General features: G+C 37.3%; 1 protein-coding gene across 3 annotated transcripts; it reads right to left on the reverse strand.

The window, feature by feature from the left end:
- Window positions 1-22,662: 22,662 nt before the first annotated feature.
- On the reverse strand, window positions 22,663-115,220 carry PXDN (peroxidasin). Of its 3 annotated transcripts, XM_032683229.1 has the most exons (23): window positions 114,985-115,220; window positions 89,121-89,192; window positions 86,267-86,338; window positions 79,718-79,789; window positions 72,226-72,297; window positions 71,619-71,690; window positions 69,438-69,607; window positions 66,276-66,393; window positions 64,043-64,212; window positions 62,839-63,111; window positions 61,282-61,398; window positions 59,945-60,103; window positions 56,834-56,946; window positions 55,699-55,855; window positions 52,154-52,262; window positions 51,577-51,734; window positions 45,604-47,107; window positions 44,724-44,858; window positions 43,378-43,586; window positions 29,627-29,747; window positions 27,190-27,322; window positions 26,208-26,321; window positions 22,663-25,583 (listed from the first exon to the last, which is right to left on the reverse strand). In XM_032683229.1, the coding sequence occupies exons 1-23, from the start codon at window positions 115,212-115,214 to the stop codon at window positions 25,461-25,463; spliced, it is 4,473 nt and encodes a 1,490-aa protein (XP_032539120.1). In that variant the 5' UTR covers window positions 115,215-115,220; the 3' UTR covers window positions 22,663-25,460. The 3 variants fall into 3 exon arrangements, with proteins under 3 accessions (XP_032539120.1, XP_032539121.1, XP_032539122.1); XM_032683230.1 differs by lacking the exon at window positions 79,718-79,789; XM_032683231.1 differs by lacking the exons at window positions 22,663-25,583; window positions 26,208-26,321; window positions 27,190-27,322; window positions 29,627-29,747 and having other exon boundaries at window positions 43,471-43,593.
- Window positions 115,221-126,937: the final 11,717 nt, after the last annotated feature.

The following is a 126,937-nucleotide window of genomic DNA, read 5'->3' on the forward strand; positions in this document are numbered from 1 at the left end:
ATGCACTGAAAAAATAAGCAGGACAATATTCCACCAGGGTACTTCTGAAAAAAACAATTTTTTGCAGGAAAATAGGGCAGAAATAAATATGAACCATGAGTCAAGTATTTTTTTTTTTCATGAAAGGTTTAATCACTTTCAGTATCTAATTTTATCACCAAAGCTTGGTCCTAAAGCCATTTCCTAAGTAAAATCCAGGTTTAAAACATAAATACAACATTCCTGCATAATGCAGCTTTGATCTAATGAATATTAACAAAGAGGTCATTCTTGTTCTATTACTCCCAGAACGATGAAGGACCACCGCCTCCCTAAGATCTTACGATGAAGGACCACCGCCTCCCTAAGATCTTGCTCTATGGTGAACTTGCCACTGGCTGCCGCAAGAGAGGAGCCCCGAAGAAAAGATACAAGGACTCCCTGAAACAACATCTCAGCCTTGGCCATATTGATCACCATAATTGGTCCACTCTGGCCTCAAATCGGGAGGCTTGGAGACACAGCATCTATAACGCTGCGGAAGCCTTTGAGAACACACGCAGGATCTCTCTCGAGGAGAAAAGGCAACGCAGGAAGAACCGTGTCTTGCTGAATACTTCATCTAAGGAGTCTTTCTGTTGTGCTTTTTGCAACCGGATATGTCTGTCACGTATTGGCCTCATAAGTCACCAACGTGCCTGTAACAAATGTGGATAAAGCCTTCCCAAATCTTCGTTCGCGAAGCCCAGCCATGATGATGACTCCCAGAACACAAATGAAATAGCTTTTAGGTTAACTTTCTCTAATCTTGATTACATCTGTATGTCTTGTAGGTCTAAGACAGTAAGACAAAAGTAACTATGATTCTCTTGGCTTAAGGGCAATCTCTGCTTTTGGATCCAGACATTTTTAAGACGACTGAACTGACTTTTTCCTCCTTTTTTTTTTTATTTTTCTTTAAAAAAAAAAAAAAAACAAACAAAAAAAACCAAAAAAAAACCAGAATGAAGAAATGGAAAAAGGAAAAAAGAGCTAATGAGATGGCTAGTGCTACTTGTTGTTTCTTATGAAGTTGCCCAGAATTCATAATACGTATTTCCTTCAAAGAGGAGATAAAGTCTTAAATAAATAAAGATAACATATTGTCATGCTACTGGAATTGTGCAGGCTCGTGCAGCCTGCAAAAACACTGTTTAAGAATATGCTGAATGTCTTTCTAGTCCCTATGGTAACCACAGGAACAATCAGTTGCTCTGAGGACAAGTGGGAAAAAATGCTATGAGAAAAACAGATCCTTTCTGACTAGAGCAAAGGCATGATCTCTGCAGCCTCCGAGCAGCAATGTACACGGTCGTTATAACTTTAAGCATGCAAACAAAGATCCAAGTATCACAAAGGGGATAAAAAATAAAGAGCTGGCACAAGACTGGAATGTTATGATCATGCTTGAGGTACAGAGGTAATTTTCAGCCTTTAATTAATATTTCCCTGCTGCTGCCAAGGTTTCCTTAGACTAATCTCTCCTCTTTCAGGGTTCCTAATTGGATATCCTCTGAACAAAGTTCCATGGCTCATTTTACTCAGCACCCAACATCAGTCATCTTTAGAGGTGCATCCAAGCCACTGCCAGGTATAAGTGGGATTTCCTTAATCCAGGGCAGAAATACCTATTACCACCAGCATAATATCTCTGTAGCATTCCTGTCAGAGATCATTAAGCTGAGTTTCTTGTCACAGCATTATCTTATGTGAATTTTCACAAGTGAAAAATATGAACTGCCCATACTTGAATGTATAAAAGATCAGCTTGGTATACTAAAGATAAGTAACCCTGTTGTTTTTTCTGTAGAGATCTCAGAGAGCCGGAAGGAAACATTCCTGAGGAACATGGGGGAAAGGAAGAGGATCTGGAGCATGAATTTTCAGCAGAGAATTGGAGGAACTAGCTGGGGAAGATGAACACCTGGCATAGTAATTGAAGTTCATAACATGATTTTACATTTGAACATTAAATCTGTACCAAACATTTAAAAAACATTTAAAACTGTGCATGTTAAATACAGTTTCTAAACCCATATATCTGTGCTCCAAAACATATAAAAATGTCACTAGTATAACAAATACATTAATAACTGTAATAACGAACAGTTTATAGCCAGATAAATATTACATCTGATTGTAATCATTGTCTAAATAACTAATTGAGCATCCCACAATTCTCAAACTAGCAAAGTAGTCTTTTCTACTAAATACATGATTGCTTAAAAGTATTTTTTGAATCTCACTCTAAAGGTTGAAGAGTTCTTTCCTCCTCAGAGCAATGACTGCCACTGAAAGGGACCATTTATGTTATGCCTCTGATCTAGAAAACATTGGCTTTAAAATACCAATTTAGAACTTCTTCACTTCATCATTCTCAGCAGCCATTGCCTCTTGAAAACTCTCTCCCCAATTATTTGAAAAGAAAGAAAAAGAAAGAAGAAAAAAATCAACATATTTATTGTGTTACATAGGGAAAATATGTTTTTCCTTCCTGCATATCACTTCCAGAATTTCAGGAACTAGTTACTGAACTACCAAAGCTTCTGAGACCAGAGGGGCTGCCCTACCCTAGGTAAGATAAACTGTTTTCAAGGCATTTTTTGAGTGGCACCTCCCAGGCAGAAATATGTGTACATGTGCTCCACCACACAAATGGAATGATCCGGACAGACACCCAGGACACATGGAGTTCACTGCATGTGATGAACAGATTGACCTCTCAGAGCAGAAGTGTACCTTTGCAATAGGTCTGGTCCATCCAAAATATGATCTATCAGTGAACTATATGCACAATTCAGTTAACACAGCAGTCTGAATATGCATCATGCATTACTAGCCTCCACTGTAGTAGCTGTTGTTAGTTGTTAACAAGACACAAATTGTCCTCACTGCTCCTTGTAACCCTCAAATTTCATACATGTCCATCTGGTAAAGAACTCTACTTTCAGGGAATATTAACAGCATGTACCAATTTACTTTCCAAATCCAGAAAATATATCTTTTATCTCTTATAACTCATGAGGCATGTGAGGATAGCATCCTAGGCTGAGTATCCAATTTGGGTATCCAAGTGAAGGGTTGTTTTTTACTCCTGCATGTGCTAAGGGAGAGCCTTAAGGAAGTTGCCAAAGGCAAACTGAAGATCATTGCTTTACCTTGCCACGCACTTCTTGGTCAAAAATCGGAGGGGAACTGATGGACACTATAAATAAGGGAAAACAAATACAAAAAAGACCAAAAGAGGTTACAATAAAACAGAAACTGGAAACACGCAAAAATAAGAAACAGTCTAAATAGAGACAGGCTGGCATCAGTTCAAGGTATGGGACTTAATTTAAGACAGTCACCTTTAAAAAGAAATCATAAAAATGCCTTGGTTGAATCAACAATTTAAGTCCTTCTACACAGTAAAACCTCTGTCTCTTTCATGCATCTTACCATTTCCCTCAGGTCCTACCCCTCACACACAAATTTTCCTCATGGTCAGAAAGGCATTATTCAGACTACCTAAACCCAGGGGTTTTTTTTAATTATACTGATAAGCTATGGTACTGTATTGGGTCTTTGACAAGGGGTGACATTTTTAGATAATACTAAATTAATACATCCTAATTTTTGGTACATTTATTTTTACTGTATTATGACTCAAAATAACGAGACAGTTAAAAGTATTGACAATTCTGAAGAGACAAAAATGCTTAACCTTTGCCATCTATAAAGATGAACAAATAAGAAAAACTAACATGAAAATTAGGTTACCATAATAAATAATAAAACATAATAAAACAAACTAGAATCTTTAAGGGAGAACATTTTTGGTTGTTTAAGTGGGGATAAAACGTTGCTGAAAATTCTTTTAAAACTTTTATAAAATGCCCTGTCACAGGAAACATAAATGATGTTGGCTATGCCCCAGGTAGAAACAACTTAAAATATCCACCATGAGGTCATAATGATTTCCCAGAAAGTCCTTGAATATGAAGTGTGTTGCACAGAGGATTTTCCTGATGAAGACATGTATAAATATCTTCAAAAAAGTAAGCAAGGGAGTTCATTCTGGCAGAAGGGATCTGCTTTGAGTTATTTAGAACTTGCTCTCTCCTCATGTATTGCTGACAATTTAAGTCAATGGATACTACAGCTCAAACCACCAGAGAAGAGTAAAACCTGGGGCTGGTAACCCAATTACCTCATTCCCAGTCATAGATCTTGGGCTGCTGGGAACCTTCTCTGTCCCTTTTTGGTGCAGTACAGGACACTGTTCAACCCATCTGTCTACCCTGCTGGCTTCTTACCACTTTGCACACACATACACAGTGAGGAAAATCCAGTTGCAGTTAGCTGGGTTAGAAAAGATAATTCTTTCCAAGCTGTTATGTTTCTCAAGTGAATGTCATATGAGTTAATAATTATGGGAACTCTTGAAACATTTCCAGCTTTACACAACATAGTTGTTTTAGGGCTCCAGTGACGTCTGTAATGTGTAGGTCTCCTGAGATTTGGAACAGATGCATTATTTTCCTCAGCCACCTGGAAGAAAGTAGAATATTGAAAAAAGCTGGTTTATAAGGACTCTCTGGTGTCCACAAACTGGTCTGGTTAATAAGAAAAAAAATATTCCTGATTTTTTCAACTGCAAAACAAATAGCTAAACATACAATTCCTGCTTTCTGTGAAGCAAATAAAAATGTCGTGAGACTTTCAAGGCTTAAAATCAACACACAGTAGCTTGCCCAGTGTCCTGTTTTGGGGGTGCATTAAGGATTTATGAATGTAATTTTCAGATATGTCCTGTAAACCAGAAACTGAAGAGAGAACTCAAACCTGTGTGCAATTCAGTGTAGTAAACTAGGCAGTTTTAGCAGGAGTTAGAGGAAATTCATGAGGTTGTTTCAAGTTCCTAAATTCTTTTACTGGGGAAAAGACATACTTGAAGTTTAAGAGCAAAACATCTCTGAGAAAAAAAAGTGTCCAAGTTCGAATGGCAGCCCACAAAACGGGCTTTTATTCAGACAGAGAGATGTTCAGCTTGCTGTAAATGCCCTTGAAATTAACAGGCAAACTACTTCACACCCACAAATATCACCAGTCATGCTTTTTACTTCCTCTCAATGTAATGAAATGTGGCAAAATCCTTTGTAATCCGCATTCCCTTCTTTGAAAGATAGGCACCTGTCTGGTTTTAGGCTGAAAAGAGGAAATCTATGTCTGCAGCCCTGAGCCTGCAAGCAGGCTGACTGGACTTCATCTACCAACAGTGACTTTATAGCTGCAGCAAAGCCTCAGGAAGGGATCAGGAACATGTGAGGAGACCCTGCTAAGCTGCAGGGCTCTGTCTGCTGCTCTGCTCATATATGCTCTCATGGCCTCAGACAGGGTGGCATCCATTATAAGAAATTCCCAAGTTGACTCAAGATGGAGCTTCTCTTACGTAGTTATTGTTTCTTATGTAGTTATTGTTTCTTAAAGACAAGATATAATGAATCTTCCTTTATGCAGAGGTCGTGGGCTGTTCCAGACCAAACTACAGAACCTGGATATTGGCAACCCCTATTGTGATGCTTTAATATCCAGGATTTCTCATGTGGTCTAGCAAAAACTTTTACTTTAAAAATGTGTTTTAAAATGTCTTCACAGGTTGACCAGAGCTTTCCCATATTAAGATATACAAGGTTTTGTCTGAATTATTTTCCCAAATTGACCTGAAATGTCATCACAGTTAGGTGAATGAGGTAAGGTGTTTCCTAACTACTGCTGGGAATAGAGAGGACATAGTATATACAGCAAAAAACATTTGTCAGAGACAAGAAATTTTGTCCAAGAGACACACATTTCAGCAGCAAATGTAAAGACCAGTTGCTTCACCAATCATCCTGAGCTGCTGCCCTAAAAATAATATGGTTGGGTAAATAATGTTCTAAAGGAGAGAACTCTATGGCCAGCTGTGTTTGCAGGCTTTACAACCCTGAATGTTCCTCTCCTTTACATGCTACAGCTCAGCTCCAAGACATATACACTGGAATTTCCAAACAACTAGGTTTCAGACCTATTTATTCCTTTGAAATTATTTTTTTGCATTTCTTTGAAACTATAAAATTTCAAAGAGAACAATCTGCATCTATTGTCAAGAGAATATCAAGTTGACCTGAAGTTATCTTTTGTTTCTGCATTTCAGAGGTCGAATGGCAATTGTTAAAATATGATTTTTACATCACTAACAAAATTCCTGCATTGTTGTTGTGTGCTGGCCAATCTGTAAGACCAACTCTTTACCACAGTCAGTTCATCTCATCTTTGAAATATTGTGACATTTACATGGCAAGAGCTGTGTAAAGGGATCAGTGTGAGAAGTAGTTGGCACTTCTCAAAAAAAAAAAACAAAACCCGAATATAAAGTTTCTTTTCCAAGCCTCTCCTTTGCTAAGTGGGATATAATATAAAGAAATTTAGTTATAATACTAAGAAAACAAAATATGGAATATATTCCTCTCCCTTCACCCCCCAAAATCTAAATCTTCATTATCTAGCAATGTATAATGAGCTACATCTGCAAAACAGCATTGCTGCATTTGAAAATCCCAAAGGTTTAGTGCAATTCCTAACAGATGTATCACTACTTTTACACAAAGAGGAATAACGGCTTGATTAGCTCTTCAGCCCATCAACTACAAGAAATACATCAAGTTATATCTCTGGTGATGGATATAACATCTGGTGGTGATATCATGTGCCAACTTGTTTTTTCAGCATCTCACATGGACCTAGAACTAGGTCTGGCTATGAAGCTCAGCAGAGAATTGCACTACAGTTCACTGCTTATTGCCTTTTCAGAAATGCTATGGAACATCTCACTGAAGTGATAATGCATTTATGAAGTCTATTATTTAATGAGCCATTTGTCATCTTTACATCATGGATATAACCCAGGTATCAGGTTTACAGGAAATGTCTGCTTATGTTAGACTCAAAATTGCTCTGCTGGGGCTTGATGACACGCTTGATTCTTCCAGCTAAACCCAATCTGGAGCCAAACTGGAAGTGAGATGAGCATACTTGGATAAAAAGCTAATGGGAGTAGAAGGATTAAGATGAGGAGTTAAGGATACAAGGACAGGGAAAAGAGCAAACAACCAGTACAGTAGAGAAGGCAAGCTGAAGAGTGAATCAGAGAAGTGACAGCATGGTTAGATCTGAACAGGGATTGTCAGCTAACATAGAAATTACATAGAGCTGTAGTCTTCAAGTAGCTCATGTAATTGCCAGTTATTCAAGGCATCATTTAGTCCATTGGGTTTTAGATATCTAAAAATTGCCACTCTTTAAGACTGGCCTATTTGTGCTGACTTTTTGGAAAGTGCTAGTTGGAATGTAGATGAAAATGTGCAGGTTCTTTCTAAAAAAAACAGTCAAGTTTACAGGTATGAAGCTGGCAGTGTTTCATTTACTGTCATACAGAGCTTCATCATTCTGATCCCTTGGAGTCAGCTGCATGTTCAGCATCACTGTCTGGGATTACAATCAGCTGTTCTCACATACAGAGCAGCCAAGCCTTTGGATAAAGTTGTTCTCAAGTGTGTGAATTTTCTCTGTCTTCATTTCATGAACATTTAATATTAGACACCACTTAGTTCTCAGCCTCTCAAGTACTCCTGTGACACTTTACAAACCATCAAATTACTGTCAAAGCACTAAAAAAAATAAAGTCTCAGTAGAGTTTTAAATTAAGTGTTGGCAAGTAGCTGAAAATTAGCAGTAGCATGCCTTTTCTCAGTTACATATGAAGGAAAACATGAATTCAGAATGATTGTTTTAAAAGGGTGGCTATAAAGTGCATGCTCAATGATGTTCCTTGGAAGAAGGAATGGTGCTTTGGGCTCCAGGGCAAATGGAATATAAAGTCCAGACAGGGTGACATTTAATACATAACCTTCGTCTCGGTGTGTCGCTTTGGCTTAGTGTAGGTTGCTCACTGTTCAGCACATTCTTTCATCATATATCCCATTTTTAGTTTCTTAACTTTCCTTGTGCATCATATTAAGTATAATATCCAACACCCATATTTCAGATGCTTTTGCTGGACCTGAGTATCTAAAAGAAAAATATTTATTTAAGGATGTTCTTCCATTTTAAGACAGGTACTTTTGAATATGAGGCAATGGGCACAAACTGAAACACAAGGGGTTCCCTCTGAACATCATGAAACACTTTTTTACTGTGAGGGTGACTAAGCACTGGAAGAGATTGCCCAGAGAAGTTGTATAGTTTCTCTTCTTAGAGATATTCAAAAATCATTTCAACATGATCTTGGACAATGGGCTTCTGTGATTCTGTGACCTGATGCAATAAATATGGTTTATATACTATCATCAGCAGTGTATTTTCAGCTTTTCTTTTACTTTGACAGAATGCAAAGTCAACCTAGGTTCAAGATTTCTACAGATGTGAGTAAATCAGTTTGACATTTCTTTAGTTATATTTGCCTGATCAACTCACAGGAAAGGAAATTTCATTGTTACCTTTAATGTGCTACTGTCTGTATTATAGCACCTATTACTTGCAAACACTTCTTGGTGTTCAACATCAAATGATGTTAGAGGATTCCTCAAAGACTGGATGCTGGATATTCACACTATCACATAAAATCAAATAATAGCATGATTTTTACATTTAGCAGCTAATCATAGAATCATAGAATGGTCTCAGTTGGAAGTGACCTTAAAGATCATCTAGTTTCAACATCCCTGCTATGAGTAGGGCTCACCTTCCACTAGACCAGGTTGCTCAGAACCCCATTCAACCTGGCCTTGAACACTTCCAGGGATGGAGCATTCACAACTGCTCTGGGCAAACTGTTCCAGTGCCTCACCATACTCACAGTCAAGAATTTCTTCCTAATATCTAACCTAAACCTACTCTCTCTGAATTTGAAGCCATTACCCCTTGTTCTGTCACTACATGCCCTTGTAAAATGTCTCTCCACAGGCTCCCTTCGGGTACTGGAAGGCTGCAGTGAGATCGCCCCAAAACCTTCCCTTCTCCAGGCTGAATACCAATTCTCTCAGGTAGGAGAGGTGCTTCATCCCTCTAATCATCCTGGTGGCCTCCACTGGAGTGATCGAAACTGAAAAAGTTACTATATTTGAAAAGGCAGGAAAATCTTTTGATAGTTCTGTATTTTTTATTCAAATATGCAAATTGAAAGGATACATCCTTTTCTTTGATAACGTTCTTCCTCATTCACTTCTTCATACCCCTCTTCTTCCTAAAGAGCAGATTTAGACCAGCTATCTACATGAAAAGGTCTGTGAGTTTTCAATGACATCTTGTTCCTCAGAAAGAGTAAAGGATACATGTCTTTTGCAAGGTCTCACTGATAGTTACTTATATACATTTTTATCCTGTGTTAATAAGAAAGCAAACCATTATTCTATGAGGAGTTTATATTTTTGCAAAACAACATCAATATTGTAAAAATATTTGCCAATGTTGCACTTTGGGAAGGCCATTGGAGATTACTACATAGCTAATACAAATTAGGACACTAATGCTGTTTTTCATTTGTGGATGTCTTATAAAACATTGTTTTGTAACATGGAAATGGGAACTGTGGAAACCCAGTCATATGATGTTTTTCACCACTGCAAAAGTAGACTAGCACAGTGAGAATTCAAGGAGTTTTCAAAAAGATTAAAAAGTTGGTCTGCTTCTATTATAACAACGGCATGCTTATTCTACCATAGGGTACTTAAATGTTCATCAAGCAAAACTGGAATATTACTCCTGGACTCTTGAATATTTTTAGACATCACCTAAGCAGAAAAAAACCACCATCACCACCACAAAAAAACACCTTATCCTGGTCTCCTGCAACTGTAGACTCCTCCTTCTTGGCCTCTAAACACAGCCGGACAAAGACAATCTGTGGTATCAACAGAAAGACACTTCAGTTCTGGCCTGAGGTTATTAGAAACATGATCTTGGTATTCAAAGTTAAGCCTGAAGTAAATTCTAAAAGTATAAGAGGGCAATGCTTAATTACTATAGAACAACAAATTCCTGAGATGCCCAAAGTGATGTCATTGCAAGATTGTAGATGTTACTACTTTTATATCACAGTAATACTAATATTAATGTTTTTCTAAACTGTAAGAAAACTTCTGTGCTGACAATTTTCAAAATGAATAGTAAACACACAGACTCAGGAGCTGTTAATCATGAACAGTTGTCCTTCCAGCAGAATTAAAATTGGTCTCATCCACCACAATGCAACTCTTTCTTGTGAACCCTGTAAACATCCTTGAAAAAGAGAAAACTTGGATTATTTTACGGAAATGTGGAAAAAGCAAACTGTGAAGGTCTAGAGTTGCAAAAAAAGGAAAACCTATGTGCTATTTAACATTTCATGCCAAGAGGGTTTTATCTCATGTCTTTCTCTGACCATAATTTTAGTGGTATTTCTGATAAAGTAACTATCTTCAGATAGATTTCTACTCATTGGAAAAATGTTATATTGATTCTGTGTCTGCTATTGTGCACAGTATTTTCTGTCAACAGTATGTAGATGACTACAAGGTTGTTCTTCACACTAGGAATAAATATAAATTTATTTTTGATGTTACAACACCCTGAGATTAGTTTAGTTGGTTAGAGCATGGTGCCAATAACACTCAGGTTGTGGGTTTGATCTCTGTATGGGCCATTCATGTAAGAGCTGGACTCGATGATCATTGTGGGTCCCTTCCAACTCGGAATATCCTGTGAAGTCTTCCAACATCAAGCAACTAATGATCACTTGAAAATTTGTAAGAAGAGCACTGGTGATTATCATATGAATCTCTTAGTAAAAACACCCAAGCAAACTAGATAAGGAATTTGAAGACTGACAAAGAGTATGATATCTAGGAAATTCTTTGCTTAATTTTACCTCTGTTCAATTTTTTACAGGGAAATCTCTAACTGAACTTCTTGAGTGGAATTAATACTGCTAATTCCTTTTGGAGGAAGGGAATGAAAATGTAATTCATGCCCATAAATATATATCTATCATCAATCAGAAGAATTTGAATGCAGAAATGAAATAGTCTGTCTCTCATCCTTCATAGGGTGCATTTGTGAAAGGGGGCATCTCTACAACTTTATCAAGAAGTCTGTGATACAGAACTTGGAAGAAATAAACTTGTTAACTGAGGATGATTGGACATTGCATGCAGAAACTCTAGTGTGCTGAGAAAATGGAAGTATGTCTCATCTGATTCCATGTCTGCTTGGGAAAATTTAAGGAAGGAAAAGATGCTAATAGGCTGCAACATCAGCATTTTCCAGATGAATTCAGATTGAAGATTGTCTAAAAACAAGCCAGAAATTCTGATGAAAGATTGGATTGAAGACTCATCCAATATCCTGGAAAATTAACTGATGAAAACATGCTTGCGTGTGCCTTGTCTGATGATGATTTCAAGTTCCCTTAGGTTCAGTGAAATCCTGGGATGTTTTATGATTGTTTACAAACTATATCGACTGACATTTCTCCTTCAGTTTAGTTTCAGATGGGTAATCTGAGGTTCAAGTGATTTGAGGATTTATTTTTAAGGGCATAGGTTATCTGATAGGAATTAGATATGTGTAAGTTTGGTGTCACTAATTGTTCACATGCCTAATTCCATCTACATGAAAGGAAGGAAGAAAAGACAGAGAATGTCACTTCTGAGTCTAAATCTCCACTATAGAGCAGCTGGTAGGAAATGACAGGCACTGAAAGGCCATTACCAGCTACTCTCAGATCTGAAAAACTTCTATGATAATCAGATCATCTAAGACTCAACTTCCTTTTATGGTTAAAGTTCATGGAGGTGTTGTACATGTCAGATTTGTCTTCCTTTGGTAAATCAAACTCCTATTCAAAATAAAGGCAAAGATCACGAAAATTAAAAAAAAAAATCAGGGAAAGGAAATAACACATAAGAAGGAAGAACAGTAAGCTTTCTCTGAGACACAACAGGCCACTAGTCATCTTCAGAAGACTTTAAAAGGCTTTAGAGAGGCCTATATTATCATGTCTTTTTTACAGATGGCAGACTTCAACATTGAGAGCTTAAATTAATTGCCTGATGAAAGTTAACCCAAGAGCAAAACCATGCTGTCTCTTCTCTTCAAAACCAGTCTGCATTCAATTAACTGTTCCAAATCTAGCCAGACAATGGTTAAGAGATGTTTTCCTCTCTTTCTGCCTTGGTCCAGAATATTTTTTATGATAAAGATGTCAAATAACATCAATGTAGAACCCAACAATTCTGGAGACAGGAGGGTGAGCAGCTCAGTTAGCCACATGTCCTTTTGAACCACCCAACAGTCCAGATGGTTTCTTTAGAGCTCTTCTGATAAACAATCTCTACAAACATGTTGCAGGGCTGATAATATAGTAATGATTTTGTTATTGTTGAGCAGGGTTTACCCAGAGCGAAGGTTTCTTTCTGCTTTTCATACTGCCATGTTGGCAAGGGAGGTTGGGGGTGCATGGGCGGTTGGAAGGAGACACAGCTGGGCCAGGTGACCCAAACTGACCAAAGGGATATTCCATACCATATGATACTATGCTCACTATATAAAGCTGGGGTAAGAAGGAGGAAGGGGGGGACATTTGCAGCAATGTTTTTGTCTTCCCAAGTAACTGTTGTGTGTGATGGGGCCCTGCTCTCCTGGACATGGCTGAACACCTGGCTGCACATGGGAAGCAGTGAACTATTGCCTGTTTTGCTTTGCTTGTGTGTGCAGCTTTTGCTTTCCCTCTTAAAGTGTCTTTATCTCAACCCATTAATTTTCCAGCTTTTACCCTTCCGATTCTCTCCTCAATCCTGCTGGTGAGGGAGTGAGTGAGCAGCTGTGTGGGGCTTGGTAGCCGGCTGGGGTTAAGCCATGACATACTGTCATGTCAATGTCATTAGCAAAGGAGTATACAATTTAGTAATAGAGTAATAGCAACTTACCACCTTTTCAAATACTGCAGATAGTTCTTATACTGTATTCCTTTCACAAAGAATGGAACTTTCTAGATGATGATGAATAAATCAGCATAAAAATTAAAGCAAGTATGATGTATTTATATATGCTGCGATTCTTGAAAATAAGCCATTTACTATATATTTATTTGTGTGCATCTGGCACTGTTGTGCAAATTTTACCATGTATTGAGCAGATGAACGTGCTCAGTTTTACTTCAGGGATTATTCAACGTTTTGAGGAGTTGAATAGAGTTGCTCAGTGCTCAATAACCGTTCTTCTCCTCCAAAATTGCATTCTATTTAAACCACTTCAAACAACTCCTTCCTTCCATTTTTCCAAACATTTCCTTTGAAATAACTGTGAATTGTTATTCAGACACTTCACGATGGTTGTTGGGTAAAAGCTCTTTTAACTCCTTTAAAAAAACCAATCCCTGTTTTTCTCTTAGATCCATCCCATTTGAGAGAATACTTTGGGCAGGACTTCAGATCTTTTTTCAGGGTCACCAGTAATAGAGAGGCAAGCAAACTATAGAGGTCACTAGAGAGGCATAAGAAATATCATATGCATCGTAGAAATAAGTACATATAATCACTACAGTCAAAGATGGCATTATCTCAAGTAATATATTTCAGGATTAAAAGAAAATACATGTAATAAAGGAATACCATTTACAGTGGAAGTTTCCTTCCTGCCTACAGCAGGAAATTCATGTATTCCATAGAGATATTCTAACTAATTGGCTCTCAAGTTTACAAGACAAAAGGGAAGTATGGTTTTTCTGCTTGATTGCCAGAGATTTTATTCAGGGCCCAAGAGAGAAATGTATTTATGTAAGTCATGATCCTGTGCATGCTTCCTTGGTGTGCTGTCCAAGATTGATGTAACAAGCTCTGGAAATCTTCACTGAAGAGTAAAATGTGCTAACTGAGATCTGAGATAGCAGGCATCATCCTGACAGTCTGGCAAGCTGCCTAGGAGAATTCCTGAATCTGCTGGGAGAGTTACACATCTCTAAAGAGTGAAGGATTTCCTGATATCTGGCCCAAACCACAGAAGTTAGTTTTTATACGGATTCCAATTTCATTTGTAGCTAGGAACTCACAGGGATAGACCTTGCGTAATAAAAGTTACATAGAAAAAAATGTAAAAAATATTTTCTAGAATAATATCACCAAGGTTTTTGTTGATGGTGTCCTGTAAAAGTAATACACTTAGTGAAATCCTGTCCTTAAATTATAGTCACATATTATTATTGCCTAGCAATCGTATTAGGCAAGACTTGTAAGTAAATTGGTTATGAGTGTTCCTTGGAATACTTCTGTTTTCAGGAGTTGCAACTTCAAGTTCTCTGTTTATTCAGTTTTGTTGTACTGGGCACACATGTAAACAAACAAAAGTCAGGACACCAGCTTGGGATGTTAGAGAGAATAGGATTTCTTCCTAATAAAAATATATTGTTCAGTGCTGTCATATTGAACTGTAGTAGTTACGACAGTTACTGATGTTACTGAAACTGATCTCCTGATCTTGTATCGTAAACACCAAATTCCTTCTCCCTCTTAATACACTAAATCCAGAACTACAGGAATATTATTCGATTATCTGGGGGGAAATCCTGGCTCAACAAGGGTCTTTCCCAGGACTGACCATGAACGTCGATGACGTTACCACATTGGCCCGGCAGAGACAAGATTCCAGCGCTGTCTTTTAGCTCCTGTTCAGATTTTTATGGGCTTTCAGACTGCAAAAAAGGCCACCTGCCTGGATGACAGGTGAAACAAAAAAATAATGGTCCATTTAGGGAAGCAGCTTCTACAGCACTTTTGCAAGGTCATACCTTGTTAGGATTTTAAATTGTAAGTGCTTAAATTTTCTATAATCCCATAGGAAAATGAACGAACATGATTTTAAAACAGCTAAAATGAGCTGGCACAGTCATTGCCATCAGTTTTCTTCAGACTGACGTAGTACTACCATCTTGTTTGCTTTGCAAGAACCTGTGAAAGTGAAACTATAATATTTTCTGTGACAGTCTGGGATTAACACTGTAGTTTGTATCTAGTAATAAGCAGTAAACTTTTGCAACTGGACTTGTCTATCTCATATTGGCCTTTTTAGCCACCAACGCACTTGTAACAAACATGGGTAGAGCCCTCCCCAAATCTTCGTTCGTGAAGCCCAGCCGTGATGATGATGATGATGACTCAAGATTTTGTTTACAAAATAAATGTGTGGTTGTTGTGGCATTTGTATTTTCTTTTTCTATTCTATCCCTTTTATTTTTACTATTTAAAGTAGTAATTAATAAAAAAAGTACCATGCAAGCAACTTTTCTATGCATAAATATTCTAATAGTCCAAATAATAAATATTATGGATTTTAAGGTAGTCATAGTTAAATACTACTGCTAATCTGCACGGTTCTAGAAAACAGGTAAGATGGTTTGCAGTGTTTCTAATGGAGAAGCAAAACCATTATCAGTAATTCTGTAGGGAGAAACTCCTTTCTACCAGCTTGTAAACAAGTAATATCACAAAACCCACCAAGACTGGTACTTACTTGCAGTGTTAGTCTCAACAGAGACATGGAGGCTTGATTGAACTCAGGTCTTCATCTGTGTCTGAATAATTTTCCAGAGCTGTGGTGGATTTCATGGGCACTAGGAAGTCTTCACATCTGCTAACCACGGCTGTTCCGCAGGCCAACAAGGCATTTTATTTTCCAGTGGTGCAAATCCAACACTAAAATATGTAAAATTCCTGACCACAGCTATAGCTTAATGTAGCCCAAACTCTTTAAACTTCTAATATAAACAGTTCTCCCAGCCATATTTTTCTGCTCTTTCATAAATGTGGGCTATTCTCGTTGTAATCTAATTTAAATTAACGACAGAACTACGGGCTGCAATACAGCCAGACTGAAAGGGAAAGGAAAGACAAGATTATCACTAGAAATACACAGACAACACAGTATGTTACTACAGTGTAAATGTGGACTTTCCTATCAAAGCCTTCTCTCAAAGCTCTCACACTTATATAGTGCGTTGAGAGTGAGGCAAACAGCAGCAGATGTGGAGGAAAAAAAGCCAGACAGTTGCCAGCTTTTTTTCATTTGTGAACATCTTCTCATCACAGAAGGGAAACAGCAGCTCAGTCTTCATTTATTTTTCCTTTACTTTCTTATTCTCTCAAATGTAGTCAGTTATACCTGGCTAATTTTTGCTACAAGGAATCTAAGAGAAGGATTTACCTGTAGCTGCATTAGAACATCTATACCAGATTAAAGAATTTGAAACCTTAAATAAATTATTTTTTCTAATGAAAATTAAAATAATTACTCATAAATCTGGCTTCCTTTTTAGACTGAGTTTATCTCATTAGTGTAACATAGTTAAATTAAAATTATTCACGGGGGAATAAAAGATACGACTCCTTCTAACAAAACTTGGGCCCATAAAATAGCTAAAAGCATCTCTAAGGTCTGGCTGAATGTGAATTCTTGGTGTGATTTAGTGAACAAAAGTCACCTTAAAACTCTGAATGTGCATCCATCTAAACCTTGTAGGTTTTAAATTAAAAAAAAAAGAAAAAGTCTGATCTAGTTTAAAAGAGTAACTAAGGGTTGGGATGAGCAGTTCAGTACCTGAATAGCTGCACATACACACAAACTATTGCAGGTTGAAACTTTTTGTGAGAGTAAGTAACTCCCTACTGCAATTTACATTATGGTGACACAGAAGAAACATTTTCAAGTTTTCTATCAAGACTGCATGTCTTTTTAAGACATTATTCAAACACAAGATGTGTTTTAATATAAGAAACAGTGGATGAATTGAGTTTACTAGACAAGGCTACAGCGACTTTTCTGGGGATTTAAAAAGTCTATTAATCTCAATCAATTTGCACATTCCCAATGTGCAAAATCATTGAATTAAAAAGTAAGGTGATGTTTTCTGAATATATCTGCAGATCAAACAGAAAATATTAGCTGCTTGTGAGGTAAGACTTGGGATAACAATAGCATTCCACCACAGAAAAAAAGAAAGAACATAAGCTGAAGGTTTTAAAATCCACACTAACCTTTGCCTTCAGCAGAAACAAGCTGTCCTTTTGTGACCGTAAGGCATCTATTGTTTGTTATTGTCTGAATTGGTTGTTGATATAAAAGAAAATCGAAATAATCCCACAACAATCTTTAAATACTCTCAACATAAGAGAACAGCCTGACAACATGTAAGGCTGTATGTAATCATGCCAAGACAGTTCAGCTGGAAGAAAGCATTTATTCCACTCCTACAGTGTCCCCAGCCTGCTGTACTGCATTCAAGAAGGCTGTCTCTAAAAAGCCTGATTTAAAAAAAAAAAAAATTCTTTTCCATGACAGCATTTGAGTTTTTAAATAAAAGTGTAGGTTGTAAAATAACTCACTTTCACCCAGACAGAGAGAAAATGTTTTATTAAAATAACTTGATCATTCCTTCGCAACTGGGATAGCTCCCCGTACATGAAAGCTGTCACACTTGCCTCTCAGGTGTAGCAAGAGGATGGCTTTCCACAGGAAGAGTGACTTAGGAAAGAGCAAGCCCTCAGCTTGGCGTCTCCTAGCAGAGTTCCTTGGAAGTGGGAAACCTGTGTTATTGAGATCCATAGCTGACAGTGACAAGTCTGTCACTCAAGCACAGGAAAAGAACAGGAACTCAATATGCCCCTTTGGACAATGTTTCTAACTGGTTGACTCTGAACCCTCCTCTTAAGGCTCCTCTGAACCCTCCTCATTCAGGCCTCTCTTGTCCTCATTCACCAGCCAGGACCTGCCATTCTCAGAGGTCAGGCTGGTGATTCGCCCCAATAAACATCTTGGCCTACAGTCTTGAGTTCATATTAGTTGTGAAACCATGAAGAACAAAAAAAGAAAAGGTGACCTGCATTGAAAGAGGGGCAATGCCTCAGAATGGAGGTAGAGAACTAAAAGCCTGCCTTACTACCACTCTAGTAGATGGTTCAATAACTGGTGAAATTGCTTCCCAATTTCCCTGAGGACTCTCTATTGCAGTATAGTATATATGTTGCTTTGGTATATTTAACTTTTTCCTATATTCCTAATGAATCGTTGCATCTGCCTGAAAAAATTTGGAGTCCTTGATGAAATCTTTCCCTTTTTCTCCCCACCAAAACAAAGCAATAGTTTATTCTCCCTTCTCAGGATAATTCCTGATTACTTTTTTTTCCCCTCTGGGTACTTTTTTCATGCTAATCTCTATGAAAAGACACATGAAGCACTTAACTGTTCCAATCCTTGGAATGGCTGCAAGCCAGGTTGACAACTGACAGCATCTCATAAAGATATAAGTAGGTAATGAGATTTGTTTTGGCAATTCAGCAACGTTTTGGAAGCATGTGACTTGTGGGAGTATAAAGTTGTGTCACTGAGGGAGGCATCAAATAGACACAACCATCTCTAGTGAATGCAACAATCAGGTTCGTTTACCACAGGAATTGCTGTCCTGTTCCATTTCCGAATCTAAACAGAGATATTAAATTTATAGCTTTTCAGATAAACACAGTTGGCCAGATCTTCTTGTAATTTAGACATATCTGATCTGTACTGTGCTCTGTCTGTTACCAGGCTGGAATGCTAAAGCACAGTGAAAGGACCATTCATAACACGGCCGGCTGGACAACAAATACATCAGGCACAAAAGAAAAGGGAAGTGTTTTGGAGGTGCAGAGGTTTCCCTGCCATGTCACATCAGGCTAAGTGTGAAAAAAGGAAAGAAAAGGAACTAAGCAGCCAGGACAGTTGCAAAACAACGGTGTGACATTGTTAGGATGTCTGCTTTAAAATACACTATTAGAAGACAGCACTGCCTTTTCATGATTCAATATAATCTTCCTATTTGGTACATCATAATGTAAAAACTGGTCAGGACAGTATTAGTATCTAGTAATTTATTTAATATTTAGCAATTATTTGGTTCACATTAGTTTTAATATGAATAATGTTTCATTCCACTGAGAATGAAGCTTTCAGCATGAGCAAGATATGTGCATACGCTCATATTGGTATTTTTGTTGACATATTCTACCTAACAAGCTTTTTTTCATATGTCAGATCTCATTTTTTCTTATCCATAACAAAAATTATCGAATTCTGAAATATACTTCACTGAACCCCCACTGTAGATGGGAGACCATAAGAGGACAGTAAGCAGTCTTTCTTTCCACTGGTAATTTTATAATTGTATTACCCTGTATATGCTTAATTTAATCTATTTTAACAATACAACAATAGGATAATGCAGGCGTTTTGAGAAAATTAGTCAAATATACCAGTTTTTGATACCTTATTCTATTTTTCAAACTAAAGCCATGGAACAGTTCCAACATATCTAAAAATCTCACTGCAAAAATTACTGATTTCGTCTATATTGTAGACAAAAAGTGTGAAACTAGTAAGGAACTGAAAAGAAAATATAAGGAGAAATCTTTTAGATCATATAATGGCACATGCTATGTCAGCACAATATTTTACAGAACAAAGTTGCTAACTGTGGGAGGTCATTCCCTATAAAGACAACTTTAATCATAGTGTGGCTAAATGATTCTTAACTGTAATCAATCAAAAGGAATAAAGTCAAATTACTTGATTTATTTCAAATATAACTGAGTCTTCATCCTTTCAGACCTTCGTGATACTGTCATCATCACTTTGTATAAGAAGAAAGGTATTAAATCAGATTGCTCAAACTACCGTAGTATTACTCTGCTCTCCATTGCTGGCAAAATCCTGGCAAGAATACTCTTGAACAGACTAATACCCACTATAGCAGAAGGAATTCTACCTGAAAGTCAGTGTGGTTTCAGAGCCAACAGGAGTACCACAGACATGGTATTTGTCCTCAGACAACTGCAAGAGAAGTGTAGGGAACAGAACAAAGGTCTCTATGTAACCTTTGTTGACCTCACCAAGGCTTTTGATACCGTGAGCAGAAAAGGTCTGTGGCAGATTTTGGAACGTTTAGGTTGTCCCCCCAAGTTCCTTAAAATGATCATCTCACTCCATGAGGATCAGCACGGCCAAGTCAGATATGGCAACACACTTTCTGAGCCCTTTTTAATTAAGAATGGTGTGAAACAAGGCTGCGTTCTCGCTCCTACCCTATTCACTGTCTTCTTTAGCATGATGCTCCAAAGGGCCACAGCAGACCTCGATGATCAGGACGGTATCTACATTCGATACCGTACTGATGGAAGTCTATTCAATCTAAGGCGACTGAAGGCCCACACCAAGACCCTAAACCATCTTGTCCGGGAGCTGCTTTATGCTGATGATGCCGCCCTTGTTGCCCACACAGAAGCAGCCCTGCAGCGTTTAACATCCTGCTTTGCAGATGCTGCTGAGCTCTTTGGGCTGGAAGTCAGCTTAAAGAAGACAGAGGTCCTCCATCAACCTGCACCTCAGGAAGTCCCCCATCATCCCCACATCACCATTGGCCAATCAGAGCTCAAATCAGTCCAACAGTTTAACTACCTTGGTAGCCTCATCTCCTCAGATGGTAAGATCGACGGAGAGATAGACAACAGGTTAGCTAAGGCATATAATGCTTTTGGAAAACTCCACAAAAGAGTATGGCGTAATAAACACTTAAAGAAAAGCACCAAGATCGGTGTTTACAAAGCCATAGTGTTGTCTGCTCTCCTATATGGATCCGAATCATGGGTCATCTACCGCCACCACCTGCGTCTCCTAGAACGCTTCCATTAACGCTGCCTCCGTACAATCCTTAACATCCGCTGGTCAGATTATGTGACCAATACATCTGTACTAGAGCAAGCAGCTGTCACTAGTATTGAGGCCATGTTACTGAGAACGCAGCTGCGATGGGCAGGGCACGTCTCCAGGATGAAGGACCACCGCCTCCCTAAGATCCTGCTCTATGGTGAACTTGCCACTGGCTGCCGCATGAGAGGAGCCCCGAAGAAAAGATACAAGGACTCCCTGAAACAACATCTCAGCCTTGGCCATATTGATCAACATAACTGGTCTACTCTGGCCTCCAATCGGGAGGCCTGGAGACACGCCATCTATAACGCTGCTGTCTCCTTCGAGAACACACGCAGGATCACTCTCGAGGAAAAAAGGCAACGCAGAAAGAACCGTGTCTTGCAGATTACACCATCTAAGGAGTCTTTCTGCTGTGCCTTTTGCAATCGGATATGTCTGTCACGTATTGGCCTCATAAGCCACCAGCGTGCCTGTAGCAAAAGTGGATAGTGCCTTCCCAAATCTTCATTCGCGAAGCCTAGCCATGAGTGAGTCTTCATCAAAATATATCAGTATTAGTTCAAGAGTTTTTTCTAAATGTCTATACTTCGTGGTTTGTTTTTTTTTATAACTGTTAGCGAACTTCTTAGCAATTGACCCTGGCTATTACCTTGTTTGGACTAACACAAAATTATTTACTGAAAGAAAACATTCTCTTCAAGTCTCTGCCTTAGTCTCGTGGAAAAAAAAATAAAATGTTGCTGAAATGTAAATATTTAAGTATTAATTATATTAAGCTTAGGAATTTAGGAACTGACTGTCTGTTAAAAGAAGCATGCATTACCCATCTAAGTTACTAGAAAAATGTATAGTAGTACTTTGCTAAACTAATTTTATCTGAATTTGGATTAAAAATTTTTTTTTTTTAATGGATAGTGACGGAGTATTATTCATCAAGATTTTTGATGAGCAACATTATATTCATCAGCCTGCTAGAAAATACCTATTGCAGTTCTGGCTTTCTAGATTTGCCTTATGTAATACCCAAACTATAGTGAAGCACAGTTAATTACAACCTGAAAATTATTCTAAACTTTGTCTCTTGAGATCCATCTTTAACTTCTCCCATTTCACTGTAAGGCAACTTAGATTTTGTATCACAAAATTCTTCACGGAATCAAATTATAAAGAAACAGATGAATTCCAGTTGGATCTGACAAAGGAATTGTCCCAGAGATCCTAACACCTTAGTAATAGATGAAACTAACTCATTATGTGCCCAGTAATAATTTTTATCCTGTGATGGAGAAACAAGATGAGGTAAATAAGATCTCTTTTGCACAATTCATTTTGAACTGAGATTGCATGAACATGAATATCCATCTGTGAAATGATGTGAATAAAGAATGAATGTCAAATCAAGTGCTCGGAAAGGCAAGTCATGATTGGAGCTATTTCAAGACATGAGGAAGTGAAGAAACTGTGTAAGAACAGGGTGAAGTATGTATGTATTTGTATGTAACTATTATGACATTCCCATAAAAAATAGGAAAAAATGTTCAGCACCAAGAGTTTTCAAATACACATTTTTGCTAAGAAATAAGAGTATTTTTAAATATCCTTTCTAAGCCTATGGTATCTTTTTCTCATCACCTAGAAGAAAATAGAGAACAGATACTTTAATTCTATGTGTCATAATATTACAAAACCTACTGAATCTACAATACTCATTAGCACACTGCTTAGTTCTCAGCAGATTCTTGATCATGACAATCCTGCTTAAGATAAGTAATATGAAATTTGATAGAAGTCTATACACTGGAACCTTCAGAAAATAATCTAAACAATACATGAATGAGAAGAAATCACTTGACATTTACTTGGAAATGTGGCCCATTTTATTTTAACTGAAAAGCATTCATTATACAGTGCAAACAGTTCTTTGGTAAATTTACTGATTAAAATAACAACAACACTGACTTTGTTTTAGATAACATTAAAAAAAAAGAAAATAAATATGTAAAATTTGCAACATAGTACAGCAATACTCTCACAGTGGATACTGAGGAAATGGTCAACTAACCATTGGCCACTGTTTCAGAAATGTTAAAATCAACGCTGATTCTACAGACACTGCAATAAAACTGAACTAGTACAATCCATGACTGATAACATTTTAAACTGTGGATAAAGACCTGTTTTTCCTGGTTTATAAACACATGGATGGCAGAAAATAAATCAATATTACACTTGTTACACTTGTTTAAGCATATCCAGGCTCCTAAGCCCATTTTATATACCATATGAATAAACAGTGAACAACAAAGAAAACCTCCCACTTTACTCTGGAGGTTGGAGAAAAGAAACAATCAGATATAAGGTACTATTTTAAAATGTATAAATGGAAACTCTCTTCTCCTATTAGCAGAAATCTTGAGGAAGTTTATTTAATATAAAATTGGAATAAAAGAATGCAAGTAGTAACCAGCTGGATGTACTACTCCCTTACTTAACTGTTTAGACAGCTAAATTATATTTGGGTTAGCTCTGCAATCCTTTCTCTTTGAGGAATTTCTGCTATAGGTCAATGGGAGTTCCATCTGAGTTGGAATTACAGGGCGAGACGTGTGGTTTGGACTCTCAACAAAAGTCAACAAAATACCAGAGTATCACAGAAATACAGGAATGACAACCTCTAGGAACCATATGATACTCAAACATGCTCGCCACGCACAATTTCTAGATGTATTAACATAGAAAATTACATAAATCAAAACATTGTATATAAAATCAATTAAAATATTCTTAAAAATATAAATTGTAGTTCCATGTGTACCACACACCTTTAACACAGCACTCACATGTACATATTGCTTCTACCATAGCATGAAACAAGTTTCTGTAGTAAGCTTTAAAGATACACCAAAGTTTGAATGTGTGTCATGGTAACAGTTTATCAAATTAGAAATTATTAATGTTAGTAATCAGAGAAATTATGTGCCAAAATATGATAGTGGATTTCATATTGCCATCCTAGGTTAGTTATTAGACATGTTCTACCATGTAACAATTAAGTATTCAGTCTGCTTGCATAATCTGAAATGTTTAACATATGAATGTTTAATTCTGTGCAGATTTCTTCGATACCCAAATCTCTGTCCCCTAAATTTTAACACTAAACTCAGAAGTCAGTGACTAAAGAGTAGGTCTGGTTCTAGCTAGTCCTGATTTAGGATTAAATGACAGAGCCATAATCTCTAACACATTAAGTATTCAGGGAAAGAATCAATTCTGAATAAACACAGAAAAGAGCTGTAAAATGAGGTATGATAGTTGTCCTTCACTCAATATAATTCCTGGTCAAAAATATGAAGTTTGCCTTCTAAAAAGTACACAACTTTGAAATGCTAGTGTAGACATATACTCTATAACATTAAACATTTATTAAATGGGAAAGAAAGTCCATTGGTAGACCATTTTTAACATGAAAGATAAAAATATTGAGGTAAAAATATATATGCATTAGATGAAACTCAAAAAAAAATAAAAATCAAAGACCTTGTCAGAAAAAGTAGTCAATCCACATTTAATCATGCTCCTTGACTTTGATTTTTCTTTTTTTTCAACAAACAGTGCCACAATATAATCAGGAACATATGTCTATTGACAATATGCACAATGAATCAGTAGGAATCTTTGTATAGAAAATGGCTTGTGACATCTTTTCACATTTTCAAAACAGGGCCATACAATTATGTGAGCTGATCTGAGATCAAAAGAAGTATGCTGGACTGGATGCTTATTTTAAAATGATTTAAAATAAATGAAACAAACAAAAAAATGTTGCCAAGCAATTACATATGTTTTGACAAAAAAGGATTATATTCATTTTTAAGATCAAATGCTACTCTGTCATGTATGTTTCCCCAGAATGAGGAAAACCGTCAATTACAAGTATAATACACATTCAGTTGCTTTTTGTATCTTCCAATTACATTTATTTATATTTCCTTACTATTTCTAGCACTTTTTTTCCCTAAAAATTTTTATTAATTTTGCTCCTTGAATTAAGGAAAGGATTTGAAAGATGTCATGTAGTTTAATTGTTTCCTTGCTGGTCCAGAGGCACAAACCATAGTGTGAATTTCCACGCACTGATGTTTGCAGGAACTGGCCCAACACAACATTGCTTTGGGCACAGTGATGTCATGTTTTCCTTTTCTCTGTGTCTTACTAAATAACAACAGAGAGCTAAATATCAAGTCAGACTGGTACTAAAAAGGGACAGTAAACTTTCAATGTTGCTAAATTAAAGATAGGAAACAAAGTGTTCATTTTAGAGTAAATCCTAAGCCCAATCATTTTGGGTACCTAAAACTACCTGACAGTGTTCTTTTAAAGTAGCACCAGTTTGAGTTTGTCTAACCTGAGAAGTATAACACACAATTAACTTTGACCTGTTTGCTAATTTCCCTTTTGTTAATTTTTGCATTGTGATTTACCTTCATGGGCAGAAAATAAAATGATACATTAAGTCGAACTGTTACAGCACCATTAGAATATTGTAAATCTTGATTTCTTGCTGTTGTTAAGACTGTAGTTACCTGGTTTTGCCATCAGCAGGCACTGATACGAATTGAGGAATATGCACCCTAAATTCTTAAAAAGCAGGCTTATGGCTTCTTTTTATTAATGTTCTGTTGTAAGCAGACTGGACAGCAATCTCCTTTAACCTTCACAGGCGCTTCGCAGTCAGCCGGTGGGCATGATTCTACAAAACAGGTAATCTGACCAACCTGTGTCAGGAAAAAAATAACAAAACCAGACCACTCTTAGCTACATGTTACAAACAAGAAATATATTTTTCATATTATTCATTCTCTTTTAAGATGCTGACTATTATGATTAACTCCATATAATTTGTTTCAGTATAAACTTCTATTGAAGGTGCTCGCTCTACCACCATGTCTCTTTAATGAAGCAGCATATACACTCTTATCTAACATTAAGGTGCTACTGTGGTTCCAAGCACTAACATATTTCTTTAATTACCTTTCTAAAAATTTTACTAGGATAAAAGAAAATTAAAATCTAGCACTAAGTCAGATGAGCTTTTACTGATTTTTATGCATTTTAGTAGACTTTTTCAGGAAATGTCTCACTTTGCAGTTAATTCTACCCATATAACTATATGTTAATGAAGATGGAAATATAATTAAGACAGATAAAGGCTGGATTGAAAAACAGTGTCAAGGGCAGGGATATCTGAAAATATAATTTTCTGCACAAAATAACTGAAGATCCATAAAAAACAATTAGCAAATATTACCTAGAAATTAGCAGGCACAAAACTGGGACTGCTGTTTTAGAAGTAGAAACTAACATAACTTCTACCTCAAAATGAATTTCCAAATACTTACTTTGCATTCACACACAGTACAAGGGTCCCTTTTCCAGGTTTCATTGCTGGAATATGATTTACCCTCTTCATCAGTGCAATCAGAATTACTGAGGCGTGATTCAAGTTTTTTTATCTGAAAACATTTAAAAAAATTAATTAAAAAGTTAAAGGTTTTTATTTGTGTAAGGTATTCTGTCTGTTCTCTTATACTACATAATACATGTTAAATACTTCTCTGGGTTTTTCTTCTCACTACTTAGTTTTCATAATGCTAAAAAACTAGAAACAAGTAATATCTATGGAGTCAGTCTTTCAAAAGAAAGCTGAGAGAAAACATATCTTTCCTACCATTGAAATATTCAGCTAGAGCATACAAAGAGAACAAAACTACATGTGTTATATATGGAAAATTTAAATAGTCAAAAATGTTTTGAAAAGGAGGTGATTTTTTTTAAAAAAACCCACCCTAATTAAAAATGTTTGCTTTCATTTTTTACTATCTCCTATATGTTGTACAATTTAAAAATGGAATTCCACTATGGCTTAATAAAGAGTATACTTGCAAATATTGTAAAAGTCTTCTTTAAGTGATCTAGATCTTAACAATATTTACAGCTGTAGCCTGGCATATTACTTCTTATGAAGGCTACATTTTAATCATAGCTTTACATAGATTCTATATACATTTCAAATAGGAAAAAAGATTTTATTAACACTACACAAAAATTTTTTGAGAAAGGCTAATTCCATGTTTAGTACACAATTGTTACACAAGGCTTCAGGTTCAAAAGTCAAGAGCATCTAATTGTAGAGTACTTCAGTATGATTTCAAAAGAACATAGAAATAAAGAATAATAACACACCATGTTCTGTGTTGTTTTCTGTTTGAGATACTATGTGGTGGATTTTGGTTGCAAGGGATGTCTAAATAATACGAGTGGTGTTAGGAAAACATTATGAATTAAATCTACAATTAGACACTGTTCATTATAGCATCTTACCTGATTTCTGAGGCTTGAAATAGTTTTTTGCATTTCCAAAACAAATTCTTTGAAGTCATTCACTGCAGGTACATTTCTATTTTCATTAGATGCTGATGTGGCATTACGAAAAAATTTACTCTGTTTCACAGAACTGCAACAAATGAATGCCAAGTCAGGATATTCATCTAACTCATTTTTATTTGGCTAGGTATTTTGGAACACCTAGCAAAAATGTAAAAGAAGAACAACTAACAAATGTAGGAACAGTAGGAACCACAACAGCATGTAAGACCCCCTGGTGCTGAAGACAGACTCAGGACAAGTGAGCTCTGGCTCTGGATTATTGTTAATATCATCAGCAACAAGTAATTTCTTCTACTTAGAAAAATTATGTATTTCATACAGGGGTACACACAAAGTTGTCATCAGTGACACTGTAGAGCATCACCTTAAATTCACTCTTGAGCCTCCAAAACAAAATGAAAAATCCTTCTAGATATGAAGGATTAAAATGTGTCCCATTTTAACTAACATTTGTACTGACTACAGTACACAAAATATAAAGTCTTTTGTTTGTAGCACTTTTCAGGTGATATCTCTTAACAGATGTACAACCCTAAATTGTGGTAATCAAATCAATCTGTTGATGAGAAGGAGCAATCAAAGGAATTGTCCATAAATAATAATTTATTATCTAGCACCACTTAACAAAACATGCATTCAAAACCAAGGATAACACTAATTTTTAAGTCACTTATTAGATTAAGATCCTTGAATCCATACAAGCATTTCTATTTTGTTAACATGTCATCTCTGGTTCAAAGGGATACCCCAAAGAATGAAGAGGCAAAGAAATTTCCATATAACAGGGCTCATGATTTATAATATATCTGCATAAATTAAAACAGCACTTACTGGCAGGGGTTCAAGCTACTTAGTTTCCCATAGTTTTTCATCTAAATTAAAGAAAAAGAACTCTAAACAACATAACATGCCAAAATTCAAGTAAACCAGCTGCTATTGTATAACAAAATGTTTAATCTTCCCCACCTGGTCAAGTTATTGAAAATGAGAAGGAAAAAGAGAAAGGAGAAAAAGAATCTTCTCATCACACATGCAATTTAAATACAATGAGCAAGAGAACTGATGGAAACATTAAAGACAGGTTGCTTTAGTTTTATTTATGCTACAAATAAAGTATTGTAAATTTCCTATTTTGTATTCCTAATTAGTAATCGGACTGTTGAAGATTTCTGAAACACAAACAGCAAGCTAACAGAACAAGCTCCTACTCAGATACAAGTGTTTATTTTTTCTTGCTTTCATTTTTATTTAATTTAACCCTATTACAGTTTTAGAACTATGGAACTAGCATTCTTAAAAAGTGAACTGCTGTTCTGCTACCAGTTCACTTGAAAAGACAGACAAAGCATACTTCTTTAATGATTACTTTAAAGGAACCTTCCTTTTCTTATTATCTATAAGCCAGCTTATACTTAGCTGTTGTCTTCTCTTGTCTAAAATCTTAAACACCTAAAGGCTCAGTTACTTCAAGACAGATTCCTATCAATTAAGTGAAATAATTGTGGTGTTTCTTCAAGTGCTAGAACACCCATATGAGTATCTGGAATTGCTGAAATACATTTACCTGTCTATGCATCAGTCTAGATGCTTTCCTTGCCAGAGTAGGTAGACTTTGCCTGGTTGTCATCATCATCAAAGTACATAATTTTATTTGCTAAAAGAATGTATGCTAAATGGAAAGAACTATAATTCAAAAGAGCTCATCATGAAGGACCTTCACAAGAAATACTTGGTCTGAGCAGAACTCATTTCATGTCACTAATTCATAGGTAAGTTTTGATAACCTGGAAAGGGCAGCAGGGACCCTGTGCAGCTGACAATTTGTGACCAACACTGTGATTTACTTCCCTGCTACAGTATTTTGAGGATTAGGGAGTTATAAACAATATTGTCTGTAGCACTGCTGTTCTCCTTTCCTGTTCTGAGTATTTTGCTACCAGAAGCCATCCTTACTATTATCACAAATTTTTAAGCCACTGTAATCAAGACTTGGTTGTCTCCATTTCTACAGGAGAAACTAGGAGCTCCAAAGAGGAAATGAAATAATTTAGTTTGGTTACCACCGGCACAGTAGGAACAAGGGATTTCAAATCCCCAAATTATGCTTCGTTACTGAGTTTTTTCATGAAAAGCGCAGGAAGAACAAAAGTACTATGCTATGTCACTCACAAAGAGTCTTACACAAATTTGAGCTTGAAAAAAAGTGGATTATTGTTAGCAGAGATGCAGAAGTGTCAGAATGAAATACTGAAATGCTTGAAAAAGCAGGCACTCCAAAAAAGCGGTACGCACTTAGAAAGAAATGATTCAGTTTCATTCCATTTTGAAAACAAATGGGATTTTATACTTCTTTAAAAAAAAAAAATCTCACCTTACTGTTTTGGACATTTTCATTTTCTTCAGGGGCTTGTCCTCCTGAAAGCTGTAGTCAAGAGAACGTCTTCCCCGAAAGTGATATGAAAATGCATTAAACTGTCCTCTAGTTCTACAGTCTGAAATTAGACAAGAATTTGCATATTATAAACTACAGTATATTTCAGCAGTTATAATATTAATATGGGTTTGCATTGTCTTCTGAATTGATAAAGGCAAGTCACACATTCAGTTGATCCCTCTGGAATCAGTTGATGGCAGATGAATATGTCTCAGTGTTACAACATTTAAGCTAGCTGGATGCAGAGAATTTGATCATTCACAGACCATCTTTTTAGTGTGAAACAAAGGAATAAACCTTATTTTTACAAACCTATCTAGTGCTACTTTAACTATTCTTTTCACTTCTGAAATTTCCACGCTCTTGGTTTTTAATTATTTTCTACTTTTCAAAAGGGGTAGCTATATATGAAGAAAAACAATGACAGAAAAACCACCCTTTGGCTTCCTCATCTATCCCAGGCATTATTATTGTTATTTTTGCCATGTGAAAGAGAATTTATAATTAAATCCTGGAGAACATTTGCAGACACGCTTTATAGGTTGACCAGCCCCATTTCCAAATTTCAGGAATTTGAAGGTATCACTAAACTCTAAATCTCTTTCCACCACAGAGTGAAAATCTCAAGCCTCAGAAGAATCTACAACAGAAATCTTCTCCTAAGATCCTAAGAGGACGTCTTGACAGGATGAAGTATGTCTTTCCTTCAGTTCACTTAGCCTTCCAAACACAGTAAGTATTTGGAAGGAGTCCCATTTAAAAAATAAAAAGAAAACAAAGCAAAACTGCAACAGCACTACTGAAAGGAGACAATGAGAAAAAAGAAGTTTTCATTTCTGTTCACAGAAGTTTTAAAGCTAAAAGTCATAATGGACCAAGCTGAAGCAGGAACCAACAGCATGATCAACACTTAAAAGAAGAGTCTGTTAAAACAGAAGGGAAAATTGAAATACAGGATGCCATGGATGTATCCCAGCTGAGTCTGGTATTAGCAGAATGAGGCATGAAAGGAATTGAACATGGAAGGAGCAATTTTCCATAAGTTTCTCTTAATTTGCACCAAAACAAATTAGTTCAGAAAGTCAATAACATTTATAAAGTATTTTTCTGAATTTTGGATTGAATACCTAAAGTATTAACAAAAATTATTGCAGAATGTAAAGTTGCTCAGATTATACAAAAATAAGCATCTTGGACTACTTTTAATTACACTGGATTTAAATAAGACTATTACAATTACCCTGTTAGGAAAAAATTAAGTTTGTCCATGGCTTAATATCACTTAGGACAGAAAGAAAAAAATTGAATGGCAAAAAAAATAGAAGTACTGATTGAATTTCAGTTCAAAAACAATACCTACAGATCATTCTTGAACACAAGTTATCCACAATTCTCCTTCCCTTTTCTTTCCTTACAGTTCTTACCTTCCTGCTGTAACAGCACCACCAAAGAACTAGATGGTATTTGCTGCCAACATATTGTTCATTCTTTATATGTGTTCTGCTGTTTCTCACATAATCTTCTTGCTGCCCACTCAGAAACTAAGCGTTTTCAGATGGGAACAGGCTGATGTGTCTGTTAGATGCTTTGCATGAAGGCATTTTAGAACACCCTTAGACACTCCTATATTTAGTACAGTGAGAAAAAGGGTCATACTCTTAAGGGAGAAAGAACTATCTTTGGTCAGAGGAATTCTTTTCTTAAAGCAATGTGTTGCTTAAAGTTTTCCTGAGTGTCACAAAAACTTAAGTTTCTTGCAATATGTGAAAGGTTTCTACTATCCTGCTTTGTTTAATAACTGCCAACGTCATCTTGCATAATATAGATAATTTTTTTGGTACAATAACACAATGGCCCATTGTTTTTTTTTATTCCTAAGTTGACTTTTAGAAACAAAGGTTTGAAATCCTGGGAAGGTTTAATCACCTTAGGCCACTAAATATGAGAACCATATGTTCAGCGACAGCTTTAAGTACACACACCTGATTTTCTGTGTTTTTTAAAGACTCATATATGTCTTGCCAAATTAACAACTCTTGTTCTTCGTTTCTGTTTCAGGTACAACAAATTGGATTGACACTGCTGAGAGGTGCAGGACAGAATGCTTTAGCTTTCAGAAAGCCTAAACCAAGAAATTTCATCTCTTACACTTTTTTTAAAATTATTTTATTTTTAATGAAGAATACTTTAGCAATAGCACTAAATAAGAAAAATAAATCTAAAATTTCCCCTTTTTTTAAGCCGACCTAAAATGTCCCCAAATTAGCAATACCCATTCCAATCTGTTTTCTGCAGAAAAAGCGAATGGTTAAAAGCAACATTGTTATATATTCTTATATTGTTATATTGTTATACTGGAAGTGTCAAGATGATCCATTTACAGAATCACAGAATAATTTAGGTTGGAAAAGACCTCGAAATCATCAAGTCCAACCTCTGACCTTCTCAACTAGACCACAGAACTACGTGCCAAGTCCAATTGTTTCTTGAACACCTCCAGGGAATGGTGACTTCACCACCCTCAGCAGTCCATTCTAATGTTTAACAACCCTTTCCATAAAGAAACTGGCATTCCCATCTGTATATGAATGCCCTGTTTCCCACAAGGTTTTGAAAATGCACCTATAATGTAAATTGGATAATAATATCCCTGACATTCAGAATTACTGAACACTCCTAAATTCCCCGTGAATCACTCCCCAAAATCTGAGCCATGGAGAATTAATGTAACAGTAGATTCTAATTAAAACAACTTGAGAGACTAAAGAAAAGTGAACAAAAGCACATATAAATATCTATTTGATAATAGCTTGATTCTCTGAGATTTATTGTAGTGAATTAAATTTCTGTAACTGCAAGCATTTGTATATATCTAAGTACCTGTAGTCATGCCAGTGGGAGCAGTAAAACGGAGGAGAAACACTGAAAATGGTTGATGTAAAAATATTTTTTCAGCAGATGTTTACATAAAGCAGTTACTGACAAACTGCATTCATGGCCAGGCTTCGTGAACGAAGCTTTAGGACAAACTGCACAATACAGGAAAATGACTTTTCACAAGAAATGAAGCCCTAACCCAAAATAGCTAGTTTTGTTATTGCTAAATAGGTCACATCCCTTGCCCTGCATTTCTAAATTTCCTCTGTTGAAAAAGAAATAATAAGTTAAACAGTAGCAAAAAAATGTAATATGGTGGTCTAAAATCCAACAGTAATCTGCTCAGATTCGAACAGGTGTATTTTGTATGAACATTTCTTAAACATCTCAGAAAAAAATGGTATAGAAGACACTGTCTTTAATGTAAATTTAAATGTAAAAAGATACATTTGAATGTAGAAAGCAAAAATAATTTTCTGTGTAAACAGAAAATGTTTTCAGGCATAAATTGCATCCTTTTGGTATTTTGAGAAGTCCTTGGTGTACAATTTCCATTGTCACAAAAGAACTTCCAGTCTCACACGAAGTGTACTGGTAACATTTTAAAATGTTATTTCCATTATATATTCCACAGAATTTAGTGCTTAGCACAGCGTTGCTTAGTATTTTCATTGAAGATGAAAGGGCATAATGAAAAGTGCTTAATAAGAGGTAATGTGGTCAGTAGAGAAGCAATAGACAGCATAACTGTTGGTCTGCTCTTAAAACACAGGACTTCATAAATATAGGCCTAATCTACTAGATCACATATAAATGCATTCAGATTAAGAATGTGTCTTAACTCTTCTAATGAAATTCAGTGAGATTTAAACACGTCTAATCAGAATTTATATAAGGTCATATTCCTGAATTAAACCAAAAAAAGAACAATATCTAATAGAAGAGTGTCTTAGTTTAACAAGATTACAACTTAGAAATTAAGAAACTTCAGGTGGAAGTGTGGAAAAGGAAAAGAACAGCTTTTTATTAAAAAAATCTGAATAAACAACAAATGGTGCAATCAAAAACTTTCAGAAGAAACAAAACAAAGTCCCAATTCCCCAGGTCGGGGGGTGGGGGGGAGTGTGTGAAGAAACCCGTGGCAATCTGGGGCGGGGAGGGGGAAAAGGAGGGGGAAAGGCAGGACTGTTCCAGAAGTTCAACAGCTGCTCGCAGCCACGTGTGCCTGCAGCAGCCAGCAGCTGGAGGCTTCACAGCCAGCAATGAGAGAGTCCTTTTTCCCACAGGCAGTCCCGAGGCAGAATACCTCACTGAGACGGGTCGGTGTCTCAGTCGCTCTCTTCGAGGTGTCCCGGGGAGAAAAAAACCCTTCCTCTCAGTAAAAGAAAGGAGTCAGCTGAAACCAGGCTCCCCGCTCTGTTCGGTCGGCCAACAAAAACCAAAAAACCTCCGAACAAAAGACTCCCCAGCCGTGCCGTCCGTCCGTCCGTCAACCCGCGTCTCCCGAGAGACCTCCCCCTTCCCCCAGTCCTGTGCTGCCCAGCGCCTGCGGCTTCGCTCCATCCCACTCTCCCCGGGGGACGTTAGAGAAAAAATTCCAACATCTCTTTTCAAACCTATGACAAAGAGATATATTGTTTGCTAACTGAGAAACTGTTAAGAAAAATCACTTCCTAAATCAGTTCACACTTATGAGGATGACTTGCATCTTATCTTAATCAACTCCTCTGGGGTTATTTTCCATTGTTCTCCTCGGTCTATGTGAAACTTCATGGGTTTTGACATAAAACAAAAGGTTAAAGAATTTTTTCATTTCAACTTAGAAAAAAAACCACCCTCAAAAAGTGTGAAATTTTTAAAGACTCACAATTGAGCAATCACGAAAGTGTACACTGAGTACTTTTAAAAAACAAAATCAAAATACACTTTTTGCACTAGAGAGCCTGAAAAAAAAGCACAAAAATTTTCTTATTTGGAAAATCTGAAGCTCAAAAGCTACTTTGCTCAAATAAAGTAACTCAGTAAACCCAGCAATTACTCATCATCTCTGACAAGACAAAGAAAGGTAGTAAGTGAAGGAAAACAAAAGAAAACGTGTACTTCAGATTGCTATCATAAACTAGTAATTCTGTTGTAGAATTTGTTAATTGAAATCTATAATTTTGTTATTATAAAGAGGAATAATGCTTTGCTTTATAAGAAATATATACTAGCTTTACTTAAGAAATCTACAAGGTAGCTTTTGGTAACTAAGAAGTTTTTCTATTTTTCATATGGAAAAGTATTTTTACTTTTAACAAAACAGGAAAGATAACAAAACCAGATGTGTTTCAAACCAGGCTGCAACAGCTGAACATGTGGGTCACTAATGAAACATACGTAAAGTGCAATGAACAGTATTCTACACTTGAAATTTTAACTTAGGGTAATTTTAACTACAAAACAATTAGAAGCATTTTAAATGTGGAGAATGGTTTAACTTTTTTCTTTTAAATAATAACCAATAATAAATTCAAAGAAACAACCCCCCCCAATGTATACAAGTGCCATTCCCAATTGTATGCCCCCCACCTCAGAGGAGTGGTGAGTCCTTAGCACCATGGAAGGAAAGAAATTTTTTAAATTAGTTGCTTAAACTGGATTCCCATAGAAAATGTCACAGTCATTCATCCAAGCAGGAAAATAGTTCAAGCCATGCATATTTTGCTTTTTCCTCATTAACCTCTGCAAGGCTTCAAGAGTTCAGAAGTAGGGGATAAATATAGGCAATTTTTTAAAGAACATTAATTATGTACTCTTTCTTTGGCTTTGCAGTTCTCTGACTGTACTACATCCAGCAGTACCTTCTGGTAGCAACATTCTTGAATGAAAATACAAGCTAGGCTGTTGAACAGATGAATACTCTAAAGACTTTCCAAAGATAACATCTGCTCTAAAAGGCTCAATGATAACATAACATTTAGAGAATCAACACATAATTTATCAGAACAGTTTTACTATTTTTCCAAATTGATAAAAAATTGTATTTTTGAAACTGTCTGTCAAGTTTCATGAGCCATGCCAAAGTGAACTTATCCTGAACTGGCAGAATATGCTTCATTTATGGTAAAGCACTTGAAGAGTGATAACTGATTTTCTCTCAATTCTGGCACATGTCAGGGATTCTTTTAAGAGATTCTGGAAGACTTTGTATTAAAATTGCAATGTGTCAATTATATCTAGATTTTTATAAGCTATTATTATTAATTTGGGAATGGCAAACCAGGTAAGTACTTTTTAAAAAAAATTTGAAAAGCCTTCGGAAAAAAAAAAGCTATAAAAATTAGAGTAAGGCCTGAAAGAAATTATATTTGTAGGATATTGTACAAGATTTCACTGAAACCTAAAGTATTTATTTCTGCTAGTATCACACAGATAACTTTTATTTTGAACTGAGTCTTCCAAGGAAGAATTTTCTTAGAGTGTTTTTACACATTTAAAGTCCCTGCTTGAATTTTGCCATTGCCACCAAGTGAGGGCAATTGCCGACAACAAAATAAAAGCACAGAGCGTCCAGCACAGTTTCCCCCATCCCCTCCGGGGAAGGGGGGTCAGCGCTTTAAGGTGTGTGCCATCATGGGACCAGGGGTGGCAGGGGAGATCAGATCCTGCATGTGAGATCCTGGATCCGAATCTCACAATTATTGATACGGTTCGCAACAAATTCACTGTGAGTGTGTGTGTGCGTGGGGAAGGGCTGGGCCTGGACCTGCAGGTACGTGGCAGAGCTGGAAGGCCTGCATGTAAGGCCTGTGCTGAGGGCACAGGGCAGAGCAGGCAGGCAAGGCCTGCAGCCCACGCAGAGCACATGGCAGAGCACATGGTAGAGCACATGGCAGAGCACATGGCACAGCACATGGCAGAACTGCAGGCCCTGCAGCCAGGCTGTCAGTCAAGGCAGACCTGCCTGGTAGCCCACCCACACTACAGCACAACTCACTCTGGCCTGGAAGGCACTGATGGGATATCCTACCTGGGAGGGAAAACTGAATTCCCTCCCATGCGGTCTCTCTCTCTCTCTCTCTCTCTATCCTCCCTCTCCAGCTGACACTGTGAACTACCGAATCTTGTCTGTAACTGTTTTCTCCTCTTGTTTCTCTCTCCTTCTATCTGTCTTCCTTCCTTTTAATCTGTTTTCTTCTGTTACTCTTTTCCTTCTCTTGTGGGTAACTTAAAACCAGTGAATTGTGTTTTACTAAAGCTGGTATATTGATTGTTTTTAGTGGGTGTTTTCTGTGGAATGGGTCTTTGGGCTGAATGTTTTAGTGAAATGCTTTTTTCTTGGTTGTATTTTACTCCTGTAAAAACCTCTTGTCAAAATATCTTATTTTTCTCACTAAATTAAAAAGAAATTCTCTTAGAGAAGAGTGTGTGACTCTTTCTCTGGACACTAATTAGAGGTTATAATGAACCAAAAGGTTTTTTTAAAAAGTCTTAAATAAAAATGTAACCACTCTGGGCAGTTTATAGCTTAACCAGAGCACAACATTTTTAAAATGGCGACGAAGGTAGGATTAATCTTGAAAAGCGAAGAAAAATTTATTTTTGTTAAATTATGTCAGCTTCTGGCCAATGTTTCAACATTTGCAAAAAATATTGGAAACTTGTTTTTTCTCTTTTCATTTTAAGTTTTTCTAGTCCTCAGAAATGGTGCTGAGGAACAATGGGCAAAATTTGGTATTTTTGGCAAAAAAAATACAGTTTTAGCAAAATAAAATAAACCCCTTGCAAAAAGCAGTTTTTGCCAGGAGAAAAGAAAAAAAAACCTTTTGCCAAAATATGTTATTATTGTCACTAAATTAAAAAGAAATTCTCAGAGAAGAGTGTGTGACTCTTTCTCCAGATGCTAATCAGAGGTCATAACGAACCAAAAGGCTTTTATAAAGTCTTAAATAAAAATGTAACTGCTCTGGGCAGTTGATAGCTTAATCCAGAGCATAACACCACACAAACTGATATGAGAACAAGACAGATTAAAAGCGAGAGCTGTGCCCGCCATAGCTCTCTTGCTGTCTGGCGCAGACCCATTGTAGATGCTCCACCAGCTCCCTGCTGCCTGGAATTGCCATGTGTCAACCGCCACAGCATCTTTTTCCTTCTATCCAGCATTCTGACAAGGAGGTGCCTGCAGGGATTCATGAAACCTCTGCCTGCCTTCTGTAGCCCCCACATTGGCTTGCTGCTGCAGATGCAGCTGTGCCTTGCCAGCACCCCGCACCTACCACTGCAGCAACAACTTCGGGAGCTCCAGTGTGGCTCTGCCACTTCCTACTTGCTATAGGTGTCTGCCTTGCATGGCACTGCCTCGCTGTCCTGACCTGCTGATTTCCCATGCCCATTGGACCCGCACTGACCCTCCCTGCAGACCCCACGTACACCTGCCTGCAGTCACGGCAGCTGCCAGAGCCGGAGCCACTTGGAGCGTCCGCTGCCACCGCGCACCAGCTCCCGCAGCCCCCAGAGCACCCACCACTGCCAGGAAAGCCTGCCAGTACCACCTTCTGGTTGTGGCTGTAACTCTACTAAAGAAAAGCCGCTTACCAGCTCAACAACACAGAGGTGGATGAAGAGTTTTTTTCTGGGTGATATTCTTTCTTTGTTATTGTTTCTTGTTTCATGTTTGGTTTTGACTTTTGTTTGGTCTTTTTTTAGTAAAAATTGTTACCTTTGTTTCTATTTCCTCCCTCATGAGTGTCAATTGATTTTCAAATTCACATTAGGTCTGGGGAAAAAAGGGGCTCTCTATTCTATCTAAGGTCCTGCTTCCCTGGTAATATTGTCTTTAACCCGAGACAATTTTTTAAAGGCTTGTTTACCTTACAAGACAATACAGTAGCCAGTTTAAAAGCTAAGATGTGCAATAACTTTGAATAGTAAATCTCTATCTACTTTTTTTATTTTTAATGACATCTGAGTTTGTTCTTATGGTACAGTCACATCACTTAGAATCCTTCCTCAGTGTTTACTGTATCTGTAACACATTGCAGGGACATTCTCCATCAGTTTAACTTTTACCTCTTGCCTTAAATTCTGAGCTGTATCACAAAATAACTCTTTGTCATTGGGGACAACTATATCTTACCAAAAGAGTTAAATAGAAAGTAGTGAAAGACTGTGACTTCTCTCAGAAATGCAATCCACTGATTCTTTATTCATGCATATATTTTGACAGAATACTGAATAGCAGACTCAGCAGTAGGAAACTCAAGAGAATCAGCAGTAGAAAAGACAAAAAACACAGATCTGGATACCCTTCATCAGCAAATCTACAAGATATTGGTATTGAAAACTAGAAGATTCGTATACATATATGCTAATTATGGAATTTACTAATTATCATAAACTAATAGTACCATTATCTTCTCAAGAGCAAGTTTTTTCCAATTAATAATTTGTTTGAGAGCAATTTCTAGATAGTCACAGTTCAACAGCTAAGTTCCCAAAATTCCTGAATATACTTTTACAGCCTGGGCATGCCATTCAAGTTTTGTTAAAAGAAAATGATAACAACATTGTCAAGGAGATCTCAATAAAGAGACGTCATTTTCCTCTGAAGTATTTTGGTTTTGATGATACTGAAAATCATTCTGCATGATCGAGAAAACTCTCTTAGGAAGGGATTTTAACTATGTCACAGATGCAGTGATGCCCGTTGGTCGCGGTTAACCAACCAGGTGAAGGGTAAAGATGAGCTTTGGTTAGGCCACCTTTTCTAGGCCCCACTCCGTGTTGAGCAAGCAGTGCTCTCCTTGAAAAAGGCTGCTTGGTCATTCAGGGTGCTGCCCAAAGAGACTGTCATCTCCGGGGTCAGTCTCAGACAACCAATGTCCTGTATGCAGGGTTGAGTCTGCGGCTTCCAGTGCACCTTATCACCTGCCATTTCAACCCTCGCCTGTTGCTACAGGGCTTTACAGATGTGGGTATAGCCTTCGAGCCAGCACAATGGATTTTTTAGTAATTTCTAATTAGTAATTTCTAATTTAGTATTTTCTAATTGTGGTCAAACAAAGATTAAGAGACAAAGGCATACACCTGCCTTCAAAAGCGCACCCAAATTGACACTAGCATGCTGGAACATCAGAACCATCCTTGATACTGCAGATAGTGGACATCCTGAGCATTGTTCTGCCCTAATTGCCCACAAACTGTCATGTCTCAACATCAACATTGCTGCTCTCAGTGAAGTTCGTCTCCATTAGGAAGGCAGCCTTAGAGAACATGGTGCTGGTTACACACTCTTTTGGTCAGGTAAACCCAGAACTGAAAGGTATGTCTCAGGAGTTGGCTTCATGATTATAAATTCTGTTGTCCCTAAACTCGAAAATCTGCCGACAGGTCATTCTGATCACATTATCTCCTTACGCCTTCCACTACACAACAAGCAACATGTTGTCCTCTTTAGTATATATGCCCCAACTTTCCAAGCTGACCCTGCCAAAAAAGATAAATTTTACACCGACCTGTGCCGCCTTACCCAAAAGGTTCCCGCACATGATAAGATCATTATCCTTGGTGATTTCAACGCTAGAGTAGGAAAGAACTTTGAAGCCTAGAAAGGAGTATTAGGCAAGTGTGGTGTTGGAAACTGCAACAATAATGGTCGCCTTCTGCTAGAATTCTGTGCGGAGCAGCAGCTCACCATCACCAACACTATCTTTCCGCAGAAGAATAGTCTGAAGACAACCTGGATGCATCCTAGATCCAAGCATTGGCACCTCATTGATTATGTCTTGGTGCGACAGAGAGATGTTCGCGATGTCCACCATACCCGCTTGATGCCTAGTGCAGAATGCCAAACAGACCATCGACTTGTGCGCTGTAAATTTAACTTCAACTTTAAGTTCAAATCTAAAAGGGGTGGTATTCCAAGGAGGAGACTCCAAGTTAACAATCTTCAGTCAGCCACAGTGAGAGACAGCTTTCAGGCAAACCTTCAAACTAGGCTCGAAGATCATTCCATAGATCCCTCTCCTGAAACACTTTAGCAACATATTAAAAATAGCATCCTTCAGTCCTCTGAAGAGTCCTTAGGGTTCTCCTTAAAGAAGAACAAGGACTGATTTGATGAAAACAATCAAGAGATCCAGGAATTGTTGAGGAACAAGAGAACTGCTCACCAAGCACACCTTGCTCAGCCATCTTGTCATGTCAGAAAAGCAGCCTTTCGTCTTGCATGCAGCAAGCTCCAACAGAAACTCTGTGACATCCAGAACAAGTAGTGGATCAATCTAGCAGGAAAAATTCAATTATGCGCAGATACAGGTGATTACAGAGGATTCTACAAGGCCTTGAAAACAGCATACAGGCCTACTTATCAGGTCCAAAGCCCTCTACTCAGCGCCGATGGTCAAATGCTTCTCACAGATAAAACCTTCATTCTGAACCGATGGTCTGAACCACTTTCAGACTCTTTTCAGTACCAACCATGTAGTGCAAGACTCAGCAATTCATCACACAGTACATCACGCAGCAACCAGTGAAGAATGAATTGGACATTGCCCCTACTATGGAAGAAACTCTTAAGGCCATAAAGCAGGTGAAAACTGGCAAGGCAGCTGGGGTTGATGGAATTCCACCTGAAGTCTGGAAGCACGGGGGCCAAGCACTCCATGCTAAATTTCACGAGTTTGTGGTGCGCTGTTGGGAACTAGGCGAGCTACCATCAGACCTATGTGATGCAGTCATCATCACTTTGTATAAGAAGAAAGGAGATAAATCTGATTGTTCAAATTATGGTGGTATTACTCTGCTCTCCACTGCTGGCAAAACCTTGGCAAGAATACTTTTGAACAAACTAATACCCGCCATAGCAGAAGGAATTCTACTTGAAAGCCAATGTGGTTTCAGAGCCAACAGGAGTACCACAGACATGGTATTTGTTCTCAGACAACTGCAAGAGAAGTGTAGGGAACAGAGTAAAGGTCTCTATGTAACCTTTGTTGATCTCACCAAGGCTTTCGATACTGTGAGCAGAAAAGGTCTTTGGCAGATTTTGGAACGTTTAGGATGTCCCCCCAAGTTCCTAAAAATTATCATCTCACTACATGAGGATCAGCACGGCCAAGTCAGATATGGCAATGCACTTTCTGAGCCCTTTCTAATTACCAATGGTGTAAAACAAGGTTGTGTTCTTGCACCAACCCTATTCACAATCTTTTTCAGCATGATGGCCATAGGGCCACAGCAGACCTTGATGATCAGGATGGTATCTACATTCGATATCGTACTGATGGAAGCCTATTTAACCTAAGGCTGAAAGCCCAGACTAAGACCTGAAATCATCTTGTCCGGGAGCTGCTTTATGCTGATGATGCCGCCCTTGTTGCCCACACAGAAGCAGCTCTGCAGCGCTTAACATCCTGCTTTGCAGACGCTGCTGAGTTTTTTGGTCTGGAAGTCAGCTTAAAGAAGACAGAAGTCTTCTATCAACCTGCACCTCAGGAAGTCTTCCATCATCCTCATATCACCATTGGCCAATCAGAGCTCAAATCAGTCCAGCAGTTTAATTACCTAGGCAGCCTCATCTCCTCGGTTGGTAAGATTGACGGAGAGATAGACAACAGGTTAGCAAAGGCATATAGAGTTTTCATAAAACTCCATAAAAGAGTTCAGTGAAATAAACACTTGAAGAAAAGCACGAAGATCACTGTTTACAGAGCCACTGTGCTGTCTACTCTTTTATATGGGTCCAAATCATGGGTCATTTACCACCACCACCTGTGGCTCCTAGAACACTTCTATCAGAGCTGTCTCCATACAATCCTAAACATCCACTGGTCAGATTATGTGACCAATATGTCTGTTCTAGAACAAGCAGAAGTTTTGAGTATTGAGGTTATGTTGCTGAGAACGGATCTGCGCTGGGCAGGGCACGTCTCAAGGATGAAGGACCATCGCCTTCCTAAGATCGTGCTCTATGGTGAACTTGCCACTGGCTGCCTCAAGAGAGGGGTCCCGAATAGAAGATACAAGGACTCCCTGAAACAACATCTCAGCCTTGGCCGTATTGATCTTTATCACTGGTCTACTCTGGCTTCCAGTCTGGAGGCCTGGAGACACACCATCTATAACGCTGCTGCTTCTTTTGAGAACACACACAGGATCACTGTAGAGGAGAAAAGACAATGTAGAAAGAATCGTGTCTTGCTGATACTGTCCAAGGAGTCTTTCTGCTGTGCCTTTTGCAACCGGATTTGTCTATCTCACATTGGCCTCTTTAGCCACCAACATGCTTGTAGCCAATGTGGGTAGAGCCCTTCCCAAATCTTCGTTTGCGAAGCCTAGCCATGATGATGATGATGGAGATGCAGTGAAGTCTGATGTGATGCTGGCTAAAGACAGGCTGTGTAGAAAATCTATATGTGAGGCAGAAGCCAACATACAAGCCACAAAACAGTGTCCTGTGCTTCACTCAGCTAAGTAAATGCTATTTCAGGAAAAGAATAAAAGGTTATTTTTGAAGAAAAACAAATCACCCCATTTTCCTAACTTTTGAAGAAGATGTCAATGAACAAGAATATTTATCCACAAAAGAAAGAAAACGAGAAAACAGTTATCTACACCACATAATGCTCAAATCTATGCTATTTTTATACTGTGTCTATTGAACATAAAATATGGAATGACTGCCTTTTAACAGGGGCTGCGCTCCAGATTTGAATTTGCAATGTCTTAACAAAACCCAAACAACAGTAAAATATATTCTTTAAATAAAATGGACACTCAATAAACTGCACATACATCAATGTTCCCAAATCCACCCGTATACAGACCTTCACAGCAATCTTGCCACATCCTAAGGTCCAGTTTAGGAATATCTTCACAGCTACTATATCCATGTGGGAATTCAGCCACCTTAAAGACATCATGTTGTACCCTGGTTATGTTGTCACCATTATCACACAAAACTCTGGCAAGAGATGTCTGCTTGATCTGAGTTAGCTGAGCAGGCGTGAACACACCCGGGTTCTCATACCATAACCTGTAATCTCAAAGAAAAGACAAGTTTGCTAGTGAAAAAAAAAACAAACAGGCAGTTTTCCAAAGATATTTCAATACTGTGTTCAGTACTTGTCACCAGTAACGTGGAGCTCATATGGCATATATTTCTCCTTTTACTCTCGCTGCCTTCAGGAATGAGAGTTCTATGGTTCATAGCTTAATTTTTAAACAGATTTTATGCAAGAAAGTTTGGTGTTTCTTTTAAAAAAAGCATACAAAAAGGTTTGAGTTATTGACTACAGAAATCAAAAAGCCTTTATAATATCCTAAGTAGCAATGTGATAACTTAAATAAATAAAATAACAATAAATAAAGTGAATCAAATCTAATTTCCTAATTCTTCCTCTGTTTCCCTTTCATTAGGATGAGGTTAATCAGTCTCAATCTTTCTACCTTCATGCCATGAGAAAACCAGGACTCTAGGTCACAAATTATGTTAAAATGAGGGAAATGTTGATTTTCAAATACTGAACGAGTGTGCTGGAAGTATGTAAAGATCTGGCTGCTGTGACAATAGCAATGAATATTCTCTTATTTCAGGTACACCACAAACTGAAAATGAGAAATTGCTTATAATGTGTTCTATAATTACATAAAGTAATTAAAAAACATTTACCAAATTGTGTTGATTGGGTTAACCTGTCTGCTTTTAACACTCTTTTGGTGCACAGACTGCTTGTAGGAAGTATGTATAGCGATTATATAAACAGAGTGATACTTTTCCAACTTATGCTTAAGTAACAGAGATGTAAAAGTGTCTCAACAACCACAATCTCTTTGCCAATAAAATGACTAAATAACAATGAAAGGACATAAGTATCATCCACTTTTCAAAAAGGTAAGTGACTTGAATATCTGGTAAAAAGAAATTCAGCATGTGTTGGCTGTTATGCTATTTGGGAGTCAGTATGACATACTCATCATAAAAATTAAGAGATTTTAAAAATAATCATGGCTTCTAACAATGTTTTAAACCTGTATTCTTCATATTTTCAATTATATTTCAAAATCATAAATGAAAATAAAATGGAGTTTAGTTTCGAAACATGACATTGAAACTGTTACTAAGCATCCTCAATTTAAAATTAATTTTGGTTTCCATGGTATTTCAATTTACCTGTCTCCATCCCGAATACGCCTAAACTGTGTGCTTAACAGGCACATCAAAGTTGGCCCCAGACGGCTCCCTGGAACTAAGTCTTCTACCATTAGAGCAGGAAATAAGTCTATGTTCAGTGGGGACCCATACAACCTATAAATTGAAAAACACAAATATTGAATAACAAATATTTTACAGTTACAAAATAATCAGTATGTCATGAAGCTAAGGGCAAGAGGTACAACTAAATCACAGTAAAAATGCCAGTGCTACATCCTTTGTGAACAACCTGTGGGTGTATGTGCAAGAAATCCTGCAACGTAGGTTGTATGTGTCTGTAACACCATGGGGGTCTAAGTCTACTCCACAATTTCCTTTCTCCTAGTATCTTTCTTCTGATTTCTTGGAATTGTTTCTTTTTCTATAGCTTCTATTTCCTATCCCTCTGTACACACTTCTTCTTTTACTCCAGATGAGACTAATTCTTTGATTTTGTGCAGATAAGCTAGGAATGGCAGGTAGCTGAAGACTTATTTTCAAACACTGAAGCTCTAAAGAAGAACAGATTACTGGTAGTAAAGGAGGTTCACATGGCACTACAGTGAATGATACTGCAGTTTGTTTTACTGTACAGAATGAATGGAACTGAACATGTAACTACTTGCATGAGTATGACCTTACACTGAAATAGCACTCATATTTAACAACATTTACAAAACCAAATTAATAATTTCTTGAACACATACTGTATATATTAACTTCTTATTGTTCATAGAGATGTTTCTTAAAATCCCTTTAAGTCTTTCTTAACAAATATCTCTTCCTAGATAAGGCATTTAGTAACTAATTTTGCATGCACATTTAGATAATTGACTGTTTTTCTTCACCTCAGGCTCACCTGCTAAGCTTCTCCCTGATTTCAGGATTCTTAATTTCATTTTTCAGATCTTCAAAAGTCTGAGCTGAAGAAAGATTACAGTAAACTCTAAAATCATGATAGGGAGGAATTCCATGATCTCTGCCTCTCTGAATATTCATAGCTGCCAGATCTAAAGCCACAGTACGTGCCATGGAGAAGAGTCTTTCTGTTAATTCTGTATTGAGTAATTGTGATGGGACACGCATCTTACCAGCAACACCAAAAAATCCCCTTAGAAGTGGATCAATGCCTCCTTCATTTACAATCCGAAACGGAGAGAAGAATGCCTTATGAAGAGGTAGATGGCCTTGTGGAATAGGTTCAAAGTTTTCATCCAGTCGATACAGAAAAGGATTAATGAGTGTGTGACCAAACCTAAAAGCGGCAGTTGCAAACTCATTAGTTATGCCAGAATTAACACTGGGATCATAACCCTTATATTCGCCAAGCATCTTCATGCCTACCTCTCCAAAGATCTTAGGGAGCCAGTGGCTAAATGTTATGTGTTGCATTTCTGCACCAACAATTTTGCGTGTTTCGTGATATATTGTGTCACCATCCCAGTGTGGATTGAGTTTCAGTAGCTCTGTGGCAATTCTGTTGTGTTCTCTAAACCACAGCGTGTGGATGCTGGTAAGACCCAGCTGTTCATTGGAGCGCTGATCACCAGCTAAAAAGCAGGGTATTGGGCTCTCATTTTCATCCCTCATACATTCTGTTGGTGGGCCAGTGGCAAATGGAAGAAGAGGCTTGCCAGATCTCTGTACGATGCCCTGTCTAAGAAGACCCCTTTGACTCGCCAAGTCTCTAATTTCCAGTGCTTCATGGTCCGAACTGCCGTACACATTTGACGCATCGATGTATGAAGTCAGCTGGTTGATCTGTTCTCGGGGGTACACAGAATTCATCAGGAGAGATGTCATACCACTTCCACAAACTGGACTGGAGCGTACGAAAAACATGCAGCGCGCACCGTTTCGAACTCTGGGATCATTTGGTGGTATCATAATCGAAAAGCACGGAGGATCATTTGTACAAACAGAACTGCAATGCTGACCATCTGAAAACCTGGCCTCACTTAGGGCAGCTACGGTGAGGTCAAGGTCATGGTCAAGAAACTGACCCCACTGCATGAGCATGTGAGTGTACTGGTCATCAGGAGTTACTGTTTCTGTCCCAATCAGAGTAGTTGAAACCAAGCGAGGCATTGGGAGTGCATAACCATTAGAGAGCCTCCTGGGTTCAATCCCTCGAGGCAAATTAAATCCATTTTCATAGACTGACTTTAACAGACGTTCAAAAGCTGTCAGAGAAGCACCCCACATGGGATGCTGAAGGTTGTTGCATGTTCCATCGTGTGTCCTGTACTTCTGGTGGAAACACATATCTGAGCAGTTGTTCACTCGTCGATGGGCTGTACAACCTGAGAGATTAGCTATCAGATTCAAGTACTGGGGAGATACAAGATCATTATAGTGATAACCTGAAACCAGAAAAGAGAGAAAGAGAAAAATCAAAGGCTTTATAGACTCATTGTCCCCACAAATTTATTACAAATTTTATTTTATTACATTTCCCATTAGATTAAACATCCTTATTTTTGAAAAGGAAAGGTAATAATCATATACGTGTATTTGAGCATTAGGTCATTTGAGCAACAATTTGACCACTACTAGGTCAGGAGGAAACTTTCTAAAATGCCAATTAATGTACAACTTTTACAAAATTATCAGAAAAGGAGCTTATTACTTATTTGCTTACTTAAGAGAGCAGAGATATTTTCAGAAATAAAAGCCTCACATTGAGAGAAATGGAACATTTTCCCAATATTAGTAAAAGCATTTTAACAACTGTCATTAACACTTATGTGGACTTCAAGACTTTATCTTTTTAGACTTGATAATTCACTGAACATTACTACTTTGTTTTGCTTTATTACAGTGAAAGTTGCAGAATTTTAAGAAAAAAAATTCAATAAAAACTCTAAAAGAAAATAACCACTAGTAAGATAGCCAAACATGGAGTGTGATCTCTAGGACTCTCTAGGATCTCTAGTAACTCCTATTCACACTACCCAGGACAAGTTTCTAAAGAAAACTGGTGTTTGTGTAGCACTTGGCACAGGTTTCCTCTGCAGTCCACACCATTTGCCTCTGGAACTAAAACATATTTATCATTTTCCTGCATTTTTTTCTCAGTTCATGGAAAAATAATATATACAAAATATATACCATAATTCATCAAAATTATGTATTTAGAACCTCAGATTAAGACTGTGTTTCATGATCTCTGTTGTGATACGACAGCATGTGGAAGAACTGAAGACCATAAGGTCTCCTAGTATAGTGCTGGATGACTGCGAATAGTAGAAGAGTCAGGCTGCTTGTCCCTGCTGCCTATTAGGAATCAATCTAAAAGTGATTTTTACCTAGTAACATTTGGATTTAATATCAGGAAAAGCAAAAGTCATTCATTCTGGCTATTCTGCTACATCTACATTATCTGCTTGTGTAGACCAACAGAAATGTGTCTGTAAAGTGAAATTTTTGCTGCTGAGAGACACATGCCCACTGTATCTATTGTAGAATTGGAGCAGGTTTCCTTCAGAAAATCTTTACTTTGTTCTCCTGGATTGAGTGTTGCCCTGAACCTGATTTTTCATTTAAGTAGAAAAGAATTCACACTGTTCAAGACCATATCACAAATCACACCAAAGCACAGTAAGTGGGGACACCTGGGAGATTCACTTCATATGGGAGCTGCTGATCCAGAGCAAAAGGCACATCTTGAGGGACTAATGTATATACAGTGTGGATGAACAAGATTCCAGCATCCAGGAAGGAGCCCAGGAGATGGAATATTTGGCAGTGTTGCTGTATGTTTAGTGAACTAGAAACCATCATACACCACCATGGACCTTAATCTGGAAAGCCTTCAGTCAGGAATAAAACCAAACTAGCACTATATCGGTAAAAGGAAAAAAGGAAATAAGTGAATGTACAGTGGTACCGTGTTCCCACAGGCTCAAGGGGTTCCCAGCATGATGGCAATCACTCAAGAATATGAACTGAATGCAGTTTTGCAAGAGGTTGGAGCTGGCTATTTGCACACAGTCAGGAAATGTTATTTTTAGTCCTGAGCTCAGTCCCAGTGTGCCTGCAAAGACACTGGTCTTCATCTAAATTCAACACATAAATGTGTGTTAGGCACGCTGGATCTCTGCCAACTTCCACAATGCAGGGCAATTGCAAACAAACCACCTAAATTCTCACTTTTTCTTTGTTGAAAGGGACTAGATTGCTCATAGCTGCCCAGCTGTGACAAGACCTGTGCTCAGTCAGGGCAGCTAAGTTTTCTCAGCCTCAGGCTACAAGTACTCTACATGGTTTACAAGTCAAAGCAATCAGAGACCTAGTGCTTGCATTAGGCAAAACTAACAGGCTCATGTAGACATACAGAAATTATTTTATAGAATATTCCAGACTAGGAAAAAGAAAAACAAACCACAGAGCAAAACCGGGAAGTGCCACTGGGTAATGCAGCAAAATACATTCTTTAAGGATATTATTGATAGCCTATTATAATATGCTGGCTACTAGGGCAGTTTAATTCTAAAACTATGCCCAGAAAACATATCTTCGTTATAATAGCACTCCTGCTAAAATGATTTTCATTCATCATGGAGTTCTTTCCTTATGATCATTATTCATTTGAATAAACGTTTGTCTGCTGTGGTTATCCTGGTTGCCATCCCCATTTCTGAAATCAAGCTGTGAGCAAAACTTAACTGTGAATCTTTTGGGTGGAATAACCTTCAATACTAATTTAAAATAAAAGGTTCAGCTTCTCTTTTTAGAAGTTCAAGTGGGATGCAATGTCTCATTACAGATTAGAGTTCATAGCTTTCTGATGCCAGTCTTTAATCCTTAATTACCCCTCATGCTGTAGGCACTAACTCTATCTCTGCTTTTGAAAAGACTAGGTGGTAAGCACTTCCAGTCCTTAGAACCTGGCTAGCTTAACTCACATAATATTACCCTTTTTTTTTTCTTCAAACTGCAAGGAAGAGGTCTCATATAGTCATAGAAATATTGATTAGAAGGGGGACCTCTTATCCAGACCAAGCTCCTCCTTAAAGCAAGGCTGTCTTCAGCACTAGATCAGCTCAACTGTATACCTGCCTAGAGGGCTTGAAAACCTTAAAAGGCTGAGACTCCTCAGCCTTTCTGGATAAATTGTTCCAGTGTTGCACTGGCCTTCTGGTGAGAAACTGTTTCCTACTATCCAATCTGAACCTCCAAAGCAGCAATTTGTGGCCACTCCCCTTGTTATACAGTCTGGCACTGCAGAGGAGAATTTCGCTCCGTATCTCCTTGAGATATTCCAAGGTTTTACGTTAAAAAAAAGTCTCTGAATGGGAAATTGTCAAGTTTCTCAATTGTTCCCAATGCAAAACTGCTAAATAACACCTGCCATTGGGCTCTCCATTTTGAAATAAAATGAAATAAGGACAAAAATTACCATTAAAAAATCTGAGTATTAGGCTATTCAAATGAAAACAGATTTATTTCGCTATTCAAGTTTCCTTTAAAGCCAGGCTTCTGTGGATTCTGTATGGCCAAAAAGCATGCTCTGATTGTGAACAGAATTTCCCGTATCACAGTTGGCTGATCTTGTGTTCATTTATCTGTATCCATAGGCTTTAATGCCAGTTTTTGGTAAACTTTAGGTGTTTGACTACTTTTCACTAGGATTTGTAATAGTGAACCAGTTCTCACACATCGCATTTCATATGTTGCTAGTATTATATTCAATATGCTTGAATATGCATCTAATCAGAGAACCAAATCAAATTAGCTTGCTCTTATAAAACATCAGCCTTCAAAGAATTTTGAATAAGTTTTTGTGGTAAACAATTCATCACAAATTATTTAGTCAGCCTCTAATAATGAGCTTCTTTTACTAGTAATGTTGCAGTACTCCACAAACCTTGCAGCCTTTGGCCCCATAAATACTTGCCTAGTTCATAGTCAAAGTTTTCGGAAGTTACAATAAATACTCAATTATAAACATCAAAAAGAATATAATAAGTAAAAGTATTTCCTCTAGATTTTCAGTGTAGTTTTTGGCTATGTCTCAAATCTCTAAAGCTCTCCTAAAACTATCATTATTTCCAAATGTTTCAGTACTATGTTTCAAGTCTATCCGCACACATCCACACATTAGCTGTATACGCTCCAGCTGGACTTCATGAATTTGAACTTGAACTCCAATACCTAAAAGGCAGAAACTAAACTTTACCTTTTTTTTGCTATTTATTAAAAGCAATAAGAACTGCATTTCTCAATACATGAGCTCAGTGTTAAAAGAAGCAATTAGCTCAGTTCAATGTGCACTTATAGAATAAGAAGCAAATAATTCTTTGAATACTATTGTGGTACATGCAGAAAGCTTGGTTTGTAAAGTATACAAATCCTTCTTGTTATATCATCTTTCCTCCCTGCCAAGGCATGCCGACACTAAACGGTTTCTCTTAAAGAAACAGGAACAAAATACTGCTTATTTTCAACACACAACAGAAAAGTCTGTTCTGCTGTGAGACAACGGTCCTAATAAATTAACACACATGGAGTTAAAAACCAGGATGCACTTCGATGATACTAATTTTGACCAGTAGAAGAATTTGAATCTGAACTTTTGCCTAATATGTCAACATGAGAAAAAAATAAAAACATTCTACTTGGAGAGCTCAAACAGAGTTACATCATAATGAACAATGTGCAAACCAAGGACTGAATTTTGTAAAGTTTTGCAAAGTCAAATACTTCACCAATTTCAATGTACTGGTTCTGTAATTGGGACCAAAACTCAGAAAATAAATGTCTCCTGAAATACAATGACTTAAGAAGGCAAATACACTTCAACATATTAAAATAAGGAAAGAGTACTGACTTGTTCCATTCAGGTCAACCATCAGACCATCCTGTACATGATCTTGAATAAGCTGTAATGTCCTTTCAAATATTTCCCCAGCTCTTGCTTGCTCAACAGTGTATGGGTCCCTTGGGTATCGAAATAAGGCTAGCAAGTCATTTGGAGAACGAGGACGACTGATAGATAATTTGGAAAAAACAGTAAATGTACACAGGAGTTACAAAACAACAATACTACATAAATCATGTAAATGTTCAGCAACGTGATTAGTACATACCTTGGTCATTCATCTCAAAATGGAAGGCAAACCAAAAAGGAAAAAAATTAATAAAATAATAACACATTAAATATTTAGTCGCATTTTAATACAAATTATCTCAGCAGAAAAACTGCTGCAGGAAACAGAGATCTCAACAGGACTGTATAAACAATAGGAATCCTTACATGTTAAACTGTTAGCTTCTCAGAACTAACCAGATGTTAACAATGTCTTTTAAATAATAAAATGGTTTCTTGTTTAATAAATCTTCCATTATTTCTAGTACATACAAAATTAATTCTGACTTCTCAGAACAAAAAACCCTGAAGGAGATACCTGTCAAACAGATGTGTACGTGTTGAATTTATCGCTCTGTCAACAGTCGCAATTGCTTCCACAATTGATGTTTGTACAAAAGGATCTCCATTTCGGCTGACATTGGGAACTATAGAAAGAGGAATTCACATTTTATTGCAAAAATGGCCACACACAAAAAGATACTTCTATAAAACAGAGTCTAGACACGACATCATTTTGGTTGTACAAAATAAACCCTTCTTCATTAAGCATTAGTTCATCCAAATATAAAATTCTTAACCATTTTGGAATTCTATCAAAGCATATTAGAGTGGAACAAAACTTATTTAAAACAGAAGTTAATGTAAGTTTAAAAGTCATCTTGCTTATAACTCTAAAACAAAATAAAGATAAATGTATATAGTGTTTGAGTGTCCATTAATCAGACCTACAATTTCAAGTACAGATGATCAAAGAAAAAATGAGTTGTTAATATTAACAGGTTTTTTTCTGGTGTGGTGTATTATCAAGTTTCAGGTGTTGGATCAAGAGCCTGGCCTATATCCTCTGAAATCAATGCAGATTTTCCCTTGGATTTCAACTAGTACTAAATTAGTATTGAATTCAAAGAAAGAATTTAAGGGGCTTACAGGAATATGTTACAAGTGGTACATAATGCACATATTTTACTGTACCTATTTGGTACAGCAAATTAACATTGCTCTTCTCTCGAGCATAGTATAATAAGCAACACACAATAATTTGGAAGAGCAGTAAATATTTTATCTGTTTTGATCACTACTTTGTTTTCTACTTTAAAATTATCTTTTTCATACTAGATTAAAAATCACATGCTTAAAAGTTACTTAACAACTCTACATAATACTGGAAACTCACTAATGGATAGGCATCTGCCTTTTAATGGAGTGGTCAGTTATAGCTGGACATTCGTACAACCTATCTAGGGCTAATAACCTTCCTTTCAATCTAAACAGATCCAGGGGCAACAGCTAACAATTTCCAGAGAGTGTTTAGATTGGAGAAGTCACACAGGAAGAAGAGTAGAGTAGGGAAAAAGTCCAAAGCAAATATACTGGAATAAAATCAGCAGATGCACAAAATCAGATGACATAAAAACTGTTGTTTGCAAGCTTTTCATTATTTTTTTTCCTTTTTTCTAGGCAGTTTTTCATTATTCCTGCATAAATGGCAGCTTAAACTGTGTCTATATGAGTTTCATACTCTAGACCCAAGCAATCAAATCTAACTATCTATACCATCAAATAAAACAGTCCCTGGCACTTCATAGCTGTAGATGAAGCCCCTTTCTGTGTCCTAAGGCAAGCCTCAGGCTCCTTACAATCTACTCCCAGCATCCAAAATGAGCTGACCCTTTCCATGGTGCCTGAGGGCAAATAGTCCCTGATCTGTCCTAATTACCAAGTGTCTTGCTTGACACTTTCGTAGCAACCACAGAGAAACATTATCAGATAATATAATTTACAGGTTTGCTACTCTCACTTTAGTTGTTTCAGAGAATGTTTGTGTGCCACAAATCATCTGGATAGAGCAACATTGCAGACTGTAAAAATAAAATGGCTGGTTAACTTCCCTAGTGCTGTCTACATTAGATGCAAGCTTGATGTTCACATGCAGAGCTATTTTTCCTGATTAGCGGTGCATGTGGGCTGAATTATAAACCTTGGTCAGAGTTTAACTATACCATACTTGATTTTTGTTTAGCCTATTTATTGCTAGCAGTTCTCTTTTTAGACTGAAGCTCCTTGCGACACTTTTCACACAATACATTTTTTTTTAATTTGGGGAGGAAGGGGAATGATTTTTACAAAACAACAGAAAAGGACAGAAGAAAATGGCAATAGAAAAGCCCAACATGGCCAGCAAAAACTGCTCCCCAGTTTGTCTTTATTCTGTCTCAATGTTAAGAAAATATTTTTATGCTTTAGGAATACTGATAAAACATTACTCTGTTTAAAAGAAATGTTGACATGCAAGTTTTTAGGCATTTCTGGCTATGCTATTATTGATACTCTCCATGTAGCAATTATCCAATTCTTATAATTTGTCCACTTGTCCTTCTTGCTTACCTGAGAGCTTCATTTTTTTAAAACAATCACAGAGAAACAGTATCTGATATCCCATTAGTTTTAAGGAAAAGTATCATTTACTGTTTCAGATTGAATGCAGATTAATCAAGGGTAGTTTCACTAATTTTAGGTATATTCATGCTACTGTTTACAAGAAATTAACCACATTACAATTAATTACTGCAGATCAGCTAGCACCAGGTTTTGTAGTTTGTTGATTTCAGTGGATGAAAATGATCAGTTGACACCTTCACTACATGAATGAAACTCATTACCACTAGGGTTTTAGTTCAATTTATGGTTTTGCCTTTCAGAGCTCTTATTGATTTGAGATCTGGCTAATATTTCCTAAATAAAATCATTTTTTTGCTATGCATCTCCAGAGTAACCAAGATTCACCGATTTCTATGGACTTCCTTTCCTTTGTAGACTTCATATATGTAGATGAAAACTTATAACTGAACGATTCTTAGCCCTACAGTTTTTCTCTCCTCAATCATCTTTACAGATTGAAGAAATATTACTTTTTATAGAGGAAAGTATAGATTAAGTCTATTAAAAGCAACTTAAGCCAGGGTACATCATAGTTTTATTGATAGTATGTGATTGATATCATGGTAATCAATAGATTAGAAAAATCACTGACACATATTTATTAATAGCAAACAAAACACAGAACATCAGAAACAACACTGGGAAACAATATGCAATATGTTGAAGAAATCACTGCTCTATACTAATTTTTCAAAGATACAAAAACATTGTCTCATATTTTCTACTGAAAGACAGAAATCACAGAGTTTTATTTTCCATCAAAATAATCTGAAAAATCAGCAGTTTTAGTCAATAAATTAGAAAAGCGGTATGGTCAATCTTTGTAAGAAAGTTATTTCCTTAGCCTCTTTGGATGTTTTATTACCAATTATTACATAGAAATAATTGATAACTATTATTTGCCATTATTTCTTTTGAATAATTAGAACAAGATCAAATACTCTCCTTTTCTTTCTGTTTTCTCTCTTAGCTTCTTAAGATCTGTATGGATTTCCTCAATTCTTTCACAATGGTTGCAGCCTCATTTTTAACCAAGTACTATAAGTGCCCCTTTGAAGATGCCAGAAGAATTTTGTCAAGTTATCCCTAAAGATTAGATTGTGTATTTGACCAGCAAATTCTAATAGGTTCAAATAATATCTTGAGAAGAAAGTTGAAAGACTGACTTGAGCCCAAAGCATAGTTTGTTTTGAAGCTTAACTCCTAGAGACGTTCCTATTCTAACATATTCCCATCTTATTCACATCTGTAAGATTAATGATGAAAAAAAACCCCAAAAACAGAAAGAGAGAATTATGGAAGAAAAAGAAAAATTTGAATAAAAGGGCAAATTTAATATTTTATTAATTTTTTCATCTTACACATTAAGCAATTAGAACAAAACTAATTATCTAACTCATACCTCTCAATCATATATCTTACCATTTACACTAAGCACCATACTAACAGAGGAGTATCCTATGGTGTTCCGGGCAACACATTCATATCGACCTTCATCAGCTGTTCCAACATCGCGAATGGTAAGAAATCCCTCCGGACTAACATGAAATTTTCCACTCTCAGTCACTTGTACTCCATCCTGCAGAAAAGCCCAGAATTTAGTTATTCTAAATACACTTGTTTTCATACATGAATTTTTGTCATCTTTTTCTCTTCTATTTTTATTTTTTATTTTATCTTTCTATTTTGTACGCCAAGATCGTAGTCAGATATATTTAGATAAACTTATATAGGAAAAGTACATGTAATTCAAAAGTGTACAATGTATTTCTTTACTTTTAAAAGTACTCATTATTATAAATCTAAGTATTTTAATAGCTATAGGCTCTCACCAAATAAAACCTATGACCCAAAATAAGATAGCACCTCTTTAGAATGTACATATTTAATTTTTCTCAAAATTAACCAGCAGAAATAGATCTCAAGAGCTTTATGTGTATCAGTTCTTCATGTGCTATGCATTTAGAAGCTATTTAAGGTTCATTAAAGTACATTTTCTAATGCTTGCTCATTGAAGAGATGAAGATAATTAGAAAAATTGAAAATCAATATTATCAACTCATTAATTCACTGGTAACTCTGCTAATAGCTCTACAGTTTGATATAGCAATTATTACACCAATGAAAATCAAAGCCACAGAGAGGTATTACTTACTGAAGCCTGTCCTGGTTGAAGTGTCAACCTAACAGTGTCAAAAGAGCTCAGCAATACAGTATTTTTTATTGTTTTATATCTATAACATCACTGAAAGCATGATTATTAATAAGACATTTGCACAGAACTGTTTCTAAAGACAGAGACACTTTAAGGAATATATGTTATGAATTTTAGCTGGTCTGTATAATGATTTGCATAACTATATATGTATATTTATCCATTTAAAATTCATGCTTAGTATCTATATACATGCTCTGTATTAAAGACTTACTGATTAAACTTCAGGTAATGTTTTCAGACACCAGAGCAAGCAATAATTTGATAATGTGCACTTTAGTTGGCTAATTATGAAGTGATAGAAAGGCTGCTGCCTTTCTGCAATAACTGAATATCTAGTACCTTATTCCATGTAATGACTGGCTCTGGTTCTCCTTGAGCACTGCATGGGATCTGCACGTTTGTGCCAACCTCCACTGTCATGTCACTGGGAACACTGGCAAATACAGGAGTCACTAAAAAAACCAAATGATCCATTGATAAGGTATGAAATACAACTTGTGCAGAACACAATCTAAAAAGAGGTCAGCACTTCTATTTTTATTAGTTACTGAACATTTCTTAATCTATAATACAAGTCTATCTGCAATTTTTTAGTTGCTTATAACTTTGTCTTAGAGATCAAATTCCTTTCTCCTGGAGAAACTGGCTTCCCATGGTGTGGATGGGTATGTTCTTTGCTGAGTTAAAAACTGACTGGATGGCCTAGAGAGTGGTGGCAAATGGAGTCACATCCATTTGGTGGCTCATCACAAGTGGCGTTCTTCAGTGTTCAATACTGGAGCCAGTCCTGTTTAATATCTTCAACAATAACCTGGATGAGGGGATTGAGAGCACCCTAAGCAAGTTGGGTGGGAGTGCTGATCTGCTGGAGGAGACGAAGGTTCTGCAGAGGAATCTGGACAGGCTGGATCAATGAGCTGAAGCCAATTGTATGAGTTTCAATAGTGCAAAGTGCCAGGTCCTGCACTTGGGTCACAACAACCCCATGCAGCACTACAGGCCTGGGGAAGAATGGTTGGAAAGCTGCCCAGTGGAAAAAGACCTGGGAGTGTTGGTTGACAGCAGCTGAACACGACCCAGCAAAGTGGCCAAGAAGGACAAGGGCATCCTGGGTTGTATCAGCAACAGTGTGGCCAGCAGGACCAGGGAAGTGATTGTCACCCCGTAATCGGCATTGGTAAGGCCACACCTCAAATCTGGTGTTTAATTTAGGGCCTCTCACTACAAGAAAGACATTGAGGTGCCAGAGAATGTCCAAAGGAGGGCTACCAGCCCCTACCAGACAGAACAAAAGGAAATGTCCTTAAGTTGCACCAGGGGAGGTTTAGATTAGATATTAGGAAAACTTTTTGCATAAGAAAGGGTTGTCAAGCACTAGAACAGACTGCCCAGAGAAGTGGTAGAATCACCATCCCTGGAAGTGTTCAAAAAACATGTGGATATGGCACTTGATGACATGGTTTAACAGCGAACACAGTGGTGGTGTTACATTGACAGTTGGACTTGATGATCTTAAAGATCTTTTCCAGCCTTAATGGTTCTGTGACTCTCTTCCTGATGTCTGCTTCAGGGTGATTTTAAAGTACTGTTAACTTCTAACATAACAGGCTAGTACTTGTCAAAATCATTTGAGTTCCATAAATTTAGAGCTCTGAAAAAAATTTCTGTCAATAGCTAAATCTGTACAAAGTCATCACAATGAACATTCCATTAACTTCTGTCCTCTATTTTTAAGTTTGAACTTTTTAAGTAGCAACAACAGCAATTTTTTAGATGATGGAAGCAAAACCTTCCACAACACATTCAACCATGAATCTCCCAGCCTGACTTGTTGAGGTGCTAACTCTTGACAGAGTTCCTACCTCCCTGACACCAGTGAGCCTTAGGTCTTAAACCATCCTCCAATTCTAAGGACAGAGTACACACTGTTACCTAAATCTAGTGTGAAGAAAATTAATGTATTTTTTAATTCTAATTTTTTTCAAATCCAGATTGGCACCTGGCACTCAGATATCATGAGAAGCACACACCAGATCATGAAGACGTTAAGAATTGTACTTCTTCTATAATGTATTAGTGTTTTGGGGGGAGTGTGACAGGGCAGAGGGCTGTGCTTTTACAGAAAATTATTTGGCCACGCAACATACATTTATACTACCAACCAAATCTGGCCCTGCTGTTAAACTGTTCAAAAGCAAATGGCTATCAAGGACCAGAAACCATTTCAAATAAGGCATCCAGAGGCTGGTATCCAGCACTGCGGGATAAGAGAGCTTGGCTCTATGGGTGTGAGCCACGCCATGCCAGCAAATAGGCCTGGACCACTAATCCGTATTCATTAACACTGATTTAGCCACAGTGACCACTGACTAGACATTCCTCAGATGAACAGTCCTTTTGTTAGGAGCCCAGTATTAAAAATGTTCTCTTCTTGCACGACTGAAAGCAGCATTGCAATTAATCTATGGAGAGCTCCAGTTTCAGGTTGTATATTCAGCATTCAATCTTGTATTTACTATCTTTTAGTGACTGGAGTTTACAACCTGAGTTGCGCAAAAGTCCTTATATTAAATGTTACTCAAATTCAGTGAAGTTTAACACAGCTGGAAAGTTACAAAACTTTTTAAAACGGAGATTTATTTAATATAATTTTAATCAACAATTTTATATAGGTAGAAAAAATTATCTCAATTTTGACAAATCTATCTCTTAGTACTACTCTTAACCAAGAAAAATCAATGGAATTTTTTTTAATAAACTTCTAAGCTTAGGAAGACATTTGAGCCCCTTTTGTTAAAATACAGTTTAAAATTTGGTCACTAAAAAGAAATGCTTTAAATCAAATGGTTAATCTCCTTGAATTTAGTTAAACATCAAAGTACTTAAATAAGTTATAAATGTTAATATGATTATAATTTATCCTAGAAGTAGTTTACTTAGAATTTACTTGAAGAAAAATATTAAAAAAATGGAGTTTGGGGTTGGTTTTTAGGGGGGTTTTTTGTGTCAGTTTATTTTAAGTATAAGCAATGACTTTTCTTTGTGAAGTTCATTCTGCTGTTGTAAAAAAAGTGCTCTGTTCATGGAGATAAAATATTATGATAAAACACTATTTAATTAACAGTATAGAGCCTTACCAGAAATTAGACTTTTCACAAAACATTTTCCCAAGCATAGGAATACTGTCATCCTCAAAGAAAACCTCTACTCTTTACCAAAAAAAAAAGTAAATCAGATAAATCTCTTTCCAGGAAGACAGATTGTTCTAAAGGAATGATACTCTGTACAAATATTGGTAAGTATCCATACATGTTATTTATTAAAAGCCACTTGGGATCTAAAAATAGATATACTCAGAAACAATCACACACAGTACTGTGTATTTTAATGTAAGCTTAAATATTTCTTTTTCTTTTTTTTTTCCCCAGCAGCAGTGCATGGAGAGCATACCTCTAGGCTGTACAGTCAGATACACAACAATTCGTTGAGATCCAATAATGTTGACAGCTTGGCATTCATACTGTCCCTGGTCATGCAGAGCAACCCTGGAAATCCTTAGGGTTCCGGACGATAGGACTAAGTGTCTTCTGTCAACAGACAACTGGCCTCCTGGAACACACAACAACGGCATTTGCTGTTTATAGCAACAAAGTCCCTTTGTGTCAGAAAAAGGGAAACCCAGAAGACTTTAAGTTTCATAAAACACTGGAAAAAATTAAAGTTTCTTAAAAAAACCCCACACCTAACAACAAAAAAAAAAAAAGTGAAAATGTTTGAAACCTTTACTTCTCAGAAGATAAACATGAAAAGCAAACAAATTATACGTGTGCACACAATCATAATCCTGATCTTTTCTCTGTTTGTGGTAGAAATAAATATTTTCATTTAAGGAACATGATAGAGCATCCGAATGAGAAAGCATAAAACACCAACATGTGTTACTGCTCATTTCATATGCCATGTGTGTAAGACACAATTCATTTCATGTGCCTAAGCCATGTAGGGAATTCATAGAAAAACACATAACACAAATGAACACACATTAGTGTCTGTACCCTATTCTTCCCTTATGGACATTTCATTTGACTGGAGCAGTCTCAGTAGAGGGAGAAAGAGGGACATTATCAGCATCAAAATGATCAATAGTTTGTTAAAAATCTGCTTTATCTACCATAATTAAGAATTTCCTAAGAGTTGTTTTACCTGCTAGAGCTGTTTCATTTAATTCAAGTGGAATATTTGCTAACTGATAAAACACCCACTACAATATTTCTTCCTGCTGGATTTGCCTTAATGCCTTTAGAGCCATAACTTGATAAAACAGACAGCAGAGCACACCCCAGTGCTCCTGTCAATGTGCATTAAGTGACAGAGATGTTCATATACCGATGCCAGTTACAGGCTGGACTGTTCTGGTTTCTGAAGACAGCACATCCCACCTAATTTCCAATCAGAGACAGCCATCTCTATTTCTTCTGCAGTACACCAGCAGTGACTGCCACATGTGATTTGCCCTGTATTTCTTAAACATTTATTACTATATATTACTATTATGGATACAAATATTTTAATGGCTCTTTTTTACTGAATAATGAAATCTGCTTGGGCAGCTAGCTTCTATGTGACACCTTGTCTTTTCTAGCTAAATGACAAAGAGATGAGCTCTGCTTCCTTCAGAGACTGAAGCATCTAAACAAATACATGCAACTCCTTTCAATACATGACTGATTCCAATATGACAGATAAACTATTCTAGTAGTTTAAAAGTAAGAACAGAACACACTTACCTCCTTTAGTCCAGGCAATAACAGGCTGGGGATAACCTTGTGCTTCACAAGGGAAGTCAACGGTTTGCCCCTCAATCACTGTTTTGTCTTGAGGAGTGACAGTAAACTGAGGTAGAGCTACAGAAGAGAAAACAAAGCTGGTTGAAAAAAAACAACTGAAAAATGCATGACTGTCTGAAATTATGTGCCATTTCCTGTGGGTTGAATAGCTCATGTTGGTGGGAAGAAAGATGTTATTGGGACTCTTTTATATTGTGACTGCTATAGAGCGGAGAGCTGGGTAGACACTTGTGCAAAAGAACACCTCCCTGGAGCCAGTGAAGTTGTGTGGAATCTACTGTCAGATTCCAAATAAGAGGTATGGTAAGATTTGTAAAATCAAAACACAGAGTGTTCCGTGGATTAAAAATACCTTCTTCTCTTTCTCTCAAAACTCCTCAGCTAAATTGCGAAGAAAATGCAATGTAATCAAAACCATCCTGAGCTGCTTGTTTTCTTCCATACACTGAAGGAAAGTAGTTAGAGTTGTGTGTGTGGGTCAGTTTCTGTAGTAACACTGTTCACTACCAGTGTGAGAGGTGATTTATTCAGCTCTCACAATACAATTGTCTACGGTGAATAATAAATGAACAAACCGCACAGATAAGTTGTTTTGTATAGCTTTTGAACTCATTAACGAGGCATTTGTAAGAACGCACCCAGGATCACTCTCGAGGAGAAAAGACAACGCAGAAAGAATCGTGTCTTGCAGAATATACCACCTAAGGAGTCTTTCTGCTGTGCCTTTTGCAATCGGACATGTCTATCTCGCATTGCCCTCATTAGCCACCAGCGTGCTTGTAACAAATTTGGATAGAGCCGTTCCCAAATCTTCGTTCGCAAAGCCTAGCCATGAATGAATTAACATGAGAACAGAAACAAACTTGAATTTAAAGGTTACTCAAAGTGTTTTGTAAATTAAAGTTCCACCATGAAAGTATATGCAAAAAATATTATCTGTATACACAGGAGACTTTTGATAATTGTTCTCAAATAAGCACAGTTTTGACAAACAATACCAAAATTATTGCGATCAAAATAACTTAGAGTACTTTGACTTTTGATTTGCAGAAAAGCTAGTGTTTCAGCTGGCAGAATGATAGTTTCTATTAAACTCATCAGAGTTCTCACACTCACTGAAGTGTCTACAAAAGAAAAGCAGCACAGATCTTTATTCAGAACTCCATTTCTAGTACTCTGGTTGCTGCCCATTACAGAAAAAATTAATCCTCCAAAAATTTGACTTTTTTGTTCCTCCAGGCAAACAAAACATAATAAACAATAAACATTTCAAAACATCAAAATAATGACAATAATCAATGAAACTTAACTTTCAGGAAGACAGTATGTAATATCTTACTCTATGTGAAATGTATAGCAACTTTCTTATTCGCTACAATAGTGGAATTAAAAGTAAAAACTCCATGTTTTTAGTTTGACTCTGTCAATACAAAAAAAAAAAAAGACAAATCCACACAATTTCAAGTAATACATCACTCCTAGCTTAACATTACCTACCTTGGACTATGATGTATGCAGTCGCATGGATGTTATCTATGGTGTTAGTTGCAAAACACATATACTCGCCACTGTCCTCCTGCTTTACATTTTGTATATAAAGTCCTCCTGACGGAGTTATTGTGATGCGAGGGTCATTTGGCAAAGGCGTTCTGTCGCCTTTGGTCCATGTAATTCGTGGCTGAGGGTGCCCGGTCGCGCTGCACTCCAAGGTAACACTCTCTCCAACCAACACTTCTGTATTTTGTGGGTGAATCACAAAACTTGGCCGGGCTGTGAGAAAACAGCGATGCCTAAATATGACTTTTAGATCACATAGCACTAATTTAGACAAATATTGCAATAGTTTGGGACGTCTAGTGGGGTTTTTAAAGCTCTTTTTCAATGTACTTCTATCTTGGTGCAAACGCTGCCTTGCTTTAAATCTAATCTAATCTGACATTTACAAACATCAATAAATAAAAACCAAAAGCTCATAATTGCACTGGTGTTTTTTTTTAACTCCCATTAAAACAATTTTCAAACATTTTGTTCACCTATGCTGATCTTTATAAAGATCTCTTCAGAGGCACAGACACTGAGACCCAGAAAACAAACTGGTTAAAAATTGCCATAAGTGCACAAAAGACAAAACAGATTAAGCAACATTTTAGTCACTTCTCCCAAGTATACGAGTACTTGTCATCGCAGGGACATTTTCAGTTTACCTGATGCTATGTGTCAAAACAAAATGTTCTCACAGCAAAGTTTGATTTTTAAAAACATTACAGTCCTGGACAGGAATTTCGTGCTTGCGAGCATGACGCCTTGGCTAGACAGGGGTAAAAAGCTCTTGAGCAACAATGGTTAGACAGGGTGTGCCAAAGCTTCCATGAGTAGCCTGTTCAGAAGACTGTGGTTTTCAGGTACCCAGAGAGAACATTATTGCACTGACCAATGTTACAATGCAACAGTCTCTTTTCCTAACCCTTCTACAGTCTACAAGATTATAATCAAAATTGCATACTACAGTAAACATATCAGCTAACTAGCTGATTTGCATTTTTGTTATAGGAATATTATAGCTCCAGGATCTAATATTAAGATGCCCAAGGACAACAAATCTGCATGTCAAGAACATGCAAGAGCCAAAGCATTTTGTAACTATCTTATTATCAAAACAATTCTCTACCTGAATGCAAAATTCAGACTTGACTTTCTTTACCTGGTGACTCAAAGTATCTAAGAGTAACTTCCTGAGTTTTCACTTCTCCAGCCACATTTTTTGCCATACACTGGTAAATGCCTTGGTCTGTTTCTTGAGTATTCTGAATCATCAATGTGCCATCATCTAGCAAGTTTAGACGGGAATCTTCTTTCATACTGAGCTCATTACTGTGAAGAAAAGAATCTGCTGGAGTTAAACCTTTAAATCACAAGCACAGAAAACTGCCAAATAATAAAACCCAACAGATAAATCAGCCAAAATAACTTGGGGGAATTTAATTTGTTAAGTAAAATAATAGAATTTTGCATTTTCTCCTAATGAGAAGAAGAGGAAAAACAAAAAATGAAACAATTTTGCTTATGCAAGTATTACATCTTCAAAATAAAAAGCTAAAATACTTTTATGAGTAAAAGCTTACAGGGGAAAAAAGTGAACAAAACAGATATATCTGATCTCATTTTTCTTTAAGACTGTTCTAGCTGGCAAAACAATTTAAACTGTTTCCACTGGAAGTATATCATGTAAGTTCAACACTCAAGATACTTTCTACTAGGAGAGAGGTTAGTTGCTATAAAACCATCTTTGTACCAACCTCTCCCTGGATTGTTTAAGGAGCACCAATGAACCTGATTATAATTTGTATTGGTTTAAAATATAAATTAAGATGAGGTCTTCAGATTATGTCATGGATGCATTTCTGTGACATTACCTAAGAAGTCTTAGGACATTTTATGAAAGGAACTGTTTCTCAGTTCACTCCTCACTACATGATGAATAAAGAACAGGGGAGGAATGAGTTCTCACCTCCTATGTACAAAACCCAGTCTACTGATCTATTCAGCATACTGCTCAACAGGTCAATAGCTTTTGACTGAAATCTTGATATACTCAGCTACCTTGCAAAGAGCTTTGCTCTCATTCATGCAGCCAGGAAACAAGCCAGAGTCAATAATCCCACACCCCAAGCTAGAATTTCTTCTTAAAACTCTTTCATATGTGTATTCTGAATACATGTTTTCTTTGTTTATTATAAAAAGTACATGAGCCAAAGAAAATTTTAATGAAATAATTACACCATCTAAGTTCAAGTCTCTGTTCTTTACATACTCCATAAATCCTGAACCTTTGCTGCACAGAGGGTTCTCACTGACATTAGCAAAAAACTGCAAGACCAGGACTTTATATCATTCCATTTTATCAGAATCTAACAAACTAAAATGCTTTACATAAAAAAATGAGGAAATTTATATTACCGATCAGGTTCTCCATTTGTGTAAGAGCATTATTAAGCCAAAGTCTGATTAGCTAGGGGTAAACTTACAATCCACGTGTCCATTGTAAATTCACACCACTTTAAGGAGGGTGATGTGCTGCCACATGGCTGTTTCAGCTGTGCTGTGCCCAGTGCTGCTGGAGGGAGCTAGGCTCTGGGCACAGCTTGAGCAGTCACCCTGCAGCAGGCTGGCCCTTGTACTGCTGAAAGACAGTCATCCTTTATGGAACCTTCTTTCCATTCCCTAAGCAGCGAGGAGAAGCAATGGAGCAGGTTGCCCAAACAGCTTGTGCCGCCTCCAGTCATAGAGGCTTTTAAGACCCATCTGGATAAAACAGAGTGGTATAATCCTGCTTTGAGCAGATGGCTGCACTGGAGACCTTCTCTGACCTGAATTACCCTATTCCTACAAATACTTAACTGCCCTTCATGTACCTGGAATTTGACCTCTCTTTCTCCTCTTCTGGAATGGAGCTTGGAAAAAAGTTACCTCAGAAGAGCTGGGGCTCAAGGAAGACCTAACTCTTATCCAGCTCAACTCCTTTAAAAAAGTAGCTTTTGCTTTGCCTCAAAACATATGCAAACACTAAGTAATCTACAGACTGTACATGCAACATGTACACATTGGATTGCCTGGTACTTATACGTAAAATGACTCGGTATTACAGGGGTGAGCAGCTTTGCAGGTATAGCTACTACCGAACACCTTACAAATAGTACTAGAGTAACAAAATAATATTTCTAAAGTTATCAGCTCTTAAGTGTTTAGATCTACTAATAAAAAAGATACAGGCCATTATTACTTCATATGCTTATTAATTATAAGATGTTTCTGCTGTAACAATTCCTTGAGCATGTGGACAAGCACCCAGAAATGTACATGAAACACACACATACATACACACACACAGGCAAACATCCTTACATCAAGTTTCTCTCTTCCTTTTTTAAACTTACTTGTTTCGAAGCCAGATAATTTCTGGTTTAGGATTGCCTTCAGCCCTGCAAGTGAAGTACACTGTATTCCCTGAGGTAACGTCCACATCCTGAGGCTCTGATGTAATTCTTGGCCTCTCTGTATCAACAATAAAACATACAAGGAACTCTTACTTGTTTTAGAACTATTAAAAACCAGTAAATAAAAAGATTTCCACACACCTTGTAAAAAAATAGTTTTCACAAATGTTTTAACTTAAAATATGTATACGCTTAATCAGGATTAAATGCACTTTTCCTGATCCAAAAGTGACTGTGAGATTACTGATCTCCTCCATTGTTCCTTAGGACCTTGTAGCAGACTGGAAATAGACTGTGCAAATTTGTATCAGGTTCTAAAGTGGTTGTTTTATTTATTTTAACAGAGACTCAATTTGCCTATGAACGAAAAACTTTAGAGCAGCAAGCACAAGTGCCATTTAAAATAACTTCCTCTAGATAAGTATCAATGCCTAACCTGCCTCCGACAGAATAATTTGTACAGCTTACTTCCTGCAGTTTCCATATTCGGGCTCCTTAGATGTGCAGAGAGCTGGTAGGATGCCATGTGAATTCTTCTTGCACCAAATTCCCTTTGTACTACCTATTTCAAGAACCTTGTAGATGCTTATGATCATAATTTTCATGATCAGAATTATATCCAACACATAACCAAAAGGACAATTCACTTATTTTATACCTCGGCTTCAACAGGTGGTTGGGCAGGCAAATGATCATAGCTTGAACAAAAATCACAGAATCACAGAATATGAGGAATTGAAAGGGACTCACGAGAATCATTGAGTTCAACTCCTGGCCCCGCACAGGACCATCCCCAAGAGTCACACCATGTGCCTGAGACTATTGCCAAATGCTTCTTAAACTCTGTCAGGCTTGGGGCTGTGACCACTTTCCTGAAGAGCCTGTTCCAGTGCCCAACCACTCTCTGGAGGTGAAGAACCTTTTCTCTAACATCCAACCCTAAACCTCCCCTGACACAATTTCAGGTCATTCCCTCGGATTCTGTCACTGGTCACCACAGAGAAGAGATCAGTGCCTGCCCCTTATTTTCCCCTCATGAGGAAGTTGCAGACTGCAATGAGGTCTTCCCTCAGTCTCCTCTTCTCCAGGTTGAACAGACCAAGTGACTGTAGCCACTCCTCACATGGCTTCCCCTCAAGGCCCTTCACCATCTTCGTTGCCCTCCTTTGGACACTCTCTAAGAAGTTATCTTTCTTATATTGTGGTGCCCAAAACTGCACAAAATGTTCAAGGCCGGGTGAGGCCGTCCCAGTGCAGAGCAGAGCAGGACAATCTCCTCCTTCGACCGGTTGGTGATGCTTTGCCTGATGCCCCCCAGGACACGGTTGGCCCTCCTGGCTGCCAGGGCACTTCTCACTCATATTCAACTTGCCATCAACCAGGACCCCCAGGTCCCTTTCCATGGCACTGCTTTCCAGCATCTCATTCCCCAGCCTGTATGTACATCCCGGGTTGCCCCATCCCAGGTACAGAATGCGGTACTTCCCCTTGTTGTACTTCATGTGGTTGGTGATTGCCCAGTCCTCTAATTTGTTGAGGTCTCTCTGCAGGGCCTCTCTGCCTTCAAGGGAGTCAACAGCTCCTCCTAGTTTTGTGTCATCTGCAAACCTGCTTAGTATCCCTTAGTATCCCTGTGTCCAAGTCATTTATGAAGGTGTTGAAGAGCACAGGGCCTAAGATGGAGCCCTGTGGAACCCTACTAGTGACAGGTCTCCAGTCTGATGTTCCCCCATTCACTATTACCCCCTGTGCTCGACCCATGAGCCAATTGTTCACCAACTGCATGATGTGTTTATCCAGTTGTGTGCTGGACATTTTGCCCAGAAGGATCCTGTGAGAGAGAGTATTGAAAGCTTTACTGAAATCCAAATCTGCATTTTGATTTCAGGACACAAGAGGTGCTGCGCTGAACCCCAGGGTGCCCATGGGGCCAAGTTTTTGCACCCCTAAGATAAAGGAATACAGACAAACAAAAGGATTACAAAGGTGTTTATTCATTAATCCTCAGTGACAGAGGATTTCAGTGCCTGTGTGGGCACTCCTTATAACTCACTGTGGTTTGAAGCTGGCTCCCTGCCAAATCTCCAAACCTCACCACAAGAACTCCCTCCCCACCTCCTGAACCAAGGGAAAAGAAATAAAAACCAAGAGAACTGAAATGACAGAGAGACAGCTAAAGCAATATATATAAATATATTTACACTTATATTACAGTTATATACAACTGAAATATATATACAATTTCAGAAGGAAAAGGGAAAGGGAAGGGGGAGGGGAAAGGAAGAAAAAAGAGCAAAATCAAAATAAAATATACATGATCAATAGCCCAAGAACTAGCAACTAAAAGAATTAGCAAAAGAATATCTTACTACTCTCCTTGGGAAAACAGAAAGTCGCGCTGGAACAACCAAGGTTGGCCCAGGCCTCACTCCCCAACACGACAGACTCCACAGCAGGGAACCTGCACCTCCAAGCCACCGGAAGGAAAGAGGGCGAAGGCCTCTCCTCCTTTCTTCTTATAGCCTGGCTTACGTAAAAATTGTAGGGAATACCAGGAAAATCTGGGCACTTCCTTGGTTACAAACTGGTCACCAAGGAAGGCCTAGACTAAACTACCACCTTACTATATATGAGTAAAAAATAAATTCAGTAGCTCAACCCTGATTCCAACAATATCAACAAAATTTTAACAGCAAGAACTGTGTCATAAGGTGCAGTTCAGTAAAGCTTCTTTGTTTCTTTTCCCTTCCATAAAAGGAATAAAGGATAACAAACAGTATTCATGCAACACCAAAGACCCTAGCTGAAAATCTGGTTATGATCAAAACTGAAATACAAAAAGGAAAATTAAACTCCTTCAGGATAATCACATTTAGCTCCTCAAGGAGAAATTTCAAATATGGATGTATTTGTTTCATTAAAGACAGGTTGAGGGGTAAAAGCAATCAATTCTGTCAGAAACACACAGAAATAAAGAAGAAACAGAGGGATATTTCTTATTAACCAGAGGTGGCCAGTGTTATCAAATAGAATAGAATAAAAAAAATACAGATTAGATACACGTAACACATTAAAGAAGCCATCAGGAAGTGGCAAACTCACCACAGTTCAGTTCTTCTGGTGTTATTGTGGCCACTGATCTTCCCTGGATCCTTCGTGGGTACTCACAGGTAGCTGCTGCTTGAGCATTACCCGATTCTGCGTATGTCTTCAACAGCTCTGCCAGCCACAGGATTTCACAGTCACAGTGAAGAGCGTTTGAATCCAAACGCCTGCACAAAACATGAAGCAGCCACAAGTCTGTTAGCAAGCTTCGACTATTTTGCTAGAATCAACATGGTTTGTAAATGGAGCAAGGCCTTTATCTGTGAATACAGACAATGGGCAAAACCCAGTGCAGGTTATGGTTACTTGCTTATAGGCACTCTGGTAGCCTTTATTAGAAAAATGTGTATTATTTTTACTGCACAGGTAGTAAAAATCACAGAATGCATCTAAACATCACAGTAAGCATCTAAAATGTTACTTTTTAAACCTCGCATTTAGTGAATAAATCAGATTTTATTTAGATGTTATACAAACTTTGCTTAAATAAGGAACTTATACCGTTCTCCCTACATTTTGTCTGTTTAATACTTATTAGTGCAGCAACTTCATAGTTACCCTGACATTTTTACAACTTCTCATTTTGCTGATCAGGCAAATGAGACAAAGACCCACAGTTTTATTTCAGCATTAAGCTCTCATTGAGTTCAGAGGGTCAATGTTTGTAAAACATTTGCCTATTGCAGATAACGAGAACCTATAAATTCTGTTGACTTTCTTTCCAGTAGTGAAGTGCCCTGTTACTACATTGAGAGCTGCACCTTCTGGTAGAGGGCCCTGTAAGAAAGAAAACATTAAGTACAGAAATCTGTACTAGTCTAAATATATCTGTATCTAGACTAGAAACAAAACTGCATGGCAAAACAATCTCAGTTTGGTTTATCTTTGGGGGAAGTAAACTTTAAGATCATTTTGTCTTTTACTATTTCTCTTAACCTCTTGCACAAATGCCCACATATAGTTTCTTCTCTGTTCTCCTATGAAAATCAGACACAAACAAGCAAAACTATTCTAAAAGTCACTGTACAAATGTCTCCCAGTATGTCAGATGTTAATGGTAAAATTTAATCTGGAACTCAAAAGTCAGGGTGTGACTTTCAGGGATAAGTTGCCCCAGGCCAGAGGACACCAGGTCAGCGTAGCCCAGTGTCCTCTTCCACTAGCAGCCACTATTTAATTTCCCCTCTACATAGGAATTATGTAAAGAGCCCTCCTTTTCTGTTTCATTTGAACTACGGAAGAATCTAAGGAAGGTATGAGTGGAGCAGCTACTACTGGAAGGTGCATAGATCATCAAAATTTACAGTGCTCTGACTTTCACAGTTGGAAGTGTGATTTCACAATTCTATTAAACCAACAGAACCACCTTCCTGTTGCGTCCCTTGCAATCTATTTTCTTGGTGGAGACTGTGTTGCAACTCACTGCACTGCACAGCCTCAGCAGTCCTCCTGGAAAGGTGGGTATGAATGCATGACTACCTTTCTCAAAACAGCAGTCTGGGATAATTTAACAAATGTTTATACTAGATCAGTGGAGATCCAAAGTGAAGGGCAGAAAACCCTCTGAAAGTCATCTTACAATGGTACTCATTCAGTTGAAGTTTTCAAATGTTACTGAGAGAATAAAAACCCTCTAGTTTTCCAAGATAATGTCATTTCAAGAAGAACTGGCTTCTGGAGTTGCTTGAAGTATATAAGCTATTAGAATGGAAAGTAATAGTTATATTCTTAAATCATTGAGCACCTTTTTATAACCATGCTTTTAGGATCAAATAAGGACAAGTAAACCAGAAGAAAACACTAAATTATCAAATATTGAAAGACATCACAGAAGGATCACCCAGTAAGACATAGACAAGAGGAGGGAAAAAAAACCAAAACAAAACCCAAAGAACAATCCATATATTATTTAGTCTATAAAACAAGACCACATGATTACATATAATCCCAATATAGGAAATAAACTTTAGTCAGACACTAAAGACAGTAAGATATGAAGCAATGGTCTCAAACTATGCACATAAACAACTGGAGTACAGCTTAGGAAAAAATATTTAATATTTAAAACAATTAAACCATGAACGGCATTTACAAGGAAGATAAATATTGCAAGAGGAGAGACAGTCTAATTGGGTTATTTAAACTTTCTTTAGTTGAGTAAGAATTCAATTTACTTACAGTCTCTTCATAGATTCTAAGTGACTAAATGTTCCAGGATTCAAATGAGCTATTCTGTTGTTATGCAAAAATCTGTTAAAAACATAAAAATATGCATGTAATAATTCAGATTTTGAGATGTACTCATTTCATTTACATTCTTCTAGAAGTCTTAAAAAATTTAAGAAAAACCAAAAAAACAAAAACCTTTTTCAGCAACTAATTGGGTATTGCTTTTTAAAGTGGCCTCCAAGGTGTAATTATGTCCGTATGGGGAAAAAGAACCCATAAGTAACCAAAAGGAAGGAAGTTCATAAGCATTCAAATGAGAAATTAAAAAAAAAAAACTTATCTTCTAATTCTTCATTCATAACATTTGTTTTAGGCCAAACATTGATCACAGCTCTTTAGGAAATAGTTTTGCAATAGAAAAGAATACCACATGCAATGCTCACTTATGCATGCTTCTAAGGTCAGGCTCACTATGTAGTAGTTACAGTATAAAGTTTAGATTAAAAGTAACCCATGGCAATGATAAAATGCTATTTTCCAGTTTCAAACACTTGATTTAATTCAAACAAAGAAGCAAGCTGACTTCTGAATCTTACCCCAAGAAAAACAAACTTACAGCCTTTCAAGTTTTGGAAGATGAGTAAAGGATTCAGGTTCCAGCGTTTCTATTTGATTAAAGTGCAGATATCTGAAAATATGTTAAACAAAAAGAAGAATACTGTAACAGTTTTCTTAATGAAGATGACATATCTTAAAGAATTTGTTACTGTTTACACACTGTTTACAGTTCTAAATGGCAGTAGTGATGTAGCGCTTAACTTTTTTCTGTTACCATCTGAATCTCGTACTTGAATCTGAGAAATACAGGAGTTTGCAGATCACTATGTAGAGCGGGGTGCGTGTGTGTGTATACACATACATGAGCAAAAAAAAATTGTTTGACAACCATTGCTTTGGCAATTTTGGAGATAATACTTTGAAAACTCTTTTGCCAAGTGTGATTTTCATTAGTATGCATACTTGAAAAAATGTATCGAGAAAAGAAAATTGTTATTTTTTTTACAGAAAAAATATTGGAGGCTGTTTAGAAAACATTCACAGTTTCCAACAGAATAACATTTTTAGGGGAAAACTGTTTTCATTTCAGTGAGTGAAAGTTCAGATGATGATGAGAAATAAGCTTCTCTAGGCCAGGAACACAAGCATTTAAAGTATTAATGCTCTCGAAAGGCAAATTTGTAACATAAACCCAAGTTTGACTAATTTGACTTTATACAAAGGGCTACCCAGCAATTGGTATACAATTAACCACCACAGCTGTGCTCTATTTGATGCTCTGTTGATGCTTATGTAAGCTATTAATATTACACAGTAACAAATATTACACAGTTGTTACTCCTGTAAAACTGAAAGTTAACACAGCAAGATAATTAACCAGACTATTAATCTGTAACTTGTGAAAAAGGACTGCAAATGCAGGATCATTCCAGCATTAACTATATTGTGGAGGTACTCCATAACCTTGCAGATGAGAAAACAAGATGAAATAGATAAGACTGGCAAAAGCAACTGTGAAAATTATTTATAGACTTTGGATTCTGATTATATCCAAATGTATTCAAAACTCCTAAAATTTCCTATTTGACTTCTGACAAACTCAGGAACATCTGGAGAATGTGCATATATAGAAATCACTGCAATCTGAAGAAAGAACAAGCCCATGATTTATAAACAAAAAGGACAACTCAGAGCCCAGTATTTCCTGAAAAATTAATCCTTCAGCATGAAAACGTCAAGAACGTGGGAATTCACTTGTGCTGAAACACTGCATGTGCCCTACTCCCTGATCTGAGCCAAAAGGTCACTGCAGAGCGAGGAAAACGGAAAGAAGCGGTGATTATGGCAGAGTCCTTGCAGTGAGCTCTGGAAGGCGTGTGCAGCAGGGAAGCCAGGCACGTGCCTGGCAGCCTCCCAGACTCCTGCCAGCAGCAGCACGGCCAAGCGCGAGCCAGCAAGCAATGCCAGGGAGCAGTGAATGGGGACCACAGAAAAAGCCAATAAATCAGCACGGGCGTGATCAGGCACGTCACAGTGTCAAGTCTGCCTACTGCCAGTGCAACACGTGGCCATGTAGTGTATCGAGCATAGAGTATGATCTTGTTTGCATAAGGAAACAAGAAGTCCATCACTATGCTATGACTGCCAGTTTTCATCTCTCTTTTGAAAATACAGGCCAATTTCTTCTAAATTAAAAAGACAGATATCTCAGAGACAGATATTTCCTGCAAGGTTCATTTGAATTGCCAGCAGAGAGAAGGTCCAGCCCTGAGGAAGGACCAGCTGGTATCTGCCCCATGGGCAAGGCCCGGCTGTGAGGCGGGCAGGCACATCTTGCCAAGAGCCAGGGCTCTGCTCATTCACCTCCCCAACATCAGTAGCATTTGGGAGGGGGCAAGGCAAGGTAGGGATCACTGCAACGAAAGAGGATGAAGGGAAATACCAGGCACAACTATAGGGTTCATTACTTCTTCTGATGTAGCTTTGATTTTGGAAAAAATTACATCCGCTACTCCTTGTGCAGGCAGCAGTGATTCTTTCCTTTTTAACTTTGTTAATTCTACTTGCATTTTTATGCTTCATGAGCACCTTGCAAACATCTCTATATTCCCAATAAATTAATCTCTTACACTTCTTTGGCATTCAGAAGATTTATAGGTACAAGTAACACCTCTTATGAGAACAACAAAAAACATTAGCAAAAGCAGATACATGGAGGCACAAATCCCCTTCAAGGCCATGAATCGGAAGTGAAATAAGCAAAGAGTAAAAAAGGAAGAACACCTCTCTCAGATGGTTTAAGTGATGCATACATCACGAAACTCAAAGCAACAGCTCACAGCAGCTGTTTAGTACTCAAGACTACTATACTTACAAATGAAATGAATACTTTATGTGCCTGAAAACTCACCTGGTTTTTCCAACCAAATTAAAAAATATTTTTATTATAAACCTTGTCTTGTTTACAACCTCAAATCATCACAGATACAAATAATTCAGGTGCTGAAGCACATCACAACAGTTAATTTTCCTCATCAGATATCATGCTGCCTAAAGCAGCTCAAAAAAACAAACCATGAGTTCCAGCCGGAAAATACTCTTAAGTGCTTCATATTAGTTGGGCTAAACAAGTTAGTTGGGTTTTGAAGGACTTAAATTATGACTTAAAGAAGTCCTGAGCAACTTGTCATACAACTTATGAACAGAACAAGGTGTTAAATATCTGGTCGAAATAATTAGCAACAAGCGTAATTCAAAGTAAAGAGATGCAGAAACTAGATTGCATTGTAAGTCTAAAATACAAAGAATAAAAAAATGCTTGGCATTATGACCTATATTTTAATAATATTTTATCACTTAGGTTTATCACTTTCATTATGTTCTTCTATGTACCACATTAATTTATTTTAAAAAATATTTTAGTATTTTAATTCATATAATAACTCCTTGGATTTGAAATTCACTTCAAAGGCAATTATATCTGGGAAATAATCTCACTCTAATGTACCTTTATAGGCATTTTTTATGTTCAGATTACAAAATACTCTAAAAATAGTAGTATCATGTAATAAATTTAACATTAAAAAGACTTTCAGAATGAAAATTTATAGAAATAGCATGGAAGAGTGATTTTTAAATATACATATCTTTCTTTTTTCATTCTAAATTCACTATTAAGAATGAAACAGAAGGAAAAAAAGTCCAAACCAAACACTCACAGATGAAGATAAAGATTTTATCAAATAAACATGGTATAGATTTTCTCTTTCTTATTATTAATCTTGGAGGATGAAAATTTACAATAAAATTCAGTCCCAGTGGTATTTTTCACAGCACTAAATTTAGAATTATATCTTCTGTAGATTTGTATTTTTTGTGGGGGAGTACTTTTATCATATATGCCAATTGTTCATTTCTAATAGTATCACCACATTTTAGGGGAAGTACTTACCAATCCATCAGCCAAGTAGGTTCTGAATTTAAATAGCATGTTTGCTATTTCGATTATTTGAAAGAGAATTAACAAACATGTATTTCCCACATTTATCAAAGAGCTTTCCCTGCCCAGGGAAAAGAAGTAGCAGCCTTAAACCACAAGGAAAGAGATTTAAATGTGTGGTATGGTAATGATACAAAATACTAGAACAGGATACTTAAGGAGATTATGAAATCCTCTCCTTGAAGACTTTTAAAATAAGGCTAGACAAATATCTGTTTCCAGTTTGTTGTCCCCAGCTGATCTTCTTTTAGAATAATAAGGATGTACTTCTCAAGGCCCCTCTCATAACTTTTGGGTTTGTTTGTTCATCAATTAATTCTCTCTCATTACTCCTTACCATAGGTGTTTTTAGCAGCAACTTTACAGAGGCTCCACTGTGTTAAATGTGCATAACTGCTGATATAGTTAAGCAAAAATCAGAAACTCTTTGTAGTATAAAACTTAAAAAAATAATTAGCAACTTTTCAAAGCTGAAAATTGAATTGAGGGAGAAAAAAATGATATAACAAGCTGCATCACTTACATATAAGTTAATGTTTTTGTCTGTTAATTTCCTCCCCAAACATGTTCACATGTACACAAACTAGAGCATAACTCTAGTAAGAGCTTATAAAGAGCAAAATTAGTATGTTAATATGAAAGTTAAAAGAAAATGAGTAACTAGTATTCCACTAAGATTAGGTAAACAGCTTTAAATAGTTCCATTAACTGTCCAGTTAAGGACTGCAGAGTACATTTTTTGTCCCTGATACATACGGTTCTTAAGCTGACCACAAAAAATACAACAGATATTTGGAAGAAAAGCACTGTACACATATATGGAAAGGGACTGCATTTAGAGCTAGATCTTGGGATCCAAATTTGTGACCTTGAAAGCCAGGTCTTTGTGACATTTCAGGTGGGATTCAGTAGTCAAACACAGGCATACAGAAGCACATAGCAGTTGTCTAAGCACCAGCACAAAGAGGGAGCTTTTGTTGTCTTTTGAGTGCTCTGTGCCTTCCGGTTGCTGCTCCAAAAAAATGTAAGTTTCCCACAGCTCTGTGATGCATTTGCCAGACCTAAACATATGTCTTGCAGATTTAACAGTGTCTAAACTGGTACTAAGTGGCTACTTTTCATCAGATGACTTTCTCCCTTATGCCCAGCTGTGACTGACAAGTTAGATGAGGAAATACGTACGGCTCAGTGTGTTTGAGTGCCTAATATTGCCAATTTTTTCAGAATTTACTCTAGCACAAATGAGTTTTAAGATCTGAATCAAGGAGCTTATTCCCTTGGCAGAAATTTCTGAAGGAAAACCTATTTTCACTACATCAGCAGCTAAGAATTCTGCCACAGAGGTTTAAGGAGGAATTTGCCAGCTGCAGTAAATACTGAGGATTTTTTGTCCCTTATACATGCAACAGGCCTCCTAAATCTAACTATATTTTGTTTCTGTCAAATAACAACAACAACAATCACCAGAAATGTGTTTGCTTTGCTGTTCATTCTACTTCACTGGAATAGAAGAAATTATTATGAAACAAGTCTTTCCCTGAAATCTGGACCACAGTATCTACTTCTGAGAACTCTGCTGAGCGCTGAGAAGAGCATTTGGCAGAGTCAACACAACCAGTAGCAAAAAACATACTTGATAACTTGAGGTCACAGAGGCCTCAAATGCAGAAGCATCAACTGAATAGTTGATACAGTCTGAAACTAAAGTTAGGACCCTTGGGAACTTGCTTGTCAAGAGTAACTCTAGTCTTGTCAACAGTTTTTCTCCAAAGGTAATGTGATAAAACAGACCCTATAGAGCCAGAACATATTTTTATGCTAAAGATGCATAAATGACAAATCTCTCATAAACTAAAAATCTCAATGAGTACTCTCCATTAAATTTATTTCCATGCCTGCCACTGGCTTTATGTGTTCCCATTTCTCTACCTGGCAAGCCTTCTGTTTAGGATCTGCCCAGGAGAAGGGCTCTAAAAAGCAGTGAGCTCTCTGACATACACCCAGTGGGGAAGTAACTGCCCCCCCTGCCCCAGCAGCTCACCAGACCAACTTAGGTGCTGCCATGACACAAGGGTAGGCACTGGGCAGTAGTTGTGCCAGGCTCCATTTCCACACTTCCCAGCTAGAGATGAGACTCAAACCCTTTTTAAAACTTAATTTCATACAGAATAATGTTGATGTCTCAAAAGTTTGAGCTTAAGCTGATACAGTGTGACATCACTGTAGGCAGAGAGGCTTAACTGCAATCTAGTGGAAAAGTACACTCAGAAGGTGTTAATATTTCAAAGTGATTTATGTTATTCAGTCATAACATAGATCAACAGGAAATAGAGCAAAAGAAAAAAAGGCAAATGCTGCCACTTGCAGCATATAAGGTTTGTGGCATGAGGAAAAATATTCTGGAAACATTAGTACTTCAATAAATGGGCCTCAGTATTTCAAATTCTATACAGAAATTAAGAATTGCTATTAGCATGCATGTAAGCCCTACCAGTTGCTGTCAATATGCTGCAGTAATCATTTCTGGAGTAAAACAAGGAGGAAAAGCAAGGCATTAAGGAAACAAATTATATATTTATATATGCTTTATAATTAAAACTTTTGTTTTATATAGAAGCTCTTCCTTCAAAAGGCATCTATTGACCTCTAAAATGAGCATGTATCATTTTGTACAGATTTATAGTAACAAGGAAACTGGTACATATAGAAAACTTGTAATATGCTGATACCTTTCAGGAGTTTAAAAATTTATATTCAGCCTCCCAAATTTATACATGACAAAACTCATTGGTCTACTCCTGTTATTTGGTACTCAAACTGTGAAACCACTACGTATTTATTTATAGTTCTTTGAATGTACAGCAATGCTTTCTGAGTACAGAGTCATAAAGGTCGGAAAAGACCTGTAAGATCATTAAGTCCACCCATCAACTTAGCATCACCACCATGTTCACCATTAAACCATGACCTCAAAGTCATTTCTTGAACACTTCCATGGATGGTGACTCTGCTACTTCCCCGGGCAGCCTGTTCCAATGCCTTACAACCCAATCCATTAAAAATTTCTTCCTAATCTCCAATCTAAACATCCCCTGGTGCAACTTGAGGCCACTTCCTCTTGTCCTGTCACTTGTTACCTGAGAGAAGAGACCAATTCCCAACTCGCTACAATCTCCTTTCAGGTAGTTAGTTATACAGAGCAATAAGGTCTCCACTGAGCCTCATTTTCTCCAAATTAAACAACCCCACTTCCCTCAGTTGTTCCTCATAGGATTTGTGCTCCAGAACCTTCACCAGCTTCATTGCCCTTCTCTGGAGTTGCTCCAGTGCCTCAACCTCCTTCTTGTAGTAGTTGTAAAATAAAATATAGTTGAACTTTGGGGAATCAATACAATCGGGTTCTGACATACTAAGGACTGCGTTTTTCATTATTTTTCAATAGAAATTATTCTTCAGTCATTATACTGGAAAAGAAGTATGATTTTAATCAGTCTTTCTAGAGGACATTAATGAAACATCTACATTACAAATTATGAACTTTCTTACTTTTTAAACATCTATATATTGCAAAGATTAACATATAAATAATAGTAAAGTTTTAATTTAAAAATCTATTCTCATTTTCAAATATAACGAAACTGGGTTAAACTTCAAGAGTCTAATTCAGCTTTAGTTATGTTCCATAAAACAAAGTAACTGCTGCAGTCAAAGAAATTGCAATATTACAAAACCTAGAGGAATGAAATAAGGTTCTCTAAGCAATACACATTAGTTTTCAACATTTTCCACAATAATGCTTCTCCTTTTTCAAAGCTATGTGTACGGACACCAGGAATGCAAATCACAAATAAAAGACAAACACAGAAATGAGGAATTTGACACAGAGATCACTTGTGTTTTTTACATGCAAATGATTATGGGGCTCTCTGCCCAACAACCCAGGGAGTGCAGACATGCAGAGCATGCGGGTAGGATGTACGGATCAAGGCGTGCACTTTTCCTCTGCAGGGGAACCATGGAGATGACAGCACAGAAGAGAAAAGGCACTTACAGTTGTTCTAGAGAGGCAAGTCCTTTAAATGCTTGCCTGTCAATTGACTGGATTTCATTCTTGTACAAATAGCTGAAACAAGAAACAATCAGTAATATTAGTACACAAACAAGAGCTACATGAAGGTGGAAAAGAAGAATTGACACGTGAAGACAGTTTTTCAACTGCATATTAGGAAAAAAAATACAAAACAAAAATTAAAATAATCCGTCCTTGAGATTTCATCCCAAATGTCTGCTAAGGAAAAAAAGTCTGGGGCCTTGAAGGCCCTGAGGCTTTAACCCAGATGGTCTTGGGCTCCCCAGTGCTTACGGTATTACTTACTGGTTTTTTGTCCCTTGTTTGCTTGATTCATTTGCCAAAAGTCAAAATAAATTCAACTCAGTGGGACAGAATAGCATTAGAAGTGCCTTTACCAGAACACACTGGGGAATGGCACTAGCCTCTTGTTTTCTTTAAAAATCTCAACTGAACACTGATACAAATATTCAAATTATGATGGAATATGTATTTTTACTGGACTTGGAGAACAAACAGTGAGAATTTCTCTAACTCTGCCTGTGTCACCTTTTGAATATTTACAAAAAAATACAAGTTATAATATTGGTATTGCATCCATAAAGCAGCCTTGTATATTTGTTTTATCACTGTGTAGAACATGGACACTAGGTCCCCATTGATACTCTATATATAAACAGAATAAATATATGCAGAGTACCAGAATGATCACATTGTCTTTTTTACAGAATTAAAATACATCAGGATGGATCAGTGTATATGCTTACATTCATCATGCTCTTAAGAGCAAAGATGGTTTAGTGAGGGGGTATTGGAGAAAAATCACACAATTTAGCTGATGACTGCAGTTTCTGCATGGAGGCAGCAAACGGAAATACTCGGGAAATACTCAGGGGGTTCAGTGTCAGTCACTCTTTTTGTGTTAGGATAGGAACAAGTTCGTGGTTAAAAACTTTTTCACAATTATTTGACAAATGATTTGAAATTCAGTTAATCGGGAATGGGTTTCTATGAAAAGGGGATGAAGAGACTTTGTACTACAAATAACTTTATTAGCAGGCATCTTTATTAGTAGTGGTTTGGGCTTTTCTATTATTACAGTTTTCTGTAACTTACTGGAAATATTGCAAACTTCTTGGATGCAACAGAAAAAATACCGGCTCTGCTGGAGTTGGTGGCAGTTTTTACATTGACGTGACAATGGGCAACATTTCACAATAGCCCCTAACTAGGAAAGAAGTTGTCTGTATTTGATACTCAACTAATAACAACTTTGGGTGACAATATGGAGTAACATCCTTTCCTTGAATCTAAATTAACATTTCCAGTGCACTGCTTGCTGAGAATCCAAAACGTTAATATACAGAGACTCATGTGTGCTTCATTAACACAGATACGCATCTGAATAAAAAGCAGAGTTCTTCCAAGAACAGACAACAAGCAAGTAAAAAATTCTGAGGTTTTCAAAATGATCAAAATTATGAACAAAATTAAACCAGACAAAAATTACTGTCATGTGAAATTACTGTAAAAACTTTAAAAATATTTTGAAAAGAGCAAGAATAGATGTATTACACATTTTGTATGTGGAACTGGTTTTTATTCTGTTTGAAAAAAAATATTTCATAACTATTCAAAGATTTGTTTTGACCCAGATTTACCAATTATTTGATGATCATGGTATTACAGTTTTGTCTCTCCTTTTCCTCTTTGGATGATATTAAATTCCTATCTTACTTTCCCACGAGAATTCTAAATGCACAATTTCTTCTCACTCCTTAGAAAATTTTGACTGAACATCTAAAGTGTTATTTATCTTTCTGAATACAATTCATTTAGCAGTGTGGAAATTCCTCTTATTCCTGAGTACTTAATTTCTGATCAGACCAAAGAACTAAAGTGGGCTTTAGACAGTTTTGAAAACCCACCTCAGTTAAATATCTCTTGTGGGCATTTCAGTAATTTTATTAAAGAAATCTGAATTAATGCAATTTTTAAAAAAGTTTTAGCAGAATCAATCATGTAACCATGATTTTATTTACTCTCTGCAGACAAAAGAAGTCAGAGATGGGTTAGAGGAATACTGGGATAATGACTTTGTAGTATTGCAGGCTTTTACCACCATACTGCAGGGAAGGGAGCAGTGTTTCATGTCCCCTTTTGGAGCTCTTACCAAGCCACTGAGGTGGGACTTTATTTGGGATTCAGCTTTAAACTACAGCTTTTACCTTTCTGGTCAGAAAACCCTCAGCTGCAGGACACTCAGCTGACCTCAGTACATCATGTCCTCCCTTCACAGAGAAAACCCAGCAACCCCAGGGCTACAACAACATAAGTCCTATGACAGACGTGTTAACCAGACTTCCATTTAATTGTGTAGCTATTTCTCTGAGGATAGTAACAGAAAGAAAAATATATAAATATTTGCCAAATGGAGAGAGAGATGACAGAATACAAAGCACAGATAAGTATCACTGACAAAAAAATATTTATGTCTCTCTACAAGGCTACTGTGCACATATTGTGTTAAACAAGTAACTTTGTAAACACTGTGCTAATCTTTAATATAAACATTCTCAAAATTTATCCCAGTTACATTATCAGAAAACAAATTTAGAGTATAATAGAGAAAAACCAATTTATCATTTCATTTACCTAAAAGCTCTCTTACAGAGCTGAATCATTAGAATTTTACAAAGGATGAATAAACAGTGGATTAAGATAACGAAGGGATATATTCTATTAGGACATTAAATTATTTTCTGGCAATTACTAACAATTATTTTCAGAAGTGTTAAAAAAAAAAAAGGAAGAGCTTTTTTTCCAGCAATGCAAGCAAGGCTGACAGAGATCAGAGGTACTGGTCACATACTTAGGAAATTAACAGATAGGTAACCAGTTATCAGAAAATTAGGGAAAAAAGTAGCTGTAATTAAAATGTTTGCTAGATCCCTTATGAAGGTTCGGTTGGGTTTTTTTAACGGACCACATTAAAAATCATGTGATTCAAGGAAAGTAAGATCCAGATACATTTGTTGGGAACTGAAGGGGAAAAAAAGAGGAAAAGTAACAGCAGTATCAGGTATTATAGAGTTAAATCTGACAAGTAAATAAACACAGCAAGGGGATATTTATATAGAAACATGAAGGAGGCAGTGAAATTAGCAACACGAATTGCAAAAAAAAGAGATCTGGAACCACTGCAGGTGTTCAAAGGAAAAAGTGACATGACCATGACAGCCACACTGGCAGAAGGCGCAGAAGGAAATGTGACCTAATCTCACTTTGGAAGGGTGAGCTCAGCAACTCAGCACTTTGGCAAACCTGTAACATATCTTCTACCACTATTACTTCATTCACCAGACACAAAACAGAACTTGTATGCTCCCTTTTAGTATTTCCAGAACTGATACATTTCATACAGTCTTTATTACCATTTACCATATGCATGTGGCAATACTTTCATGTCTGATTCCTCATCTCTCTATTTCATACTAAGTGAACAGGTGTCAATGTTGTTGATAAAGTTAATGTCAGCCTCCATTTCTAGCACTTTCTTCACACTATCTTCTAGTTCACTCCTCTGTAAATACCAAGTACTTTCTCTATCTGTAAAGTTTTCTTTAATAGCTAACCTATATTATATATTTTTCCTATCTTCTCCCAAAATTCTTTCTTTTTTAACTTAACTTCATTTTTTCCACTTCTAATTCCAAATCTTCTAGTATTCTACACACTAAAATGGTAGTATGTGTCTACCTTCAATTCCCAATCATCATCTCTCTTGAAGAATAAATTGTTGACTAGGATAAACTATGGTCAGGAAGGACTATCCTACCAAGTTTCCACAAAACTACCTGCATCTCTATTTTTAAGGTTGAGAAGGCTTATTAAAGAACCATATCACCAAGACTAAGGTATATGTAATAAAGACAGATGGACAGAAAGGCAGAAAAAAAATACCCTCTTGGTTTCACAGGAAAACAATAATTACATTTCTTTTTTCCAGCTTTTAATATATGAATCCAATATTACCGCAAACAGCACGGAAAAATCACACAAAACTGCTTTTATAACTATCAAAATTTCAATTCCATAAAGAACAAGATAACAAAAAGTCCTAAAAAGTAAGGGTCAAAAATTGTATGTGCACAATTTTCTTTTTATAAAGACCAACTTCTACAGTGATAAATTTTTTTAATGCATAGAAAATGAAGAAAATATCATTACTCTTTGTCAAAATGTGCCCTTCAGACAGGTAATTCTGAAAACATATATTGCTCATAAAACTCTAAGCTCAATTTCAGAAAGAAACAGTACAAAGAAGCATTCAAAAATTCTAGGGCCTTCAAAATAATTTTGTCTGAAAGCAAATACACTGATGTTCATCAGACATAAAGGAATGGGTCTTTACATCTATCTCTCAGAAACTGGCTATTTAAAAAAAATAAATATGCTGCATTCTATTTTATACTTACATAATTTATGTATAACTCTCCAGTTGCCAATATTTTACACATCATTATATATTCATGTGTACTAATTGTTATAGATTTTATATTTATATATACTCACATTTTGCTAAGTCAGAGACACTGAGAAATTATAGGTTTTATAAAATTAGTCAGTGAATTATAAATTTTCAGAACCATATGCAATCCAGTACTTGAATTCTCATAAGAACACAAGTAACATCAGGGACCAATGATCTCATTTTATGAAACATGACAATACAAGTTAGGTTTGCAAATATCCATAGGATCAGATCATACTAAACCTCAATTATTCCAGATGATTTGACTTTATAATAATATATTCTGAGCAGTATTTCTAACTTTTGAACAATCCTATCAGGAAAAAATGTTCTGCTTTGTTCCCTTCATTTCACAGAATATAGTTAGCATGTACTTACTCAGCTAAAACTTTCACTGTTGAACAGTATCAATTTGCTACATTTAAGCCTTCTGTATTGTTGACCTGACCAGTACCAGCAACTTGATAACTTTAAGGTTGTACAATTTAAACATTCATATCACAGCCACTGAAATAGGCAAAAACATCTTAAAGTTTATATTTGCAAAACGAGGGATGGCTTGAAAGAGCTTTCTGTAGTTGAATAAACTATCACATTGAACTTTATGTTCAAATTTTCCAGGGAACGACAGGAAAACAAAAAGATCTTCCTCTTAACAATATAGATACCGATAACCATTGCTAATGTATATGAACACAGATCAGAGCTCAGTTATCTCTTTTCACTCTTTCATTGAACTGCACACACTGCATAATTGAGTTTTATTTCAGGTTCACTACAGCTAGGCAAAGGCAAGCATGTAAAAACAAAGAACTAACAAGAACCAAGAAGAATCTTTGTACAGTTGCTGACTATGAAAAGAAGCTTAGCCATCCTCAATTAGTAAACCTTAGGTACTACACTATCAGATCCACCATTCAAACATATCGTGTAACAAATACAACCATCACAGACTTTAATCATTCATTGACGACAGTCTGTTCAATATTCTTTTCCTTCCTACTCTATATAGATTAAACAATGTTATTACTGAAAGACAATAGACATAAAAATGAGTCCAGGAAATGTAATCAAACATAGCTTGGAAAAACAGGTAATGCGTCTACACAAATTTATGCAATTTTCTCCCTTCTCCTGCCTCCTTAGAGCTATTCAGGCTGCATTCTTGAAAACTATATGGAAAATTAAGCTTCTGAATTGCTTCCAAACAATATAATCCCCATGTGACCATTTTTTTCTGTACATCATTGAAGTAATGATCAATCAATACTCCAAGACAATAGAGTGAAACTTTTCTTAATTACAGTACATAAGGTGGACTCCAGAGCTGAGGATCCATGACAACTCACTATGCAGCCTTAGTCTATTATACAAATAAAAATAACAATTTTGATGCCTTTTGTTTATTCAGATAATTCATACACTTGGTTATGCTTGTTAAAAATGGGAGAAGTTATTCTTAAAATATACAGGTTGATGGAAGACATAGAACTTACAGTAAATCATATAGGTACTCTTGTATTTTGGGTTTGACTGAATTTTTCACTTATGAATTTTTACTGCATTCAGTGACCAATTTAAGACTAGTCAGATTACATAAGCTTCTGCAGATACAAGTCTTGGACTAGCTGCTTTTAAGCCACTTTTCTAAACACAAACTTAAAAAGTACCTGAGTAAAGACTTCAGTGAACCTTTAACAAAGTGGTTTCCTAAACATTTCAACATACTCCTTTTTCAATTATCTTTTAAGTTGCATATAGTAAACAGCAATTATTAAGTCCTTTAAAATGTGTTGCCTACAGATATCAGTCTTTTACCAGCAACTACTTAGAGAAACACATTTGCTCCCACCCCATAAATTAATTTCACAGATTTTCAGTGTTGTTTATCTCCGGATTTAGTGAGTCAGCAAAAAATTACAAATCAGATTAAAAAACTTTCCCATGAAGAAGCTCAGTTACACACTGATGCAGAAAGTGACATTCATTTAACTTACAGATATTTCAGATTTTCAAGGTCTTCAAATGCCCCACTAGGTATTCTTTTGATTTGATTGTTGTTTAGAAGCCTACAAAAAGAAATAAAGAGCCATTTATTTTAACATACAGAAACACTAGGGGGAAAAAATGTGTAAAAGCAGGTGCAACGTAGTATTAAATGGAAAATGCTTTTCCTCCTAACAGCAACTATTAGAGGAAAAAGAGTTATGTGCTTAGACCTGCTCAGCCACTATCTTGCAGGTGAAAACTGAAAAAATTAAACTTTAAAAAATGTAAAAAAAACCAAAAAACCAAATCAAAACAAACACACCAAAAAACCAAAACAACAAAACAACACACCAACATAAAAATATCAAAACCAAAAAAACCACAACAAACAAGAAAAAAATACAACAAACAAAACTAACAAAACAAACCAAACACAACTGAAATAATGTGGCTTTCTGCAGGTATCTGAGATGTAGATGAAGAGTGAAAAAATCCTGGTCTGAAGTCTCTACATCAGTTTGAAATCGATAAAAATGATATTGACAAAGATTTGCCATTAGCAGGTGCATTAAAGTGACTTTTTCTAGATGCTTCTTAGCAATATCTTGTTTACTAGGCACTTTACGTCTTATAGGAACACAACTGTCTGTATGCACAGATTTGCACTCATCCCCCATGCAGTGATTTTATGAAGAGAATTCAAACTTAACATATTCTCTCTTCATTTGGGACGTGTGGATCTCAGATCAGTGATTTGGATAGTTAAAACTTGAGGCTGAATATCTGGAAGAAATTGTAATTAAAAACTGGGGATCAACTGCAAAGAGAGATATGATCAAAGGAGACTGGAAGCAGAGATAGCTAGCAAAAACATCCTGGCAGCATAGATTTGGGAGAGTCCTATAATTTCTTCTGGTATGAATATATAGTACAAGATGTCTAAATACATTTGTTGTTATGTGCCTGCAGATAAAATAGTGATCCAAAGCTCACTGATATCACTACTGCATTTCACTTCACACGCTACTTGTGTTCTGGGAAACAGTTACATTTGCAATGTTATGTATATTTAAAAGTAAAAATAACTGTCAATCTTAACTCCTCCTGTCTGCTAATATATTAAAGAGGAGAAACATGCATTTGTTTCAAAAGTGACATTTCAAGGAATGATAAAGGAGATACAAAGTTAAAACTATAATACACATACTATTTGTATTATTGATTGTAAAAGGTCTTTTAGAAAACATAGATTTTTCTTCACAATCATATGTGACAACAAAGATCTCCATAAAAGGCAACTCAGCAGGGACAAAATCTTCCAAGTCCTGCCAGTCCTGGTAAGCACATTAGAAAAGGAAGGTTCAAAACAAAGGTTTGTTGAATAATTTGTAACTGCAATACATTTGCATATCCGAGCCTTTGAACAGGTTTCTTGTAACTCCATGACTATGTCATATACCACCAAAGCAAATTAGCACTATGTGGAAAAAAATTATAAATTAAAGGTCTGCATTTTCCTTAAATTAAATTCAATTAAAGTATGTTAATGAAATATACTTAATATGTTTTATATGCAAATAATTTCCTTTTTAATTTTGATAGACATACATCTGGTTTTGCTTTTGAACATTTTGGTCTGTATTGGGTTTGTGTGGCCAGGTTTTGTAGCAGGGGGGCTACAAAGGTGCCTTCTGTGAGAAGCTGCCAGAAACTTCCCCCATGTCCAGCAGAGCCAATGCCAGCCAGCTTCAGGATAGATCTGCCACTGGCCAAGGCCAAGCCAATCAGGAATGACAGTAATACCTCTGTGATAACATATTTAAGGAGAAAAAAGTTGTTGGGCAGATGAAAATTGCAGCCAGGGAAGAGAGGAGTGAGAACATGTGAACAACTTTGCAGACTCCAAGGTCAGTGGAGAAGGAAGGGGGGGGTGTGGGAAGATGCTCCAGGCGCTGGAGCTGAGACCCCTACAGCCCGTGGTGCAGACCATGGTGGAGCAGCTGTGCCCTTGCAGCCCATGGAGGACCATCGGGGTGCAGGGATCCACCTACAGTCCATGGAGGAGACCTATGCCAGAGCAGGTGGATGCCTGAAGGAGGCTGTGACCCCATGGGAGTCCCATGCTGGAGCAGGGTCCTGGCAGGGACCTGCTGACCTGTGAAGAGCAGAGCCCATACTGGAGCAGGTTTTCCTGGGTAGGACTTGTGGCCTTGCGGGGGACCCACACAGAAGCAGCCTGTGCCCATGTGGCAGCAGTTTTGTGAAGAACTATTGCCCATGGGATGGACCCAAACTGGAGAAGTCCGTAAAGGACTGTCACTGGTGGGAGATGCAGGGAGCAGGCGAAGGACTACTCTCCCTGAGCAGTGGCAGAAACAACCTGTGATGAACTGACCATAACCCCCATTACCTGTCTCCCTGTGCCACTGGGGGCGAGAAGGCAGAACTTGGGAAGGAGGGGGGCATGGAGGGATGGTGCTTTTTAAGATTTATTTTCATTCTCATTCTCCTGCTCTGATTCTGTCAGTAATAAATTTAATTAATATCATCATTTTGACTCTGTTTTTGTCTGTCAGTAATGAGTGAGTGACCTCTCCTAGTCCTTAGCTTATGAACTCTTCATTATATTCTCTCTCCTCTGTCCAGTTGCAAAGGGGAGGGATAGAGCCGTTTTGGTGGGTACCTTGCGTGCAGCCAGGGTCAACCCACCACATGGTCCTAAGCCCCACTTCTCTCACCTGTGTAAATACTAGAGTTCAAATTTATGAGGCTACTTACCTGGGATAAGTGAGCAAATATGACACATTAACAAATTAATCATATTAAAACAGGAAACGGTCTTAAGGTTGAAAAAGAACTTACAGTGTGTTCAGGTTTTTAAGTCGTCTAAACTCTCCAGGCTGGATTTCTTTAATCCTATTAAATCTTAGGTCTCTGCAGAATAAAAAAAGAAGAATCGTGTTATTAAAAAACTATGTATTCTTTCATAGGAAAAACTGAACTAAGCACCAGTCTTTTGTGATGACTATGACCAGCCTCTGTCCATAAACCATAGCTTTTGATCAAAGCAACACAAATCCAAATGCTGTTTGACAGTTTAAGCAGAGGACTGACCAAGTCCAGCCTCAGCAGTCAATGCTGAAAGCTGTATCTAAGTTAAACCTGTGGTCATGAGTATGTTCAGTTCCACAGTGAAGCAACTTGTAATGGACTGTTGAGTTCTAGTTCACTAAATTGAATTGTCTCCCTATTTTAACAGCTACTTGTAAATAACACAGTAAATAAAAATGCCTATAAATAAATAGATATAGAGAAATTTGGATCAGAATAAAACTTGGCAAAAAAAAAAAAGACAGCTTTCAAGACTTTTAAGCTACTCAATTCTTTCAAGACTTTTAAGCTACTCAATTCTTCAGTTTTGAGTAAGGAGGCTTAAGAGCCTTGTCATGCTTTTAAAACCTATAAATCCAGCTGCAAGAAGTTAGTTATTTCCTTATTTATTTTTATTTTCTATTAGTTTTTTAAATGTTTTTCCATCTTCAGTTTCCCATTAGATCTATAGCTTAATGACAACTTCTCCAAGAAGAAGGAAACCAATTTCTCAAGTGAAGTGCTGCAGAGCAAGCAGGGACAGGGAGTGAGGTGGCAGCAGTGCAGAGATGTGGGAAAACACCACAGCTGTGCCAGTCTCACACCTCTCTTCTGCTGAGAGTAGGCAGCAGTGCTTTCCACCTCTGCCCACCTCCTGTTCTTCCATGACTCCAAGCCTGGCTGTTGTATTCCCAGCAGCTCAGAAATTGATTTAACCAACTTGTCGGGACCAGCAACAAACCTATGCAAAAAAAAGTCCAGAAAGCAATTTTCTGCCTGATAAGCAAAATGAACAAGCTTCTTGGGAGAGCACCCAGGTGAGAGAGGGACTACAGGACCAGGGAAAAGGAAACAGGTCAACAGGTCTGTCCTCTTCCCCAGCAGCAGACCAAGGACACCAGGACCCTTGCCCTTCTCATACAAAGTTGTTAAAACTAAGTAACACATCCTGTTTGAAACTCTACTCATTTATTTTCATTCTACGCAAAGGTATTAAAAAAAGGAGCTGTAATAAAACACAGCACACAAATTTTCCCTAGATCACAATACATTTTGTATCTGTAAGTAAAATTAATTATAAAGATTAATTATTTGTTTTATTTAAAGCTAGTACTACAATAACATTAAAATTCAATTAAAAAACTCCAACGTTAACCCTACTATAACATATAAATACAATTTTGGTACATTCTTTCAAAGAGGAGTTTCTTCTTCAAAGGAATTAAGATTTCTAAGTGTTCACTCAAAGTATTTTCATTAATATTCAGCATAAACCCCCCTCAAGAGTGAGGCAGCTCAAAAATAAAGAATGTGCAATATCTTTTGTTCTCTAAATTAATATAATTATACTTCATGATGTATTTCTTGTACACAGAAGATAAAAGTTAAGTCATAACCACTATAGATTTCTTAAGAAGAAGTTCTGTCAAACTCTCATAATTTCCTTATATAACAAGATAATAAGACAAGTGGAAAAAGAAAATAGAGTTTACATTGCATATATTAGTTTAAAGGATTTAATACTGGCCATTCACATAAACTAACCAAAGAAATACAGTTTAAAGGAAATCTCTGTAAACCAAGTGTTCAACTTATAGGGAAATAGATAGGCAAAGACTATTTATTGAAGTGAAAGGTTGCATCAAGTAGAATTGGGTAGAAATCTGCCATGAAGTAATAAATATTTTAAGACAAGGTTTGTAGAAGAAAAAGTAAGCTTATGAATTTGGAATGGCTGCAAATATTCCCATTGTTTGAGATTAGAAACAAACCTGAATTTATAAATCCTTGAGAAGTGGGAATAACTAACTGTACAGCAATAAGACAGGGAAGAATACAAAGCCACCTGTTCTTGCAAAGCCAATTAAGGGTTCAGTAGAAGACAGAAAAAAAATAATAATTAAAAAAAATAATCTCAGTCGCCTCTTCAAAACCATTACAGGAAAAAAAACCCTCCAAATATTCCATACTAAACAGGAGCACCATTTCTCACGCTTGCAATGGCATCCTTCCATGGTACAGACACTATATCCAGCTCATAATAACAGAATGCACTTCAGGGAACAGAAGAGTTCAGAGCAAAAGCCCAACAGCAACGGGAAATATCCCCTTGGAGAATGAATGGCAGGGATAAGGACTGCATTACACCGAAAAATGAGTACAGGCAGCTCAAGCAGGCCATTATGTGCAGATCTTCAAAGGCATTTTGTGTTGCTGAAATAATGTGTGGTCAATCAGCATAATGAGGTTTCTTGACCCTTTTTTTCTGACTACTTCCTGCCCAACCGTACTGCCACATGACTTGCACTCACAAAAACATGTTCCCTGCCCACTCATTTCTCTTTCACCTTTTTCACTTTGTTCCCCATCTTGCTCTCACAAAGCGTATCCTCGCTGTATGCTGTGCTTTGGGGCTCAGTGAGCCTGACTCCTGCTGACCAGTCAGAGAGCATCAAGAGGTTAAAACAGCAGACTGAGGAAGTCTTCCCCTGTTGCTAACTGTCATTTTTTCCCCTTCTTAACCTCTAAATAGTAAATGAAACAACCAATTAATGAAATGCAAACACCTATGATGATGGCATGGGGTTTTAGGGTATGTAACAACTTTTTCAGAACAATCCAAAGCTTAATGCCATGCATTTGGTTTCTCAAAAATCTAGTACACCTAACTCTTAATTCAGATTGTCTCCTTTATTATATGTATCAAAGTGAAAATATTTACTCCTTAGAATTATAGCTGGACAACATAATTCAAGTTGAAAAATACACTTCAGCCATACAGACTTCCATAGAAGCTAAGCCCATCTCTTTGAAGTATTACATCTTTCCTGAATAATATGAACATAACATGTCCATGATAACTGGTAAACTGAACACCCTCAGGATTATTTTCCTGGTTCCACGTCATCTGCTCTGTGCTAATCCGTGGAGCACGACCAGGAAATGTTCGGCAGAGCGGGAGGCTGTGTGGGCCAAGAACGTGCCAGGGAGCATGCAGTCAATTTAGCAACTGGATGCCCCTGAGATTCACATTCCAGCACCTAGGAATGGCTGGAGTCCCACAGCACTGCAAACAGCCGTGGGTCAGGACACGTGCCAAGCAGCACCCGGTGTGCGCACACGGCTGCTTTGCAGGCTTCCTATGCACCATTATGGGAACAAGGTTGTATGAAAATCTGTAAGATTCAGATGTACGGCATATAAATAAATACAGTATTTGTATATTTGCTTTTCTGTCACAAAGCAAATGACAACTGTGCTGCGGACACTTTTTGTCTGGATGAAAATTAATTCCTAATAAATTCTTTATTTGGGCTAGTTGCATCCATTTGTTTCCCCTCCTTAGAATACCCATTCTTAACTATTTCCAATTTAGCATTGCAAATTGACTTCTAACAATAATTTTATCTAATTAAACACAGTGAAAACGTCTAAATATATAAATATTAAAAAACTTCATGCAGCTATGACTGTCCCATAAGATCCAATGCTCCCATGGCAGCTCCTGGCACTCCAGGATACTCTGTTTAAAGCTTGCACTGACAGTGTGCAGTAATGAAAGATGTAGGCTCTCTGTTAACACATCCTGATGGCGCAAGGCAATATTAGAGCATATGAATTCATCTCAAGTTTACAAAATAATACTTTATAAAAACTAAAGGCCATCATAAATATTTGGAATATGACAATCACACAGGGTAAACACAAAACAATATAACTTTCAAATACATTTACTTAAACATCAAGTAACTTACAAGAAAAGTCAATTAAAGAAGTTTCATATCTCTCTGAAATACAGGAATCCCTTTGAGAGAAGAGATTGTTTTTCCTCAGATCAAACCATGCACTGAAACTAACTTTTTTATATAGAATGCCTTAAGCAAAGTTTTCCTTTATTCTTTTGTTTTCTAATTATTGCAAAACAACATACAAGGTGGAAAGATAAGGTTTTTAATTTCATTACTTTTATAAAAGATTAGACTTCATGTACTTTAATAATCTTAATTCAGATTCCTTTATGAATATGTTTGACTTTTTAAAGATTCTGTTGTTTCATCAAACTCAGAAAAATCATAAACTGATCTAAATCAAATGGATTTAAAGTGGGGCTACCAAGACAATGTCATACACCCTTGTCATGCACTCAAAATATGGATGCCTTTGTATCATATTGTGGATACTCAACACCAAAACTGGTCACACCCAATCATCACTCCAGTGATGATGACCTATTTGATGCCAAGCACTCCTTAGTCAGCTGCTACTAGAAAAGGTGTTGTCCTAAGCCAGGCAAATGGGGAAATTCCTTATGAAGAACTGCTGGAGCAGCAGCAGGAAAGACACCAGGCCTTCTCTGCTTGCTCCACCCCAGGCATGTCCTTCTCATCTCTGCCTGCAGCCTGGGCACCCTGTCACTTGGAGGATGTCCCTGAGATCCCTCCATTGCTAGAGAGAGTAAATAAAAAAAGGCTTTCATTTTTTCAATTTTAGTCTGTGTCAGAGAAAAAAATCATCATGGCATAAACCCATTATATTAAGATCTTTAACAGAAAAAAGTAAAACCAAAATACAACATGTTAAGCTATTGCTTGTTCCACAGTCATGTCTCTCTCTATATAGACATATAATTAGCCAATTGTAACACAGATAAAGAAACACTTTCAAAACATTTATTTTGGGAGATAGTGTACATATGCAAAGCATATTGCCAGGGCATTCACAAAAAACTCTCTCTGCATGTCACACTCACATCCGACAGAAACACTGTAATTATGGAGATTTCAAATTTAGTACCACAATTAAATTATTCTCACCATTTTTAAAGGCTATTTAAGTTTTTTATTATACACAGTCTTCTACAAATTATTCTAGTGCACTTAAATCCAATTGCAAAAGCTTTCAGAACATAAAATAAAATATTTCATAAGAGCAAAGACAGCCAAAAACATTCAGAATTTGGGTTGTCCTTTTCCATCTTCCTGCCTACAGGATGGAAATGAAATCAAAAATATAACTCATTTTATGTAAGGCTCATTTGTTAGGGTGTAACAAGATCTACAAAATGTAATATGAGGAAAGAGTTTCCAACTTTAGCAGCTAGAATCATCAACATACCTCCAAATCTCAGACTAAAGTAAGGGAGATAACTTTATTTGCTTTGCACACTTTTTTTCTATTATTGAGAGGAGAACTCTATTTGCAAAAGGAAAATTTTAGGCACAATGTGTAATTTCATCTTCTGTTTATGGCCCTCCTGATATTGATAAAGATCAATGCAAAACCAGACTATTGATCCTATTTCCTTCTCACATTAAAGAATAATTTTTTCATAATACATTTATTTGTTACTCTTTTCACTCTTGAGGCTAAGGAGGACACACAGCTAATCTAACCAAGCATTCATACTTGTACTAGCCCCAAACAATTCTGTGACATAAAATTATCTTACTTAATACTCTTTGGGTAGATCTACTATTTCACATCACTTGTACTTCCCAACTTCAGAAGATCCCTTTAATCATTATTTAATCTCCCAGTCTCTGTTTTTTTTACTTTGCTTAATAATGTTAGATGCAAACAAGAAAACAGCCTAAACCCTAAGTTACACTTACGCTTGCTATATTTGCTCTGGGGACTATTTACCAGCATATTGCTCTCAGGTATCCTAAATTAAAAATCATATTCATGTGCTTATGCTAAGAAACACTACATGGAGAGTAAGTGAAACAAAAATAATTTTAAAAAAGCCCTAGGTGTTCCAAGGGTCTCCAGAAACAGTACCTTTCAATACAGAATAAAGCCAAGGCATCAGACTTACCATTGGCAAACTAGCACAATGCATTTTAACTCAAGTTTTGAAGATCTACTTTTGTATTAGCCCATCATATGGAAAGCATTCGATTTCATAGTTTAAATTGAAAATATTTGTGTATGTTAGCTTTGGACAAGAAAAAGGCAACACGGATGAAATCAGCTTAGTCTGATGTTTCAAACATGACGTTTTACGCATTAATGACTTCTATTATTGATCTTCATTTAAAAGCAAAATACTAAAGCATTTACTAATGAAATCAAACCCCAATTTTTACTAGCAGTGAAGGTAAGTATCTCATTACTTTGTTTCAAGGGCTAACCAGTATTGATTTAGGACATGAATGAACTTAAATTCAGAGATATTGCAAAACCAACACAGTAGCAAAATGGAAATATCTGAAAGGACACTGCTGCCTTAAATATCTTAAACACTGAAAGGTTCTCAAATGCCCAATCCCTGCCTCAAAAGTAGGCACTTTTAAAAGGTCCAGTGAAAACTATTAAAAGCTAAACCTCTTTCTCTATATGTGATCGTAAAGCATATGGTAATAGAATCTTCATTACTTTAATTTGACAAATTAAAAGTAAGAGGTGGCAAAAATAACACAAAATACTTTGAAATTATGGATTTCTCATTGTCATAACTTTCTGATATTGAGAGATATATTGAGTCTGAAAAAAATGTTTATGTGAAAGGCGATGCACACATTTATCATATCCATCTGTAAGGCTTATCATGAAATGCTGATTCAACCAGAAGCAACAAAATGGAAAAATATCAATTCCTTCAGCTGTGTGATACATACTGGATCTGGAAAAAAAAGTGCAAACTAGCTAATCTCATTTTCCTTGAAGAAAACAAAAGGGAGAAATTTTAAATATTAGATTTGTAGATCTGTTAGGTCTAATAGGTTAAATTAATAATTTAAGTTAAAGAATGGCCATCATTTGTCTAGCTCTCTTCGGATGTTTTAATAAGGTAGGAATTGTCATAACTGGATCACTTTACCATTGCTAAATTCAAAAGAACAAAATAAGACCCGTGTTTTTTTCTAACCATTGAAGATTATTTACTACCCAGCAGAAAAAATCTATACCATAAACACCAAACTGCTATGTTTCTCAACACAGAACAAAAGATGTGCAAATGCCAGCAAGACTACATTGCTTATGTCTACTTTATTCTTATTCTTTTTTTATTCAAGGTCATCCCAGCAGGAAATGAAAAACAGTCATCAGCATAGTAAAAACATTCAAACAGAGCAGAGCATGAAAATTGTACAAAAGAGGTTATATAATCAAGTCAGTGGAGTAACTGGATGATGTCAATGGCACTTTAATGCTGCTTTAACTACTGCCCTGCAAAAAATGTGTCACTTTGTTGAACAAACAAAGACAGAGCCACCACTTAAAAAAATAAAACCAAACCCCACTTGCAGCTATAGCAGTACTTACACTAATCCTCACTGCTAGCAGTGTAACATGTTAGAATACCAGAGGAACCAAGTTTTGGGGTTTTTTTTTGCCTGGTTTTAAGATTTAGCCCTAGTGCTTCCTTTACAAGCAAAATTATATTGTTCTCCATTTTCTTGGCAATTCATTTTCTGGATTAATTCTTCCCCAGTCTAATTACAAGATACAATATGTGATTTTCTCTAATTTATATTGAGATTATTTTTATTATCTGTACATCAGCATGCATAACATAAAAAGCCACTGTATTTTTAGATGGGAAACTAAAACATTACTCTTACAATGGTAAGGGCATCACAGTCAATAATATTTAGTATATTGCAATTTCAGTAACAAAAGTAAATGGTAGGATCACAAAAATATTGAAATCTGTAGAACAGGGTGCAGAACATTTGGTAGTACTCATCTTGATCATAAAATCATGAAAATGGTTATGATAAGAAAATTAAGACATTATAAAGTCTGGACAATCTATCAATTTTCTAATTAAAATAATACCTGATTTGCACAGATATGTAAGATTTGTTGAAAGGGACTTCGAGTTCACAAGACTTAACAACTGTATTTTATCAGGTACGGCTTTGGTGTATTGAGAGCTTATGATATATTCTTCTCCAAGAACTAAGGATTTGCTTTAATGAACAATTAGTTTGCCACTAGATTTGAAAGGAAAACATTTAAATGTGAACTCTATGACACGCAATACAGTATTGTCTTACTAAGTCTGCAGATCCCTCTGATGCCCTTGTTGCCAGTTTTTCCAACCAGCTATGCAGTGCCATTAATAGGACTCAAGTGAGATTTGCTGGTTCAAAGTTTTAGGCCTGCAGGCTCACCTGTCAGGAATTACACATGGAAATTTTACCCTGGCATGATCATGGCTCTTTTTCTCACCCACCTTCAGAGTCCTCTAAAATCCATGAAAATCCATAATACTCCAAAATCCATATATAAATACTATATTTTGAAATTAGAAATTGTATTTTATAATCATTCCTAATTCTCATGCTATCTTAAAAAAGCCACCACCAAAAAACAAAACAAAATCAAAACCACACAACTAATCCCCCTCCTTTTAACAGCGTGAATAGAATTCAAAAAATATAATGCTGTTTCTGCAGCCTGAGAAATAACAAGAAAAGGCAAAATCTGTCTTTATTCCTCTCAGAGGGCTCTATTGCTAAAACCAAACAATTAAATGGTTGTTGAGAGGATGGCCATATGTTTCATTACTAATTATTTTTCACAGAAATATCCATGGGAAAGGGCTGTTTTCTTGTCTTGTGTTTGTGCCATCCCCAACAAAATAGAGCACAACAGCTGAGCCCGAGTGCTGTCCTAACACAAATACATGATGGTTAAAGTCTTGGATCAAGCAAAGCATGAACTCATGGTTGGCATAGTCTGTATTGTGAAGAGCAACCAACCTTTTCTTGGTTTCCCTCTTAATATTTATTTTTTTCAGCTGCACTTTTAAATAAAAAAAATTACTTTCTCCTCCATAGTAGGCTAAAGAAGACAGCAAAAAGGGAAGCTGACCAGTTTATCACATACTGTGAACCATCAAAACAACAGCACTAACAGTTTTGTTTGGGTTTTAAGTTAACAGCCCTGAGAATTACTACTGTGAAAATCCCACAGAAATTCTGCTTTTATGCTATAGTCAAAAATTAGTCCTTTTCTCCTCCCATCTGTCACTCTGTTCCTGCACTTCTCTGTCTCACAGGGATGCTTAAGTCTAAATTCTATATCCATGAAATACTAATATTCTCAGAGGATGGAACTGAAAGCCGAAAAGAAATTTTATCATCCCTGACCTCTCACACAAGACAAGTCACACAACAACAGAGAAATTCCCGTCTTAAGGCAATTATTGCTATCAGAGCTGGACCATTCCTTTGAGAAAAATATAAAACTGTGATTCAAAAAACCATTAATCAAGCAAAACTTAATGACTTGCTAGTCATTCTAGTAGTTAACTATATTCACTGTTAAAAATGGGATAGTGTCATCCTGCTCCTAGCTTCCAGCTTGAGCATGTTTGTCTCACTAGACTAGCATGTCTGCTCACTAGAAATAAGCAGCTTTAAGTGAGGAATAGCACTGACCATTTTTCTTAAAACAAGTCAAAACACTGAAGTTGATACTTTTTTTTTTGCAGCAGCAATAGTTCTTAAAAGATGTAAAAATAAATAAATCAATCTTAAAACTTCAAACACGGGTGGGCAGAAAAATAGACTCACAACTCTGTTATTATTCTGATTTTGTTCTATAGCAATTAGTCCTTTCTCTCTTTACTACCAGGAAAATAGATGCAGGCAATGCAAGCAAATGAGTGTACATATTCACAATGAAAAATACACACTGATAGAGAAGAATCACCTGTGCTTTACCAGAGTGCCTTAAGCTTCCTTTTAGCTCTGACACACCAGCATCTTTCACACAGGTGTACCCAGCTGGGTACCTACTACGCTGGGTGAGTGTTAGTGGAGAGCTGAGGGCAATGAGCTCTCAGCAACAGAAGATCCTACAGCTGAAAACAGAGACGAGAGTGAGGGATAGGAAAGAAGTAACAAACTGGGCAGTAAACTAATATCCTAGTATACAAATGTGGTTTCCCCATAATTGCAATTTTAGGGACTTTTCTTTCCTTGGGGTAGGTAGCCTCTTTGATGCAGTGCATGTGAGCTTGCATTATATTTATCACACCAATAAATAAATAACACCTGGTATCTACCATGCCTATGACCTTAATAAAGAATGCCCATTTTGTCTCCTTCAATTCAAAAAGAAGTTTTGCAATACAGTATCAACATCAAGCTAAAGAGTGTGGAAAATTGAAAGAATTACTGCATCTAAAAATAACATCTAAATTTGACTCAAAAGCCTTTATTCATTGTAAATCTATGTGTCACTCTTCCCCCTACACTAGGCAGATTCTGTCAGAATGTATTTCCAACCATTGTGTAATTCTCAGTTATTTCCAATACAGTGATAGTCATACTAGATTCAAACAGACTTAGAGATGGTGTTAGAATTTATGTGGGTAGTTGTTCTTGTAGAATGCTGAGAACATTCTACTGTTAATATGGAAAGCACTATTGGCTTGCATAAAAAGTAAGAACAAAAATTCAGGTACTCTATCACTTGGCAGCAGACTGGCTTCCTGGTTTCAGACAAAGAGACAATTCTTCCTTCCACTTCACAGGAAAATCCCAGGTCACCTCACTGAAAAAGCTGCAGCTCTTGGAATCCTATTTTCTTCTTCCTGAGGTTAAGGACAGGCTGCAAGAGCAGATAAGTTAACTAGATTCTTACTCTGCCTCCAACTCCTCCTGCTCCTGGCAAAGCAAACTCAGAACAGGGAGTGACAGGGCTACTTTAGGACTCCTCTGATATTTATCTCCTCATTTCTCATGAGTGCAGACAGCCTCAGGGCAGGCCACTGGGCGTTCCTGTCTCTTGGGAGAAGTTGTTTTCTCCCTGTAAAGAGCAATGGAGATGGCTACTTCCATTCAACCTTGAAGCACCCAACTGAATGACGTTCTGGGAAGGGAATCGCTGGGAACAGTGATTATTCCTTCCCGTTTCTTGTGTCAAGTCCATCCTCATATAAATATCAAAGTTATAAACAAAAAGCAATTTTGGAGCTACTACTCTATAGGGAACAAGTTACCATACAGAATTGATCAAGAGAATAATAAAAGACTAATAATAAACATTCTTTATATATTTTTATTATGTTCCATAATTTGAATCAATCAACACTCATCTCCTTTTATCTCACATTGCAAAAGTAGAACTGAACTAAAGAATATCCCTACAACTTGTTCCCCTGCACGTTTCTTTTCTTCTTTCTCTACCTAGATTAAATTGATTGACCAGCTTAAAAAAAAAGCTTGGAAAACTGGATTGCTACAAATTATGGATGTCTCTGAAATTTCCAAGTAAGCATTACTAGTCTTATTTTTCTTAGCTATTTTAAATTCCAGTGGCCCCAGAAGATCACATATATTTTGCTTTAAGTCATGCACCCTCTTGCTAGCAGTTCTAATATTGGCAGAATTACATCAACAATGAATTACTAAACTCACTTTTTAATATCTCTCTAATTATTTCATCATATTGACAGAATACTAAAGATACCAGAAGAAAAAGTATGTAACAGTTGTAGACAGAAAAATGGTTTTACACGCTTACATATTATTAAGGCAAGAGTTTATTTCTGAATAAAAGCAAAGACAATTCTGTACAGTCTTCACAGTTTAATGCCATTTTTAAAGTTCTATTTCAATCTGATTTTTCCATTTTGATCACATTTCAACTTACATCCTTGGTTTCATCACCCTGTACAAACTAGCTATGACCCAGGCCATATACACACCATTTGGGCCATGTGGAGCAGCTTCTTGTGCTGCCCAGTAACATATCATAGCTGATGTGGACTCTCAAGGGGTCTTTCCTGCTGTTCAAACATGAAGAACAATGCTTTCAACCAGGTGGATACGTAAAAAAGAAAGCGGAAAAGTTCAAACATTTGATTACTCTTGCCAAAGTAGAATGAAAATATTAGAATTAACTCTGAAATATTAAATTAAGTACAAACCTGCTTTTGAGGAATATCAGATGGTCTAAAGTATCCACATATTAAACACCTAGCATGACAAGTCAACAGAGCGGACATTAATTAAAAATTAATTTGTGAAAAGTAAGATTGTCAACAACATTAATTAAAAATTAATTTGTGAAAAGTAAGATTGCCAACAGTTTTGAAGTAGGACACTTGCTCTGGTGGGTGGGTGGAGCAGCAGGCCCAGGGAAGCATGAGCAGGGGCTGGTGGCACTCTCATCCCTGGTAAGGAAGGAAAGAAGGGGGCTTCCTCTGCGAGGAGGTCTCAGCAGGGGCATTTACAGTTTTCTGTGTGCCCAAACCTGCCCCTTCAAGCTGTATCACAACTCAGCTTATTTTTATGGTTTTCTCTGAGGGCAGGTCCCAGGGGCAGGTTAGCAGTTTCCCTCAGGAGGCAATTCCTCTCGTTCTGCTGCCTGCCAGGCCACCCTCTTTCACCAGGGCTAACACAAGTGGCCACAGACATCACAGGCCATGAAATGTGGGAAAGGATTCAGAGTGAAAACAAATGTTTCTGCCTTGTTTATTTTTCAGCTAACTGAGAACTTACTGAGAAGACCAAGGGCAGGAACGAGCAACTACTGTTGGCACCCAGCAGCCAAAAGAAAGCCAAGTACCACTCAAAGGGTATTTCTGAGTTGTTTTGGTTTTAACTGCAAAGGGGTACAATCTCTGTTTTGTAAATTAAAAAAGAAAATTGAAACAAAACAAGCATTCATATACTAAATAGACCAGCTACTTAAATACATCATGCTTACTATTTTCCTTTGAGATGCAGTCTAAATAGTCGAATAATAAAAAAAAACAACTTTGAGTACTATCTGCAGTCAAAAATTAAAAATAATCTTAGTTTCAATAAGCAGATATATCTACTAATTTCTTTTCAGCTTTGAATAAAAGATTCTTAGAATGTTTCTGCTACTCAAAAACACATACCTACATGTCTTGGAAATGTATAAATTAGTAGTACTCCACTTGACTAAGACAACTGCCATATATGCCATATATATGCCTTAAAATCCAGTGAAAAAATTCTTTCCCACAAATATTAATCATCAAATTTTAACTTCAATTGAAAAAGAATCCTCTGGACCCACAGCTAAACTATCAGTGCTATAAGACTGGTCAGAAGCACAAATACACCCTCTGATGCAAAGGCATAAAAATGCCAATTTATGGCTGGGATTTCCACAAATACTTTAAGAGGAATTTAGGAGGCTGAAGAGTGTAAGCCACAACCCCAACACTTAGCCACTTAAGTGAAAAAATTTCTACTGGTAAAGTTTTCTCAGGCATCATATGTTTTGCTACTACAGTAGTGCCATGGCTAAGATCTCTCCTGAGAGATTACACACTTGTTCTGGATTCTGGAGGGACAATTCCTTCCCATGTCCAAACCATATGGCTAAAAATGAGGCCGAGCTGAATGGACATTTTATTTCCCACCTACTGAAGCTTTATCACTATGCAGTTAAAAACAACAGATTTTCTGAATGAAAGAGGGACCAACCAAGAAAAAAACAAACAAACCAAAACCACACAAAAACCAAACCCACCAATTTTCAACAAGTTTTTCAAATCCTGATGCTATCAGAAATTACTTACATGTGGGTCCAGATCTTAAAAACAATTAATTTTATGGGCATCTACCATCATGTCCAATTATATACAAAGTTCAAAGTTCAAAAATAAAACTAATTACTTGCACTCTAATCATCAGCTTCTTTTAAAAGCAATTTTTGTTTACACTGTCCAAAGGATTGACTCCTGAAAAACATAATATCTCTTCAGAAAAATAAGAATATTTTCAAAGTGAAGTCACCCTGTAAAAGCCAGTAAGTAAATAAAATATATTTCAAACAAACAAACAAACAAACGGGATACAAACTCTGTCATAGACAATGTCTGATAGGCAAGACAGGTACTTGCTGTATGCTAGCACTATTACAAAACAATTCCTCATGGGCATCCACAGGAAAAAAAATTAATGAAAGGTAATGAAAAACTCTTACCTAAAGAATCTGGGTTGCACAGATATCACTGTGTCCTATGTACTGTGGGAATTCAAAATTTTACCAATATTGAAAAGACAAAACTAGTTTGAATTCAAGTTGATATTGTTGAATAGTGATTATTAAACCACAACTAGTTCTTATTTCTTTCTTTGATAAATAAGGGATTATAAAGACATGCCATGGAATTCTAAAACTGGCCTAGATAATATATCTGAGTCTGATTATTTGCCTACCTCATATCTGTTTTCTAAGTGTTGTTCTCATTGCAAGTTCATCAAAGACGGAAAATTTCGCCTGTACTATCTGAGGTGTTTGGTAGTCACACAACTTTTTCAAAAGATAGTTCTATCCTACACCTATTGATGGATATATAATTTCTATATAGATATAACCAGTATAACAATTCACACTGAATGCTGGGGTATAAACCTTGCTTTCTGCCATGTAATTACTTGGCCAAACTGTTCAGAAATCTCTAATGAATACTGTGTCTTAGACTGTTTTTACATATTTCTTCTCTTTCCAAATCTTTTATTTAATTATTCACATGTGAGACATATCCGAAAGGTTTAAAGTAAAATAGAAGATGTCAAAAAGAAAACATCGACTGCAGAAAGAACACAAAGCTGACACAGTATGAAACATCTCAGAAAGTTCACATATCATTGTGGGAGGATTACAGGATTTTCTGGCTAAGTTTTCAAAACTTTTGTTTACTGAATCAGGAAAGACGTTTCAACATGTATCAAAATTTAGAAATTTCAAGTGATTTAGCTTATTGATAGAGCACTCAGACAAAAAAAAATATCCTCTGTTTTAAAAATTGGTTTAAATAAAGTATAGATGTTTCTACACCAAGGTATATACAGACCTTTAATAATTGTCTGGTGGCAATTATTTACATTCCTGACAACTGTGTCTTCAATCTACAAATAAAACATGCTTTAGCTATACATAAAAGTCTAACTAGCAAACATTTTGATGGATTCTACTCCCTACATGGATACTATTGCATTACCTTAAAACTTTTCCCAGGGCAATAAAATTAAATCAGAAAGTTAATTATTTGAATCTGGCCAGAGCAAACCACCTACTCACATAATCAACTTGCTCTCACTACTCTTGCAGCCCTGTTGCAGCTCTCCCTTTCTTTTTGCCTGAAGGAAGTCTCTTTTTACTGGCACTTTAAATCAAATGCCTAGGCCCTTTTTATTGGAGACGGAGAATATCACCTAAGTAAAAGATCTGAATTTTTAATTCAGTTTATGTCTACAAAAAATAATTTGAATACTCTCACCTTTAAAATTTCTTGGAGAGTTTATCAAAATACCATGAAACCAAAAGCTTTTTCTTGAATCCAAATTAGCTATTACCCCAAAGAGTGACATAATATCTCTTAAAAGACATCCTCCTTTGATAGGCAGTTTCCCAGCAGCAAATTAATAGCTGGGTACTTTTTTATATACGTATGCCACACCATCTTAGCATACAATGTAATGTGACATTTATTTGTCTTTATTTTGAGTTTTAAATGGCTCACTAAAGTGATCTGTACACCAGAATACACAATGCTGCCCATATTTTTCAAAATATTTTTGAAAAATTGGGAAAAAAAGCTTTCTCACCATTAAAAGATTACAAGATGTTCATTTACACACTTTAAATATTTTAATATTGGTGACTGATTTAATCTTATTATCATAATAGTCAATCATTAAATAGAAGCCACCATGAGATATCAAATAGTAAAATTTTATATCAAAATGGTCAGCCAAAGTCTTGCAAAAGTGAAATATTTACCTTTTATACAGCATGGTGGACCTTGGAGAGAGGCTGTAAACCCTGAAATTAACTGTTTTGAGAAGTCTGCACTGAATTTCATGCTGCTGTGAGCAGTCACAATGCTCACAATGCCTAGAGATAAATCAAACATGCATGGACTCATTTATTTTAAAATTTTTCTCCAACAAAGGAAACCAGAAACAATATGTCTAAAAAAATGCTATTAAATCCATCAGTCTGGCTAACACATTGCAAAGACCTTGACACTTAGCAGTCATCATCCTGCTTACCAAAAGCAGTCATTAGTTAAGGTAACGCTGTGTACCAAGTAATATTTTTCTTTTTAGACCAGCCAGGCAATGAACAGTCTGTTGTAATAGGTGATTTAAGGGGAAAGAATGCTGGAAGAAAATGTTTCCGAAAGATCCGGGGAGTGGCAATTGGAAAGAGAATAAAAAATCTGAAAGTCAGAACAAAAAAGGGAGCAATGTCACAGGCATTAAAACTAATTGGGAGTTAAATACAGTTACTCATTGTTTTGTTTAGTAAAACTTAAAAAAACAATTCAGAAAAAAAAGGCAAGAGAGAACACTACATTGCACAAAACTTCACACTTTTCATTTTACAAACTTTCACATGGTTCAAGAAGCCATGCCAGGCACTGCACAAACTCATTAATAACCTATCTTTGCTTATTTTTGTAAATACAGATTAAACAAAAATACATGAAGGTAAGAGTCCACATCAGTCTCTCCCTCGTGTCTTTCTCAAGAGTCTGAGACTCTTTGTTATTTGCAATATACATTTTCTGTTTAAAAGAATCACTTGACTCTCATTAGCAACAGTAATAATGCCATACCAAAAAGAAATCAAATTTGGCAGCCTGATAAGCAAGGGAAGGAAAAGGAAACATTTGAGTCATTCTGTTCCAGCTCAGTTAGCTCCCATTGCACCATCTCTATGGATTGTCTTGAAACTCTGCCCACGCATGCAATAATAAAGCCTTTAAAGCTATTTTTGTTTTGGTTTGGGGTTTTTTTCATCAAATCTAAATGGAACAAATGATAAAGAGAATTTGGCTCAGTTGTTTCCCTTCTACTGTATATATATATATGTATACAATATGTATGGCATGTGTATATATAAGTACGTAGACACAAACATATACATGCGTATTTAAAATACAAACTTCTTTTTATACATAAACTTCTCCAAAAAGACAAACAACTATAAATATTTAGATTGTGTGATGTAGATTTTAAATGTCACCCTTGTAAATGAAACTCTTTTATAAGTGAAGTTTTATCCCATAAAGCTGGGATTGGCTTGCTAGAAAGAGACTCAGTAAGTGTCCAGGCCCAGGAAGAATCAGAAGGTTGGGGATTAGTCACGTATACAAAGCTATGCATAAGTTCACATTTGCAAAATGAGATCTAAGTGTACAAAATATTTGATCACAAAATAAGATATGAAATGCAGAAAAATTCTGTAAACAAAGTACAACAAAAATCTGAATCCAAAAAGAAATAATTGAAAAAAACACCATTTTGAGAGCTGTATCAAGATGGAGGAAAATTTAGTTTGTTTTTCAATTGGTCAGAATAGAATTGGAGTCTCAAAACATTAACCTAGCATTTTTGTTTTACCCACTATGCACAGTAAAATATTCCTGTAAAAGGCCATTTTATAATTTAAAAACATAAAATATTATATAATTTTACACATAATGCACAATTTCTTTTCTGAAGAGTTGTCTGCTATTTTTTCATATCATAATAGCAATATCAATTTCTTCTATTATATTATGTTGGTCTCTTTCCACAATTTTCTTCTATCTTCATGCCAAGCTCTGTTCTCTTCCTTACTGGCTGTACTTCCTATTTTTCTTTTCTGCTAGACTTTCAACCTTTTAATTTAAACCTAGTTTATTTACAAGCCAATCCACAAGCACATGTGAGCAGCTTAACATTCATTTGATATCTAAACAACCAAGTTTTCTGCTGGCTGATGACATGCCCTTGTCATGTCTTAATGAGCACTGACCTCACCTGGGAGAGAAGTCAGTAAGAATAACTCAGAAAATAGAGGAGGTTGGAATATTTATTAGTCATATTTTTCTCTTTGGCATGTGTTTACCACAATTTTAAGAGGTGAGACACACCTCTTCTTGTGTCTCAGATCCAGACCCTCCTAATGATGCAAGGGATAGGCATCTCCCTGTTATTTTTCCACCAGCTGCCTTTGGGAATTAGGAGAGAAGGAGTATATTTACTCATGTCCAAGCATCCGTTTCTTACTCTTTCCAGTGAGTAATCCCATGTTTGTCTCCGCTAAACAAAAATTTCTTATTCAGTGTCCCTCATGCCCCTAAACTCCCCAAAGTAATGATGAAAACTCATTTAACTCATCATTTTTTTTATTATGTTGTTGTCTGGGAAAACTGAGTAACAGCAGAGGCACTGAACCTATGTGTTAACAGAATCAGGAAGACAGAAGAATGTTTAAAACTGTGATTTTGAACTGGGGATGTAGACAACAATACCAAGGAATCCACTGATCTGTATAATCTTTATAGCTTCCTAAAACATTTCAGTAGAACAAATGAAAAAAATTGTGTGCTGACGACAGCCCAAAGCTTTGGGAATTAGAAGACAATCTTTTGAAACAGCTATAAAGCAAATACCCTGCACAGATGAGCATATGAAGAGACGTTTGTAGTAAATGGTGAATTTTCCTAGTTGGGGAAGGTCACAGTAGAGTTTCAGAGAGAACTGTGCTGAGTTCTGCATTGTTCAATTTATTCCTAAGTGGAAGGATGATGAACAACAGAAAAAACAAAGTTTTGCTTACGATACTCATCTATTTTAATGAAGTCTGACTAGGAAGTACAGCAGAAGGACTTGTCAACAGTCCGTGAATGGCTATCAAATGCAGAGCTAATGCATGTATTAATACAATATGTATGTGGAGAGAACCAAACTTTACAAATAAAATGGTGGGCCTGGAACTGATCATTACTACTTACACACAAGATCTTAAGCTACCCCTTGATTAGTCCCTGAAAAAAACCCAACAAACAGTTCAAGAGAAGGAAATACTACATTGGGAATTATTAGAAAAGGAACAGAAAATAAAAACAGAGACCACCCTAACACTGCTCTATAAATCCTCAGTTAGTCCACGTATCTGGTCTGTCCATGCAGATACTGGGGAAAGTTATAATTCCCTCACCTCAAAACACAACAGAGTGGGGAAGCAGCAGTCAAGATGATGAGAGGTTAAGAACACGGACCTTACACTGAGAAGACTCCAACTTTAAAAAAAAATTAATGGAGAAGATTAGGATCAAAGATCATAAAATCATGGCCAGCACTGAGATGATAAAGAGGGATCAAGCATCAGTGTCTCTTCCAATAGAAGAAATGGTGGATGCTAAGTGAAACTAGCAACTTGGTGGCTTCAAACAGAAGAGAGCAATTTACACCATGTGGTTTGTGTAGTACTCCTTGTCAATGAAAGGTATGAGTGTAAGTTAACAGCTAAATTAGTTGAAAAAGAGGTTGAACAATTTGTGGATAATGTCCTAGTTAGAACAGCTGGGACCAGTTCATCATTGTATGGGTGTAACCCAAAACTGTGTATTCTACAGCCTTCCCAGAAACTGTTATCAATGAACCATTTACACCATCTGCCCATAGAGCCTGACTCCTCAGGCTATAAACTGGGTGTTAAGAGGCCTGTGAGACAGGAGGATGCTCTTGTCCTCACACCCTTTGTGGAGCTCCCCATCCTGAGGGAAGTGCTGGGCATTCCTGCCTGAACTGGAGAATATATAATCTTGGAGTCTTGGAATTTTTTTAACCACTCGTGGGATCCAGAGGAAGACTGCAGACCACCACCCTCAACTGGACTGCAACCACCACTTTTCAACCAGACTGCAACCATCACTCTTGACCGGACTGCAATCACCACTCTGGACTAGACTGCACCAGCACTCTCACCAACAGGTTTTCCCCTCTCCTTTTACTTTGGACTCACGGGGCCCAAAGAACACCACTCTGTTCATGCCCCAGGGTGCTGGGTTATACATTTGGGTTTTGTGGGTTAAAACCAATTGTTTGTCTGTATAATCGTACTTATTGTATTACTTTATTAAATTGTTATTCTGATTTACAATCTCTCTTTTGAGTTGAGTTCATTTCCCCTGCTGGTTTATCTTTAAACCAACACAAACAATTTGTGGAGGAGTGATCCATCAAGATTTACATATAATATGGAAATACCTTTAGCTCAGAAAATCCCTATCTACAAGTTACTATAGGGATAAACCACTATATGCTACTCTGTACTGTCTACTTGTTTATAAGATGCACTTTCAGTCACCCTCAAAGAACAGATGTCAGGTAAAATGGATTTTTGGTTTTATTCATTATGGATATCTTTCTGTCAATAAACACATATTTACCATTTTAACACTCAAATGTTAAGTATTTACTGGTCAAAAATACAACTTAGTGGAAAAAGATGAAAATTAGAAATTATATTTATTAACTGTAACGTATGACAATGTATTCCTCTGATGACAATGGGTTGAATATACAGTAAGTCACTTGTAAGAAATGTTTGGTATGATTTTGTTCCATATGTTTTCCCATTCTCCAACAAAAAATTTGATGAGGGCTAACATACTATCGAAATGACAAAAATATTTTCACCCTAGTGGATCCAGTGACTGGAAGTGAAGACTCATTTGGGCCTTCTGCTGCAGGCCTCAGCAGCTTTGCCAAATGTCTCCCAGTAAATGTCAAACACTATCAATGCTGTGCCCTTCTGTCCCCTGCTAATGACCAAGCACATTCTGCAAGCTCGGCAAATGTCTCCTTAACACACTCATGCCTTGGTCCTGGCTCATTCTATCAGCAGTACAATCAGAGTGCCTGGGAATGGCTTTAGCAGGGTACACATCCTACACACCCTACACAGCTGCTTTGCTGGGGAGGATTGGTATCTTTCGCAGTATCCACTTGATTTGCTGGGACTCAGAAGATGGGGCTTACTAGAGGGAAAACACTCTCCTTTGAGCAACTTACATACTTTAAAAGTTAATTTTTTGCAAGTAGTTTCTTTCTCTTGAAAATTCTAGAAAAACATTCTCTTCTGAAAAATACTTGAAGCTTTTGTTTAGACAAATAAATATTAACATCTACATATGGATGTTTAAACTCTTTTTATTGTCAACAGAACACTAGTTAACATGCTCATGCTGGAGAAGGCAGAAGTAAATTGATAAGCAGCACAAACCAGTAGCAGCTTAATTCAGTTGTCCAATCAATGTCTCAGGCTATCTGAGACATCTGTTGAGAGCAAGTAGGTATAGCACAGGTCCAATGGGGACCTGAGTCCTTTTTGGGAAGGTAATTTGAGGCTAGAAATTACTATCTCAAATGAAGGTGTCCCCTTTATGAGTGAGCTGAGTCCACTCCATGCATTATGAACTGTACTGGCCAAGTTGCTACTCATTAGAAGAGAAGTTCACAAAACAAATATGGCTGGCTGTAGACTCTTATGGATAGAGACCTAAATGTAGGTGTTTTAATTTCAAATGGAATTCTGCACTTGTTCATAAAATTTCTATGAAGGAAGACCTAAAATAATTTTTACTGAAATAATCTTGTGCTTTCCCCCCTGTTCTGTGTCATTCAAACAAATCATCACTGGCATCTATTGCATTTTGCTACCCAGCCAAGAGTCTGTCAATATCTGTGTTAGTATTCAGTTCAAATCTTTCAAATAAATCTTCAGTATCTGTTCTTTTTTTAACACTAAGTTTGTACAAATCTCTGTGTCTTGAATAAAATCTTAGACCAGTGTCAAATCTCTTGACTAACTCCTATATGCAAATTGATGTTCAGCAGTGAGGTGATCAAGCTTACAATCCAGATTTGAGAATGCAGTCCTTTGTCCTTCACAGTGCTGAGGTGTGTTTATTTACTGTCTTAATTTTAATCTACCGGAATTTTTCTAAAAGGATTTCAAAGATCTGATCAGAAGCAAGGATCCTGTATTTTTTAGATGAAAATGGGCTGACCAATAATGCATAATTTCAAATAGCAGATCTTCAAACAGCATGCAGTAAGATTTCTGATATGATAGCCCAGAGACTCCTGCACTGACAGATTCCATACATATCACCCATTTCATTTCCCTAAATGCCTCTGTTAAGAGGCATAACATTATCAAAAATCAACAGTGAAATGTGAAATGTCATTACACTTCCATTACTCCTACCTCTTTAGTAATTCATGTATCCTCCCATAGATAATACTGAGTGACTTATTTCAAAATAAAATTTTCTCCTCGATAATTTGCATGCCATTCTTAGTGTAAATCAAGTCCACTTTCTTTTGTGACAACTATTTTTGTCAATTTTTACCTTTTCTGACAATAACGGAACATTAGTTTCTTTTCTTGTTCAGTCTGTGAGACCCAAATGCAGTGAATACAATTCTGCTTGTACAGCTCCAAACGCAGCGAATACAATTCTGCTTGTACAGCTAGTAAAAAATAAGAGAGCAATGAGGTGCTGCCAAGAAAAACTGCGAACAAATTTCAGTATGTGTAACTAGTCCTGTAGGCGGGTTCTGATTTGGATCGTGTTTAGACAAGACACAAATAGTAACATATTGCATCAATATTCAAAGGACTCCTATAAGAATTACCAATACCATATACTAGAAATTGCTGTAGAACACAACTGAAAAACTATGTAAGATAGGATACAATCATGGGAAGAAGTGATAGCAATAGTACCATACCCCGAATTTTACATTCCTCAACTGTTTAAGTGGTTGAATATAAGTATGATTCAGCAATTTCTACAAATCCATAAGCACTCTATATTTAGTTTGAGATGAAAGGAAATTTCCACAATCATACTTGTGGCACGAAGTGGTGTTTCAAACCACTTTGGAGGTGGGTCTCTATTCTTAAGGGAAGTCAGCACGGGACCTCCTGACTGGGATGCTGGACCTAATCCTACAATGCATCCAGGTAACAATCTCATCTTGGGTGAAACCACATGCTCATGCAAGGCCCCACGCGCTCTTTCAAAGCTGGCAGAATCCACCTTGAGGAAGCAATATAAACCATGGATCTCAGCCTCCAGCAGGGAAAGGGGAAGTGCCAAAAAGTGGGGGAAGTGCCAGAATGTGGGGGAAGCAGGAGAGAGTGAGAAAATGTACAGCCAGAAGTAGCACTGGCAAGGTCAGCAACTAGTAATGTTGTGAACAGTTTTCAAAAGAGAGCCCAAGATTAGGAGTAGACATTTTTTATATGTGGGGAAAAACATTTGGCTGTACCATTGGTCTGGGCCCCACTGTTTTAATCCATGTAACAAATTACATGTGAAGTAGAGCAAAGTCAAGTCGGCTTCCAGAACGGGATATTTTTCAGAACCACTGTTCAGCAAAATACTTATAAATGGGGAAAAACTTAGGGTGATTTTTTTTACAAAATTACTTTGCACAGTCAATCTGTGTTGCAGGGAAGAAATAAAACAGATGAGAGTGTGGAATTTATCAGTGCCAGTAAAAATGGACTTAACACATCAGCAACACACTTTGCAGGATTTCCTAAGTTTATGCTTTAAAGGGGAAGGCATTTAATTGAAATTAGTTCATTATTTTTAATTACTTAACTATCAACACCATTACTAAAGAAAATATATTTAATATATATACTCCACATAAAAGGCAAACTGAGAGTCAAATCAGAGATGAAAAATGAAACAGCTTCTTACTTTCATGCTTAAAAAAGAAACTATGTTTAAAGCATATGTAGAAAGCCCTCTGTGGGTGATGGGCTACCTCTGTGAAGCATAACACCACTGTGCAGAACTGCAGTTCAACATAGCATGTAAGTAAAAAAAAAGTGTGGTAAACTCTCTTGTAATTCAGTGAGTACCTCAGACAAGTAATAATTATTCTGAAGGTACATCCTACAGCTAAAAGTAGGCAATTCATATACAACAGCTAAGCTATTTATGCATAATTGTTACCAAACTACTGATTATTAAATAAATTGTACCATTGTTCTTTGTCCCAGGGACTCATATTGCCTAACTATCTTCTGATCCATCTCCTCCCCATTCACAGCAGCAGAAGCAGTAATCGAGTATTTGTAGATGTAATACTGCCTATTTTATTTATAATGGTTCCTTAATCAGTTGTTGAGAAAGGGACATTACTATTGACAAATAAGGCCACCATTAGGTTTTGAAGAATCCTGTTCATCCACAGGCGTATTTGAGAATTACCATTCTTTGTCAAGTTGAAAACATATTTTTAACTTCTTTTGCATTACTTCTGCAGCATTGCAGCTTGCATTATAACAAAATGATAATTCAATTTGGGATACTAGACAATTTGATATATTAGTGGGGTTAGATGAGTATAATGCTTGCATTGTTCACACATTCTCCTCTGACTCGCTGCAAGATTATAAATACCCACCGTAAGGGGAGCTCCACCCTGGCGACATTTAATCTAATAGTTTCTGCTGTTGCAGACCATTCTACCTTTAACATGAAACCAAGCCATTAAGACTTGACTCCACACTGATTTTTTTTTCATTTTACATTTAAGATGATTCACAAAACTAGCTTTACACAGTTTCCTGTAATCTCAAGGCAAAAGGTGTTCTGTAAATGTACTTTGTTTCAAATGTAAGAAACATTAACCACCCACTTCCTGTACTGTTCCCTAAAAGGTTTACAAGTACTGCAGGACTAATCCCATTCTGCCAAAAGCCTGCGCTTCTTGCCAAAGAGGGACTCGGCTAATGTTAAATGACTGTACTCTTCACATTAAATAATACTTGGAAGCTGAAACATAGCAAGGCTTTACAGATCTCTTTTGAAAATATCTGACAAAGTCACAAGTTAATTTATTACAGGAGGCCCCGCAGAAAATTCCCAGGGCCAACCTCTGCTCAGCTTCCACGGCTGCATGTGTGTGTAAAGAAAGGGCAGGGCTGGTGCCAAGAGCTTTCTGAGCCCAAGTAACATATAAGCAGATCAGTGGAACAAATTTGTTCCTCTTAGTAAGCCACGAAACAAAATAGAATGTCATGTTCATTTGTAACTTTATTATAGGGAAATATGGCTGGAAAGGTAACCATTTCAGTAATATCAATGTGAACTAAATGTCAATCGTTGTCAATACTGAATTTTATTACCAATACAATCCCATCCAAAACAGTGACCAGACACTATAGAGGAGTGGCCGGGCACTTCAATTGACACATTTGTGCCTGAATTAAAAAACTAAACGTTAAATAATGTTCAAAAGTCTCTGAAGGAATTTGAACCGAGTTAGTTTTCAGCAAGCCCACGGTTTGGGTCCCTGTTTGCTCGAACATCCCCACCGTGTCTCAGAACTGAGCAGAAAGTGCCACCTATACCCATGTCGATCCCCCTGCCGACTGAATATGGTCTTAAGCAGGATACTAAGGAAGCAGAGAAATCCTTCTAGGGACGAATAAGCTGGGACACAACGCCCGCAGGCTAAACCAGAACATCCACCTCTAGCAGTCCCCGCAAAAACGGGGACACCGGTCAGAACCGACCGACCCCCGGGCAGAAGCGGGACCCGGGGCGGCGAGCCCAGCCCAGCCCAGCCCAGCCCAGCCCAGCCCCGCCAAGCCGCCCCGGTACCGCGGAGCCCTGGAGCAGCGCGGGGGCGCCCGGGCCCCTCGGGCAGAGCCACCGCCGCGGGTCCAGCCCCCTCCCCCGACCGCAGACAAAGAGCTGAGGCTCCGCCGCCACCCACCCCAGTGCCTCTCATCCCAGGTATCCATCCCCTCCTCCTCCTCCGCCCCCATCCCTGCCCGCGGGCCGCCGCGGCAGCCCCCGCCGGGTACTCACAGGATGGTGGTCTGTGGGGACACGGCGGGGACGCTCTCCAGCATCAGATGCATGCAGCGCACCGTGGTGCGGAAGCAGAGGCAGCGGCTGGGGCACCACACGCTCCCGCGCTGCGGCGGCGGCGGGGGCTGCGCGGCGGCGGGGGGGAAGAGCCGCCCGCTGCTCAGCAGCAGCAGCAGCAGGAGCAGGAGGCAGAAGCCGGGGGCGGCCGCTGCTTCGCGCCGGGCCATGCTGCGGGCAGGAGGGCGAGGAGGAGGAAAGGGGCTCCGGCAGGTCCCCGTCGCGCCCGCTCCGCTCCCCTGCCGAGGATACCGCTCTGGTCGGCGGCGGGGCGATCCCGGCCCCCGGCGGGAGGGAGGAGGGGACAGCGCTGAGCCCGCCCCGGGCTGGGGCCGCCCCGCCGAGGGGGCTCCGCAGCGCCCTGCGCACGCACCGCGGCCGGAGCTCCGGGATACGGGCTCTACCGCCGGGATGCAACTCCCCCGTCCTCGCCTCCGCCCCAGGGAAGGCACCTCCTGAGAGGGACGGCAGCTTGCACTTCGGGAGAGGAGAGAAGGAAGGCAAAACGAGGGGAAGTGAGAGGAATGGAGAAGGGGAAAGAAAGAGGAAGGAGGGGAAAGGAGAACAGAAAGCAAAAAGATGAGGGAAAAAAGGATGAGGGAAAGAGAAACCCTTATGGGAAGAAGTGAAGTTCCATTTCTGCCCTGATCTGAAAGAACTACATACACAACCCTTGGACTGTCCCCTGTGAGTGCTGCAACTTTGACTGCTGAACCAGGACAATCATTTGCCCTGAATTACATTGTTTTGGTGGTTTTAGGTGGATGGCTACATAGACAAGGAGGTGTAAGAGGACCACTAGAATGCCACATGAAAGAATAATGGTTGCAGCCACAGCTCACGTGATCTAAACACTTTCTCAAACCGAATTTTACATAAGAACAAAAAACTAGATTGCCATTGAGATTTCTAACATTGTCAGTCTCATGTGATGTCAAGCCCAAAGTATATTGATACCTTTTCTCCAACCCTCTCCACACTTTGACTATCTCAAGTGAGCATTGGAATGTCATTTCTTATAAATGATGGGTATCAGCAACTCCAGTTCCACCCCAGAAATAAGCTGCAGCACTTCTGCAGAATTGCCTGAATCCCTTTTTCTTCAAGACAATGCACAGGCCATTCTTGTCTAAAATTTAACTACAGTCATTCATGGAATAGATTGCCCACAGAGGTTGTGGACTGTCCCTCACACGAGATATTCAAGAACCGTCTGGATGCAATCCTGTGCCATATGCTCTAGGATGACCCTGATTGAGCAGGGAGGGCAGACCAGATGAACCACTCTGGTTCCTTCCAACCTGTCTCTGTGATTCTGAATCTCACTGTGCAGATTTGGGTTTAGCCATGAATCAGTGAATGAGTTTTGGACACTTTTTTTTTCTTTTTTAACATCAAGTCAAACACTTCTTGTGGAAAATCAGAGCCTGAAAGTGTGCTACAAGTGCTGGAAGTCAAGAATCAAAATATGCTGAGAGGAGTCATTATCTTTGACTATGTTTTTCATAAGTCACTATGTCTCTTTCTCCAAAGCAAGACATGGCTCTTTATAACTTTTAGAAGAAGTTAGCTAATGGAAATATAGAAGTGCTTTTTGTGTTCTTTAAAACATCCTTCAGCATCCCAGCGAGCTGGAGGCTGGCCACTGGGAGCCTGTGGGCTCAGTCTGTGTCTGGAGATAGGGGAGACTTACTGACATGTCACCAGTATGATTACTGAGTTTCTAGGGTAGCCAGAGACTCCCAGAAGATTCTTACCATTTAAATATACTTCTAAATTGGGTACATTTCTAAATACTGGTGCAGGACTTGGCTTAGTCTGCTATTTCAACACACTAAGTTGCTCAGAATCTCATATACATACATATCAGCTGTTTTACAGTAGAGGATACTAGTCTGAAGTAGAAGAGAGTTTACAGAGTAAGCAGGTAAAAAGTTCATCACCTCAATGTCAATTTAGCAAGCAGCTGCTACATGTATCACCTCCTCTGCATTTGTAATCAGTATTGGGATATATGCATGTCTTAATCTGAAAATTAAATTTGTTTCCTGGTCCAGGAAAACCTCAGGCACTTTTGACCTACAAAGTGCAAGTATTGGCACAAGTGAGTTTTTGTTGCGGAAATGCCACTCACATTAGAGCATCTTGGCAGCTGTAAATCTGTCATCCTGCAGTGCCTATACTGAAAACAGCAGAACATCTGAGGTTAGATAATTAAACACAGTAATACGGACAGATCACTAAATTGGGATATTTGTAGCATTCAGGAAAATATGATGACAGTTTACTTTGTGTCATTTTGGTGCATTATGATGATTTTTTTTAAGAAATAAAGTACATAGTTAAAATTGATTATGTTTTCTATAGGAAATGAAAATTGTTCTTAAAGTTCTTAGCATTTGGGATCTTGTTAGACTATTGTGCTATGCATTAGAAGTATTAGAAGTAATTCTGAGAATGAGAATAAAAGTGCATAGACAGTTTCACTGGCAATTTAGCCTTAACATGCTCTTGCCATTTACTTTGTTACATGCAACTTCACAGGCTCTTGGTTAATATGTTATTGATGCCTCATAAGTTGTTTACGTTAGGCTTTTTTTCATGCCCTGTGGAATCCAGAAGTATGAGGTGTTAGGTTTATGGTTGGACTCAGTGATCTTAAAAGACCTTTTCCAACCTAAACAATTCTACGATTGTATGATTTTAATATTCATTGCATAGTATTCTAAATTGGTGGCAGGAAAGGTTTCTGATAAATAAGACTTCCAAATGGTTTTGATATATCTTTCTATTCTTAGCCAGTTTTCATAGAAGAATTTTTATAAAATGTGCAGGGTTATTTTTGTTGACCTTGCATATAAATATCCATGGGAAATTTGTCTTCTGTTTCCAGTTTCTCTAGTTGAAGAGTTGACCTAACAAAAACAAACAAACAAAAATACTCTGGAAATGAGACATCTTTCTTTCTGAATGCTAGTAGAACTGCTTACCTGATAGTTAGATATAGTGTAAATCTCCATTTGCTTTTAAAAGTTTCCTACCTACCTCTCAAATTTTTGTCAAATACTGCCACTTGCTGGTTTTATTCCATACCAGTAATTTAGTTTTATAGCTTTTGCTTTGCTGAAGTACTAAAAGAAACTTTTTAAAAGATCAAATAGTTAATACTTTTATCTTTTGTTTTGCTAAAAAATCAGATATAACCAATATATGCTTAAATCCTCTTCAATTTAGGTTATATGTCTACATTAAAATTCTATCTTTGGATATAAAATCCAGCATTCAAAACATTTCAGTATATCTTCAGATACCTGACAATGGAAATGCTTTGCCGAATCATAACCTAGTTTATTATTTACAACCATTTTGGTCAACAGTAACAGTAACATTTAAGAGGAACAGATTGTTGAAATAGCTAATGAAAAAGCACCATAGAAACTTACAATTAAAGTGTTTTCATTATAATAGATCAGCACAGACATGTAAAGATTAAACACATCTGATCTTTTTTTTTTTTTTATAAAGGCAGAAACAAAACTCAGATTGGTTTTGAAAGCACAAAAGATTGAGGATGTTGTCGCTACAGAAACCAGACTCACAAATTCTTCTTCCTCTCAGCTGAGAAAGTGATGTTGATATCCTTAAAAGTTGCCATTCTTCTTTCTTGAATATAATATGAATTTCTGGGGGAAATTATTCCTTCACTGGTTACATTATAAAAAAGGCTCCTTCCAAGTTTGACTAAAAGTGTACCTAGCACTGGAATGTGCTAAGTGTCTTTATTTGCCTGGTGATTTGCAGACATCTGAACATGCTTTGTTAATTTTTCCTGGGACTAGTAAAAAAAGAAAAGGTTATCTTCCAAATTATCTTTGAATCTTTACTTCAACCAGGCTACCTGGTGCTAGTGTATATGTCCAAGGAAAGATGCTTACTATATTTTAAATCAACCAGTGTAACTTCCATCTGCCAGATATTTCTGTTCTTTCAGAAAATGCATTTTAATGTGTCTTCCCTTTCAAAGGGAGAGTTTGTTAGGCTTAGCTATAGGAAATGGACCTTGCTGACCCCTTGCCTGATATTTAGGAAAATAAGCTATAAGCTTGTTTTTTACTAACTGTGAATATGGATCTATTAGACCTAATTGCCTTTTTTTTTTTTGATTCCACAAAACTCTCACAGGTAACACAGTGGGGGTAAAACACTTATCAAGCTGCACTGGCTACTGAAGTTAGGTTTGAAAAGTCGATAGCACAAGAGGATAACTTGTTTTTATCATTTTGGCTTTTTAAATTATACTATAAGAAAAATACTGAATAAAATTAAAAAATAAGATTAAGCCCTGCTTTGGCAAGCTTCTTAAAATGTAGGAAAGCATAGGCAGCTAATGTAGAATAGAAGAGTTTGCCTGTAATGATAAAGGAATATAAGAAAACTCCCCTGAAGAGACTTTCCCAAAGGAAAAGTCTCAAGAACCAAATCAAAGAACCAATGAACTCCTGGTTTCCCACAGAGTAATTTTCTTTAATATCAGCATAACGGGAAATTGGGTGTTTTTAGTTTAATCCCTTGACTACACTGAGGAAATACCTCACCCAGAAGAGATTCCAGGCTGTGATTTGTACTACAGCTGTGCCTAGAGGCCTCAGACAGGATCAGAGCCACCAGCCACATGTTTTACAGACATAAATAAAAAACAATGCCCTCTCTGAAGACAGGTGAATGAAGTGGGACTGTGCCCAACTGGGTACTGTCGGGATCCCGGGCACCTTGAGCCCAGAGCCCAGGCTGTTGGGGTGCCGAGCCAGTCTGGGAAGAGCAAAGCTGGCCCGTGAGGAGAGGGAACTGCTGTGGGGAAGGCCAGGGCCCCTCTGAGGGCAAGCAGACCTACTGTTAAGCACACTGCCATTTCCAGCCTAGCCTCAGCTCATCTGCATCCCTGCAGTCCTGCCTAGCCATCCCAGGGCTGTGTCGGACACTGGCTTCCCCCATGGGCCTGATCCCAAGCCCAGTCTGCAGGTCAAAATCCTGAGCCAGCCTTGTCTCATGCCATCCTCAGCCTGATGCCCAGGGCTAAGGTGGCTGTGGTACCCCCTGGCTGCCCTGCTCCTGGCTGGGAGGTGGGACAGGCCCTGGCTGCCTGGCCTTGCCCCGCTGCCCTAGCCATGGGCATACCCAATCCTAGGAAGGATCCTAGAGGCACTGTTGAACAAATGCCATTGAACTCTCCAGGACAGTGTAGACGTTTTCTGTTCTTAATTTTAAAAGAATGAACATCACTGGGAGAAATATAGCCAGCAGATCAAGGGGAGCTGCTTTCCTCCATAGCTGGGGCACATGAGGTCCTGCCTGGAAGGACACATCTCATTCTGGTCTCACCAGATCAAAGGGGATGAAAAAAGGCTAGAAGGAGGAGCACCAAGATGCCCGAGGGCCTTGAGTACATGACTTGTGATCACAGACTGAGGGATCTGGGCTTGTTACATCTGGTAAGCTTGGGTTAAGGTTGTGATCCAACAGTAACCTGTGATGTTTTGAGGAGAAACTACAAAAACTGATAAAGCAAGGCAATTCTTTGGAGTGGCAGATGATATAATAGCCATGATACAGGTGCAGTGGCTGTAAACTGCAGTTTGAGAAATTTAGGTTGGATATCGTGGATATTTTTTACCAGGATGGCAGCATGGCACTGCCATAGGTTACACCGAAATGCTGGGAATTGTCTTTCTGAGTGATTCTCAGGATTTGATTAGAGGAAGCCATGCCTACTGTGAGATAATGCTGGTAACAGTCCTTGTCTGAGCAGAAGGCTGGCCAAAAGGCCTTCAGACATCCCCTCAGGCCAACATCTCATGGTTTTGTCATAGTCTGACATGCCCTTTGGCAATGACACCTCACCCATTAACAACAGCAGCCAGCCTAGGTGACCAGCTTAGGCGAGATGTCTCACAAGCCTAAAGGGTGAGTCATTAGCAACTTTGCCAGTATGACACGATCTGAGACAGGAATGGTCTGCTCTAGCTGCCATGGCCTTAGCTTTCAGTGAAATGCAACAGTTTTCTAGAGCAAAATCAACTTACCATAGCTTGATTGGAGTGGAAGACAAAGGTCTTTGAAAAGGTCTTAATAAAGGTCTTTGAAAAACCAGAAGTAACGTGATACTTTAACAGGACATTCAGAAGAATATTTTTTTTTCTGTAGAGATGCATGTGTTTAAAAACAATAAACCAGAAAGATAAACCAGTTCCTCAGACTTTCAGGTCAAATACCAAAGTTCGAAGCAAGAAAGTATGTTCAGCTAGGTTGTCTGAGATTGAGGCTATCAACAGACCTCCCTGAATTCATCCATGTTTTCCAGGCTGATCAAAGTTTATAGGACTGTTCAACAAGCGTGGGCCAGCTCAGTCCTGTTGTCTCCCTCAGGGCACTTTTGATGTCCTCTAGTTGCTCCCTGGTTTTACTAATTTCTGTTTGATCTTCCTGCTTTAGTCACCTTTGATGTTTTGTTGTTTGTTACAGAGTCTCTGGTTAGAATTAAGTCATTTTAGACAGTAAGACATCACTGTAAAGGGGAATACAGACAAATAAGTACTAAAAAGAGAACAAAACAAAAATGTGTTCTTTGCTCCAGGGGGCCAGCTCTGACTTACAATAGCAGTGAAATTAGCAGTCTTGATTTGTAACTCAGGTTATTATATAATAACCAAAATTTCATGTTTGCAGTCTCTGTTCTTTTCCTGTTGGCTCTTGAATTTTAGAATGACTTGTCAGAGAGCAAGACATCCATTCCAGATGCGAGGCTTAGGTAAGAGTAAACAAAACAGAGCCTGCTTAAGAAACAAACGGAGAAAAAAAGCCCACTACTAAAACCTGTAGCGATATAAGTACCTTTTCATGCAGATCAATGTAACGTACAATTCTCTTCAGTTTCACAGACAGTAATTATATTCTGAATGATCCTTGCTGTACATGCTCCATTGCCCTACACTCCTCAGTCCAAGGCTCATCCACAAATTGGACATTTGACTGGTTTGGTCTCCTTTCTTTCTTTTTCCATAGCCTGGAGAAAGCATAATTTATTCCCATCCAGTTCTGACTGAAAGTGATGATATCTTTAAAATATGGCTGGGTTACATGAATTAAGGCTCTATTATTTATACTTATCATATAATTTGAAACTTAATTAGGTGGAAGAATTTTAGAAGATTAGCAAATTTTTTATTTTTTCCTGCTGATTTTTCTGGTTTTGTTTTTCTTTCACTGTCAGTTCTCATTCTGTTCTCCTCACTGTCTCATTTTTCTAACAGAACAGCAACATCTAAAAAAAACCTCTCAGGAAGTAATGAGGGTAAAAGAGAAAGATTTTTTTTTAAAATGAATTTTTTGTTTTATTGAAAAAGCAAATATTTGAAAAATCTAGTGCAATTAAGATGTCTCATTTTATGGAGAAACAGACAAGAACAGACTTGTATCTATTAGGACAAGTACAAGAACAGACAAGTATCTATTAGGAAACTGGCAGGTGACTGGCATTTTAGTACAAAATACTAGCCCTTGAAATTAAAAAAAAAAATAAACCTCAGTATAATTTGTAACATCAACATGAAGAACATCCTTCTGGTATTTTAGTTTGTAACTTTTTCAGAGGCACCAGAAGTAAAAGGACACAGTCATTAACTTCTCCATTTTTAACCTTTTTTTTCACCCTTCTTAATGCTTTTCTGCCCTTTCTCACCAAGGCACAAAGTTTTTAGGTCTTAGATTAAAAAACGCAGAACATTAGAAGGTACTTGAACGATTCCAAATTCCATTTCTATTTTTGAGTTACACTGTTTATTTTAATTAACTGTTAGAAATTTGTGGCACAGAAGCAGAAGGGTTACTCCTTTGTGTGAGGACTGGGGCCTTCAGCAGTCAGTGGTTAAGAGGCTCAGAGCACAGAGCTGGAGTTACTTCTCAGAGAGGGTTCAAGGAACCTTCTAGGACCAAGTAAGCAAGGGCTGAGCAAGGGCCAAGCGACTAAGAAAGTTGTTGGTTAGCTTGGAAATAAGGACATGCTTACAAGGTACACATGAGAACACCTGTACAATCCTTTCTCTTCTATCTGTTCTGAGCCTTGAGCTCTGCTCTGAACTCGAGCTCTGCTTAAAAAATAAAGCTCCTACTTTTGTTCAAAACATTTTTCTGTCTTTAAAATATTTTTGGGCTTCTTTGGGAGGAGAACACCTAGGCAGATCTGCTTCCAAGCCAGCTTAGAACCTTGCCACAGTCACATTTTGCACTCATGCTTGTTAAAATCATAGTTTCTCTTGACTGCAGTGAGATTAGAAGGGAGTGCACTTGGAACATTTAGAACCGATTATTTAATAGATGAATATTACGGTGTTATAGGTAGCATATATATAATATATATATATATTTTACCTTCTTATTTTACCGTTTTTATTTTACCTTTTATCTATGTTTTATCTAAATTTATCATTTTTATTTTACCTTTTATCTATGGATTTGTTTGTAATCAGCATTTAACTGTATATCAGATTCCTTAGGAAACAGTGGGTGAATTCAGATTGGAATTTGAAAAATCAAGGTTCATCCAGGATTTTCAAAGTAAAGCATATAAGAACAATTATTTTCCAAGGTGTTGAGCACCCCTGTTCAGACAGCTGCTGATCATGTGCGGACAAGATGTACCATGGGATGGTTTTCATGATCCCTATCTACAGATGAGATCACCTGCCATGCAATGCTAGGAGCCTCACCTGAATCAGCAAGTCCAATGAGAGATGCAACCTTTGCCATGAATATTGCTATCGCTTCTTGCTTATTTACCCACCTACCATGAAAGATTCTCTTTTTATGCCAGTCAGTTTAAAATGGCTTAAAATTATAGTAATGTAAGTTATGACTACAAAAGCTTAGCAGTTAGCTGATAATGCAGTATCTGTTTCTAGATACACCACATTTTGCTCTTAATTTTAAATATTTTGCATCAGCTGTCCTTCAGTAAATGCAACTGCTTAAAAAGATCACTCCCTTCTCTTTCCTGGAATGAATTATTCTTCTAGACAATGTATTCCAGACCCACCTCCTGGGATGGAAATTCATCTTAAATAATCTTCGGAAATTGTCCTCAAATTTATTCTGATAAATGTAGATGGTGCAAATAAGAAAGAGTGCAATAAGTGGAAGGGAATTTCAGAAGTTTAACGTTTTTGGTGGGGTTGTTTTGTTTTGTTTTGTTTTTTGAGAAAGGAGTATATAATTAAACAGGTGAGAATAAGAGAAATTAGCACCTGACAGAAATAAGTTTCTCCTGAATAGACTTGAATTGGTTAAATTTACTGCTGATACTGTTGCCATGCCATTTTCCTCAGTGGAGCAGCAAAACTAGATTTTCTTTTTGCAGTTTACTGAAACTGTTAGTGAAATGTGAGCTAATAGATAAAGTTCTTTCTTGGTCTAAGAGGCACACCATAGAAAGGTGTCCAACTTTTCTTAGGAAATATAAAGTTTAGGGGTATCAGCATTTTTAATCAGAGACTAAATCTAAAAATGTGTCTGGGTAACATAGACATGAGAGGTAAATATGTCATGTGTAGTCAGAAGACCTGAAATATCTATTTTAGCAATAAAGGTTAGATATTACTCACATTGGAGTAAAGACTTGAGTTCTATCATGTTGGCCTAAACATGTTAGTGGAGGTGTTAACATTGATCTGATTAAATATAAAAGTGGCCTACACATCTTGGGCATCCATCTGGGCAGAGTCTGAGGGCTCTGAGTCATGATTGTGCATTTTGTGAAGCAACACATTTCACAATTTAAGACTATATGCACATATACACACATGTCTTTTGTGTTAATGTTACAAGAAAAAAATAAATCTTCAGTTTTATGCATGTAGAGAATAAATCTCTTTATGAACAACGTCTCAGGCAAGGACAATGTGGTCCATACAGAAAAAGATTTCAATGTGTGAAAATCTGTTTTCATTTTGTTAACATCTCCTCAATGTGTAAATCCAGTAATGACGTGCACACTTCCGTTCTCTCATTATAAAAGCCATGGTCAGTGAAGAATGGAAAAAAAGCAATTCCATATGTTAGGAGGGTCACTGAATAGCTCATTCTTTATAAATGGTATTATTTCCTAGCAGCACACTGCTCAGATACTACTGAATTTCACACATTTACTTATATTAATTGAAGTAACAAATCCATATAAAAATAACCACAGTCAGCTCATGATCACAAAAAATGAAAAAAACATGCAGCTACTTGTATTGTTCCCATTGTAAATAATTGCTGCATATAGATTCATGACTTATTTTCATGACAAATTACCACAAAAAGGACCTAAACTAAAAGTGTTCTCTAAAGTGTAATTTGAAGCAGATAGTGCTGCTGTCACCCCAGTGATGTGTCTGCTGCAGCTGCTGGTCTTCCCAAAGCTCCTGCAGGTATTGCTGCCCCTGGACCCACTCAGTGCCTGCAGTGCTACTGGAGGACAAGCAGGACGAGCATCAGCAGAGGAGCCAGAAGCAAGGTATATCTTCATGTGAGGCTACAAGATCTAACAAAGAAGATAACCTGGCCCAAGGTTCTGTTCTTCAGGGGGATACTCACTCTTTATGTGTCAATTAGGAATTCAAACAGCACAGTTGATTGCTACTCAGACATGTGCTCAGTGCGAGTGTGTGCAGCCCTAACATTTGGTGTGCAGTAGGAGACAGCATATTGGCTTTTTTTCAGTGAAGCAGTTTGAGTTTTCAGTGTTAAAAATTTCTTATTTTCAGATTACAAAAGCAGGATGCATCTGAAACTGATTTAAAATTAAAGCTTTTTGATTGTGTATGTCCTATTTATTTTGCTTTTTACTGTTTACTTGTTCTGCACTTTTTTATTCGTCTGTTTTGATCCTTTCCACAGAAAGTTTGGCTGATCGTGCTTTTTGAAGGCATTTGCAAGAGGAGTGATTTTCAATGTACAGTCAGTGAACCCTGGAGAATCCAAAATTATTCCTAATTGTCCATGAGAGTTAGTTAAGAAAATCAAGTCTACTGTCAGCAGGGTTAAATGTTCTGTTTAGAGATCAATGCCTCCATTGAAAAAAGTGTCTGTAATGAAAACACTTCCTCTAGACTTAGATCTGGTTTTCTCCACAAAAAATGTTAAATGAATAATTGATTGCACATGATCCATTCCACATCATCCCTCCATTTATGATGGAAGTAAAACACTATATATATAGTAGTGACAAGACAAAGCTCAAAGTTATTTGTACATACAGTTTCTGCCATTATTTTTCTCTCTTTGGTATTACTGAGGCACATAATTCCAGTACTGATTTTACATAACAAAACCAGAAATTACCTAAGACAGGAAGATTGATCAGCACAGAAATGATATATTGTACATAAAGAACCTGATGATGTGAGGCACTAAATAGAAAAACAAGGTTAGAGATTGCTTAGAGATAACAGACATTTTTTTTATCTATTCCAAAATGTAGCAGTTGGTCATATGATTACAAGCATGTAATGACATGCAAAGTATTTCTAAGCAATAGGAACAGAGATATCTAGTGTAATTTATGAAGACATTGCTTGGGATACTGGGTACAGTAGTCTCAAGAAGAATTAAGTCAAAAACGTTTAAGAAGGATTAAGTTCACAGGCACAGAGGAGGGCCTGTTGATCACAACAATGGAAAAATAGTCTCATGAGACCAGAGGAGTTGGCTCATATGCTTTGGCAAAAGACTTTCTCAGAAGAAATACTGACCTTGGCAAGAGACAGAAGCAGGGACTGGGCATCAGCTGCTTCAGCTCACTGTCCGGCTGACTATTAACATAGAGAACATGATGCTTTTATGTACTCTGCATCATAAC

This window comes from Chiroxiphia lanceolata, chromosome 3 (genome assembly GCF_009829145.1).
Source record: "Chiroxiphia lanceolata isolate bChiLan1 chromosome 3, bChiLan1.pri, whole genome shotgun sequence".
Lineage (NCBI taxonomy): Eukaryota > Metazoa > Chordata > Aves > Passeriformes > Pipridae > Chiroxiphia > Chiroxiphia lanceolata.

Bases quoted from the DNA above. Each gene is read 5' to 3' on its own strand.
- PXDN (XM_032683229.1), bottom strand. From the start codon at position 115,214: ATGGCCCGGCGCGAAGCAGCGGCCGCCCCCGGCTTCTGCCTCCTGCTC. The intron at 56,947-59,944 runs GTATGCTCTCCA...TGGTTTTTTTAG, and splicing joins TCTGACTGTACAGCCTAGAG to TGACTCCTGTATTTGCCAGT. The intron at 26,322-27,189 runs GTAAGATGCTAT...AAATGTTTTCAG, and splicing joins TTTCAAGCCTCAGAAATCAG to ATAAAAAAACTTGAATCACG.